A 113,778-nucleotide genomic window follows, 5' to 3' on the forward strand; every position below is an offset into this window, starting at 1 on the left:
CCTAGAACTTAAAGTATAATAATAATAATAAATAAATAAATTTAAAAAAAAAGAAATTTAAAACGTTGTGTCTGGTTTAATAGTATTGAAGTTTTGAACATTGGGTAACTGATTTATAATTTGAGGTTTGTTTTGAGAATATCGGTATCCCGTTATCCTTCTCTTTTTAAAGAACACATATTTTTCTCTCCTTTAAAGAAAAGAATTGGCCAGGCACAGTGGCTTATGCCTGTAATCCCAACACTGTGGGAGGCTGAGGCGGGCGAATCTTGAGGTCAGGAGTTTGAGACTAGCCTGGCCAGCATTGTGAAACCCCTTCTCTACTAAAAATACTAAGAATTAGCCGAGCATGGTGGCGTGCATCTGTAGTCCCAGCTACTTGAGACACTGAGGCAGGAGAATCCCTTGAACCCAGAAGGCGGAGATTGCAGTGAGCTGAGATGGTGCCATTGCATTCCAGCTTGGGCAACAGAGCGAGACTCTGTCTCCAAAAAAAGAAAGAAAAAGAAAAGAATTACATAAGTCCATGGACATGGCAAAACTGCTTTATTTCAGTAGTAATAAAATTTCATTCATGTACTCCAAGTTGTGTTCTACAGTTAAGGCTCTACAAAATTAATGGAGAATGTGGCCTTAAATATCATGTGTTTCCTAAAGATAGCTAATTTATATCTCTAGCATTGATCCTCTGCCCTGAAGTTCACACTCATGTATTTAACAGTCTAAGCTATGTATCTCCACTTGAATACCTAATAAATGCATCAAGCTTATATTTAAAATGGAACTCTTAGTTTTCCCCTACAAACCTGTTCCTCTCTCTCTTGTGTCTAGTTCTGTAGATAGCTCTGATATATACCCTGTTTCTGAGTCTAAATCTTTGATTGCATCCTTGCTTTATAGATTCTCTTCAAATTCTCTTCCTAATCAGTAAATTCTGTAGCTGCTCTCTACAACTGTGACTTGAATCAGAACAGATTTCTCCATTAACTACTATAATAGCAACACCATATCTCACTTGAAATATGGTAACAGCCTCTTGATTCCACTATGCCTCAACATTTCATTCTCCTATAATAATTTAAATAATCAAAGTCCAGGATAAACACTAAATAAACATATCACCCCCCCCTGCTTAAAAATATCTAGTGACTTAAAAATTAGTCAGGACTTTTATTTGCAAATAGTGGAAACCAATTCTGAGTAAATGTAGCAGCCAGTCTTCAAGATGGTCCTCACTTATCCTCACCTTTTGGTATTTGTGCCCTTGTGCAGTATATTTCCATATTGAATAAGTCTGGCCTATGTAACCAATAAAATATTGTTACAATGATGAAATATGACTTTGGAGGCTAGATTATAGAAGGGACTTCAATTTCTATCTTGGTTTTCTTGGACAACTTGCTCTGGAACAAGCCAACTTCCATGCCATGAGGATGCTCAAGCAGCTCTGAGGAGAGATCTACATGGTAAAGAACTGACGCCTCCTTCCCAGCTCACAGCCAGTAAAGGACTTAGGCCTCCTGATAACAGCCATGTAAATGAGGTATCTTGGAAGTAGATCTTCCAGCCTCTGTCAAGCCTTCAAGTGAGCAAATCTCTGGTTGACATCATGACTGCAACCTCTTGAGAAACTCTGAGCCAGAGCCACTCTGTTAAGCTGCTCCCAAATTTCTGACCAACAGAACATCACAAGATAATGTTTATTGTGGTTTTAAGCTGGTAAGTTTGGAGTTAATTTGTTATGTAACAATAAATTACTATATTGTAAGCAGTTATATATTGTATGTGGAAAATCATTTAGTATAAATATATTGGTAATTCAAGGAATTTGGGGAAGATTTTGGAGAACCAGGTTTATTCAGTGAGGAGCCACATCACAGTCACACTGCAGTACTGGTCCATGGAGGACATTATCAAGGTCTCGCTGCTAATGACTGAAACAGTTGCCTGAAGGGACGGCGTACCGCCACCAACATTGCTCCTTCTCTGGAACTCAGTCTCCCTGCAACCACTGACACCATCTAAGGGAGTTTTTGTATTTCCTGTGACTCTTTCATAGTTTCAATGAAAGCTGGTCACATTTCAGTTTCTTTAATGTGGTGTATAGGTTTTCCTTCCTACCAAGGTTCATAAGATGGGAGAAGCCTCTCCTCATATAAAGGGTGGTCAGAGAGTGGGCAGCCAGAATCAGCATACTTGGCAATGTCTCTTCACTTCAATTAGAATACAATAAGCACCTTACTATAAGAATTTACACATTTGGGCTCTGATCTCTTTCTGTAACTCCATCTTCCATCATTCTCTTCCACATTCCCTATGCCCCATATTGAGACTCTCTATCTTTTCAGTATATAAAGCTGGTTCTCCTCTATGTAACTCTGCACTTATTATTTCCTGTGCAAGCAGAATGTTTTTTCCTTCTCTTTCTTCATCAGATTCCATGTTACCTCCTCAGAGAGGGATTTCCTGATCATCATAGTTCAGTTGTAACCACTCCTTTGCCAGTCTCTCTAATTTCTAATATACTTTTTTGATTTTCTAAAACTATTATGTTTATCTTCTCATGGGGCACCCATTCTTGGACAACAGGTTCTTTTGAGTAGAGAATCTACTTTACTCAAAAGAATGTGCACTGCTGTATTCCCAGTGCCTAGAATAATGTCTGGAGCCTAAATGTTTTCGGTAAATACGCAGAAATATTTGTTCTTAATATAAATATATTGTTTCATGAAATTTGTTTACCTCTCTATTTCTAATCAGACATGAGATTTTCTAATCATGGATTATGGGTGAGATTGACTACACACAAACCCCCAACTAAATCAGGGAATCACATTCCTCTCATCACAGTAACTACTCAGAAGTTGACAAGGGAACTGGGTTTGTTTAACCAAAAGAAAGTTCAAGATTTTTTGTGGTAGTGACAGAAAAAGGGAATATTTTTGTTCCTGGGTATTATAGACAAAAAAGCCTCTAATTCTGATTGAAGCTGGTAACTAATCTGAGAAACCAAGAATGTCCAGCTTTAGATAAAATTCATATTGTGGAAAGGAGTGGAGACTCTACAAAATTCAGAACTCATTAACATTATTGAGCAACTACATCTTCCATGTTTCAGTTACCTGAGACACGAAATGGTTTCTACTACTTTCAGCTGAAGCCAATTTACTTGCTATAAAATCAAACAGGAATCAAATCTCCTGCTTTTTCCAATGCCTTATGAGGATTAGTTTTTGATCAATGTATATATTTCAACAAATTGGAAGATGATTTCCTATTTATCATCTGTTAACCTTTCTCCTCCTGTGTTAGGAATGAACCTTCATAATTTCATGGAATAAATGGGAAATAATTGAAAATGACAGATAATTTTACAGTTGAAATAGGATGTCAGTGTGGCCTTTTCTATGAACATAGAGACAACTTAAATGAATAATGCTGATTTTATGCCCATAGTAAAGCACAAGGTCACTTTTACTCCTTGATTGAGTTATATCCAATGTCACTAAATTCAATTTGTGTGCCAAAACAGCCAGTGTCAGAGGGCATAATTGGTAGTGTTACAGTTAAGTAGATAGTCAGGAATGAGCGGGTCATTAGAGGACTCCCAGCCACCCACCAGGAATGTCGGGCGACCATCAGGTGATGCTCCGGCGGCTGCCGTACTAAAACGATAATTGGTCATACTTGGAGCCAGGGAGAAGCAATTTCCCAATAGATTAAAAAATGAAATTGGTAATAGGCAGCTTCCAGTAAAATCTCAGGAATTAGGTGAGTGGGCACAAGCACACATGTTAAGAGACAAAATGGTGGAGTATGATCTTCTGGGGACATTCCACCGGAAAAGGGAAGAACACCTCAGGTGAACATGCATGCAACTTCTTAAACACACTGGGCATGCTCACTTCCCAAGTGCAAAGAGGGCAACCTGCATGCTGGAGGCTTACCCTAAAGAAGAATGAAGGGAGAGGGACTCAAGACGCCGAAAGTGGGCCAGCATATAAAGTCCTAGGATCAAGGTTAAACAAGGCACTTGACCTCCACAGTGCCCACTTGGGTCTCTTCCAAGTGTGCTTTCCTTTATTTCCTGTTCTAAAGCTTTTTAATAAACTTCCAGTCCTTCACTGAAACTTGCCTCAGTCTCTTTCTGCCTTACGCCCCTCAGTCGAATTCTTTTTTCTGAGGAGGCCAAAATTGAGGTTGCTGCATACCCATAGGGATTCACCACTCCGATCTTGGAGATGCCCCGCCCCTAACAGTAGCAGTTCAAGAATGGTGATTTGCAACATGCTAAATAACCAAACTCAATTTGACATTTCAAATCATAGGAGCTATTTCATCAAACTTTCTCAACCATAGTGCTAAGGGAGTAGATTTCTTCTTATATAATGCAAAAAGAAATATTTTTGTATAATCTTTCATTGACTACATATCGTCACCATATATAGTAATGATAAATATAGATTATATAAACACACACATGTGTTTATATAATTATTCTCTATATACACGCATGTAAAATATACATGAATATAGTATATAATATTTCTCTAGAATAGCAAATTCCCCGGAAATAAACTGTTTTCTGAACAATTTCCCTTCTAGAAATATATAAAAATTATTCAGCTATTCTGTTTGTATACATATATAAAAATCTGATTTTTGAGAGAACTTTATAATGAGGTACTGACTCATGAATACAGTAATAGTGGTAAACTATAATGAAAATAATTCAATAAAACATTTGACAATTTTCTGGGAATGAAGTTAAACTAAAATATGTAGAAAATTATTAGATACACTCCAGTTGTACTCAGTAAATCTGTAGATACTTGGTGACAAGATAGAAAGATTATCAACATAAAATAATTTTGATAAAAAATTTGTTAAATGAGTGTTAAAGTAGAGAAATTATGGGATTTTTTCATAATATATTCTGTAATACTGTTGTCACCTTAAATTTTCAATGAAAATGATGAGTTCAATACAATTTCTGAGGAAAATTTTACAAACAAGATGTATTTTTATTCCAAAAATGTTTTCTGCAAAGTGGTAGTTCTCACATACATAAAAAAATTAATAAGTCACTATTTCTGGAAGACAATCCTTTGATCTTCTGATACTTAAAAGTCATGTTCCAGTGACCCTCTGGATAGGTAAGCTGCATGGACCAGGCTCAGTGAGAATGTACTGATGCTTCCAGGAGGCAAGGCTGTGCCCTCTTCTCAGCTGCTCATATATTGCTACTTTTGGGTCACTGAAAAGAGAATAAAACTGCTGGTCCCTAAAAATAAATCATAATTTAGATTAATTAAAATAATTGAAAATGTCTCAAATCCATCCTTCAAATGCATAATGGGATAATCTTTCTCTAGTGATAAAATAATCCCTTAATAAAGACAGCAATCCAAGCCTTCTAGAAATTTTCTGTCTAGTAAAACTCATTTATTTATTTTAATAGAAAACCTTAAGGATTTTTAAAATACACATACTTCTCATTTGGTTATTTTATTTAAATTTTTGAAATTTATCTTTTTATTTTAAAAATTATGCATTTCTAAACAATTAAAAATTATTCTGAGAAAACTAAGCACTGCCTAGACCCTCAATTCCCTCCTTTTGATTACCAGAGGTGACCAGAGTTACTGGTTTCTTATGTATCCTTCCATTAAAATTCTATAGTCTTCCTCATATGGTTTTGTTTAGATGTGTGAGTGTATTTATTGGATAAATTTTATAATAGTATTTTTAGGTCAGGGAGCATGTAAGTCAGAGGAGGTGAGGTTCCACTGCAGTAACCAATAATTCCAAAGTCTATGAGACTTAAAACAACCGAAATTTAATACTGACTCATGCTATTTGTTTATGCATGTTCAGTTGAGGTCTCTGCACTGCCCAGATTAATGAATCAGTCAGTACCTGGAAGATTGTTGGTCAAGATTAATGTATAGGGTTGATCTTCATTCTCAGACATGTGCAGAGTGGCAAAAAATTTGAGTTGTCCAATAGTGCATGTTTCCAGCTGAGGTCCAACAAGATGATGCTCTTGAACTCTTATTTCACCTCTCATACCTTGTTTTTTTGTTTGTTTGTTTTATCTATTTAGTACTACTTTTTTTACATTTTATGTTTTTTTGTTGGTAATTTTGCCATTTAAAATGGCCCAAAGAGTAGTGCTAAAGTACTGTTTAGTGTTCCTATGCACAACAAGGCTGTGATGTGCCTTATGGAGAAAATGCATGTGTCCAATACACTGTATTCAGGCATGAATTACAATGCTGTTGACCACGAGTTTAATGTTAACAAATTAGTAATACAGTAAATTCAGATAAGAGGAAACGTGCCAATCTATATGTCAGGCTGACCTAGAAAGAGTGCAAGTAACATCTATTGTATTAGGATTCAAGCTATATGGTAACAATTTTGTTGTTTTGTTTTGCTTTGTTTTGAGATAGAGTTTCGCTCTTGTTGCTCAGGCTGGAGTGCAATGACGCGATCTCTGCTCACTGCAACCTCCATCTCCCAGGTTCAAGCAATTCTTCTGCCTCAGCCTCCCAAATAGCTGGAATTACAGGCGCCTGTCACCACACCCAGCTAATTTTTGTATTTTTAGTAGAGACGAGGTTTCACCATGTTGGCCAGGCTGGTCTCAAACTCCTGACCTCAGGTGATCTGCCTGTCTTGGCCTCCCAAAGTGCTAGGATTATAGGCGTGAGCCACTACCAGGTCAGTAACATCTTAAAATATGCAAAAGATGAAAAAATGGCTAGACTTGTGGATCCACTAGATGATGAACCATAAAAACAGGATGAAACATTGTTATGAGGTTGAAAACTAAAGAAATTTTTAGTGATGTTACCCAAGGTGAAGAAAATGCTAAGCTGTTCTTGACTAGTGCTTTATTATTTTTTAAAAAAAGCACTGCGTATAATTATTTGTAAGAAATATATATTCATTCAGATATCTTTAAACAGAAAGACCTGTTAAAAAAGTATTACTGGTTGTATTGATTGGTAAGTAGTCTAAATGTTGTAACCAGAGGTTAATAGAAACCCGATAGTGCATTTCTCCTCAGAGCAATGACAGTGTTCGATGGACAATCTTCATCGTTCATGGAAACTTTCTATAACATAACTACTGTGAATGTTGAGAATTTACTATAGCTTGCATTTGTCCTTAAAGTCCCTAAGTGATACATATAATTTCTTCTTACATTTTATTGTCCAAAGCAAATCACATGTCCATTATAGGCTTCAGTGCACTAAGAAAGAATAATTTTCCTACCGGAAAGGGAACTGGCTACTGGTAAATTACAATGCATAAACCAAAAGGAGTTTAGAATAGCCACAATCCCTTCAAGAAGATTGTATTCCTAACAGTTTGGGAGTGCCTGTTTCCCCACACATTCATCTGCTGACATTAGTAAGGTGTCAAAAGTAGATCAAATATTGCCTTTCTCTTTCTACGGTCTGTGTAACTTCCTATAAATGTACTATTGACTAAGGAGAAATATTTATTGTTCCTTTGGGAATTTCCTCTAAAGAATTATTTCTCAGTTGTCATTCTTTTTGGTTTGTCAGAATGCTTCTATGTGTGTCATGCATGAGGTAATATTGAGAAAAGATTATTTCTGTTTAGCAAAATAAGATTAGCTGTGCTATATTTACTCTATTTAATCTAGATTAATATCTTTTAAAAAATACTAACCATGTTTAAGGTCTCAGATTTATTTTGAGATGTGGCAGTGTACATGAGCTATTGTAAGGTTGCTGAAAGAGTAGATCCAAGCCCTAGTGTCTGTTTAACATCATAAGATTATATAAATATTTATTTTAAAGACTCTTGTCCAGAAGAGTAAGTAGTTCCCACATCAATGCTTATTTTTACATGAGGACTCAAAACTTTTTGTCTGCTTGTTCTATTAATTACTTACTGAAATGTATCAATCTGCTTTTAGTTTTTAAATTTATTTTTTCTAGGTTTTTCGATTTTGATTTATATATTTTGAGGCCATATTTTTCAGTGAGCAAAATTTTTATTGTGAGTCAAAATCATTTTACTTCAAGAAAGTTTGTTGTTGTGGTTGTTGCTGTTGTTGTTGTTTTTGAGACAGAGCCTTACTCTCTTACCCAGACTGGAGTGCAGTGGTGCAATCTCAGTTCACTGCAAACTCCGCCACCCGGGTTCAAGTGATTCTCCTGCCTCAGCCTCCCAAGTAGCTGGGATTACAGGTACGTGCACCATACCCTGCTAAATTTTGCATTTTTAGTTGAGAGAGGGTTTCTCCATGTTGACCAAGCTGGTCTTGAACTCCTGACCTCAGGTGATCCGCCCTCCTCAGCCTCCCAAGGTGCTGGGATTACAGGTGTCAGTCACTGCAACCACCCCCCACAAAAACTTGTATTATCTTAAATTCTATTTGTTTGAAATTACTTTAATAATTTTGGGGAGTATTTGCATGACATATTTTATTCCATTATTTTAGTTTATATTTTCTATAACTGTATGTTTTAAATGTATCAAAGAGAATTTCATAAGTTGATGATTTTTGGTTTTTTACTGAAATATCAACTGGATGTACATTTAATGCATTTATTGATGTATTTGAAATTAATCCTATCATCATATTACATGCCTTTTTTACCCCCCTCTACAAACGATATTTTTTAACCTGAGAGGTATAGCCACTTAGTTGTCAGCTCCTCAGGTGTGTTTTAAATCCCAGTCCTCTGTGTCAAATAAGTTACAGGAAATGCATACAGGGGATGCTTACAGAGCCCTTGAGAAGCCCCATTCATTTGGATTAAAACAAGAGGAAGCATTATTTCACTACCCTCATGGAGTGGTACTATCTCACTGACAAACTTCTCCAAACCTCCTGTGACTATTCAGTCTTTACCTTGTTTGTATTTATGGAAGGTGGCTGACCTTGTAAAATCTAAGAAACATTTGTCATGTTCTTGTATAGATGAACTAACTTCTCACTGTAAGGTATACGGTTACTTGGCACCCACTCTATAGTTCTCAGCCTTTGGGGGCCCAGCCAAAATCAGGATAGAAAGATTATCATTTTAAACTCTTGTTACATTAGTCTTGAGAATATGCTGACATCCATATATTTTTTAAATAGGATTGCATTTTTAAACCTAAAGATTTGAACAGACTTCTGTATTTCTTTTAATATCATTTGCATAGATTAAATTGCAGTAGTTTTCTATTAATACTATAAAATGCGCTTTATAAAAATGTGTCAGAACAGAGTAATGCTGATTTCATTAAAATACAAACCTATAGTTCAAGGTCACCCTAAAGATTATGTTAATAGAATGAGCTATAGATTTGTCGAAGTTCAGTAAAAAATTCATAACTACAATTTAAAAAAGACTTTTGGCAATAAAGACTCACTCCTAAACCCTGCAACTGAAAAGATTATTTTCCTTAAACGTTAACTACTCCTTGCCAAAGGCCATTAGATTGGCCTAATAACATTTAAAATTTGTGATTTCCGTACCATCTCTTTTGTTCCAGGATAAGAATATATTTTCATCCAGTGTTCAAACCACTAGCCTGCAGACTGTATTTTATTTGGCTTGGGCACATGTTCTGTCTCTTTCACATTCTGTTTTTCTCTTCCTTATGCGTAGGAATACCTATATATTTGAAACAGAAGAACAACTTCTTGTGACAGTTAGGAGCTCTTCTCTCTCCTTTAGGATGTTTCGGACTGTTTCGTAATAGGTTGTGAGATAATTACGAACCACATTAACATTTAAGTTCATGGGTAGAGGTAAAGTCAGTTTGGTAAAGATAAAAGGAAAGATAATTAGTAAAAGGAAAAGTCTCTCTTAATCTTGTAATAGGGCCAAGAATTCTGCAGTTTTACTTGAGTACAATGTTTATGGATAAAAATAAGAAGTGAATTTGAATTCATTTTTGCTTGTTTTTACTTAAGTGTTGCTGGCCCTATTAAATTCTAATGTACTCAGCTGACATTCGTGAGCATTAGTTGTACTGGAATCAGGCAGCAGCAGAATGAGCCTATCATTGCTTTTGTAATATCTGGATGAACATGGTAGCCTATTTTGGCTACTTCTTTCATCTTCTACTTTTCATTAAAGATCAACTTTGCAGACAGATTTTCTAATGTTTATAAGGTAAAGTAGTTTTTGCTTTGCCTGCCAAACTTGCATTGATTCTATACACTTCCTCCATTTCTAACAATCTTTGTCACTTTTAATGGTTTCTCACAGCCCTGGAGAATGTGGAAACAAAAACCTCTTCAACCTGAAAACTATTAGTGAGGCAGATGGAAGGCAAATTGAGAGCCAGATATGGGGATTTATGGATTTTTCTCCCTCCAGTATACATTAGCTTGACTGGAGAGCAAGAAAATGCACTTCTCAAATTCTTGCCTAGACATTCGAAGTGTATGGCAGGAAGGAGAGAGGCAGCCTCTGACACAAAACTTGCAGTAACATTTATTATTTTTTATCTCCACTCACTACATGAATAAGTGAAGAAAAACTTAAGGTCTTTAAGGCTTTTTTTTGTAAAGTTGCATGGAAAGATTATTATTTTCACAAGTTTCTTAAGTTTGCTCTTACACAGCTTATATTACCAACTGTTCTATTTTCCTATGTAATTGATAAGGAAGTTGTCAGTACAAAGTAGTGAGATAATTTGTTCAAGGTCACACAACTAATTTGCAGGGCATTTTGAATCCTAATGCTTTGCCTTTTTCTTATTATACTGGCTACTTTTGGGACTGGATTTTTTTTCCCTCTGCTACCAGTGTGCTAATTCTTAGCAAAGAATATCTGAATCTTGTGACACAACATAAAGAGGTGAAGATTTTGTGCCCAAATTAGTCCTGTGTTTGAATTTCAGCTCTTGCATTAATGCCTGTGGTCCGGTAAGTGATAAAGTTTCTAATGAGCCTTAGGCTCAGATTACCAACCTGTAAAGTGGGGATAATAACACTAACTTGAGTGGCTGTTATTACATTAGAAAAAATATGTATTGTCCACTAAACAATAGACTATTAGTGAATAGTATATATTTTCATCAATATCTATATTTTTATATTTTTGTATTATACCTTAAAAGCTGTATTCCAGTAATATGAGTTAGAGGGAGCGTATAGGACAGAAAAATAGCCATGGAAAGAACCCAGCTTTAGAGAGGCTTTTTATGGAGGGGAGGTTTCCAATGAGCCATATCAGAAAGTCATTGTAAATTCTACAGAAGCTGTAATGAGTACAGAGTGTAGGGTTGGAGAATCAGACCGACATGGCAGATGTAAAAACTGGAATTCAGAGAGGAACAATTCCTTGTCACCCATTGAGTTATGGTCTGGGTAGCTAGTTCATTCACAGTGGGTCTCCAGTAATGCAATTGCAAGAGCTAGGATTCTGTGCACAGCTGTAGTCCCATTAGGAAAGAAGGATTCTAGGAAAAAGACCAAGGTGCAGAAATCAAATTTCTCAGAATGATTCAATATGTAATGAAGGGGACAGGAAATATTAGAGTGTGGGGATCATATAAGCCCTCTGTGCCCACTTCTAGAGCAACACATATTGGGCCTGTTGACAAGTTCATTCCATCTATGTGGTGCTGCAAATGCTGATCTAAATATAGCAAGAATCTACCCAGGAGCGAGGAAAGGGCTGACAACACCACTATCATGTCTACAGATGCCATTACTACCAAGCCAGCCTGCGAGAACCTGAAGAAAACAGGGTCTGACAGGAGGGAAAGGAGACAGAGACAGAAGCATGGTTATTGACATGGCCTTTGCTATAGTGAAAAGTGAAAGCCGATTAGAAAATCAACTAGCAGTGATTGCCTCCTCTTTTTTTTTTTTTTTTTTTTTTTTTTTTTGTTGTTGTTGTTGTTGTTTCCCTACTCTTCTCCAGGTTGGAGTAGTTTCTTTTTGCTCACAAATGACAAAAGGATTCCTGAGTAACTGTATTTCAAAGCTGCAGATACTTTAGATCTACTCCATGTGGGGTGTGTGTGTGTGTATGTGTATGTGTGTTTGTGTGTGTTCATGTGTTACAGCAGGAAGAGATCAGTGGAGAGTGGGAAATAGGACAATAATGTTATTTCTAAAATAGAAATACATCTGCTTCCACTAGAGTACTTGGTTCTCATGCTCAAATTTAGCCTTTGTTAATCCACCTGTGGACACAGTCATGCACCACTTAACAACAGGGATACTTTGTGAATTGGGTCCTTAGGTCATGTTGTTGTTGTGTAACCATCATAGAATATACTTACACAAAACTATATGGTATAGCTTGCTACACCCCTAGACTACATTGTATGGCCCCTTGCTCTTAGGCTACAAACCTGTACAGCATGTTATTGTACTGAGTACTGTAGGCAACTATAGCATAATGGTAAGAATTTGTGTATCTATACGTTTCTAAACATGGAAAAGGCACAGTAAAAATACAGTGTTATAATCTTATGGAATCACCATATATGTAATCTGTTGTTGATTGAAACATTGTTAAGAGGCACATTGTTGTGTATATGTATAAAATATGTACTAAATATCTCAGTCAATTCCACTGAAATAAAGGCAGGGGAGTTTTTAAACACTGGGGTAAGATAGTGAAAAAGAACTGGAAGTTGTTAGTGGGGAGGCTGGTCAATGAGATTAGGCCAGCTGTGTTTGATAATTGGCACTTACCAAACTTGTGCATGCACTCTTCCACAGAGACAAAGAGATGGGATTACAGGCATGTACCACCATGCCCAGCTAATTTTTTACATTTTTAGTAGAGATGGGGTTTCACCATGTTGGCCAGGCTGGTCTCGAACTCCTGGCCTCAAGTGAACTGCCCACCTCGGCCTCCCAAAGTGCTGGGACTATAGGCATGAGTCACTGTGCCTGGCTTGGTTAAAATTTAAAAAGAAAAAAAAAGTAGAATAGTAAGAAAGCTTTCACTCAAGGGAAGCACAGAGACTAATCACATGATCAATAGCAGAAAAGATTCAGCTTCTTACACAGCATCAAATCCTCCCCTTGTAGGCACAGGTACTTACAAGCCTAACGCTCCATTAATGTTGGCCGGTGCACAATGAAACATGCAAAAACAATGGAATGCTAAACATTTGTCAGAAATCTTGCAACCAAAACCAAAAATGATGCAGGCATAAAAGAATATTCTCCTGGATAAACAATAAATGGGCAGTTACAATAAAAATAATTAGATAATAACTAATACAACACCTAATGTACGAAGAAAAAAAAACTTGCATTATAAAATCTTGAAGCAGAGATTAAGGATACTGAAACAAATGGGGTTATTTTGGTTTTACCTTTTAGTTTAGGTTACCACGTTCTAAGTCTTTTTGTACTTAATATAGTGCTATCTGCACTCGGTAAATACTTATGGGAAGAAGAGAAAGGAAGGAAGAAGGAAAGGAAGGAAACAAGGAAGGAAGGAATGGAGAAAAGACAGAAGGAAGGAAAGAAGGATTGGAGAAATAAATAATCTTCATGCCAATATAGTAGAGAGAAAGAACACAATTGAATATTGAGTGTTATCAAATTTATATGCGTGTAAGACAGCATAAAAGTGACTACAAAATCTGGACAGAATTTTATACATATTTGTGCAGTAAAGTAGTAGAGATATAAAACTTCCCTGATTTTCCTGAAAGACAAGAGGGACCTACTTTGTGATTATCTCTCGTATTGTGAAAGACTTTTAAGCTAATCTCAGAAAAACGTATTTATACTTTCATTGGTCAGGCGGTCTTGGATCTTATACTGAAAATGAAAAGGTTGGACCTTTTATTGGGACTCTTATGTTTTTAAAAAGATACTCAAGCAGGGAGAGGTTGGGGAACCAATTGCCTTCTTTCTTTTTATTAAACAAAGAAAGTGTGATCTTTGTTTACTGAAAACAGATTATTCTACCTTTACAGTAGGAAGAGGAGGAGGGAAGGAAGGCAAAAGCAAGGAGGAGGAGAAGACAGAAGAAGGCGGAAAACTGAATGGGCAAGAAGTTCAGTGTTGTAAAGCCTAGATTATATCCCACAGCAAATCAGGCACCCTTCCATTTCCCTGGTTGGGGTTCCCAGGAATAGCACCTTTATATTCTTTTGTTAACAGAAAAGCTAAACTCTAAAATATTTTAAAGAGGTTTATTCTAAACCAGTCTGAGTGACTGTGGCCCAGGAAACAGTCTCAAGAGATCCTGAGAATGTTTGCTTAAGGTGGTTAGATTACAGGTTTAGTTTTATACATTTTAGGGAGACAAGAATTGTAGGTAAAGTCAGAAATCAATACATGGAAGATGAACATTGCTTCAGGATACAGAGGCAGAATATCTTGAAGGAGGGGGAGGATGGGGATGGGGCCTTATAAGTCATAGGTGGATTCAAAGATTTTCTGACTGGCAATTGACTGAAAGAGTTGAGCTATGTTTAAAGAGTTGCAGTTGTTAGCAGCAGCAAATGTGTACGGGTCTTCAGCAAACTCATTTTTTGCCACCTCAGGAGACAGGATTCAACTGATGGAATCATAAGGCAGAGTGAGAGACTGAGGCAAGTTTTAGAGCAGAAGTGAAGTTTATTTTAAAAGTTTTAGGACAGGAAGTAAAGTACACTTTGAAGAGGGCCAAGCAGGCAACTTGAGAGAGTCAAGTGGGTGGTTTGTCCTTTGACTTGGGGTCTTACACATTGGCATGCTTCCGGGGTCTTGCATCTCTTCTCTCCTGATTCTTCCCTTGGGGTGCGTTGTCTGCACGTGCAGTAGCCTGCCAGCACTCGGGAGGGGCCTCGTGTGCCATGTGTTTACCGAAATTGTGCACATGCTCACTTGAGGCGTTCTTCCCTTACCAATAGAGTGTTCCTAGGAGAAGGTCATATACCAGTTAAACTCTGCCAGTTTGCCTCATAGTTCACATGCTTGAGCCCACTCACCCAGTTCCTGGAATCCTATCAGGAAGCTGCTAATCACCCATTTCAGGTGATTTCTATCGACTGAGAGACTGCTTTTTCCTGGTGCTGGCTGTGATCAATTATTATTTTAGAGGGACAGTTTTACAACAGATTGACCATCACCTGATAGTTGCCTGATATTCCTGGTGAGGGGATCCCTCTCCTGCCCTGCTCATGACTGCCTGACTACCTCCTATAACACAATGAAATATTTCCGTAAGTATTCCAATTATGATTTGTAGAAAAATATTTTTTCTCATATGAAAAAATGTGTTATTTACTATATTACATTCTTTTCTCCAGAGAATTTCTGTGTTGTCTTAGTTCCAGAGGAACTGATTATATTTTAAACACTGTATATAAAATACAGGAGATTCACTTTAATTTACCCATTCAGATGTCTTGTTTTGTTATATAATTAAAATTTACGTTTACCACTAACAAAGTCACCTCCAATTGCAAGTGCAATATTACTTATGAAATGTAAATATTTTGATTTCAGACACCCTATTTTCTTTGCCACAGAGAGTAAGATATTCTGTTTATCTCTCATAACCTCCTGCCCCTTGATATTTCTCAGTTTGGTAGACTGCCAGTGTAATTCATCAAGGTAGCTATAAGTATTGTCAATTTAATACTTCCACAAACAATTTTATAACTAGACTGTTTTTAAAAAATTTATTTTTAATTGACAAATAATAATTTCATATATCAATGGAGTACAATGTGATATTTTGATACATGTGTTCAGGTAGAATGATTAAATCAGGCTAATAGATACATCACCTGGAGTGAAATAAATCCCCAAACTCAATCACAAATGAAGTTTCTCAATCAGTCCCATCTGGTTACTAATTCTTTGCTTGTTCGTTTAGTCATATAAGAAATACTTTTGCACTGTACAGTTTCCCTCAAATAAACTTCTGATATTTGGACATGACAGCCAAGTTGGGATCAATCAGTGCCTATTAAATTCCATGCTTTTGTTTCCCTTGAATAAAGGGCGTTCTGATTACGTATTTACAACAGAATTTTCAGAAAGTTGTTTTGCTAGAGCCACAGAGAAAGAGTTCATGTTTAATGCAATAAGCAATAAAAACGGGCTGTTGGCAAGATGACCAAACAAAACAAAACAAAACAAAAAAAACCAGCTCCGGGCTGCAGCTCCTAGCGAGACCAATGCAGAAGACGGGTGATTTCTGCATTTCCAAATGAGGTACCTGGCTCATCTCATTGGGATTGGTTAGGCAGTGGGTGCAGCCCACATAGGGTGAGCAGAAGCAGGGTGGGGCATGCCTCACCTGGGAAGTGCAAGGAATAGGGGAGCCCCGCTCCCCCCACCCCGCACCTCAACCAAGGGAAGCCATGAAGGACTGTACTATCTGGCCCAGATACTACGCTTTTCCCATAGTTTTTGCAATCCGCAGACCAGAAGATTCCCTCGTGTGCTTACACCACCAGGGCCCTGGGTTTCAAGCACAAAACTGGGTGGCTGTTCAGGCAGACACTGAGCTAGCCACAGGAGGTTTTTGTTGTTGTGGTGGTGGTGGTAGTAGTGGTGTTCCCCACCCCCACCCCCCGCCCATGTATCTGAGTGGTGACTGGAACCCCAGCAAGACAAAACTATTCACTCCTATGGAAAGGGGGCTGAAGCCAGGGAGCTTCAGTGGGTCTCACTCCTACCGAGCCCAGCAAGCTAAGAACCACTGGCTTGAAATTCTGCCAGTGGCTGCCAGCACAGCCAACTGAAGTCGACCTGGGACCATCGAGCTTGCTGAAGGGAGGGGCCTCCACCATTACTGAGGCTTGAGTAGGCAGTTTTCCCCCCACCGCACTATAAAGGCCTGGAAGTTTGGACTGGGTGGAACTCAACACAGCGTCGCAAAGTGGCTGTGGCCAGACTGCATGTGTAAACTCCTCTTCAGTGGGCAGGGCATCTCTGAAAGAAAGACAGCAGACCCAGTCAGGGGCTTATGGATAACAACCCCATCTCCCTGGGACAGAGCAGCTGAGAAAAGGGGCAGCTGTGGGTGTATCTTCACCAGACTTAAATGTTCCTGCATGCCAGCTCTGAAGAGAACAGCGAATCTGCCGGGAGGGTTTTCCCAGCACAGCGCTCGGCTGTGCCAAGGGACAGACTGCCTCCTCAAGTGGGTCCCTGATCCCCGTGCCTCCTAAGACAGACCTCCTAATAGTGTTTGACAGGCACCTCATACAGGAGAGCTCTGAGTGGAATCAGGCCAGTGCCCCTCTGGGACAAAGCTTCCAGAGGAAGGAGCAGGCATCAATCTATGCTGTTCTGCTGCCTCTGCTGGTGATACCCAGGCAAACAAGGTCTGGCGTAGACCTCCAGCAAACTGCAGCAGACCTGCAGAAGAGGGGCCTGACTGCTAAAAGAAAAACTAACAAACAGCCATAACATCAACACCAACAAAAAGAAGCCCCACACACAAACCCCATCCAAAGGTCATCAACCTCAATGATAAAAGGTAAATGAATCCACAAATATGAGGAAAAATCATGCTGAAAAGAGCAAACATGCTGAAAATTCCAAAAACCAGAATGCCTCTTCTCCTGCAAGTGACTGAAACTCCTCTCCAGCAAGGGCACAAAACTGGATGGACAATAAAACTGATGAATTGACAGAAGAAGGTTTCAGAAGATGGGTAATAACAAATTCCTCTGAGCTAAAGGAGCATGTTCTAACCCAAAGCAAGGAAGCCAAGAACCTTGATAAAAGGTTACAGGAACTACCAACTGGAATAACCAGTTTAGAGAAGAACGTAAATTACCTGATGGAGATGAAAAACACAGCAAAAGAACTTGAAGAAGCATACACAAGTATCAACAGCCAAATCAATCAAGCAGAGAGAGGATATCAGAGTTTGAAGAACAACTTAGTGAAATGAGGCACGAAGACAAGAAGAGAAATCACTTTACTTTAATAGAAAAAAATAGTATGTAGAAACAAATAATTTAAGTATTATTTATCTTTTATTTATTTAGTTAGGTAGTTTTTTTCTTTTTTTTACAAACTCTTTATTAACAAAATTCAAAATGCAACGAAATGCAATATATGTATATTTTTAATGTTTCGGCTCTTTGAGTAGCTACTTTGTTTCTTTCCCTAGTAATGAGAATTATGTAATTCAACCTGTGTCTCTTTTTTAACATTGAGATATCTTTTTTATCATTATTTTATTTCAATAGGTTTTTTGGGAAAAGATAGTATTTGGTTACATGGATAAGTTCTTTAGTGGTGATTTTTGAGATTTTGGTGCACCCATCACTTGAGCAGTGTAGACTGTACCCAATGTGTAGTCTTTTACTCCTCACATCCCCCTCACCCTTTCCCCCAAGTCCCCAAAGTCCATTGTATCATTCTTATGCCTTTGTGCTCTCATAACTTAGTTCCCACTTATGAGTTAGAACATACAATGTTTGGGTTTCCGTTCCTGAATTACTTCACTTAGAGAATAAAGGTCTCCAATTTCATCCAGGTTGCTGCAAATAATATTACTTTGTTCCTTTTTATGGATGAGTAGTATTCCATGGTGTAATTATACCACATTTTCTTTATCCATTTGTTAATTGATGGGCATTTGGGCTGGTTCCATATTTTTTGTAATTATGAATTGTGCTGCTATAAACAAGCATGTGTAAGTATCTTTTTTGTATGACCCCTTTTCCTCCAGGTAGATACCCAGTAGTGGGTTGCTGGATCAAATGTTAGATCTACTTATAATTATTTACTAAATCTCCACGCTGTTTTCCACAGTTATTGTACTACTTTATAGATTTACCAGCAGTGTAAAAATGTTCCCTTTTCATCACATCCATGCCAATATCTAATATCCATTTTTTTTCATTATCTTTTTTTTTTTAATTATTATTATACTTTAAGTTCTAGGGTACATGTGCATAACGTGCAGGTTTGTTACATATGTATACTTGTGCCATGTTGCTGTGCTGCACCCATCAACTCGTCAGCACCCAGCAACTCATCATTTACATCAGGTATAACTCCCAATGCAATCCCTCCCCCCTCCCCCCCCCCATGATAGGCCTCGGTGTGTGATGTTCCCCTTCCCGAGTCCAAGTGATCTCATTGTCCAGTTCCCACCTATGAGTGAGAACATGCGGTGTTTGGTTTTCTGTTCTTGTGATAGTTTGCTAAGAATGATGGTTTCCAGCTGCATCCATGTCCCTACAAAGGACACAGACTCATCCTTTTTTATGGCTGCATAGTATTCCATGGTGTATATGTGCCACATTTTCTTAATCCAGTCTGTCACTGATGGACATTTGGGTTGATTCCAAGTATTTGCTATTGTGAATAGTGCTGCAATAAACATATGTGTGCATGTGTCTTCATAGCAGCATGATTTATAATCCTTTGGGTATATACCCAGTAATGGGATGGCTGGGTCATATGGTACATCTAGTTCTAGATCCTTGAGGAATCGCCATACTGTTTTCCATAATGGTTGAACTAGTTTACAATCCCACCAACAGTGTAAAAGTGTTCCTATTTCTCCACATCCTTTCCAGCACCTGTTATTTCCTGACTTTTGAATGATCGCCATTCTAACTGGTGTGAGATGGTATCTCATTGTGGTTTTGATTTGCATTTCTCTGATGACCAGTGATGATGAGCATTTTTTCATGTGTCTGTTGGCTGTATGAATGTCTTCTTTTGAGAAATGTCTGTTCATATCCTTTGCTCACTTTTTGATGGGTTTGTTTGTTTTTTTCTTGTAAATTTGTTTGAGTTCTTTGTAGGTTCTGGATATTAGCCCTTTGTCAGATGAGTAGATTGCAAAAATTTTCTCCCATTCTGTAGGTTGCCTGTTCACTCTGATGGTAGTTTCTTTTGCTGTGCAGAAGCTCTAATATCTTTTTTAATTTTTTGATTATGGCCATTCTTGCAGGAGTAAGATGGTATCGCACTGTGGTTTTGATTTGCATTTCTCTGATAATCAGTGATGTTGGACATTTTTTTCATATGTTTCTTGGTCATTAGTATAATATACCTTCTTTTGAGAGTTGTGTATTCATGTCCTTAGCTCACTTTGTGATGGTATTGTTTGTTGTTGTTGTTTTCTTGCTGATTTGTTTGAGTTCTTTGTAGATTCTGGATATCAGTCCTTCGTCAGATGTATAGATTGTGAAGATTTCTCTCTGTGGGTTGTCTCTTTGCTGATTATTTCATTTGCTGTGCAGAAGCTTTTTAGTTTAATAAAGTCCCATCTATTTATCTTTGTTTTAGTTGCATTTGTTTTTGGGTTATTGGTCATGAAGTCTTTGCCTACACCAATTTCTAGAAGGGGTTTTCCAATGTTATCTTCTAGAATTTTCATGTTTTCAGGTCTTAGATTTAAATTTTTGATCCATCTTCAGTTGATTTTTGTATAAGGTGAGAGATGAAGATCCAGTTTCTTCTACATGTGGCTTGCCAATTATCCCCACTTGGCTTACCATTTGTTGAATAGGGTGTCTTTTCCCCACTTTTTGTTTACTTTGTTGAAGATCAGTTGGGTATAAGTATTCGGGTTTGTTTCTGGACTCTCTATTCTGTTCCATTGGCCTTGGTGCCGATTTTTATACCATACCATGCTGTTTTGGTGACCATGGCCTAATAGTATAGTTTGAAGTCAGGTAATGTGATGCCTCCAGGTTTGTTCTTATTGTTTAGTCTTGCTTTGGCTATGTGGGCTGGTTCCATAGGAATTTTAGGATTTTTTTTTTTTTTTTTTTTTTTTTTTTGCTTAGTTCTGTGAAGAATGATGGTGGTATTTCAATGGGAATTGTGTTGAATTTGTAAATTGCTTTTGATGGTATGGTCATTTTCACAATATGGATTCTGCCAATTCATGAACAAGGGATATGTTTCCATTGGTTTGTGTCATTTATGATTTCTTTCAGTAGTGTTTTGTAGTTTTCCATGTAGAGGTCTTACCCCTTCTTGGTTAGGTATATTCCCAAGTATCTTATTTTATTTATTTATTTTTTGCAGCTATTATAAAAGGGGTTGTGTTCTTGATTTGATGTTGAGGTTTGTCGTTGTTGGTGTATAGCAGTCCTACTGACTTGTGTACACTAATTTTGTATCCTGAAACTTTATTTAATTCAGTTATCATTTCTTGGATCTTTTTGGACAAATCTTTAGGGTTTTCTAGGTATATAATCATATCATCAGCGAACAGTGACAGTTTGACTACCTCTTTACTAATTTGGATGCCCTTTATTTCTTCCTCTTATCTGACTGCTCTGGCTAGGATTTCCAGTACTACATTGAATAGAAGTTGTGAAAGTAGGCATCCTTATCTTGTTCCAGTTCTCAGGAGGATTTCTTTCAACTTTTGTCTATTCAGTATAATTTTGGCTGTGGGTTTGTCATAGATGGCTTTATTACCTTAGGGTATTTCCCTTCTATGCCACTTTTGCTGAGGGTTTTAATCACCAAGTGATGCTGGATTCTGTCAAATGCTTTTTTCATGTCTGTTGAGATGATCATATGGTTTTTGTTTTTAATTCTGTTTATGTGGTGTATCATATTTATTGACTTGTGTATGTTAAACCATCCCTATATCTCTGGTATGAAACCCACTTTATCATGGGGGATTATCTTTTCGAGATGCTGTTGGATTTAGTTTGCTACTATTTTGTTGAGGACTTTTGCATCTATGTTCATCAGGGATCAGGGATATTGGTCTGTATTTTGTTGTTGTTGTTGTTATGTTCTTTCCTGGCTTTGATATTAGGGTGATACTGGCTTCATATAATGATTTAGGGAGGATTCCCTCTTTCTCTATATTGTGGAATAGTGTCAAAAGGATTGGTACACATTCTTATTTAAATGTCTGATAGAATCCAGCTGTAAATCCATCTGGTCCTGGACTTTTTTTTGTTGGCACTTTTTAAATTACCATTTCTATTGTGCTGCTTGTTATTGGTCTGTTCAGAATTTCTATTTCTTCCTGTATTAGTATAGGAAGCTTGTATATTTCCAGAAATTTATCCATCTCCTCTAGGTTTTCTAGTTTGTGTATGTAAAGGTGCTCATAGTGGCCTTGAATGATCTTTAGTATTTCTGTGATATCAGTTGTACTATCATCTCCTGTTTTATTTCTAATTGAGCTTATTTGGATCTTGTCTCTTCTATGCTTGATTAATCTCACTAATGATCTATCAAGTTTATTTATCTTTTCAAAGAACCAGCTCTTTGTTTCATTTATCTTTTGTATTTTCTGGTTTTGATTTCATTTACTTCTGCTCTGATATTTGTTTTTTCTTTTTTTATGCTGGGTTTGGATTTGGTTTGTTCTTGTTTCTCTAGTTCCTTGAGGTATGACCTTAGACATCCATTTGTGCTCTTTCAGGCTTTTTGACGTAGGCATTTAATACTATGAACTTTCTTCTTAGCACTGCTTTTGCTGTATCCTAGAGGTTTTGATAGGCTATGTCACTATTATTGTTTAGTTCAAAGCATTTTTAAATTTCCGTCTTGATTTCATTGTTGACCCATCAATCATTCAAGAGCAGGTTATTTAATTTCTATGTATTTTCTTCATTTTAAGGGTGCCTTTTTGAGTTGATTTTCAGTTTTATTCCACTGTGGTCTGAGAGAGTACTCTATATAATTTCATTTTTCTTAAATTTACTGAGACATGTTTTGTGGCCTATCATATAGTCTATGTTGGAGAGTGTTCCATGTGCTGATGAGTAGAATCTATATTCTGCAGTTGTTGAGTGGAATGTTCTAGAAATGTCTGTTAAGTCTATTTGATGTAGAATATAGTTTAAATCCATTGTTTCTTTGTTGACTTTTTGTCCTGAGGACTTATGTAGTGCTGTCAGTGGAGTATTAAAATCTCCCACTATTATTGAGTTGCTGTCTATCTCATTTCATAGGTCTAATAGTAATTGTTTTATAAATTTGGGAGTTCCAGTGTTAGGTGCATATAAATTTTGTGATATTTTCCTATGGGACTAGTCCCTTTATCATTATATAATATCCCTCTTTGTCTCTTTTTAACTGTTGTTGCTTTAAAGTTTGTTTAGTCTGATACAAGAATAACCACTCCTATTCACTTTGGGGGTTCATTTTCATGGAATATCTTTTTCCACCCTTTTACCTTAAGTTTATGTGAGTCCTCATGTGTCAGGTGAGTCTATTGAAGACAGCATGTCCTTAGTTGGTGAATTCTTATTCATTCCACTGTTCCGTATCTTTTAAGTAAAGCATTTAGGCCATTACATTCAATGTTAGTATTGAGATGTGAAGTACTATTCTATTCATCTTTCTTTCCCTTTGTCTACCAAAATGTTGAACTCATTTAGCTTCCAGATAATACTGGAAAAGTACAGTTTTATTTTTTATTGCTTTGTTAAAAAATATCTTATTTAGATCTGGACTTCATTTATAATAACAAAAATCATCAGGAGATGCAATTAGATGTTGATATCAATTGTATGGGCCCAGCCCCCACGTTAAAACTAATGGCCATTGATTTCCTTCATTTAAAAAAAAATTGTTTTTAACTAGAATTGAGACTTCTAGTTAATTGAGACTTCTAGGCAGTTTAATTTAATTTCTCTTTGCACTGACTTGGGAACTGTTAGATTGCTACTTCTTTCCTCTCTAGTTGCCTCACTGTGTCCTTTATTTCCTTGTCATTATCAATCTGGGAGATACAAGAAAGGAAGTTACTGGGTGGAAGTTCTCACCATTGCTCACTCATTTCACCTGCCAGCTACACCTTTTTACACCTTTCCTTTTAAGACAAACTGACAGGAATTAAGATAGGATAAAACAAAGCCCTTCAGTTTGCCTTCTCTGTTACCTCTCCTTCATGCTGATGTACCAGCTTTTGAAACTTTATTCATATTAGTTTCTTTTCCCCATCTTCTAAAATGGGTGGTAGTATCTTACTCTCAAGCATGTCTGTGAAATACATAAATAATGCATAACTCTTTTTTGTCTGGATAAAACACGATTTCAGGGTACTTTATAACACATTACTCCAACTGATTGAGGTTGGCACAGGGAAAGAAATCCACTTGCCATCTCATTTCCTGAGATAGGCTACCGTCTTCCACTGGCTATGCCCAAAGTGTAAGTAAGGACTATCACAAAATGGCTTGTAATTGGGTTATATCACTTACCAGTCATTTGTTTGGGATTAGGAATGCCTTTCTGGTTTTGCACAGAAATGGTGGATAATTAATTGTTGTTGCAGCATCAGGATGGCCCCAAAAAGCTTATTATGAAATCATTTATTAACTAGTACTGCTCAAGAAATCTTTAGATGTCACTTATGGCATAATTTTTATGGGAAAACAGATTTTATATTTTAGTCCAGCTCTCCAGAAATAGCTCTCTTTATACTAATTTCTGTCTTCTTTACCTTGGCTGTCTTGGTTCCTTTGAATTTTTATTTCCAACAGTCATGTGTTTGGATGTAAGGAAGCTGCTCCCTGGGTGCCAGGTTTTCATATGCTTTTTCCATTCTGGAGTCACGAAAGTAAATTTTGCATATTCACAGTTTAAAATATAGTTATTATGTTGTTTCCATAGTGAGAATATGATGGATAAAATTGTGATTTGAGGTCAAAGTAGGGTATTTAAGATAAATGAAAAACATCATTTAAAATATACTTAATTTAAAATGTGCCCATCCTTTAATTGTTAGTAGTATATAAGTATTTTTCATTCAGCCACATAATATTGGGCTTAAGAGGTTCTCTAAACACCTTCACCAGAGCATATGCAGGGCCATTTGTATGAGTTTAAGAAGGTCAACAAAGATTGAGAAATGCCTTGAACACCTGTAAATTTAGATTGCATTCTATGTTGTGAGAACCGAAAGTTGAGGAACAAATCAGAGTTCTCAAGTAGTAAGCCACCAGCAGGCAAAATTGGCACCTGTACCTGCACACTCCTTTGCCTGCCCAACAGCAGCCTAATGTAAACCTGCAGTCTCTTCTCCATTACTTGTATTGGGGGGTCCCATCTTTTTGTAACATATTTAAGTGGCGGTTTAAGGAGGAGAGGTAGGATAGATCTTAAAATAGAATATTCCTGCTTTGGTAGGGCTGACATTGTATAATCAAGTTCAAAAATGCTTAAGTCATTTCCAAATCTGTTTCACCTAAGGCCCACAAATTTTGCTAGTTACCTTGACTCCAGTCTCTCAGAAGACATTGAAATTGTCAAGTATTAACTCCCATATGTAACTTAATCTTCAACTTGAAATATCAAGGGAGATGTATCTATCCTTTCTGCTTTGAAGGAAGTGTACACATTCCTACACTCTAGATCTAATTCCTTATATCTCCATATGTTACCTTCATGATTATTCCTCCTCTCTTTAGCAACTTCAACTTCTCTCTTTCCTTTGGCTCCTCCCACCCTGCTTTCAAAAATTGCAAAGAATGTTCTCATCGAAAATGTCAAAATCTTAATCACTCATCAAGTTATCATTTGTTGAAAAATTAATAAGTGCCTGTTTAAATGCAAGCTCTGTCATGGACACACCTGTTAGAACCATTGTACCTTTCTCTTTTCTTTCTTTGCTAAATGTTTGTGATACCTGATCTAAAATTGTTTCATCTGAATTCCTTTATAATGCCATAACATTTAGTTTCAGATTCTACCACACTAATGCTATTCTCTTGTGGTTTCTATATATCCTCTAAACAAATTCTTCTTGGCATTTATCTTATTTTCATTTTAGAATTTAACACTATCAAATCTCTCTTGCTTTTTTGAATACTTTCATATTGTTTCTGTATTTTTGCTACTTCTCTATTTTGCTTCTCCTCAAATTACTTTTCTGTTACATTTTCCCCCAGTATCTGGATATAAACATTCCTCAAGACTCCAACTTTGACACTTGTTCATTTTGATATATCATTATTCTTGTTTTAACTATTGTTCCTATGACTTCCAAATGTAGATAGGATCTCTGACTTTTGCTCCAGCTTCATGTTATCGGTTTCTTTCTCATCTACTCTATTTGCATGTTTTGTCATTAACTGTATAGTCTAAATATCCCTACATCTTGGCAGATTCTGCACGTAGAATAAATTCAGACTAACCATATCTCAAATTCCAGTGGCTCTGACCCCCATGTGCATACCCAGGACACCAAAGTCTAGGCTTGATTCAGAGTTTATCCAGGATCTTCCATGTATTCAAAAGCTTTTATGTCCTGCTTGTCTACTCTGGTCTCCTCATAGAGGTTCAATGCTCACAAAACACTTGAAGGAAGCTGTCAGTGTTGAGGGCATTAGTTCCCTTCCAGGTGCTGTCTCCTCTGACCACCCAACTTTCCTGTACTCCATTATTTATCTTACCTTGTTTCCATTTGGTTCATAATCCTTATTGCTACCAGATGTATATTTTTAAAATATTCTTTATTTTCTAAGTTTTGTTAGACAAGACTTGGTCTTGTTCACTATTCTATACCCAGCCCCTAAACCAGTGTCTGACAGACTGGAGAGGCTTAATACATATTTATTTAATGAGGAAATAAATGAATCAATAAACTTGGGATGCCAACCCATAATGCCAAAGTAGTGCCATTTTTGACTGCAACCTGGGCATCAACCCTGTGGTCCTGTGCCCTGTGTTCCCATAATTACACATGCCTGCCAAGGGACAACCTGCAAGCAAGGCATTCTAAGGATAGCAGTCTCAGGTCCACTGTGTGAGCATAAAAACAAAGGTCAATAATGAAAACTTCAGTAGAATTATTTCATTGCAAGTATTATACTGAACACATGTCCAAATCAAATTGGCTAAAGTCCTTATTCCATACTTGAATGCATGGCATCTAGTCTTTTAGCAGGTTTCCTTCCTTTAGTGTTGCAGAGAGTTTCCCAGGAATTCTTCATGCCCCACAGTTTAGTCCTGTAGTCAATGACCATGTCAACCAGGCATGGACCAGTGCTCTGCTATTTTCAATGGTTACTGCTCTCTCCCTTGCTGGTTACCTGCTGCCATCTCAAGGTGTATTCCTCTCAACCCACTGCCCCTCTCTCTTGCAAGAAATGTTTCTCCCCAAAATTGGCACATAGTTTTGCTCATTAACTCAAAAAGGTATGTGAAGATAGGCTGTAACTTTTAATCAAATACAGAAAGACTGGGAGTTCTAGAAGGCAAGTGGAGTACAAATATACTTTGACTCCTAAATGTGACTTACAAGCAGACACCACCAGCTATAATCCAAAATTTCAGAAGCCTCCTAAGATGTTCCTCAGGCTACTTGCTAACCTGATGTCCCTTGATAAAAGTGAGTTTACCCTGCAGAAGTGTCTTAATATCTCCATTCAAAACTGCTGCCAGGATCCTGAGAGACCAATTCATTTCTTTGGCACTTCCAGTGAAGGATCTACAACTTCATTTTCATTTTTGTCATTAAATTACTAGCAGTCCAGAATATTCAATCTTCTTATTTAAAATCTCACTTCTACTTCTAGGGATGTGGTCTGGTCTTATTCTTTTAATACACTAATCTAGTATTAGAATATCCACTGAAATCTGAGTTATTCAACCTTAAATACAATCACATGTGAGGTGTCACCAGGGCAGAGGAACACATACTTGAGTAGAAAATCAGGCTAACAGGCCTTTCCTGTGGTCTATTTTTTCTCTGCTTCTGATCCCCTGTAACTTCTTGATCAAGAATACATACACACAACTGTCTGAAAACAAGCACTAATGTACATATACAGGGAGGAAAAATTTTATACAAGAAATGTTTCTGCAAAGAACACATGGCCCAGATTGCTGCAGATCTGCTTGCACCCCAGTCAAACTCTTTTCTTATCACTTGAATTTTCCCAAACAATTGATAATTCAAGTTTTTACCTTCTGCACAGAGAAGAGTGATGCTTAAAGTTCCGAAATTGCATGATTTTGTTGTTTTTTAACCTACGACGTATACCTTCCTCACTGGAAAAAGAAAACTAATGTTTCTCAACTATATATATTTATGGCATCAGACAGGAATTAAAATTAATTGCCATTTTGATGTAACCATAATTATGCATTGTATTCTTGATTTGAAAATCATAAATGAGAAATATGTCTCCCGAGGAACTCTAGGAGACACTGCAGATGTATTGTTTCAAGTTTGATTTTATCCAAGAAAATGAAGCCAATTAGGTGGTTTTACAGTCATATTAAAATAAAACTTTAAATATATAGATGTGTAAAACCTAGAGATTTCCAGTTATTTTTAGAAAAGTCCTGTACACAAAATTTGGATTCTTTGAGTTAGCTTTAGTGTCTTAATAATTTGTTGATTGCTATTAAGTGAAAGTAAAACATTTACAGAGCAATGCCAATGATATTTTGTGGAGTAATACCATGCAGGAGTTAAAAAATTATGGTGAGAGAACATAAGTTTGAGCAGCCTTTATAAGAGTACATTTGACTTTTTTATATTTCATTGATTTAATGTTGAGATACAAAACAGAGTATTTCAGAACTAAAATTCTGACATTCAGATTGACCTTTGACAGAAATTTTGCCAATACTTGGATGAATGCTTGCAAAAATCTTTAAGAAATCTCTAGCAAATTCAAAAAGAAAAAATGCAAAGCATTTTAAAATGATGACTTTGCTGGGAGGAGAACCAGGGTCATAGATAATGCATTTTGGAACATGTGATGACAGGGTAGAGTTGCTTGCTAATCTGGGAATATTTTATATAAAAATGTGTCAGTATTACCCTGGCAGATTAAAAATCAAGTATTTTTTTAAATAATTACTTTCTAGTTTGGACCCTGAAGAAAATTTAGTGTTCATATAAACATTTGATTAATTTCGGCAGGGAGTTTCTGACATAAGTGAAAAGAGATGAAAATGACTGCTCTTTAAAAGAATGGCTCTTAATTATGCTATTAGATTCAAAATAAATATTTTAAAAAGGCCCCCAGCTGTTTATTATTTTAACTCTTGGTTATGAGTCATAAATGTAAGCTAAATGACAAGTAATTTGCCTACAGACACTTACTAAACAGAATGTTAAAGGAGAATGGTTTTGGAAAGCCAGACTATGGATTATTCTCAAAAGCAACATTGAGCCAATGGCTTGAGGTTTAATTGCAAAGGCCAGAAACGAAGGCCAGGAAAGCTGGGATTCTGTGACTTGGATTCATAGAAAATAAGCTTATTATCCATAAAGTTTCCTGAAAATTGAAATTGCATGTGGTTCCCAAAGAACTTCAAAAAATATTGGCCAATTGACACTCAAAAAGGAATTTTCTCCACTTGGCACAAACAGAAGTATTTAAATGAGACTTTCAGGAAAAATAACACCACCCTCAAGCCACAACCCCAAAGTACGCTGAGATTTGCCCTTTAGATCCTGGAAAATAATGAACAGAAATATTTAGGAAATGGAAATTGCTTTTACATAATTTTTCTTTAATCATGAGGGAACAATAATTTACTAAGTTTGTGATCACCAACCAGTTAACTTAATTTGCCACATGGATATACTAGGAACTTCTGATGATTTTCTTTCTTTTCTTACTATTATTTCTCCTTGAAATTGTTTTATCATGCAGATATCACATTGCTCTGTTTCTCTCCTTACTTTTTTGTCTGCTACTTTTTGATCTTCTTTATAGATTTTTTTTCTCATCTCTCTAATCTCTTAATATTGAACTGTCCCAATATACAGTCCTTTACTTCTTTATTTCTTTTCCTACTGATTCCCTTTCTTGGGAAACCTCAAGTCTTAAGGCTTTAATATCTATATACAAGCTAATTAACCTAGCATGTATATCTACATCTTACCTCCCCTCTCAACTCTAGACTCATGTAATCAACTAACTTTCCAAATATCTCCTGTTGGATATCTAATAGACTATTCCTAAGTTGACATTTTAAAAATCAAGCTTATACTCTCACCCACCACCCACAAAACCCTATCCTTCCATAACAGGCACTTCACTTCTTCTATTTGCTTTGACTAAAATCTTTGGAAGCGTCCTTTACTCTTTTTGGTCATCCTTTATCCATCAGAAAAATCTGTTACTCTGCCTTCAAATTATATCCAAAGTCTTTGTCTCCCAATCTCTAGAGCTAATGCCCTGCCCAAACTATTGTTGCCTCTTTTCCTACATATTCTATTGCAATGGTGCCAAATTAGTTATGTTGCTTTTTTCCCTTTGATCTATTTCCAACAGAACCACTAGAGTAATATTGTTAGAGTCATATTTCTCCTCATGTTTTATTTTTCTTCATAGCACTCATTACCTTCTAACATATTGTGTATTAACTATTCATCTTATTTTTGTCTTTTTTAATCCACTAAACAGTACTTTATTTATTTATTTTTTATTTTTTGAGATGGAGTCTCACTCTGTCACCCAGGATAGAGTGTAATGGCGCGTGATCTTGGCTAATTGCAACCTCCACCCTCCAGGTTCAAGCAATTCTCCTTCTCCTTCATCAGCCTCCCAAGTAGCTGGGATTACAGGTGATTATCACTGTGTGAGGCTAATTTTTTTTTTTCCAGTAGAAATGGGGTTTCACTGTGTTGGCCAGGCTGGTCTTGAACTCCTGACCTTGTGATCCACTCACCTCGGCCTCCCAATGTTCTGGGATTACAGGTGTGAGCCACCACATTTGGCACACTTTTTAAGGATGAGAATTTGTTTTCTTTTGTTTCATGTTACAATACCAGTACCTAGAACAGGACCTTTCTTGTAATAGATACTAATTTGCTGAATCAGTGATTGAAACATACCACCAAGGTTGCAGCAGAATATAGTTTGACCTAGTTCTTAATCACAGTTTTCTAATTCTGTATAATAAAGGAAATATACAGGACATTTCAAGCACTATATAAAGGAAGGGTTAGAACTGAATCATTCTTGGGGCTCAAACTGGGAAGTCTGACAGTGGAAATATTTGACCCAGAGCTAGGCAAGAGTAACAGCACTAAAAATCTATCATATATGAATCAAGTTATGAGCAATGATTTACTGTAATAAATTTCCTTGCATTTATATCCAGAAAAGTGTAGCCAAGGAAATTTCTTTTTATATAGTGAGTAAGAATTCAAATCTTAAATAGAGAAATTATCTTAATTTTTTTCTATTTGATTGCTTATAAGCCACTCTAGAGTGATTTACAGAGTGCTTTGTGTAGAGCAATCGATCATGGTGTGGGCTTAATATGTAATCAAGGTCTTTGGGGACTGTATGGATCACTTCAAGGAAGAAACAGGGGAAAGTCTTACTCTGTGCATAGTTTGAATCTGTAAGCCTGGTTGGCTGCTGAAGTAGTAGGAACCAGAACCTTGGAACAAGAGCAACATGAAAGACCAAGGCATATTCTTTTTGGAAATATCCTTTTGGATGTCTAAGATCCAAAAGGATATTTCAAAACATTTTCAGATAATAAAAAGTTATTTTTCAGAGGAGAAATTCCAAGAAAATGTTAGTCTCAGAGTTAGGTACTTTGATTGTACATGGAAATTATATTGTAATGAGACATCTAAAGAATCTGCAATATCTACAGAGAACTCCCTGGTATTTTACAATTGAAGTAATACATAGACAAATTGGAAGAGTAACACATAATTAAAGCCAAGGAGCAAGGAGTGCTACAATATAATTGTAATAATTGAGAAAGAAAAAGCCAAAATTAAGCTAACTCTTTAGAAAAGCATGTAAAAATAATTTAAAGGGTTTTAAAGACATGTTTGGACAAAACAAACTACACTTATTAGATTATTTGCTTATAAGAAATTGAACATATAGTAATGACACAGATAAAGAAAAACTAATTCCAATTTTGTGTGTGTAGTCAAAGATAGTCATTTTAAACTGAGAAATGTGAAACAACTAAGCTTAAAAGAGATCTGAAGTCTAAGAAAAGTAAAATAAGGTATACTTCTAGGTTGGGAAGAGAATGAAATCCACTGGGAAGAGATTTCATAACTGCAGTGATTTGGGGAGAAATTTTTGCCTAAGTTCAAACTTTTTACTATAAAGAGACCTATAAAAGAAAGATCTTATAAAATAAATAATGTCACTTTAACTTCTCTTCCTTTTGTCCTTTTCCTATGGCTTTCACTTTTAGGTGTATAACATCTCGTATAAGTCTAAGCTGTCTTGGTATCTAGCTACATTCTGTCAATATTTTTCATATTGTTTCCTTCTCACAAAATATCCTTTTCATCATTGTATTTAACATACTAAATAACTCCAGCAATAGTTATAAAACCACATTTACTTCTTCATTTTCTTCCAGTTGATGTGATTTATTGCCCAAGAGAGCGAGAGTTCCCTTCTTTGTGGACTTGGATCCGTGGTGCAGTGGAAAAGCAGTGCACCACAGTGGTGCCTTCTGACAGCAATGAGTTATGGCAGTGAGGACAATGGCAATGAACAGATCCCAGTACTCTCTTACATTTTCCAGGAAACTGTTTAGGAGGTGGCATCTAGAGCATGTGAGCAATGCTTCTTGTCTGTGTAATGGGAGCTGTGGAGTTGGTATTAATTTTAGTTGCAACGAAACTGAGATGTAAAATAGTTTACTTCCAAAACTGAATAGCCATTAATAGTATTAACATCTGTAGTTGTTGATTATTTGCCATATCTTTCTTCTTCTTCCAAAGTTTTATAGTATGTGCTTAAAAGATGAAATTGCTACTTGTGCTCCAAACTTATTTTCTACACAGACAGGAAAAAAAAAAATAAAATCATGGTCTATTTTTATTCAGTGTGTGTGTTATTTCAATGTGATTTTAGATTTTGTAATGTGGCACTCCAGAATTTTAGCTTCAAGTGACTGCTTTGTAAAGCTTTAGATTACTCGAACTTGTATCCTTAGAGATTTTTAAAATTCACCCTTTAAGTCACTTCATTATTTTTTTGTTCACATGAAAATTTTCAAAATAGAAAATATAGCTCTTATTACCTTGATATCTATGGTTATTATTAAGAAAAATATACTATTTTGGTATGTCGTTTGGTTCAACGGTTTAAAAACTCTGGGAGTGTAATTGCTGTCCTGAGTTGGTATGTGAAATTAAATCAGGTTTTGATTTTTTTTCTTTTTTTGATTCAGTGAACGTTATTAGTCATTGCCATTTAAGATTTCTTTTATGAAATTATATCTCTTTAAGCTCCTTATGTGTGCTTTTCTAAGGTACACATTTCTAAGACTAGTCAAGATTATAAACCTGCTAGGAAGAATTTAAGACTATAAATCCAAATCCAGTTAGCACAAGTTTAGGGAGCACCCTTGAAGTTATTTAATTGTTCTTATGGATATTGCTTAACTTCTGAACCAAAAGGTACATGATAAGTCTGAGAATCTTCCTCTGCTAGTGGTCAACAGAAGCCTTTGCAGTTGTTCAGACAGCATTTAATTTATTGGCTTAAAATGAAACATAAGATGTGTTTTTAATTCTCAACTGAGTCCAAATTAAAAATTCTAATTTTCATTTTATTATTTATAATTTGTAAAGTTTATATAAAATAGTAATTGATAAAGAATAGTATTCAATACAATTGTAATTGTACCTTTTCTGTGGATTTTAGAAGAAAATAAGGAGAGTTAAGATCCTGCTCATTGTGGAATAACATGGGAGGGGGGTAACCAGTGAGAAGTGAAATCTAATATTAAGGACCAGAGTGGAGGTAAGAAACATAAACCCAGATTGAAGCTGTGCCATTGGCTTCATGATGTCCCTTTCAGGATGATAGTTTAAAACCCAAACATACTCCCCTGGCTTTCTCCAAATAGAAAAAGTGAGACTTTCCAAGCTGAGTAGATGATACAGCAAAGGCCATTAACATTGCTTCTATTCTAATCTTCATGCATAATGTTTTATTTTAATTCTTCCTTAGAATATAGTTCAGCTCTTGTTTGTCTGCTGATGCAATTAATCCTAGTGCAGTTAACCTAGTGCAATTAATCTAAGCAACTACACAAGTCAGTAATTTATATGAATGTGTCTGATTGGAAACGTGGCATTCAAGGTTTTTTGTTTTTCTTCTTACAGTTCAATAGGAATAATCAATAGCAACCATTTCTTAGTTACCCAACTAGCTAAATCTGATACCCTTTTTTATTTTACATATTGTAGTCATACCCCAATCTGGTCACAAGGATCTTCCATTCTTCCCTTTAAAAAGTCCTCCCAGAACACAAAATGTAAATGCCTGTGCACATATCTTGGTGGCTCCATTGTGAAAAAATTCTTGGAAGCTTGAGCCTTGTTTCTTAACATCACTCTAAATGCTTTTCCTTTTGGTGAATTTTGCTTTATATATTTTTCCTGCATTGAATCATAGTTCTGAGTATGACTATATTCTGGGGCTGAGTCCTTCTAACAAATACTGAAACTAGGGGTCTTTGGGACCCTTGAAAGAGAGAGTTAATAAATCTATAAGTACTTTACAGTAGATACACTCTATAGGGTTATAAGAAACACTCTTACCCAGGATTCCTTTGAGAGAAGTTTACTGCAAAGCTACAAAGAACCATGAAGGACCAAAAAATGAAAAGTGTTGCCCCCCTTTTAACTATGGCTTATCCTGGAAATGATTGTTGCCATAACTGAAGTATACAATAAGCATTCTGAGAAACATCATAATAACACATTTTGGTGACTGTCTCTTTGTCAGAGGCCCAAAAGATGAGCTCTGGTTGGGCAATTTTTTCACCGTTATATATAGAACACCCCTATTAGGCAGAATTTAGGCCAGGCTACCTCAAGGACTGGTGGCCTTCTTTATTTCCAGCCTAGACACATTTGCCCTTGAGTTAGGCACCGGCTTCTGATCTAATCATTTGTAGCTAATTTGTCAATGTTGTTATGGCTTATGTGTCACAAGAATAGCAGAATTTGGAAGAATCAGCCCTTCAGATTCATGTTTAACTTATGGGGCATTGGTTGCGGCAGACACTCTCAGATTTTATTACAAGAAACTCTTAGCCAGTAGAAAGAAAGAGGTATAATAAGAATGCATAGTTATTTTCCCTTTATAATAAAGACAGGACGGGGAAAATGGCATTAATTGAAAATAAGTTAAGAAACGGACACTTATTAGGATCTAAAAAAAATATATTGATGCTCCTAAGAACAATATGGCAGAGAAGTATAAGATACTATAAGCTCTATAAGGATGTGATGTCTGCTCTAGTCCCCACAAAATAATTATCTCGTATTTTTGTTCATTCTTTCACATTTTGTAAAATTGAGTCGCATTTAGTTAGTCTTGCATGTTTTCACTAAGAACCAAGCTAATTTTCCTAGCTCCCTAGATGAGCATTTTCACAAGTATCATGCTCTGGTATTAGGGACCCACAACCAGATGAAAAATTCAAACACTTGAAGATGAAGTGTTTGAATAATATTATTAAGGACAGGTCTGAAAAGTAACAAGATTGCCAAGCAATGCTGAAAAAGAAGTGGCAGAAGAGGATGAAATTTGCCTGTAAAAAGAAATGGTAGCTTTGGAAATTCTATTTTTTATAAGACCCCCCAGAGTATTCTTGAGAGTATCCTAAGCACAAAGACCTTTTCTTTTAACTCATATCCATAGTAGATGACGAGGTAATTAAGCTAACACAACAACTTCTGGAGAAAGACAATATAATCAAGAGAAATTACTGGAAAAAGAAAATTAAAAGTAGTGGCAAAAACCACAATTACTTTTGCACCAACTTAACGGATTGTAAGAGATTAAACTCTGATTCCATTTTGTGTCTAATATACTTGGCAATTGTTGATGACCCTTCAGCTTGATGAGTTGTTAAACCTTTTCCAACTTGGACTACTGGGAATTCAGAGCCATTTTATTCATCTCAAGGGCAGGTAGCTGCCCAAAGTAGCCCTGAGCAGTGAAAGAAATCATCAGAAAACAAAGAGAAAAGCTAATTTATGTACATTAGACACTATTATTATAGGAATAAAGTGGTTATCTTGAAAATTTTCTCTGTGCTTGGCTCTTTCTCTGTACTTACAGAACTTCCATTCTAAAAAGGGACTCACAGATGTCAGACCAGTATCATGGTCTGAAGGCTCTCCTGGTCTACTTTTCCATATTCCATTTTTACAGACACTACCTCTAATTAATTCTAATTCCATGTTGGCATCTGCTTCGTAGAGAACCCAAAATGACTCAAATGCTCTTCCCAAATTTGCATGCCTGAATAATACTCATTAGTAATAACTAAAAAAGAGGAAAGAACTGAGGAACAGTTTTTCAATAATGCAGTCTTGGTAGGGATGAAAGAAAGTGAATGAATACATTTTCTGTCCTTCATTCACTGTGGAAGATAGAGATAATACTTGTGTAAGGGAGTTGATAGTTGAATTGGGCATTCCACTATGACTAAGCTTCTACAGGAAGTCATTTTGATTAAATCTATGGCATTTTATGCCTGTGGTCTGGGGAGAGACTTAAGACCAAATCCTTAGTGCCTCTTTGAATAGTATTGCACAAAACAGACTTTCCAGTTTTTCTCTCCAAGGCGTTGAAGTTACTCATGACCTCTGGAACCACTAATAGCTCAATCCCAAGGTATCATAATTTCTCCCTATTTCTCCAGATATATATATATATATATTCAGATATATATATATATAATATGAATATATATATATCTATATATATATATCTGAATATATATATATGAATATATATATATATCTATATATATATATATCTGAATATATATATATCTATATATATATATATATAGAACCTGAGTTGGTACCATTCCTCTGTGTGTGTTACAATTAAAGGCTGTTTGATTAACTATTTCAACTCTTTACTAATATTTATTTTATAGTAACTCTGCTAGACTACCACTTATTTGAGGATAAGAAAGGAGGCTGGATTTTTAAATATTGCCATCACTTATTACAATGACTGGCACATGGAGTGTCCCTCACATGTCTAAGTGAAGTGTAAAATGTTTCATTATTTGACTTTTTAGCATATAAACTCTCTCTTTGTTGACTTGGATTTTCCTTAGTTAATGACTTTGGTGCCATATATATTTATTTAGAGATATGTACTAAAAAAAGAAATATAGCAACAAAAACACATTGCATTTTTATGATATTTATGGCATTGCATTGCTGAATGATTTCTGTGGTAATTGTCTTTGCCAAAACATATTGAGTAAAATAAGGATGAACAAAGATGAGATTTAGATTTTAGAACATTTATTACCTGGCCGGGCGCGGTGGCTCAAGCCTGTAATCCCAGCACTTTGGGATGCCGAGACGGGCGGATCACGAGGTCAGAGATCGAGACCATCCTGGCTAATATGGTGAAACCCCGTCTCTACTAAAAATACAAAAAAAAAAAAAAACTAGCCGGGCGAGGTGGTGGGCACCTGTAGTCCCAGCTACTCGGGAGGCTGAGGCAGGAGAATGGCGTAAACCACAATTCCTCTGTGAAAATTAACTTGAAAATTAATTCTGCCAATGCCAATGTGTAAAATATTTTTTCCATTAATTATAGAGACATTCATTTCTTGGCATTCAGAACCACTAATTTAAAAATAGAAATTGTCATTTAAAAATAGAAATTTAAAAGAGGAAAACAACATTTTAAAACTGCAGTTCTGGGTCAATGTTCTCAGAGGGCAGAATTCTTGAACATATGGTTACTTGATTATATATATTCATAGTAGCTATCTATGGTGTTAGATACCTATTAGTTTTACATTTTTACTTTTATAGAGGAAATGAATGCCAAATTTAGAAGTCTCTTAAAATATAAAATGCTGAGTAAAAACTAAAGTAAAAGTGTTATCTAGGAATGGGGAAAAATGAATTCATGGCTCTTGAATAGAGTTTTCTCTATCCAGTACCACCCCTCCAGTGACTACCTGGCAATACACAGAGAGTCCACTAAGTACTCACCCATAATAAGACCAAGTAAGAATAGTGCTTTTATTCCTCTAGAATATCTAATGGTTTTCCTAGAAGGAGGGAAGAGATGTGCAGGTAACATCACCTGGGAACAAGAAGCCTCACACATACCAGGAAGAAATGTATGCCATCACCTCTGATTCATTATGACTTTTGAGTCAGGGGTCACACAGGGTAAAGAGGTGCCAAGGCCCCAGTCATTGGGACAGATCAGGGTACCAGGGGCAGGAAGAAACCCCTGAGACACTGGGAGCTCTAAATTCTGCAGGTAGGATGGAGTTCAGAGCAGAGACTTGTCTCTGATATGCCTTCTAGGGTTTAATTACCATTATGGTGGGCCATCTTTTATACCTTCTTGATTTGTATAATATATTTCATACTTTTATATATTTAAACACAGTGGCTGGGTGCAGTGGCTCACACCTGTAATCCCAGCAATTTGGGATGCCAAGGTGGGTGGATCACCTGAGGTACGGAGTTCGAGACCAGCCTCACCAACATGGAGAAACTCTGTCTCTATTAAAAATACAAAATTAGCCAGGGGTGGTGGTGCATGCCTGTAACCTCAACTACTTGGGAGGCTGAGGCAGGAGACTTGCTTAAACCCGGGAGGCGGAGTTGCAGTAAGCTGAGATGGCGCCATTGCACTCCATCCTGGGCACCAAAAGCGAGATTCCATCTCAAAAAAAAAAAAAGCAAGTATACTTATTTTATATTGTTTGATAATTCCAGTATTTTAAGTCTCTATGAGTCAGATGCTTCATTAAACCTGAGCTGGGGGAGGGATAGCATTAGGAAAAATACCTAATGTAAATGACAAGTTGATGGGTGCAGCAAACCAACATGGCACATTTATACCTATGTAACAAACCTGCACGTTGTGCACATGTACCCTAGAACTTAAAGTACAATAACAAAAAAAAAAAGCCACCATTTTTCTTGAACATTTATCAGTGAGAATTCTCTGATGTCTGAATTGAAAGTGGGACCCTTGAGAAGAGATTTATATTTGCTTCTTCCAAGCATTTGAAAATACTCTTTTCCAGCCAGGGCCATTTCACACTTAATTCTCAACTTCAGGTTTTTTACATTTCTCAGGATTCAGGATGCAAACTTACCTGAGAGCCAACGTAATGTTGCAAATCCTTAGGGGAAAGTTTTTCTCCCTTTAGTCTGTGACTACTTTCAAGGCAGATCATTTTCCTTGCTGCTCATTGGATATGTATCTGCGTGTTAGGACTCCCTTACTCTGAGGTCATTATCTTTGGATTTGGGGGGTTTCTCCTAAAAGATTCTACAATTTGAGTATGCTGTGGATGTTTCCCCTCTCAAGTATTAAACTTGGCAACTTTCCTTAAAGGAAATGACGAATATAGGGCTCCACTTAAGTTCTGGACTCTATAGATCAGGGAGTTGCAATCTTTTTCTGCAAAGGGCTATATAATAAATATTTTAGTGTTTTCTGGTCATGTACTTCCAGGCCACATTATTTCTGTTGCCTATTTTTTAATTTTTCTCATAATTTTTAAAAAATGTAATAACCATTCTTGGCTCCAGAGCCATAAAATCCCAGGCCATGGTTTTGATTTGTCCCATCGCTTATAGACTTCTGCCTAAGAGTCTAAATTCCCCTTTCTCATACTTTTTTTTTTACCTCAGAGATCCTTCAGAGTTCACTGATGTCTTTTTAAAGTCCATAGAATATATTTTTTTCTGGCATTTTCAATAGTTTTCAGTTGGAGCGTCAGTTAGGCTATCTAGTACTGCTGAGAATAGAAATTTTATTTTATGCAGTGTATAAATATTTATTTCAACTATTGCTCGTATTTGCCGTTTTCTATTTTTCCCATGTTTTTCATCTCAGACCTTCTTTCTGGCATAACCTTCCTTCTCTTTCAAATACATTCCTCAGTTGTTAGCCTGTTGGTTAAATTCTTGCAATCTGTATTTTTTTTAAAAGATTGTTTCACCTTGTATGCAATTGTATGTTCAATTTTATTTTCCTCAAAATTTGGAAGGTACTGTTGGTTTCAAATTAATTAATTAAGACTTTTAAACCATGTGAGTAGTAACCATTTAAATCCATTTAAATATCATTCCTGCATGTGGCCTTACTTTAGGGTAAAGTTCTCAGGGGGGAATATATCACTGTACCCATGACTGAATCAGAGATCGACAAATTTTGTTGCTATTTCTTTTGGCAGTGCTTTGTTATTTTTCTAGCTTATGTTTTCACTAATGGTGGATCTCTTCAGAGGCACAAGCTTTAAGGGTTTTCTGTGTTCAGACTCTCCATTAGCTTTTTATAATAAAAGCTCTTTGTTGCCACAAATCACCAAATGTTTCCAGGTGTTGCTGTATTCAGTGATTTCCATGCCTGCTTTGTTTCTAGCCTCTTGAGATTTTTCCTTTTTTCTTCAGCTATATTTAAAAGTGGACATCTTTAATAGTTTCTGTGTCATATTTAGGTATTTGAGAGCATGATAATTTTCAGGATTTTCAAAATCTTGTGTTACACATCTAACTTTAACTTTTTTTTTTTCCTTCAGAAAATATAAAATGCTTAAGATATAGGTTCTAATCTTTTACTGAAGTTAGTTACTATTACCATGATCTTAGGGAAGTCATTTACACTTAGAATCTCTGTTTCTTTGTCAACGAAATTAGGGATCTAAGAATACCAATTTCACAGTACTGCAGACTGGTGTATATATGGTAATGGGTATCAACATACTTTTCAAAACCATTGTTAAAGCAAACTATGGCCTGAAAGGACTCTACTTCTATATTTGAGTCCTTGTGGATGAACGGCAACCTAACTTACTAGATAGACAAGATTGAAAACCTAACTTAGGAGTATGTACCTGTAACACTAGTTGAGTCTTGGCCCATCCCACGAGCGGTACTTCAACCACTCATACACTGCTGAGTGTTCAGACTGTGTTCAAATAAGGCCAACGGTGAGCTGTAACCAATCCAGTTGTTTCTATACCTCACTTTTGATTTCTGTATGTCACTGAGACAGCCAAGTGTGGAGGGGTCCCTAGGTAAACTCCAGCTTGTGCACTGGGAGAACAGGGTGGAGTTTTGGGACGTTCGGGCATTTGCAGGAAGGAGGAGCCTGGCCTTTCCTGTCCCAGAGTGGAACCTGGAATTCAGTCTGTGAGGCGGGAAGCCTCTACTAGCAGGAGTCACTTTGCTGAGGGTCCCTGTTTCCTTTTTATCCCCTTTTTTTTCTCAGTAAATTCCATTTTCCTCACCCTTCAGAGTGTCTGCAAGTCTAATATTTCATGGGCATGTGACAAGGACCCCATTTTCAGCTGAACTAAGGAGAAAATTCTATAATATCACTCCCCCCACCCTTTTTTTTTGGTCTATAAATTTGTTCTGACCATGAGGCATCCCTGGAGTCTCTTTGAATCTGCTGTGATACTGGGGGCTGCCTAACTCATGAATTGTTCATTGCTCAATTCAACCTTTAATTGAAGTGAAATTTTTTTAACACCATACTGAGCTATACAAACATTCGATATTATTATTATAATCATCATTATTCACAAGGCTCAATCAGGTTCTCTAAGCCAAAAGTTAGAACTATTGCTGATATATAATGATAAATTTCAAATGTTTCTGATACAGAAAAAGAAGTGTTTCTCCATGGACCTTATAAAAATGAATACTATTTTTGGGAAAATAAAACAAAAATCACATCTACAATTAAAATGAAAAGTTATTTGTATCTATATATCACTTAGCAAAATAAGTTTAAATAAAACAAGTAAAACACAGTTCTCTGATAATACTCTTGTTAACTTTGCTAATATTCCAGGGAAGAAACACAATATCTCTTATTTCTAAGTCAAAGTCAAATATGAATATTGACTTTCTCAATATAAAATGCTGTTTGCAAGCAAGGTAGACTTAAACTCTCACAAATAATTTCAGGAACAAAATATTCAATTATTATCTGCATATTGTGGTATATATGCCATATATACAATTTAAAAGACTGTTACTGCAACTTTTGATTACAAAATCTCTTTTCCTTATTTCCTGCAATAGGTTTGCATGTAAGTTTTAATCATAATTATTCATATGACTTATAATGATGTATTATGTTTCTGTGCTACATTATTTATTTGCCTGACAAAGAATTTACTACTTTACCTTCTAGCCAGGGCAGTACAGGAAGACAGATTTTTTCTCAACTACAAATTGTTGAAAGTTCATCTGGTTACACATATGCTTTGTTTCATGATCACATGGTTACATTTGGGGCTTCTGTGGGAAATACTGTTGCAATACATGGTTTTTTTGTTTTTTTTTTTTTTTTGGCTAATTTTTGGTAAGGAATCAAAGCATTGAATATCAATGCCAGAAGATAGATTATCCTTCTTAGTTCAGTAAGAATTTATTTTAATTGGGCACATTTAGAAAATTTATGACAGGGAAAGTAAGGCTTGCTTCCAGAGAGCAAATACAAAACAGCAAATCAGAATTCAACTTGAAATACTTTTTTAAATTTTCTATTTATTTTTTGAAAGTTTAAAAAAAATTCTTCAATTTCTGAAACGCTAATAGAAATAGCTAACCCTGTAACTATACTTTTAAGTACTGAATAATGTTAATTTACTTAAACAGCCCAATAAACTTGTGTGTCTGTTTCCTACAGTTGAGAAAACACAGAAAATTGTGTAAATAACTGGTACAAGGAAATGTAGACAATAAGGAGTGAAGTCCAAATTTGAACATGGCTTTGGAGTCTATTACCTCCTCTCTATATTGCCTCCAAGTCAGTTGTTAGGAAACTAGTTTTTCATTCCCAATACTATTGATGAAGTCCTCATCATTTTCCTGATTTTTGAGTGATAGGTCTTAAAAATATTTGGATTTTAAAAGACTGCTTGATGGCTTAAATAATGTTTTATTCATCTAACTTCAGTGAATATAATAAGGCAAAATGAAAAAAATCAAGGCAGCTGAAAGGAAGCCGTTTTTGTATAGGAGACACCCAGGGAGGGAGCATGCTCTGACCAATAAGTCATTCCTTAATTTTGCAGCTATTCTCTAGCTTTACAATTCTGAATTAGTGCTAAGTGCATTACCAAGAGAACTTTAATATTCCCCTCAGCTCTATTAAATTTTAGACAGGCATTTTGACTTTAGGTCGCTGACCTTCCTTTTCTTTTACCTAAGAAAATTTACCTAAGAAAATTTTCCTTTGTAAATTCTTTCTCTGACTCTTTGAGATGTAAATCTTCCCCTGGCGTCTTGCCAGTATTACAACCCTGGAGTGCATTTCTCAAAGACCTTGAGGCCATCTCTTAGAAATATAATCAAGAAAGATAAGGCCACTGTCTTCTAGTCTCTGTGGAAGGGTAGGAGCCAATTAGCAAATACAGATGACCTATTCACATTAGCCAACTCCCCACTCCTCCACACCAAAGTCCTCTAGTAGTTTTCCATTCGCTCAACCCAGCATTTAAAAGTTCTCCTACCTTTTGTTTCAGACAGGCCCTCTACCCCACTGCCATAGCCTTGACTCCTATTGCACTTGTCTTGAATAAAATCTTTCTTGTCATGTTTAACAAGTGTTCAGTACAACTTTTCTATTACAAGAGAAATCCCTCTATATCTCTGGAGATGAGATCAAGATCCAGAGGTGGACTGTTTTTAAATAAATGTTTATATATGTTGTTGACTGCTTTATATTGTTTTCTTTTTTTCATTTTTAGTTATTAGCTAGTACTCGCTGATAATTTTCTTTTCATGTGATCCAGCCTATGTAGACTCAGGCATAAAATCCAACATTAGTCAAATACAGTAAATTAAGATATGCTCCCAGGTGAAAGACATAACCTTTAGCTTTGTCATATTCAACAATTATTTGTATCTTTATATAAGCATCTCCATTTAACTATTAATAATAATAATTGCTAACGCACTAGGCACTTTTGAAGTGCTGGGTTTATAATGGAACAAGTGAGACAAATTCCCTGACTTCAAGGGGCTGGCATTCTATTTCGTTATTATGAGTAACAAAAACAAAAAGACCTCTACTTCATATGATTTAAAGATGAGCAAAAATCCTAAGCTGAAAAAGATAAGCATTGGATCTTTGAGCATTTAAGATATTTAGTAAATATATACAATTAGGATAGGGTTTAACATTTAAAAAAGCACATTTTCTATAGAAGGTCATTACCTGCTGATTCACACTTTGTCAATTATGATATTTAGCTCTGGCTTGACATGATTTGCCCTCTGCAAATCCTTAGAGCTGCTAAATGGAGCAGAATGCTGAGCTGATTGAGGAACGGAAATCTTTCAGTAAGTTTTTTGAGGTGATACACACACATATATAATATTGGGTGAGGAAAAAAAAGAAAAATTCTGCCTGGGGCAAGAAAAATTGAGAAATTTGTTAAGAGTTTACACAAAAGTCAAATGTTTTATAATCTATGATATTTTCCTGATGGTATTTTACTTAGCCTATAAAATGTCCCTATAGTTTTCTTTCTTATGTATTTACATCAGCATTTTATTTCTTTATCTTGCTATAGAAGACTTAATTCATTTAAATGTTACTGTATTTTTGAATTGTGATACCATTATATTGCCATGTCAATAATGGTACTTATTTTTATTGCTGTCCTAAAGGTAATACATGCTCATTACTGAATGTATTACAAACGGAATGTGGGTACAATTTCTGGGTAACATTCCAAAGATCTCATTTCTGTGACTTGATCAGGTACTTTAAAAACTGTAATAATCAGAATAAGCACAACTATATTGGTTTATGAGTGTTAAATAATGAGAAAAGACAAGTCTGAAACAAACTTTTTTTCAGGAAAAAAAATCTGTTAGAGGAATTCTAACAGAATTCTAACAGCCATAAGCTCTAAATTAAATCTTGTTACCAACAAGAAAGTTATAGCCTATTGATTGTCTTAGCCATTAATTCACTCAAGGCATCATTTCAGTCTCTATAGAATTTAGCTGTTTTAATTTACTTATCAAAGGGAAGGACAATCAGCTTCCTTTACCCTTTCACTAGGCAAATCAACAGAGTAATTTTCTCTAATCAGATACTATTGAATTGCAAAGAAACAAATCTCATAGCACTCTGGCTGGTCACTTCACATAAACAAACAACAAACAGACAAATCTCTTAATAAAACCATTATTTTAGTTTCATAAGGGTGATTGAGAATATGGTAAAACCATTGATTTGCACATCGTAACACCACTGGCCATCTAATTCTTTTTTATTTTGCTTCTGTGTATATGTCTTCATGTTTCTCTGTGTTACAGCAGTAACAGTTAAAAAGTGGCAATATGTTGAATTGCCCATTATGTCTAAATATTGAATTTGATGCCAGTGAAATTCAACTTCTATGACAAAGAAAACACAACCTTTACTCAGGTATGCAAATGTAAATCCCCTGTTGAAATTCCAGCGTTAGTTCTTTCTTGAACTTTCTCTGAACATTATTATCCTATTGCTCTTGATCTAACCACATTACCAAGTAAATTAATGCATGCTTGAGGTTTTAGTTCCCATCAAGGAGATATGCACTGTTGTATCCAGCCTTGGGCCTCCTCAAATCTCAGCCTTCTCATGTTATAATTATTATTAAAGGAAATAACAAGATATCTTTTTTACATACCCTACATTTATATAACTGGGAAAATATGCTCATATATATTATCTTGTTTTACATTTGAAATACACTGAGTTTAGTGGTAAAGGTAGTATTTTTTTCCTGATGTGTCATCTAATTAGATGACCTAATATTGCCTCAAGCCTAACATCAACAAAATTAACCTCACTTTCCTACCCTCCCCATTGCTTCCTCTCAGAAATCCAGGCTAGCCACCTCAGCTGTCTTCTCTGCCTTCTACCTGTTCTGTGAGAACATCCTATTGTTTGTTTGAGATGGCTCTTGAATCTGTACCTTCTCTACTTCCACATCCCTTCCCCATTTTTGCTCTTCATCATTGCATAGTTAACTCACTCTAACAACTTCCAGATGGTTTCCTTAACTAGATTTTTTTCTCTTCATACAGCATACTGAAACCAAGCCATCTTCCTAGTCTGAGAATTTCAGCATCAGGCAAGCTCAAAGAAAATCACTGTTTTCCCATTTTCCTTTGTATAAATCCAAACTCCTCCTAGGCATCTAAGGAACTTTATTCTCTGGCCCATCTTGCATTTCTCACTTTATTATATTTTACTATATCCCAACACGGCCTCCTGAGTTCAGTCAGATTTGACTCTGTAGTATTGGCCTTACACACTACTTTCATTCTAACACCTGGGTTTTGGCATATGATGTCTGACACTTCACAAAGTCTGTTCTTAACCATACTATAAAGCCGAAGTCTAATCCCACTTTCTCAAATCCTTCCAGCCAAAACTTAACTCCTCTTCTGAACCTTAATTTTTGTACTCGTAATGGTCAGCTCTTTGTTTTTCTTTACTCTGTCTCACTACATTCATGTAGAGGTCATATTGTAAATGCCATTTTTTTTCCTGTGCAGTGTGAACCATCTGAATTGCATTGTTTTTGATAGTTAGATTCTATTTTGTGGGGCAGCAGGAAAATTATTTTTCCTTTTACTTTCTTCCTTTTGCCTAAACTTCTGTGAATGGTTAAACTTTAACCTGCTGTACAGACACTCAGATTGGCATGTAGATGGTGAGAGCTCTGCAATTGGTTTCTTTCACTATGAATTTTTGGTGACTAGAAGCCTCTGCTTCTCAAACTAACAATTCATCTCAAGTTCTAAATACAAACATCATGGCAGCTTGGGACTGCAAGGTAGTGTAGTCTACCATGAGTAAACAAATTATTTCATGTGGCCAGTATATCCACAAATATCAATACAATGCTTTGTTTTCCTTTTAAAGTTGATAGACAATTTTACAATGAGTGTTTCTTTGTTTCTGTTTTGAGACGGAGTCTCACTCTGTCACCTAGTACACTGAGTGTCACTGTAGCATCACCGAGTGCAGTGGAGTGATCTTGGCTCACTGCAAGCTCCACCTCTTGGGTTCAAGCGATTCTCCTGCCTCAGCCTCCTGAGTAGCTGGGACTACAGGCGCCCGCCACCACGCCCGGCTAATTTTTTTTTGTATTTTCAGTAGAGATGGAGTTTCACCACGATAGCCAGGGTGGTCTCCATCTCCTGACCTTGTGATCTGCCCGCCTTGGCCTCCCAAAGTGCTAGAATTACAGACATGAGCCACCATGCCCGGCCTACAGTGAGTGTTATTTTAAGATAATTACTGAACATGTCAAGGGGCTAAGGTTGACATTAAGCCTCATACATGAGATCATTGACTAAGACAAAAAAAAAACATAACTAAAAACCTTCATTATAACATTTAGTCTCTGGAAGAGGAAGAACAGGAGTCATGAGCAGATACTTATGGGGATCATCATTTTCAATCTTCTGTTAAAGTAGCTTAAGGAGATGATACTTCTTGATAACACAAAGCACCATTTTTTAATGAATACATTAAAATGAAAATAAGTTTTTAGCAAAGTCCATTTTTTATAACATATATCAAAAAAAAGAAACTACTCTGTCAAGTGCCACAAAACTGACATGACTTGCACTGATTCAAGCACTCGGTCTGGAGGTTGAAAGAGTACCAATGAGAAGTGTGATGTTGGGCTTTATGAGAAGCATCAGTAAGCTTCCTAAGTGGCATGTTCTTAGCAAGTGCTATGGACTCCAAAATCAAAATCAATGTTTTTTTTTTTTTTTTTTTGAGACATTAACTTTCATTTGAAGTCAACTATTCTCCTCAATTCTATTCCTTTTTCTAATACTTTTCTTGGGTAATAAAATACATATAACATAACATTTCTCATTTTAACCATTTTAAAGTATGCAATTCAGTGGCATATAGTAAATTCAGTGTTGTGCAGCTATCACCTCTGTCTAGCTTCAGAATATTTTCATCAACCATAAAGGAAACCCTGGACCCCCCAGGCAGCTATTCCTTATTTTCTTCTCCACCCAGCCCCTACCACCACTAACCTGCTTATTATCTACATAGATTCACCTATTTGGATGTTTCATATAGACAAAATCATGCAATATGTGACTTTCTGTGTCTAACTTATTTAACTAGTATCATGTTTTCAGATTCATTCATGTGGTACTGAAATGGCTTCATTGTCTGGAGTAACACCTGAAGTTTGTTGTTTCATGGCCACAGAGAACAAGGATGTGGACACAAAGAGTGAGGTTGAGACTGGAAGTTTAACAGGTGAAAGAAAGAGAATAGCTCTCTGCTGCAGAGAGGGGACTCAGAAAAATGGGTTGCTGAATCCTTGGTGAAATGCAGGGGGTCTTATTGATGAGCTGGTGAGGAGGCAGTGTCTGATTTACATAGGGCATGAAAAACTGGTTAGACCACCAGGTGTGTTATTTGACTAGGGTGCAAATCTCTGGTAGCCTCCACTCTCATCTTTTATTATGCAGGCAGGATCCCTGCCTGAGCTTTGCCATGTTGCCCATTTCTTTGTTCCTGTACCCATGATGACACAAAGGGAAGATGTACCCTCTATGTTGGATATGCCTGGCCCCAAGATAGCCCTTTTCTATTGGTGCAGCTGCCAGGATTACCCCATACAAGCTTCTAGTTTGCTTATTTATATTTGCAGCTCCATTTTTCAGGCTGCTCTTTGTTAGAAAAGAAATGCTTTTGGGGGCTGCTTTTTGTTAGAAGGGTAGCTTTGCTGAGGACTCTTTTGCCCTCACTATCTGCCTAAATAATTTCTTTCTACCTTCTGTATCAGTAGCATATACTAGTACTTTATTCTTTTTATGATTGAACATATTCCATTGTTTGGTGATACCACATTTTGTTTATTCATTTATTAGTTGATGAAATTTTCAGTTTTTCTTTCTTTTTGGCTATTGTGAACAGTTCTGCTCTGAACATTTGTGGACAAGTATTTGTTTAGACATTTGTTTTTATTCTTTTGGGTATATCTAGGAATGGAATTCCTAGGTCATATGGTAATTCTCCATTTAACTTATTAAGGAACAGTCAAACTGTTTTCTACAGTGGCTAAATCATTTTACATTCCCATTAGCAATGTGTTACAGTTCTAATTTCTATACATCATCATCAACACTTGTTATTTTCTATTAAAAATGTTTTATTTTTATTATAGCCATCCTAGTATGGGAAATTCTGTGGTTTTGATTTGCATTTTTCTAATGTCTAATGACACTGAAAATTTTTTCATGTGTGTGTTGGCTATTTGTATATCTTCCTGTGCCTAATAATTTACATTGATCCTATGATTCTAATACTTTTAATCGATAGCATAATTCAACCTATATCCTCCCAAGGATTATCTATAGGCTAATGCTAAAAGATGTTTTTTAAAAAGTTCTTACTGTTAGGGAAAAAGACTATCCATACAATTTAGTAAACTGCTTACTTTATAATTTTTGGCTAATCTTTAATGTAACATTTATTAGTAAATTTTTGCTCTTCAAATAGCATGAGATTAAAAAAGTACGTAAGATATGTTTCCCTGAAAAGAAATAATTAACTTTCTTCTAGAATTATTTCCAAACTGTGACTCATTTGTAATTTACTGGAATAGCAAAGTTCATTAAGGAGATGAAAGTACAATATATCTGATTGTTTTGGGCCTATTATATTCTTTTTTTTTTTTTTTTTTTTTTTTTTTTTTTTTTTGAGACGGAGTCTCGCTCTGTCGCCCAGGCTGGAGTGCAGTGGCGCTATCTCGGCTCACTGCAAGCTCCGCCTCCCGGGTTTACGCCATTCTCCTGCCTCAGCCTCCCGAGTAGCTGGGACTACAGGCGCCCGCCACCTCGCCCAGCTAGTTTTTTGTATTTTTTAGTAGAGACGGGGTTTCACTGGGTTAGCCAGGATGGTCTCTATCTGCTGACCTCGTGATCCGCCCGTCTTGGCCTCCCAAAGTGCTGGGATTACAGGCTTGAGCCACCACGCCCGGCCGGGCCTATTATATTCTTTAGGTGATCTCCAAGTAAGGTTCCAGTATCTTGCCTTTTCTCCCCATTTTAAATAACTTTTCACTAAATTCAGTAAACTAGTGAGTAGCTGGGTGTTGGGGTTCTGAAAGGACAATATCTTCTCTAAAAATTGCATCATTAGATTTTCCCACCCCGTAGTTCTCGCCTGTTCTATTGCTGTCCTTCACATCTCTATCATTTTAGCCAGAAACAGGTTTTCCTACTCGTTGAGTTTATTATTCTATCCAAAAAAGTGAGACAAACTGTCTCATTCCATTGTGATGACTCTTTTTCCTAAGACCTTACTTAATTACCTCTCTTGAAGTTTTTTTTTTTTTTTTTTCTTTCATCCAATGCTTAACAAATTAGAAAGAGCCCAAGAGCCCGGTGAAGTGAGGGGATTTCAGCTTTGTGTTGGGGCATAGGGAGGAGTGGGGGGCACAGAGTTGCTGTAGGCAGTTGTGGGGCACGGCTTCAACCACACTGATTCTCTCTAGGATTCATTTAAAATGAAAAAGGAGCAGCTGAATTATCCTTCTGCCTGCTCCAGGCTATTTTTTGTTTACACCGTGAGTTTTATAATGGTTATAAGTATCCACTACTTTTTTTTTCTTTTTCTTTTTTGAGACGGAGTCTTACTCTGTCACCTGGCTGGAGTACAGTGGGGCAATCTCGGCTCACTGCAACCTCCACCTCCTGGGTTCAAACAATTCTCCTGCCTCAGCCTCCCGAGTAGCTGGGATTACAGGCACCCACGACCACACCCAGCTAATTTTTATATTTTTAGTAGAGACGAGGTTTCACCATGTTGGCCAGGATGGTCTTGATCTCTCGACCTCATGATCTGCCTGCCTTGGCCTCCCAAAGTGCTGGTACTACAGATGTGAGCCACCATGCCCAGCCGTATCCACCACTTTCAAAAGAAAAACATGTTGAGTGTGACTATTATTTCAAAGAAAACTTTTAGTAACTTGTCCCCAAGTGGATTCCTAACTCACTTTCATGGTGCTAGAGGATAATCATAATTGAGTGTACTTACCACAAATAACAATGTGTGTTTGCTGAATATAACACAGCTGCACACCTCAAAAGGGGAAGCAAATTTTATTTGTTATATCTGAAACTTTCTAATTATACAAAAAAGTCCCATAGATAATTATTGCAGTTAATTAACTGTGGCTGTAATAGGCTATGTTGCAGAGCAATTAGCCACTTCACTGTCATATGAGAAAGCAGAAGAGGGCAAAAAATGCTGTCATTGTAATTATTCAAGGTTATTGTAGAGAATGCTTGTCTATATTGCATGTTTAAAATGACCCTGCATCAACATAAGCAAATTAGTGATGCCTGTTTTACTCAACCAAATTTATTTAAAACTTTGAGGCAACCCTAATAAAATTAGGCAAACCTAAAAATGATAAGCAACCCTACATGCTATTAAAAGCAAGTTATTGAAAAAAAAATTAATGTTCACTACGGTTACTTCCAGAGAATGGAACTTAGAAAATTTCACTTTCTTGTTTGTTTCATAGAGAAAAAATATATATATAATTATTTTATATTGAAGAAAATTAATTAGTGTTGGAAACAAGTTGGTAAATATATAAAGAATTTGCTACTATTCAAAGTTCACTCTTTGAATTTTGCTTTACATTGGCTATAGAAACAAATAATTAAGGAAGAAATCCCTGACGGTAATTAACTCTGACAGATGGTCATACACTGAAGTTTATATGTACCACTTCCATGCTTGGAAACTGATTTCTTTTAGAATTATTTCCAAACTGTGACTCATTTGTAATTTACTGGAAAAGACAAAGTATAGCAAAGTTTATTAAGGAGATGAAAGTGCAGTATATCTGACTGTTTTGGGCATAATCTTTATGTGATCTCCAAGCAAAAGAATTATATGTGTTGTGATTAAAGGATATTAAAACAGAGCCAAGTAGTATATTCCATAGAGACTTGTTTTATAATTGTGTCTTTGGAAAAAATCAGTCAAAGTCTTATGTCAGGATCTTTACCAAAGTTCTCTGGTGTTCTTCAGAGACAGGGTGTGTTGAACTCCAGTTTCTCCAGTGGACAGCCAGCAGAGAAAGGAACAGGAATGGGCTGAAAAATACTTTTGCTTGGAGGGTAAGGCATGTTCTTCACAGTGATAAAATTTGTGCTGCTTTACTTGTTTCTGCTTCCTGAAACCTTACATACAATAGTGCTCTTAAAAAAGAGGAACAGAAAGACACTGTGAATGTGAAGGGCTTGTTAATGTTGCCCATTTACTCAGTCATTGATTCAACAGGCATTTTGTTTTTCACCATGTACATTGGATTAGAAACGTTAGAAATTAGTACATTGTGTTTTCTCAAGGTGTTTCCTCAAGGAGCTCACAGTCTAGTAAAGTGATGGACTCAAATAAGTACATCAGTATTTTAGTTTCTAATAAAGGTATGCATAAAGGGTATTCTAATGGGGTATAAAGGAAAGAGTGGCCATTTTTTGGTAGGGATGACCTTATAGGAAAATAAAAAGAATATATTTGTTCATTAATTCAACAACTATTTAAAGATTGCATGATATTTTCCAGGCTAGAGATATAGTAACGAGCATGACAAAATCCTTGTTCTCTGGAAACGTACAGTGTTTTGAAAACTAGATGGTTATCACCAGCAGACAAGGAGGAGAAGAGCATATTCCAGATGAAAGCACAGGGGCTTTGTGTATGTACTGGATTTTAGTCACATGCCTGTCCTACCCACCTGTTACTTCTAGCTTAAACTGCTAAATTCCCCATACCTCACCACGCCCTGCCCCTACCACACACAGAGAAATAATGCTCAATTATTTTTGTGTATAAAGGAAAATATTGGTAATTAAGTGGAGAAACAAAGATGAGACAATCAACACATGGTTTGACTGTAGAGTTAAAGTCTTGCCAGGTAGTGAGGAAATGGGCTAGATTTTTTTTTTTTTAACTCAATGACATAGAATCATCAGTTGGCCATGACTCTGGAGCCGAGAGGACATTGCAGACTCTGGATGGTGATCATGTTGTTCTATGCAAGATGAGCTGAATAGAGAAGCCATGTCAACAAAATAAAAAAAAAATGGAGCAGACTCAGACAGAAATTAGAGACCATGTATAAATTTGCCAACTTCATAAAGACTTTCTAATTCAGAGTTTACTCTTCATGGCATGAATTGTACTTCCAATATCAGATTCTGTGACCTATTAATACCTTTGTCACAATTGTCTTCCATTTTCAGCTTGGCCGTCTACACTATTCTATGATCAGCATGAGCATTCAATTCAAAATACACATTAAAGTGCTTTCAGTGGGTTTCTGTTGCTTGTATCCAAAAGTAGCACATGGTGTTGGGGTATCTTTAGGCAGTTTTGCAAGGCTAAAAAATAGTGTGAGAAAACAAGGCACAGGAAGTAGACCTGGGACTGGAAAGAAAGCCAGGGACAGAACACGAATAGTTTTGTACACCATGGTTAAAGGTTTAGCTTTATAATCTAAACAGTGGAAATCACTGCAGATCTCCAGACAAAGGAGTGGTATGATCAGGTTGCATTATAAAAAGATCACTTGGGAACTTTAGAGAGCTTATAAATGGAGACAGAGCAAGGCCTCTTAGGAAACTATGAGAATATCATTAGTATGAGATATTAAGAATCTGTAGTAAGGCAGTAGATATGGAAATATATATTTAACATATCAATGCTGTGAAATTTATAAGACTTGGATATTGATTTCAAAAAAAAGAATGACAGATTAATGACTGATACATGCCAATGCTTCATCAGTAAGGGAAATCCTAGAAGTAATGGTACAAAGAATTAGTGAAGTTGGGGAGATATTAGTGAAGTAGTCTTGTTGTCTGAGGTATTACCCAAAGTTCTTTGTCTCATGACCAAGAAGAATAAGGGGCATGGTCACCGATGGTGAGTTTGAGTGAAAGTTTAATAAGCGAGAGAGAAAAGCTCTCCACTGTGGGGAGGGGCCCAAGGAAGGTTGGCATTTCACAGTTGAGTACAAAGACTTATGCAAAAGTGAATGGGGTGGGGTGTTTCATTTGCATAAGGTGAAAAAAACAGTTAGGACTGGGTATCTTATTTGCATAAAGCAGAAATTTACAACAGCTCCACCCTGCCCCTCTAGTGAGCATGTGGGTCCTTATCCTGAGTTACTTCATTGTTTTATTTCCCTTACTACACATGTGTCAGCAGATGGAATTTACCACTGTGGACGTGTTTGGTTTGTGTAAATCCTCTGATCTGTGCAGCTGCAAGCGTATCTTAAGGAAGTCCCCTACTTAAGTTCCCTTATCTGAGTATGCCCAAAAAGGAAAAGAATGTGTTCACTGAAGCCAACTGTGTATGGACAGAACTCACTGGTTGCAGAAAAGACAAAGGTATTATTATTATTATTATTATACTTTAAGTTCTGGGATACATATGCAGAACATGCAAGTTTGTTACATAGGTATACACGTGCCATGATGGTTCGCTGCACCCATCAACCCGTCATCTACATTAGGCATTTCTCCTAATGCTATCCCTCCCCTAGTAGCCACCCTCTGTCAGGCCCCGGTGTGTGATGTTCCCTTCCCTGTGTCCATGTGTTCTCATTGTTCAACTCGACTTATGAGTGAGAACATGCGGTGTTTGGTTTACTGTTCCTGTGATAGTTTGCTGAGAATGATAGTTTCCAGCTTCATCTATGTCCTGCAAAGGACATGAACTCATCCTTTTTATATGGCCGCATAGTATCCATGGTATATATGTGCCACATTTTCTTAATCCAGTCTATCACTGATAGGCATTTGGGTTGGTTCCAAGTCTTTGCTATTGTGAACAATGTTGCAGTAAACATACGTGTGCATGTGTCTTTGTAGTAGAATGGTTTATAATTCTTTGGATATATACCCAGTAATGGGAGTGCTGGGTCAAATGGTATTTCTAGTTCTAGATCCTTGAGGAATCGCCATACTGTCTTTCACAATGGTTGAACTAATTTACACTCCCATCAACAGTGTAAAAGTGTTCCTTTTTCTCCACATCTTCTCTAGCATCCGTTGTTTCCTGACTTTTAATGATCGTTCTTCTAACTGGTATGAGATGGACTCTCATTGTGGTTTTGATTTGCATTTCTCTAATGACCAGTGATTATGAGTTTTTTTCACGTGTTTGTTGGCCATATAAATGTCTTCTTTTGAGAAGTGTCTGTTCATATCCTTTGCCCACTTTTTGATGGGGTTGTTTTTTTTTTTTGTTTTTTTTTTTTTTTTTCTTGTAAATTTAAGTTCTTTGTAGATTCTGGATATTAGCCCTTTGTCAGATGGGTAGATTGCAAAAATTTTCTTTGATTCTGTAGGTTGCCTGTTCACTCTGATGATAGTTTCTTTTGCTGTTTAGAAGTTCTTTAGTTTAATTAGATCCCATTTGCCAAATTTTTGATTTTGTTGCCATTGCTTTTGGTGTTTTATTCATGAAGTCTCTGCCCATGCCTATGTCCTGAATGGTATTGCCTAGGTTTTATTCTAGGGTTTTTATAGTTTTAGGTCTTACATTTAAGTCTTTAGCCCATCTTGAGTTAATTTTTGTATAAGGTGTAAGGAAGGGATCCCGTTTCAGTTTTCTGCATATGGCTAGCCTGTTTTCCCAACACAATTTATTAAATAGGTAATCCTTTCCCCCATTGCTTGTTTTTGTCAGGTTTGTCAAAGATCAGATGGTTGTAGATGTGTGGTGTTATTTCTGAAGGCTCTGTTCTGTTCCATTGATCTATGTATCTGTTTTGGTATCAGTACCATGCTGTTTTGGTTACTGTAGTCTTGTCGTATAGTTTGAAGTCAGGTAGTATGATGCCTCCAGCTTTATTCTTTTTGCTTAGGATTCTCTTGGCTACACAGGCTCTTCTTTGGTTCCATATGAAATTTAAAGTAGATTTTTCTAATTCTGTGAAGAAACTCAGTGGTAGCTTGATGGGGATAGCATTTAATCTATAAATTACTTTGGGCTGTATGGCCGTTTTCATGACACTGATTCTTCCCATCCATGAGCATGGAATGTTTTTCCATTTGTTTTTGTCCTTTCTTATTTTCTTGAGCAGTGGTTTGTAGTTCTCCTTGAAGAGGTCCTTCACTTCTCTTGTAAGTAGTATCCCCAGGTATTTTATTATCTTTGAAGGAATTGTGAATGGGAGTTCACTCATGATTTGGCTCTCTGTTTTGTCTATTATTGGTTTATAGGAATGCTTGTGATTTTTGCACATTGATTTTGTATCCTGAGACATTGCTGAAGCTGCTCATCAGCTTAAGGAGATTTTGTGCTGAAACGATAGGGTTTTCTAAACATACAATCATGTGATGTGCAAACAGAGATAATTTGACTTTCTCTCTTCCTATTTGAATATCCATTATTTCTTTCTCTTACCTGATTGCTGTGGCCAGAGCTTCCAATACTACGTTGAATAGGAGTGGTGAAAGAGGGCATCCTTGTCTTTTGCCAGTTTTCAAAGGGAATGCTTCTGAAATTGTGGCAGTAATTAATAGCCTACCAACCAAAAAAAGCCTTAGATCAGATGGATTCACAGCCAAATTCTACTAGAGCTACAAAGAAGACTTAGTACCATTCCTTCTGAAATTATTACAAGCAACAGAAAAAGAGGGGATCCTCCCTAACTCATTTTATGAGGCCAGTATAATCCTGATACCAAAATCTGGCAGAGATACAACAACAACAAAAAAAGGAAAATCCAGGCCAATATCCCTGATGAACATTGATGCGAAAATACTCAATAAAATACTGGGAAACCAAATCCAACAGACATAAAAAGCGTATCCACCATGATCAAGTCAGCTTCATCCTTGGGATGCAAGTCTGGTTCAACATACACAAATCAATAAATGTAATCCATCACATAAACAGTACCAATGACAAAAACCTCATGATTATCTCAATAGATGCAGAAAAGGTCTTCAATAAAATTCAACACCTCTTCATGGTAAAAACTCTCAATAAGCGAGGTATTGGTGGAACATATCTCAAAATAGTAAGAGATGTTTATGACAAACTCACAGTCAATATCATACTGAATGGACAAAGGTCTTTTTATGGTAGACTTTGCTTCCTTATCTGTGCTTGCAGCTTGGTTTTTCAGGCTGCTCTTTGTTGGAAAGAATTCTACTGAGGATCTACCCTAACTGCCTTCATAGCTGCCTTCCTTTCCCTCTCTTTTGGTGTGGGATTTTGCTTTAGTACATACTGTGAGATCATATAGTATTTGTTTTTCTGTGTCTGCCTTATTTTACTTAGTGTTATGTCCTCAAGATACATCCATATTGTTGCAAATGGCAGAAATTCATTCTTTTCAAAGGATAAATAATATTTGGTGTGTGTGTGTGTGTGTGTGTGTGTGTGTGTGTGTGTGTGTTTATTACCATTCATCTGTCAATGAACATTCAGGTTGTTTTCATAATTTGGTTATTGTGAATAATGTTGCAATGAACATGGGGGTGCAGATATCTCTTTGAAATGAAGATTTTCTTTCCTTTGTATATATACCCAGAGGAGGGATTGCTGGATCATATGTTATTTCTATTTTCTACTTTTGGTGAAATCTCCAGGCTGTTTTCCATAATGGCTATACCAATTTACATTTCCATCAACAGCGTATAAGTTTTTCTTTCCTCTACATCGTTACCAGCACTTATCTTTGTCTTTTTGCTAATAGTGATTCTACAGTTACACAAGATGAGTGAGTTATGTAGCTCTAATATACAGGATGGTGGCTATGGTTGACAATAGTGTATTGTACATTTAAAATTTTCTGAGAGGATAAACCTTAAGGGTTGTTACCACACAGAAAAAGAGAGAAGAAAAGAAAATGGTATCTGAGTTGATAGATACATTAATCAGCTTGATTATGACAATAATTTCACAATGTATACATTATATATCAAAACATCATGTTGTAAGCCTTAAACACATAGAGTTCCTATTTGTAAAAAAAAAAAAAAAAAACAAACCTGGTAATTGAATATCAGATGTAAATTTCCCTAAGCCTTACATCTTTTTAATAAACTTGATGAAGACATTCTAAGTACAATGGAAGTCTCTGTGTTAAGTGTAGTGTAATGTAAATTCTTGACCAGATGGTTTTACAGAGGTAACATTCATTTTTCAAAATTAAGCAACTGACATATTAAATGCCCCCATAATTGGCTTGCAATTTTAATAAAGAGCAGAATTCAACATAGGGATTTCAGCAGGGATATACAGCTGGGTAATGAACACTTCCTAAGATCATTGTTATTAAGTTATACCTACACTTATTTGGTCCTTTTAAAAATTATTATAGCTGTCATTTGGAGACTCTATGCCACAGACAGGGTAACAAATTCATATGTATTATTTAAATTGTCCTAATAATTATTCTCTGAAGCAGCTTTTAATATCTCCATTTTACTGTTGAGAAAACATAGACACAATGAGCTTCAAGTTCAATAACTTGCCAAAGGTCATATTTAAGCTGAGATCTGAGGCCACTTCTGTCTGACTCCATAGCCTGCGCAATGAACAGTTGTGTTGTGTATTGCCTTCCAAATACCAAACAGGTGAATGAAGAATGCACAACTCTCTATAGGATTGAACCTGCCCATCTACCATTTATGTTCTTCAGTTCTCTCACATTCCAGACAAGTTTTCTGGTGACTCTGTGGGCTGGGCAACAGTGGGCAGGGTGAGAAGAAAGAAGATGCCATGGTGGAAAAGCAGATTTAGAAGCAGAGAATCAAATGGTTATGTCTTTCTCCTTTTTAGCCTCTCTGGCAGCAACTACTGAACCTTAGTATTAACTGAAGCAGCATATGAGAACAGGAGGCCATGTGTGGCTGGTTCCACCTCCCGGTGTCACAAGAGGGACTCAGTGTGAGGGACTGTTTATTTTTGAGAGGTGAGATCACAACACACAGATTTGAGACCAGCTTTTTGATTTATATTGCAAGTAAGACCAATTTTTCCTTGCTGCAAATAAGAGAAAAGTCACTTTTTATTAATAGGGCACAGAGCAAATCTTAAATAGTTAATGTTAGTAACATCCTAGGAAATCTTTGCAAATGCCATCTCTTAGCTTGTTCTCCAAATGTAAAGGTTAGAAATCATTTCAGGAAGCATGGTCACACGTTTTAAATAACTTCTTCTTCCATTTAAGCTGCTATAAATTTATATACATAATTCACTGTTTTTCATTAAGGAATAATGCCAAGAGAAGAAAATAACAGGTTAAAAACGTGATCTAATACTGGAGGGGAAGCAAGAAACCAGGCCTGGACATCTTTCTAGACATAGAGTGGGCCCTTTCTAGACAGAATATTCCATGTTGTTTGGGTAGTTTGCTTTGGGGCAGAATATAGGTTACCTGGTCAATACTGTAACTATTTAGCCACAGGGGGCTGTTTGGATTAAAATTAAATACAACTAGAAATTTAATTCCTTAGTTATACTAGAAATCAAAAACCAGAACACAGATGGAAAAAAACAGTAATGAGTAGGAGGGAGTAGTCTTCTATATCAAAGAATGTTGCTTAATTAGCCCTGCCTTTTGTATTTAGATAGTGTCAAATATCTTTGATGTAAACTTCCTTCATATTCATTTATTTCCAACTATTTCTTTAAAAATTAAAATCTGCCTCTATCGGTATTTTTTTCTTTTCCTTTAAGCTAAGACAGAACACTTTGGAATGGTGCCAAATACTATGAACATCTATTCATTCATCTATCCATCCATCTACCCAGCTATCATCTATGTTTCTAGAAATTTCTTTAGCTTCATAAATGTGTGAAAAAGTAAATAATGGTAATGAACTATATTCTATTCGCCATCTAAATATTTTGGATTGAAATAAGTACTCTGTTATGATATAGGATATGTGTCTCTGTAAGCATTATCAAATGATATATGAAGTTAAATATATAAATAATATATATTTAATATAAATATATAAACATATTTGTACATTTCTTAATAAAAGATCTTTATTACATAAATTTATTAAGTTTTATATACACATATACCCATATGAAAGAAGAGAATATTGCAAAATTATTTGATTTTTAAAAAATGATATTATTAATAGCTAGATTCTAGATCCTTTTAATAGATCCAAGAATGAAGAATTATTGGCTGTAATGTAAACTCAAAACTTAAATTTCAACTTCCACTTAAGCTTGGTATTTGGTTGGTGGGAACCGCACAGGTTCAACGTGCCTATCTGGAAATGTAATTTTTGTACAGGGCCCATGAACCCTGAACCCTGGCCACTGCATGATGTTTGTTTGCAATGATTGCAAGGTGTTCAGATTTTGTAAATACAAATATCATAAAAACTTTAAAAAGAAACACAATCCTTGCAAGTTCAGGTGGACCAAAGCATTCCAGAAAGAAACTGGTAAAGAGCTTACAGTGAATAATTCATTTGATTTCGAAAAACGTAAACATGAACCTACAAAGTACCAGCAAGTGCTATGGAATAAAACTACTGATGTAATGAAGAGATCAAACAGAAACGTCAAGCTAAATTTATAATGAACAGATTGAAGAAAAATAAAGAGCTACAGAAAGTTCAGGAGATCAAAAAAGTCAAGCAAAACATCCATCTTATCCAAGCGCCTCTTGCAGGCAAAGGAAAGCAGCCGTAAGAGAAAATGGTACAGCAATTACAACAGGATGTGGACATGGAAGATGTTTCTTAAAACCTTCACATTTCTGCATGTACACTTGAAAATATCCTTTGGAGACTAACAACTTCTAAATTATTTATTTTTTTAAATATGGTCACTTAAAAGGTGATTAAAAATGTTTCTCCTACACTGCTGTCTGTAAAACATCAGATATTATGAATGTTAGCTTGCTTCTTAGTGCTAAACCTTCACTGATAGATGTACTTGTGTAAATCATGAAAATTCTGTTTGTAAATACAGAAATGAGTTGTGGACAAAAAAATGGTCACATTATTTGGATAATGGCAGCAGGAGGCATTTATATAATAACTAATGAAAAAAATTCATGACAAGTGATATACAAAATGAAATATCCTTTGCAGTAAAATATTTCCTTTATTAGTGTTATAGAAGGGGAATACGATAAGGAACTAACTATCTGTCAGACAGGTATTCTCAAATAATATCCTTTATTTTGATTTCAGTGTTTCCTGTTTTAGTGTATTAGCATCTTAGAAGAAAATAATAGCCTTGTTTGATGAAGCCTAATTATGCTGGACTATTTTTGACCTGGTTTAATCGTTCTTATAGGTAACTGTGGATGTTGGAGATGAGAGCTGAATAATATTTGCCTGAAATGGCACTAAACTCTATAATTTCTGCTTTGAAGAATACTCAGTTCTAACTCGTGATTCCTGGCAGAAAAATTTTCATTTTTCTAGCTTAGCAATGATCTAGAAGCAGAGGAATTCCAGTATATTTTAAAATTAATTGTGTGGTTTTCTTCTTTAAAAAGCTCCTAATTGTTTTTGGAAAATAGAATTTATGGGTAGAACACTGTTTAGTATTTGCACATAAATTAAAACTATTTTAAAAGTAAAAAACAAAAGAAGAAAAAACCCTTAAATTTCCCAGTGTGACAGTTTGTCTTAGTTTTTTTACTCACTTAGATTCTGTGCCATTCTGTGTCTATTAATGTGATCAATAGATGGTAAAATACCACCCTTCCTGAGATCCCTTCAGGTTCTTTCATTGTATTGCATATCTTTTAAAATAACCTATTACTAAATTCAATCTACTTCACCACACACTCAAACTAATGAATGTTTACATAAATGTTTGACTTTTTAACAGAAATAATATAAAATGTGTTAGGTATTTGAATGACAGATTCTTTAAACTGTAGGTTGAAATTATAGGACCAATTTGTCTATTAGTTTTGTCCAATTAATGATCGAATTATTGTTATTAATATCTACTTTGAATATTTCAATGCTTCATTATGATTATTTCTGTAACAATTGTACATTTGCTTGGATTCCTTCCTGTGTTATTTTTTTCCCTAAATAGGGAAAAATAACTGTTATTAATATATAGTATCGTATATATTGTATATATTGTAAATATGGTAATATATAGTATTCGACCTAGTATGTATTCTAGGCCAAAGAAATATAGTATTGAAACTATTCCTATACACTTTATGAAATAAATCATTGAAGAAGGGAAGGGGAGAAACAAAAATAACCCAAGCTTGCAGCACATTCATCATTAATCATAAGGTCGACTTGCTTTAATTATTAATTAAATAATTAAATTATTAACATTATTATTTTTTATTAAATAATTAAAATTTGGGGGTACATAGTAGATATATATGTTTATGGGGTACGTGAAATGTTCTGATACAGGTGTGTAATGTGAAATGATAACATCATGAAGAATGGCGTATCCATCCCCTCAAGCGTTTATTCGTTGAGTTGCAAACAACTCAATTATATTATTTAAATTATTTGAAAATGTACAGTTATTATTGACCATAGTCACCCTGTTGTGTTCTTTTTTCAGTGTCTTTTCACTGACCTTGAAAGAATGCAGACATCTTAGTTCAGTCTAAAATATTTAGCCACATATTCAAAAAAGTAGTAGTACTGACTTTTGAACTTTTGCAATTTCCAGATGTTGTAAAATTAAGTTCTGACTATGAAAGAATTATAATTGAATGTGATATCAGTGAAGTTTACAGATTTTAAATAATACTTCACATTATAATTGCTACTTAATTGCTTTAGGACAATGAAAAATTTATTATTTGAGATTGGGAATCTTTCTGAATGGGTCTCAGCCTATAGATTATCTGTAAGATGATAGGAGACAAAGAATCTGCTGTTTCTAGGCCAAAGAAATATAGTATTGAAACTGTTCCTATACACTTTATAAAATTAATCAGTGAAGAAGGCAAGGGGAGAAACAAAAATAAACCAAGCTTGCAGCACATTCATCATTAATCATAAGGTTGACTTGCTCTCTGCTCTACTTCATCTGAGTTGTCTGTTGCCTATTGTCCTAGAATCACATAGACCTTAGATTACAGTTCCCTTAACTGTTCTGTAATAAAAACTTGAACACTATGCAATGTTTTCCCTTTGAGATACTCTTTCAACTCCTGCATACTGACATCAGCTAGTCTAACACACCCCACTAACACCAGCTGATCTGAAGGACCCCCAAGGAACTGACTCACCAAATAATGTGATTTCCACATCCTGATGATTGTATCCCCCTTGCCCTGACCAATCAATGACTCAAATTTTCCATCCGCTGGCCCTCCATGATTCCCTTAAAAACTCCACTTCAGGACTCCTGAAGGAGATAGATTTGAGGATGCCCTTGCATCTCCTATTTCAGCACTCTCTAATCATTACTCTCTCTCTGCAAACCATGCCATCTCAGTGTATCGATATGTTACTGTACAGTGGGAATACAAACCTATTGGTCCTGTAACAGTATTAAAAATAGTTAATGATTCTTTTCACTTATTAATCTTTGGTGGATGTCAAGACTAATATTGCTAAGCACATGGATTTTCTTAGACAAGCTTTTATTCTTGACTTAATAGACATTTAACAATTTTGTTTAGACTTTCAATTTTCCGTTTTGTCTTTTAGATAAACTTACACCTAGTAAGTTTATCTAAAACTTTTATCTAAAAGTTTATCTGTGCTTTTACTAAGTCATCATAATCATCTAATTATAGGTACTTTATCCAAAATTGTACACCTGACCCAAGTAAGCCAGTTAGATTTTTTTTCCCATAGTGGGTGTGTAAATGTGTCTATGATATATGTTACACACACACACACACACACACACACACAAAGAGAAGGAGAGATAGTGTCAGCATTTTGCATAACTATAACTGATAATTTCAGGAGCTTCAAACTGATACTGTATACCAAATGCAATGGTATGCAGAAGAAACCCGTCTGTAGAAAGAACTAGAATAAAAATGTATGTGTGAAAAGCAGAGGTAAGATCCTGTTTCTGTGCCTCCAGTATCATTTAGATTCACATGGGTGTAATCCTGAGGCTTATCTGCTTCCCCTTCCACACCTGGTAGTCTTTAGGTTTTGAGAGAGCTCTATAGCCGTCAGATAAAACTTATCTTTATGTATAAAACTTCTCTACAGAAAATCAAACAGTCCCAGTTTGCACATTCGGGAAGAAAAACATTGTTGGAAGGACAAATAACCAATTATTCTTAAGATATTTTTTCTGTTTCCTGCTGGTGCTGCTGCTGCTGCAAAAAAATGCATTTTGGATCTCTAGAGAAAGGCTTTATGTGTTTGCCTTTGCATGACATTTAAATATGTTTGAGTTCTGTTAAAATACAGTTTTGTGAAAGATGCTTACAGTGGGCCACAGAGATACTATTCTTCGATTGGCACAGTAAAATGCATGGCAGTATCATTGCTATTGATTTGGTGAGGAGAGAGTCTCATCATGTTACTTGTAGTGAGGTACTTTTTTGCTGGTCTTTTTTTTTTAAATATTATTTTTAGAGACAAGTTCTCACACTTTACTCAGGCTAGAATGCGGACGCATGTTCATAGCTCACAATAACCTCGAACCCTTAGCTCAAGTGATCTACCTGCCTTAGCGTCCTGAGTGGCTAGGACTACAGGCATGCGCCACCACACCAGGATAATATTTAAATTTGTTGTAGAGGCAGGGTTCTCACTATGTTGCCCAGGTTGGTCTCAGACTCCTCAAGTAATCCTCCTGCCTCAGCTTCCCAAAGCACAGGGACTACAGGTGTGAGGTATTGCATGTGGCCTGCTGCTAGTTTGTTTTAATTTGCTGTTCTTTAAATGTTGAAATAGCATTTTGGAGACCTTAATGTGTCAGTAATTAAATGTAACAGCTTCTAAATTTGTTAAATAATGTTTGTCATATGTAGTCATGTGAAATATGCACTGATCAAAATTATTAAGAAATTAAAACCTTGATTTTAAAAAGCATAGATTTGACTGACATTTATTTGTGATAAAATGTTTAAAAACATTCAGAAAAGACATAAAACTGATTGCATTTCAGCTTTATAAATTTTCATTATCCATTTTGAGTAATAAGATATATATTCTCTAATGCCTAATTTAAAATATTGCTGATTTCATTAAAACCAATTTCGACCTATCAAGGAAAGGAGGACTAGGAATCAAACTGATGGAACAAGAAAAAGTTGCCTTTACTTGGAATCATTGCATGGTGTGAACTTAATGTTTCTTTAAATTTTTTTTTTTTAATTATGCTTTAAGTCCTAGGGTACATGTGCACAACGTGCAGGTTTGTTACACAGGTATACATGTGCCATGTTGGTTTACTGCACCCGTCAACTCGTCATTTACATTACATATTTCTCCTAATGCTATCCCTCCCCTAGGCTCCCCACCCCCTGTCAGGCCCCAGTGTGTGATGTTCCCCGCCCTGTGTCCAAGTGTTCTTGTTATGTAATTCCCACCTAAGAATGAGGACATGCAGTGTTTGGTTTTCTGTCCTTGTGATAGTTTGCTGAGAATTAGGGTTTCCAGCTTCATCCATGTCCTGCAAAGGACACGAACTCATCCTTTTTCATGACTGCATAGTATTTCATGGTGTATATGTGCCACATTTTCTTTATCCAGTCTATCACTAATGGACATTTGGATTGGTTACAAGTCTTTGCTATTGTGAATAGTGCTGCAGTAAACATATGTGTGCATGTGTCTTTATAGCAGCATGATTAATAATCCTTTGGGCATATCCCCAGTAATGGGATGGCTGGGTCAAATGGTATTTCCAGTTCTAGATCCTTGAGAAATCACCACACTGTCTTCCACAGAGGTTGAACAAATTTATGCTACCACCAACATTTTGGTGTAAAAGTGTTCCTATTTCTCCACATCCTCTCCAGCATCTGTTGTTTCCTGACTTTTTAATGATCGCCATTCTAACTGGTATGAGATGATAGCTCATTGTGGTTTTGATTTGTATTTCTCTGATGACCAGTGATTATAAGCATTTTTTCATGCATCTGTTGGCTGCATAAATGTCTTCTTTTGAGAAGTGTCTGTTCATATCCTTTGCCCACTTTTTGATGGGGTTGTTTGTTTTTTTCTTGTTTGAGTTATTTGTAGATTCTGGATATTAGCCCTTTGTCAGATGGGTAGATTGTAAAAATTTTCACCCATTCCGTAGGTTGCCTGTTCACTCTGATGGTAGTTTCTTTTGCTGTGGAGAAGCTCTTTAGTTTAATTAGCTCACATTTGTCTATTTTGGCTTTTATTGCCATGGCTTTTGGTGTTTTAGTCATGAAGCCCTTGCCCATGCCTATGTCCTGAATGGTATTGCCTAGGTTTTCTTCTAGGGTTTTTATGGTTTTAGGTCTAACATTTAAGTCTTTAATCCGTCTTGAATTAATTTTTGTATCACGTGTAAGGAAGGGATCCAGTTCCAGCCTTCTATATGTACCTAGCCAGTTTTCCCAGCACTATTTATTAAATAGGGAATCCTTTCCCCATTTATTGTTCTTGTCAGGTCTGTCAGAGGTCAGATGATCATAGATGTGTGGTGTTATTTCTGAGGCCTCTGTTCTGTTTCATTGGTCTATATCTCTGTTTTGGTACCAGTACCATGCTGTTTTGTTTACTGTAGCCTTGTAGTATAGTTTGAAGTCAGGTAGCATGATGCCTCCAGCTTTGTTGTTTTTGCTTAGGATTGTCTTGGCAATGAGGGCTCTTTTTTGGTTCCATATGAACTTTAAAGTAGTTTTTTCCAATTCTGTGAAGAAAGTCGTTGGTAGCATGATGAGGATGGCAATGAATCTATAAATTACCTTGGGCAGTATGGCCATTTTCACAATATTGATTCTTCCTATCCATGAGCATGGTATGTTCTTCCATTTGTTTGTGTCCACTTTTATTTCATTGAGCAGTGGTTTGCAGTTCTCCTTGAAGAGGTCCTTCACATCCCTTGTAAGTTGGATTCCTAGGTATTTTATTCTCTTTGTATCATTTGTGAATGGGAGTTCACTCATGATTTGGCTCGCTATCTGTTATTAGTGTATAGGAATGTTTGTGATTTTTGCACATTAATTTTGTATCCTGAGACTTTATTGAAGTTGCTTATCAGCTTAAGGAGATTTTGGGCTGAGACAATGGGGTTTTCTAAATATACAATCATGTCACCTGCAAACAGAGACAATTTGACTTTCTCTTTTCCTTATTGAATGCCCTTTATTTCTTTCTCTTGCCTTGATTGCCCTGGCCAGAACTTCCAACACTATGTTGAATAGGAGTGGTGAGAGAGGGCATCCTTGTCTTATGCTGATTTTCAAAGGGAATGCTTCCAGTTTTTGCCCATTCAGTATGATATTGGCTATGAATTTGTCATAAATAGCTCTTATTATTTTGAGATAAGTTCCATCAATATCTAGTTTATTGAGAGTTTTTAGCATGAAAAGCTGTTGAATTTTGTCGAAGGTCTTTTCTGCATATATGGAGATAATCGTGGTTTTTGTCATTGGTTCTGTTTATGTGATGGAATATGTTTATTGATTTGCATATGTTGAACCAGCCTTGCATCCTAGGAATGAAGCTGACTTGATCGTGGTGGATAAGCTTTTCGATGTGCTGCTGGAATGGTTTTCCAGTATTAAATTGAGGATTTTTGCATTGATATTCATTAGGGATATTGGTCTAAAATTCTCATTTTATGTTGTGTCTCTGCCAGGCTTTGGTATTAGGATGATGTTGGCCTCATAAAATGAGTTAGGGAGGATTCCCTCTTTTTCTATTGATTGGAATAGTTTCAGAAGGAATGGTACCAGCTCTTCTTTGTACCTCTGGTAGAATATGGGTGTGAATCCATCTGGTCCTGGACTTTTTTTGGTTGGTAGGATATTAATTATTGCCTCAATTTCAGAGCCTGTTATTGGTCTATTCAGAGATTCAACTTCTTCCTTCTTTACTCTTGGGAGGGTGTATGTGTCCAGGAATTTATCCATTTCTTCTAGATTTTCTAGTTTATTTGCGTAGAGGTGTTTATAGTATTCTATGATGGTAGTTTGTATTTCTGTGGGATCAGTGGTGATATCCCCCTTTATAATTGCATGTATTTGATTCTTCTCTCCTGTCTTCATGACTAGTCTTGCTCGCAGTCTATCAATTTGGTTCATCTTTTCAAAAAACCAGCTGCTGGATTCATTGATTTTTGAAGGGATTTTGTGTCTCTCTCTCTTTCAGTTCTGCTCTGATCTTAGTTATTTCTTGCCTTCTGCTAGCTTTTGAATTTGTTTGCTCTTGCTTGTTGAGTTATTTTAATTGTGATGTTAGGGTGTCCATTTTCGATCTTTCCTGTTTTCTCTTGTGGGCATTTAGTGCTATAAATTTCCCTCTACACACTTCTTTGAATGTGTTCCAAAGATTCTGGTACGTTGTGTCTTTGTTCTCATTGGTTTCAAACAACATCTTTATTTCTGCCTTCAATTCATTATTTACCCAGTAGTCATTCAGGAGGGGGTTGTTCATTTTCCATGTAGTTATGTGGTTGTGAGTGAGTTTCTTAATCCTGAGTTCTAATTTGATTGCACTGTGATCTGAGAGACAGTTTGTTGTGATTTCTGTTCTTTTACATTTGCTGAGGAGTGCTTTACTTCTAATTATGTGGTCAATTTTAGAATATCTGTGATATGTTGCTGAGAAGAATGTATATTCTGCTGATTTGGGGTGGAGAATTCTGTAGATGTCTATTAAGTCTGCTTGGTGCAGAGCTGAGTTCAAGTCCTGGATATCCTTGTTAACCTTCTCTCTCATTGATCTGTCTAATATTGACAGTGTGGTGTTAAAATCTCCCATTATTATTGTGTGGGAGTCTAAGTCTCTTTGTAGGTCTCTAAGGACTTGCTTTATGAATCTGGGTGCTCCTGTATTGGATGCATATATATTTAGGATAGTTAACTCTTCATGTTGAATTGATTCCTTTGCCATTATGTAATGGCCTTCTTTGTCTCTTTTGATCTTTGATGGTTTAATGTCTGTTTTAATGGCCTACCAGAGACTAGGATTAATGTCCTAGTTTAATGTCCTACCAGAGACTAGGATTGCAAGATTCTACCTAGATTAATGTCCTAGTTTAATGTCCTACCAGAGACTAGGATTTCAACCCCTGCTATTTTGCTTACCATTTGTTTAGTAGTTCTTCCTCCTTCCCTACATTTTGAGCCAATGTGCATCTCTGCACATGAGATGGGTCTCCTGAATACAGCACCTTGATGGGTCTTGACTCTTTATCCAATTTGCCAGTCTGTGTCTTTTAATTGGAGCATTTAGCCCATTTACATTTAAGGTTAATACTGTTACGTGTGAATTTGATCCTCTCATTATGATGTTAGCTGGTTATTTTGCCTGTTAATTGATGCAGTTTCCTCATAGCATCGATGGTCTTTACAATTTGGCATTGTTTTGCAGTGACTAGTACTGGTTGTTTTTTTTCCATGTTTAGTGCTTCCTTCAGGAGCTCCTGTAAGGCAGGCCTGATGATGACAAAGTCTCTCAGCATTTGATTGTCTCTAAAGGATTTTATTTCTCCTTCACTTGTGAAGCTTACTTTGGCTGGATATGAGATTCTGGGTTGAAAATTCTTTTCTTTAAGAATGTCGTATATTGGTCCCTACTTTCTTCTAGCTTGCAGGGTTTCTGCCGAGAGATCTGCTGTTAGTCTGATGTGCTTCCCTTAGTGGGTAACTCGACCTTTCTCTCTGGCTGCGGCTGCCCTTAACATTTTTTCTTTCATTTCAGCCTTGGTGAATCTATTATGTGTCTTGGGGTTGCTCTTCTTGAGGAGTGTCTTGGTGGTGGTCTCTTTATTTCCTAAATATGAATGTTGGCCTGTCTTGCTAGATTGGGGAAGTTCTCCTGGATAATACCCTGAAGAGTGTTTTCCAACTTGGTTCCATTCTCCCCGTCACTTTCAGGTATATCAATCAAACATAGATTTGGTCTTTTCACATAGTCCCGTATTTCTTGGAGGCTTTGTTGATTTGTTTTTACTCTTTTTTCTCTAAACTTCTCTTCTTGCTTTTTTTCTTTAACTTGATATTCAATCACCAATATCCTTTCTTCCACTTGATCGAATTGGCTATTGAAGCTTGCGCATGCGTCACGAAGTTCTTGTGTCATGGTTTTCAGCTCCTTCAGGTCATTTAAGGTCTTCTCTATGCTGTTTATTCTAGTTAGCCCCTCATCTAACCTTTTTTCAGTGTTTTTAGCTTCCTTGTGATGGGTTTGAACATGTTCCTGTTGCTTGGAGAAGTTTGCTGTTACTAATCTTCTGAAGCCTACTTCTGCCAACTTGTCAAAGTCATTCTCCATCCAGCTTTGTTCCGATGCTGGCGAGGAGCTGCAATCCTTTGGAGAAGAGGCACTCTGGTTTTCAGAATTTTCAGGTTTTTGCTCTGGTTTCTGCTGCTGCCTTGCAGGTCGATCTCAGACTGCTGCGCTAGCAATGAGGAAGGCTCTATGGACGTGGGACCCACCAAGTCAGGCACAGGAGAGAATTTCCTGGTCTACTAGTTGCTAATACCATTGGAGAAATGCAGTATTTGGGCAGGGAGTGTCCTATTTTTCCAGGTACAGTCTGTCATGGCTTCCCTTGGCTAGGAAAGGGAATTCTCCTGACCCCTCGCACTTCCCGGGTGAGGCGACTCCCTGCTCTGCTTCAGCTTGCCCTCCGTGGGCTGCACCCACTGTCCAAGCAGTCCCAATGAGATGAACCAGATACCTCAGTTAGAAATGCAGAAATCACCTGTCTTCTGCATCGATCATGCTGGGATCTGTAGACCAGAGCTGTTCCTATTCAGCCATCTTGGAATGAACAATATTTGTTTAAAATTTTTAGTTAAGCTTCCTCCATCCAGCTCTTTCCAAGTACAACACAACTGGTGAATATGCATAAACAAACTAATTGTTTACAACTGAAGCTGTTTTCCAACCAATTGCCAGGCAGACAATTTAATCTGGTAATACTTATAAAGTGTTCACTGTGTGGCAAGAATTGTGTTTTTATAAGGCTTAGGGAATTATGCATTACCAAGTTCTAGGGAAAGATAGACTTGTAGAACTGATGTTTAAAATGGTTCTACGAGCTATTACTGAGGCATGACAGGGTCCTATAGAACACAAATGAGAGAAATTAACCTAGGCTGGTGTTTCTTACATGGCTTTCAGGAGAAGGTAACAATTTACAGTTGAGTAGAATTAGCTGAGTGGACAAGGAAGCGCTATTTTATAAATTCCAAACTTTATGCTAAGGGCAAAGTCACAAAAGAGAGTATCTGTGAAACTGCAAACAGTTTTATGTGTTTAAAAAACTGGGTATCTGAATGACAAAGGTGGAAAATGAGGTTAAGAAGTCAACTCAAAGTCTTCCTGAAGTCTATATTTTATCTTTAAGACATCATGGAACCATTAAAGGATTTCATGCTGTGGAGAGACATGATAATATTGAGATTTCTAGGTAAGACATTTTTGTTATTGAGACATAATACATATACAGAAAAGGGCACATATCTTAAGATTACAACCTAATACATTACCATAAAGTGAACACTACACGGATCAAGAAATTAAGATACTACCTGCACAACAGAAGCCTTTTCCTTCACAACCTTGCTCTCCTCCCCAAAGGTAACCACTACTTTGATTTCAAACATTATAAATTGCATGTTTTCAAAAGCTTCATACAAATTAAATAATGCAGCATGTGTCTTTGTGTGCAATTCTTTTGCTCAAATGTTTCTTTTCTTATGAGATTCATCGATTTGGTTGTGGCACCTGATGTTTATTAAGTTTACTTCTGTGTAGTAGTCTATCATATCATGATGTTTCTTAGTAAACTACAATTTATTTAACCTTTTAACTGGTGGCAGACATTAGTATTTTTTGTCTGGAGTTATTATGAATAATGCTGCTGTAAACATCGTACATATCTTCTGGGTCATGTAAAACTATTTCTGTTTGCTACAAATCTAGGAATGAAATTGGTGGATCATGTTCAAATTTAATATATCATGTAAAACAGTTTTCAAAAGTGATTGCACCAACTTACATTTCTATTTTTATCAATAGTGTATGAGGGTCCAGTTATTCAACATCCATGCTATCATATGACGTTATCAGGGTGTGTGTTTGTGTCTTCATTCTAACCATGCTGGTAGATTATATAGTGGTATTCTATTGATGCTTTAATTTATATTTCCTTGAGCAATAACAATATTGAGCAAGTTTTAAAAAGCTGTTGATTATTTTGCTGTCTCCTGTTTGGTGAAGTGCCTATTCAATTTATTGCCCATATAAAAATTGCTTTGTCTTATTTTTCTTCTCAACCATTAAAAGGTCTTTATTATTTGTTTTCACCCCTGCTCTATAGTGCCAATTTTGTCAAAATTAAGTGTCCATTTCTCAGTGGTTCTAGATCTGGACTATTTATTCAATCCAATTGGCCTGTTTATCTCTTGTACAAATACCACATACCTTAATTGCTGTAATTTTATAAAAATTCTTGGTACGGTAAATGTTTCTAATTTACTCTTGGCTGTTTTGAACCTAATTATATATCTATTAATTTTAGAATCAGCTTGTTAATCTCCAAAAGAAAGTAATTTGTAGGATTCTCTTGGGATAACATTGAAGTTATGTATCAATTTGAGAAGCCTTTCTATCCATGGACATGACATTTTTCTTCCTTTATTCAAATAGTCTTTAATTTCTCCAGTAAAGTTTTATATATTCCTGGTGCGAAAGTTTTGTTAGGTCTCTTCTTTAGCACTTTATGGTTTTGATGCTATTTAAAATGCTATTGTTTTAAAAGTTTTACTCTGTTGATGATATAAATAAATAATGTGTTATATATTTCAAAGTAAGAGACTAAATTTCAAATGTCTTGCCATAAAAAAAGATAGGTAAGCAAGGTGATGGTTATTTAATAAGCTTGATTTAATCATGCCACATTTTATATAGGTGTGTATATACACATATACATATATATACACATATACATACACATATATGTATATGTGTATATACACACCTATATAAAATGTGGCATGATTATATGTATATATACATATATATGTATGTGTATATATGTATACGTATGTGTATATATGTATCTATGTATATTTATACATATATATGTAGATGTATACATATATATGTGTATGTATACGTGTATATATAAAAAACATCGAGGATCTAATTCCAACGTGAGGCTTGGAGGCTCAGATATCCCAACAGTGGCTCTGGGTATGAGACAGAAGGGAATCGACAGAAAGAAAATCATATTTAGTGAACACCTGTTGTTTTAGGCACCTTAAAACTATTAAGCACTGTAATTACAAATCTGGTGGTAGATATTATTGTTATGTTCTTTATTTTTTAAAAAGGAGACTCTGAGGTATGGAGAACTTGTAGTAAATTGCCTGTGATTCACAACAAATAAGTGACAGCCCTGGGATTTGGGCATTGGTGTGTTCATCCCTGGAGACCATCTCTTATTCACTCTATCATATGGCAGATGAGGAAACTAAGGATCAGAAAGATTTTCATTACTCAAACATGTGGTGTAACCTATGTCTGTGACTACATTTGTCTCCATCTGTAGTCTGTGTATTTCCTCTTTTATCAGCTTTGAGAAACTGTGTATGCACCTTCTCATTCTAGGGGGTTTATAATTCAAATTAATATACTGAAATCTATGAAAAGTATCAAAAGAAAAACAGGTTTTATTCAACTAAGCTTTCCTAGCATGTTCCAAATTTATTTGACTATGCCGTATCTATTTTTCTGGTGGAATCTATTACTTTCAGCTGATTTCTTATTTTGTGACGCTCATTGAGAAATGGTGCCTCCTACCAGATGGCATCATAATTGACCAAAACGTTTTTAATGAAATAACAAAGACAAATTGCACCTACCCATTTTAGAAGGGCTTTACTGCTGCTCATTGAATATGCACCTCTTATATCGTTTGAGTGGGAAGAGTAAGAATGTTTTTGAGACATTTCCCACTTTGCTTTATTGAAGTCATCTAGCCCTGAGAGAAAACACATAATGAATAGTTATAATTCCATAATTTTCAAAGACTATTTAAAAAACAAACTAGGGGAAAGAGATGATGAAGCTAGTTTTGGCATCTGAAATTAACCTGTGAATCTGAAACAGCTATTGGTGGTGGAGTTCAGATTAGCAGTCACGTCTTTTCCTAGCTTGAAGTGTTAAGTGGAATTATGTAGCATTGTGCAAAATCTTTAACAGCAAATCAGACTTTGTTAAAATTTTCACACTGGGTATGAAAGAGATTTAACTTTAAAAACAGATGAACAGGGTACACTGACTTCTTGTTGAGGGAGTGTTGCTATTCCCAGGACCCCCTGTAAATAATCTGTTCCTTAAATTACCTAAAAACAATTTAAATGCAATCAGATAATGTGACAAAGTGTTTAGTGAGCTGTAGCTAATTCCTACTTACATCCAACTGAGCTGCAAACATGATCTGTGTAAAGATTGATTTTGTGGCTTTGTGAAATATTTGTGACAAGGGGAGGCAGCATATTCTTATATAATTTTACAGTGGATGTCATTTAGTTATTATCTTTCTTTTGACTTTTTTCCTCTTGTCCTATATTTCCAATATTCTATGATTCCCGCCACCCCCCTCCCCCAGCAAAAGAGCCAAACTCAATTTGAATAATGTGCTTAAGTGAGAGATGGAAGTGGGGAGAGAGAAAGATAGGGGAGATTGAGAGGTTATTACTTTTAGTATTAAAACTATGTTTAAGAGAGGGCCAACATTAAGAGTATGTTATAGGTTAGCAGAAACAACAGGTGCTTAAAGTTTGTAGTTTAACATAGTAGTTTAAGTTGTACGTATAATTATAAAAACCCAATTGGGTACTCAGAATATGGACTTGTCTCAAGGCATGATAAGATTTTCATAAAAATATTCAACTTAAATACCATTAGGCATAATTTGCTGTGCATATTTTCTTTTTGTGTATATGTTTCTATTTTCCCATTATTAAATGTTAAAATTCATGACAGCGATCATTTTTTGATGGACTTAATTTTTCAATTATATTTTATAAGGGAAAAAACTTTATGTAAAGATTTTTAAAGAAAATATTCCCAAAGATAAAATGTACTGTGGCAGAACAAGGGAGAAAATGATTCATCTCTATTTATGGTTAATAGAATTTACCTTAGACTTTATATGATTATCAAAATAAAGATTTACTTGCCAAGGCTAAGAATTCATGAAGAAGCAAACAATTGAGTAGAGTAGTCAGAATTTTTAAGGGATTATTTTTCCAGTGACTATTATTGAGGGTGGAAAATGGGGTGTGGAGAACTTATTGTTGAGCATGGTTTGTACAGGACTTGACAAATAAAGATGATTTGGAGCAATTTTTGAGGTTTGGAGTTGGAGATTTCATAATTGAATTGAGAGACAGGTAAAGAGTATTTTGTTATATTTCCCTTGCCCGTAATTCATTTGATAATATCAGTGTAGCCCATCAATGATGTACGTGTTGGAGCATGGGTAGAAAAATAAAGGTATGTATTTAAACTGTGATACTTCCCTTTATATATATTATAAATAGCATTCTCTCTATGGATCATTTTGATACTATTTCTAAAAGAATTTCAGAAATGTTAAAATGCAAATTATGACTGTTTAATTTCAAAGACAGAGATAAGACTTAAACAAGTCAAATAGAGGAGATCACTTTTCATATGGCTCAGTATGAAACAGTCTTTGCTGCTCAATTTTGGTCTTTTGAATTCAACTTTTCAGGGCATTATAATTCCTGTTTATGCATAGATGAGTTATAGCATTATTCTTTGTAAAGCAACTTGCCAATAGATTTGAGCATGACTTAGCATCTATATGGCTCAGTAGGCCTCAGAAATGGAAGCAAAATATTGTTTCATGTATATTGCAGTATAATAAAAGTAACAATATGCTAGAATATAAACTTGGGCAAACTATTGATACATTCATTGACATTTATAAATGTGTGAGCTAATACTTTTTTCCAATAAATGGATCAATGGAATCATATTTGAAAGTAACTTAGCCATAATCCACTAAATTCTCCATCTTGTTCCCCTGGCTTTCCCCTCTAGCTCAAATTTCATGTCCACATGAATGATTCTTAATACTCCTAACTCTGCCCTCTCTTGAAAACATTGCACACATTAGCTTCTTCACTAACAGATAACACTAAAAGTACAATAAAATTACATCATCAGCTTTTGATCATCTGCAGCATTGTAGCTTCTCATTCTGTGCCAGGACCTGAGAAATTTACTGTCACACATATCCTTTTATAAACACCATGAAAATCCCTATCAGAAGTAAATATATCCCTATTTATATAAAAAAACAGTACAAAAAGATAAACTTCTCCCAAATCTATAACTAGTAATTATCAAGAATCAGTTTCAAATTTAGCTCTGAAAGACTGTAAATGTCGTATTTCCACCACACTGTGTTTCTTTCCAGTAACAGCATTCAAATAATCTGTAAGAATCAATAATTTTATTTGATTCACAGCAAATCAGTATTAAATAACAATGTACTTCATTATAATGTTATCATGGTGGCTTTAAAGAATAAGACATTTCCCATGAGGGATAAATGTTATTTATTCTATTCTGCTTGGGGATAGCTAATAAGTTCTGTATCTAACCACAATGGAAGATTAAGAATATTAATATCAAGGCAATATGGAAATTTGTAAAAGCTGTCTGTCTCTGCTTTACCATTAGCCTAGGCCAGTCCTGTTTATTAGAGCCATGGTAGTGGTCTAGATACTTCAAGCCTAGCAGTATCCACTTGCTTATTTTCCTGCCTGTGACCTTGTCAATTGTCTAGAACTTTTTGAAAAGTTCTTTTTTTCTTTGGCTGGGTTCTAAGTTCTCTGTGATTTGCTAGATGGACAAAACAGGCACTGGCCTCTCAACTTAGAATTTATACTGTAGGAGGATATACTACGTGTATATATATGCATACACATGCATGTATTTTATACATATATGTATATATGTATATTGATATATGTATAAATGTTTGTTTAAATGTTATGTGCTACAAAATTAATTAGAACAGCTCATGACAGATAATAAAGCTTAAGGATATAATTTAGATGGGGTGGTTCTGGCAGTCATCATTTGAAGTAATATTCAGGCTGAAACCTGGAAGATGAGCAGGAATTAACTCAGTTAAATAGTTGAGAGAGGAAAGATGTGTCTCCTTTAAAGATATGACAGCAGACCAGTGTGTTTAGAGCATAGTGAATAGGTCAGAGAATCATATGAGATAATACTGGAGAGGTGACCTGGTTCAGATTACGTGATCATCTCAGCAGGTTCAAACCCTTTGGATTTAGATCTAAGTATAGAAATAGCATTGAAGAGAGAGGCTGTTAATAGGGAATCTATTTGCACTTTTAAAATAATACTCTGGCTGCTGCATAGGAGATGGATCATAGAAAGTCAAAAGTGGGGATATTCGTTAAGCAACTGTTGTATTGAGCATACTAAAGGTATTACTACCCTCAACCAAGAAGACAGTAATACAAATGAAGAGAGGTAGATAGGTGAAAGACATATCAGATGTGGACATGAGGCAAGAATGACTCCTAGGTTTCTAATGTGACCAACTGGTAACTGCAGGTGTGTTTGGCATCGTGTAAAGGAAAAACAGTTTAGTGTCAAGCATCAGTGACTCAATTTTGGACTTTTTCAGTTTAAGAAACCTGTGCAATATCAGAGGATGTCTCAACAAGATGGTCAAAATGTATACCTGGAACTCAGAGAATAGGTCTGTACCAAATTACCTGAGGGTAATTAGCTCATAGATGGTAGCAGATGTCAAAGAAAAAATACAAGTATTAAGCAACTGTAAGAAAATAAAAAGAAAAAGGAAAAAAAAAAAAGAAAGAAAGAAAAAAGGAAAGAAAGAGACCTAAGAGAAATCCTGAGGAATTCTGAATTTTAGTGATTGCACAAAGGAGAACTATAACTGTTTTTTCTATTGAAGGAGAAAAAAATAGGAGACACCAGTTTCACAGAAACTAAATATTTCAATAAGGGGGGAATAGTAAATGTATCAAAACTTCTGTATGCTCTAGTCAAGAGCAGAACTGAAAAGGGTACCTGAGATTTGATAATATAGAGTTCAGGGGCTGCAGTTAACAGAAAATCAACTGGAAGTGTTTTCAACAGTAAATAATTTATTTTCCCACATGACAAGAAGGGCAGTCGGAGCTGTTCTAAGATTGGTTTAGTCAATGGCACAATGAAGTAATCACCTTTCCTGTTTACAATTCTCACCACAATGACTTTGTCTTCAGGCCAGATTCCAGATTGCAACACTTCCAGGTGGCATACCTAGACAAAAGTGTCAGAAAAAAGAGATAATATGTGATTTTGTGAGAATGCCTTTCCCATGATCCCTTAGTAGTCTTAACACTTGGGTTACGTTGACTTGAATTGCATCACATATCTATGCTTAGATCAATTGTGTAGGGTAATGTAATCACTGAGACTGATTTATGAAATTTAAGATTCACTCACTGGGGCTGAAGTTTATTCTAGACTTTTCAAAAATGTCAGGATGAGAGGGATGCATACATGAACAAAATCATAGTTCTGTAAGAAAGGAGAGAGGGAGCAGATATATATGGGAAAGTGGTCAAAGGTGTCTGCTACACAAGAACACCTATGGTAAACTAACAATTTACCTTGGTTTGGAAAATCCCATCATATTTTATTATTCTCAGATTTGGATAGGACCATATATTTCATTTCATTTCATTTCATTATTTTGCCCTGGATTCAATGATGGATTCAAAACATTCAACATATGTTTTTGGAAACATCTGTTTGTATTCTTTGCTCACTTTTTCATGGGATTGTGTTTTTCTCATTGATTTGTGTAAGGTCCTTATAGATTCTAGATGGCAGTTATTTGTTAATGTATAGTTTGCAAATATTTTCTCCCTTTCTGTAGGTTGTCTATTTACTCTTCTAATAGCTCCTTGTGCTGTGAAGAAGCTCTTTAGGTTCCAATTGTCAATTTTTGTTTTTGCCGCATGGGCACATGTGCAGGTTTGTTACATGGGTATATTGCCTGATGCTGAGATTTGGACTTCTAACAATACTTTTGCTCAAGTAGTGAACATAGTACCCAGTAGGTAGTTTTTCAATACTTGATTCCTCTCCCTCCCTACCCCCTTTAGAAATCCCCAATGTTAATTGTTCTCAACTTTGTGTCTGTGTGTACTCAATGTTTGGCACCTACTTATGAGTAAGAACATGTGGCACTTGGTTTTTTGTTTCTGCAATGATTCGCTTAGGATAATGGCATCCAACTGCAATCCATGTTGCTACAAAGAACATTATTTCATTCTTTTATTATGGCTGCGTAGTATTTCATGGTTTATATGTACCACATTCTCTTTATCTGGTCTACCGTTGATGGGCACCTGGGCGGATTCCATGTCTTTACAATTGTGAATAGTGCTATGACAAATATGCAAATGCATGTGGCTTTTTGGTAGAACAGTTTATTTTCCTTTTGCCCAGTATTGAGATTGCTCAATAGTAATTCTATTTTAGTTCTCTAGTTTAGTCAAATAATAATTCTATTTTAATTCTTTGAGAAACCTCCAAACTGCTTTACACAGGGGCTGAAATAATGTGTGTTCCTACCAACAGTGTTTAAGTGTTCCCTTTTCTCTGCAACCTCACCAACATCTGTTATTTTGTTACTTTTTAGGTGGGGGTGACAGGGGCAGTATTTGTAATTCTATTTATTTATTTTTTAACTTTTAGGTTCAGGGGAACATGTGCAGGTTTTTTATATAGATAAATTGCATGTCTGACTAGTGTGAGATTGTAGCTCATTGTGGTTTTGATTTGCATCTCTGATAATTAGTAATGTTGAGTATTTTTTTATGTTTGTTTGCTGCTTATATGTCTCCTTTTGGGAAACATCTGTTTGTATTCTTTGCTCACTTTTTAATGGGATTGTGTTTTTCTCATTGATTTGTGTAAGGTCCTTATAGATTCTAGATGGCAGTTATTTGTTAATGCATAGTTTGCAGATGTTTTCTCCCTTTCTGTAGGTTGTCTATTTACTCTTCTAATATCTCCTTGTGCTGTGAAGAAGCTCTTTAGGTTTCAATTGTCAATTTTTATTTTTGCCACATTTGCTTTTGAAGATGTAGTCACAAATTATTTTGCCTAAGCCAATATTTAGTAGACAATTTTCTAGGTTTTCTTTCAGGATTTTTATAGGTTCAGGTCTTACATTTAAATCTTTAATCCATCTAAAGTTGATTTTTGTATATGGTCACAAGTAGGAGTCTGTTTCATTCTTCTGCATGTAATTAGCCAGTTTTCCCAGTGCCATTTATTGAATAGGGTATCCTTTCTTGATTGCTTATTTTTGTTGACTGTGCCAAAGATCAGTTGATTATTGGTGTATGGCTTTATTTTAGGGGTATCTATTCTGTTTCATTGATCTATATGTCTATTTTTGTACAACCGCTATGCTGTTGTGGCTACTGTACCCTTGTAATATAGTTTGAAGTTAGGTAATGTGGTGCCTCTGGATTTATTCTTTTTGCATAGAATTGCCTCAGCTATTCCAACTATTTGGTTCTATGTAAATTTTAGAAAAGTTTTTCCCAATTATGTGAAAAATGATGTTGGTAATTTCACAGAAGAGTCTTTAATCTGTATATTGTACTGGGTAGTATGAATGTTTTAATGATACTGATTCTTCCAATCCATGAGCATGAAATGCATATTCATTTGTTTGTTGTCTATGATTTCTTTCAGCAGTGTTTTGTAGTGTTCCTTGTGTAGATCTTTTGCCTCCTTGGTTAGATGTATTCCTATGTATTTTATTTTGTTGTGCCTATTGCAAATGGGATTATATTCTTGATTTGGTTTTCAGCTTGAACAGTTTGATGTACAGAAATGTTACCGATTTTTGTGAATTGATTTTGTATCCTAAGACTTTACTGAAGTTGTTTATCAGTTCTAGGAGCCTTTGGGCAGAATCTTTAGGATTTTCTAGGTATAGAATCGTATCATCTATGAAGAGACATATGTTGAATTATTTTCATCCTATTTGGATTCCTTTTATTTCTTTCTCTTGCCTGATTTCTCTGGCAAGAACTTCCAGTACTATATTGGATAAGACAGGTGAGAAGGCTAAAACCCCATGTGTAGGTCACCAACATCAAAGACCAAAGGCAGATAAAACCACAAAGATGGGGAGAAACCAGAGCAGAAAAGCTGAAAATTCTAAAAACAAGAGCACCTCTTCTCCTCCAAAGGATTGCAGCTCCTCGCCAGCAATGGAACAAAGCTGGACGGAGAATGACTTTGATGAGTTGACAGAAGTAGGCTTCAGAAGGTTGGTAATAAGAAACTACTCTGAGCTAAAGGAGCATGTTTGAACCCATTGCAAGGAAGTTAAAAACCTTGAAAAAAGGTTACATGAATGGCTAACTAGAATAAACAGTGTAGAGAAGACCTTAAATGACCTGATGGAGGTGAAAACCATGGCCCAAGAACTTCATGATTTGTGAACAAGCTTCAATAGCTGATTTGATCAACTGGAAGAAAGGGTATCAGTGATTGAGGATCAAATTAATGAAATAAAGCGAGAAGACAAGGTTGGAGAAAAAAGAGTAAAAAGAAATGAACAAAGCCTCCAAGAAATATGGGATTATGTGAAAAGACTAAATCTATGTTTGATTGGTGTACCCGAAAGTGACGGGGAGAATGGACCCAAATTGGAAAGCACTTTTCAGAATATTATCCAGGAGAAATTCCCCAACCTAGCAAGACAGGCCAACATTCAAATTCAGGAAATACAGAGAATGCCACAAAGACACTCCTTGAGAAGAGCAACCACAAGACACATAATTGTCAGATTCACCAAGGTTGAAATGAACGAAAAAATGTTAAGGGCAGCCAGAGAGAAAGTCGGGTTACCCACAAAGGGAAGCCCATCAGACCAACAGCGGATCTCTCGGCAGAAATCCTGCAAGCTAGAAGAAAGTGGGGCCCAATATACAACATTCTTAAAGAAAAGAATTTTCAACCCAGAATCTCATATCCAGCCAAAGTAACCTTCATAAGTGAAGGAGAAATAACATCCTTTATGGACAAGCAAGTGCTGAGAGATTTTGTCACCACCAGGTCTGCCTTACAAGAGTTCCTGAAGGAAACACCAAACATGGAAAGAAACAACTGGTACCAGCTACTGCAAAAACATGCCAAATTGTAAAGACCATTGATGCTATGAAGAAACTGCATCAATTAATGGGTAAAATAACCAGCTAACATTAAAATGAGAAGATCAAATTCACACATAACAATATTAACCTTAAATGTAAATGGGCTAAATGCTCCAATTAAAAGACACAGACTGGCAAATTGAATAAAGAATCAAGACCCATCAGGTTGCTGTATTCAGAAGACCCATCTCACATGCAGAGATTCACATTGGCTCAAAATATAGGGATGGAGGAAGATCTACCAAGCAAATGGAAAGCAAAAAAAGCAGGGGTTGCAATCCTAGTTTCTGATAAAACAGACATTAAACTAATAAAGATCAAAAGAGACAAAGAAGGCCATTACATAATGGTAAAGGGATCAATTCAACAAGAAGAACTAACTATTCTAAATATATATGCACCCAATACAGGAGCACCCAGATTCATAAGGCAAGTCCTTAGAGACCTACAAAGAGACTTAGACTCCCACACAATAATAATGGGAGACTTTAACACCCCACTATCAATATTAGACAGATCAATGAGACAGAAGGTTAACAAGGATATCCAGGACTTGAACTCAGCTCTGCACCAAGCAGACCTAATAGACATCTACAGAACTCTCCACCCCAAATAAATAGAATATACATTCTTCTCAGCAACACATCACACATATTCTAAAATTAACCACATAATTAGAAGTAAAGCACTCCTCAGCAAATGTAAAAGAACAGAAATCACAACACACTTTCTCTCAGACCACAGTGGAATCAAATTAGAACTCAGGATTAAGAAACTCACTCACAACCACACATGGAAACTGAACAACTTGCTCCTGAATGACTACTGGGTAAATAACGAAATGAAGGCAGAAACAAAGATCCTCTTTGAAACCAATGAGAACAAAGACACAATGTGCCAGAATCTCTGGGACACATTTAAAGTAGTATGAAGAGGGAAATTTATATCACTAAATGCCCAAAAGAGAAGGCAGGAAAGATCTAAAATGGACACCCTAACATCACAATTAAAAGAACTCAAGAAGTAAGAGCAAACAAATTCAAAAACTAGCAGAAGGGAAGAAATAACTGAGATCAGAGCCGAACTGAAAATGATAGAGACACAAAAAACCCTTCAAAAAAATCAATGAATCCAGAAGCTCGTTTTTGGAAAAGATCATCAAAATTGATACACCACAAGGAAGACTAATAAAGAAGGAAAGAGAGAAGAAACAACAAAGAGATGCAATAAAAAATGATAAAGGGGATATCACCACTGACCCCACAGAAATAGAAACTACCATCAGTGAATACTATAAACACCTCTATGCAAATAAACTAGAAAATCTAGAAGAAATGGATAAATTCCTGGACACATACACCCTCCCAAGATTAAACCAGGAAGAAGTTGAATCTCTGAATAGACCAATAACAGGCTTTGAAATTGAGGCAATAATTAATAGCCTACCAACCAAAAAAAGTCCAGGACCAGATGGATTCACAGCCGAATTCTACCAGAGGTACAAGGAGGAGCTGGTACCATTCCTTCTGAAACTATTCCAATCAATAGAAAAAGAAGGAATCCTCCCTTATCGGGGGAACCAGCCCCCGTTATTTCAATGTAGGTTCTTTTCTATTTTCGCTAAGTGTTGTCTGGTCTGAGAAATAGGAAGAGAACAAAGAGAGAAATTTTACAGCTGGGCCTTGGGGAGTATCATCACATATTGGTAGGACTGTGATGGTGACCCTAAGATGCAAAACCAGCAAGTTTTTATTAGGGATTTTAGAAGAGGAGGGGATGTATGAACAGGGAGTAGGTCACAAGGATCACATGCTTCAAAGGGCAATAAAAGATCACAAGGCAAGGGCAAAATTAGAATTACCGATGAGAGTTCGTGTCCTGCTGTGCACGTATTGTCTTGATAAACATCTTAATAGGAAACAGGGTTTGAGAGCAGACAACTGGTCTGACTAGAATTCACCAGACTGGAATTTCCCCATCCTAGCAAGCCTGAGGGCACTGCAGGAGACCAGGGCATATTTCAGTCCTTATCTCAACTGCATAAGACAGACACTCCCAGAACAGCTGTTCATAGACCTCCCCCCAGGAATGCATTCCTTCCCCAGGGCTATGAATTATTAATATTCCTTACAGGGAAAATAATTCAGAGATGTTTCTCCTACTCACACATCCGTCTATAGGCTTTCTGCAAGAATAAAAATACGGCTCTATTCTGCCCGACCCTGCAGGCAGTCAGACCTTATGGTTATCTCCTTTGTTCCCTGAAAATCGCTGTTATTCTTTTCTTTTTCAGGGTGCACTGATTTCATATTGTTCAAACACACATGTTTTACAAACAATTTGTACAGTTAATGCAATCATCACAGGGTTCTGAGGTGACATACATCCTCAGCTTATGAAGATGGTGGGATTAAGAGATTAAAGACAGCATAAGAAATTATGAGAGTATTGATTTGGGAAGTGATAAATGTCCATGAAATCTTCATTTATGTTCAGAGATTGTGGTAAAGACAGGCATAAGAAATTATAAAAGTATTAATTCGGGGAACTGATAAATGTCCATTAAATCTTCATAATTTATGTTGTTCTGCCACTGCTTCAACCAGTCTCTCCAGGGTGCCTGACTTCCCGCAATACTCCCTGACTCATTTTATGAGGTCAACATCATGCTGATACCAAAGCTTGGTAGAGACACAACAAAAAATGAGAATTTTAGACCAATATCCCTGATGAACATCAGTGCGAAAATCCTCAATAAAATACTGGCAAACTGAATCCAGCAGCACATCAAAAAGCTTATCCACCAAAATCAGGTTGGCTTCTTCACTGGGATACAAGACTGGTTCAACATATGCAAATCAATAAAAGTGATCCATCACATAAACAGAACCAACGACAAAAACATTTCTGCATCAATAGATGCAGAAAAGGCCTTGGACAAAATTAAACAGCACCCATGCTAAAATCTCTCAATAAATTAGGTATTGATGGAACATATCTCAAAATAATAAGAGCTATTTATGACAAATCCACAGCTAATATCATACTTAATGGGCAAAAACTGGAAGCATTCCCTTTGAAAACCAGCAGAAGACAAGGATGCCCTCTCTCACCACTCCTATTCAACATAGTGTTGGAAGTTCTGGCCAGGACAATCAGGCAAGATAAAGAAATAAGGGGTATTCACTTAGGAAAAGAGGAAGTCTAATTGTCCCTGTTTGCAGATTACATGATTGTGTATTTGGAAAACCCCAATGTCTCAGTCCAAAATCTCCTTAAGTTGATAAGCAACTTCAGCAAAGTCTCAGGATACAAAATCAATGTGCAAAAATCACAAGCATTCCTATACACCAGTAATAATCAAACAGACAAATCATGAGTGAATTCCCATTCAAAATTGCTACAAAGAGAATAAAAAACTTACAAGGAATGTGAAGGACTTCTTCAAGGAGAACTACAAACCATGGCTCAACAAAATAAAAGAGGACACCAACAAATGGAAGAACATTCCATGCTCATGGAGAGGAAGAATCAACATTGTGAAAATGGCCATACTGCCCAAGGTTATTTATAGATTCAATGCCCTCCCCATCAAGCTACCAATGAGTTTCTTCACAGAATTGGAAAAAAAACTACTTTAAACTTCATATATAACCAAAAAAAAAAAAAAAAGCCTGCATTGCCAAGGGAAGCCTAAGCAAAAAGAAAAATGCTGGAGGCATCATGCTCCCTGACTTCAAACTATATTACAAGGCTACAGTAACCAAAACAGCATGGCATTGGTACCAAAACAGAAATATAGACCAATGAAACAGAACAGAGCCCTCAGAAATAACACCACACATCTACAACCATCTGATCTTTGACAAACCTGGCAAAAAACAAGCAATGGGGAAAGAATTCCCTATTTAATAAATGGTGCTGAGAAAATTGACTAGCCATATATAGAACGCTGAAACTGGATCTCTTCCTTACACTGTATACAAAAATTAATTCAAGATGGATTAAAGACTTAAATGTTAGACCTAAAACCATAAAAACCCTAGGAGAAAACCTAGGCAATACCATTCTGGACATAGGCATGGGCAAGAACTTCATGACTAAAACACCAAAAGCCATGGCAATAAAAGCCAAAATAGACAAATAGGATCTAATTAAAGAGCTTCTGCACTGCAAAAGAAACTACCATCAGAGTGAACAGGCAACCTACAGAATGGGAGAAAATTTTTGCAACATACCCATCTGACAAAGGGCTAACATCCAGAATCTACAACTAACTGAAACAAATTTACAAGAAAAAAACAAACCCCATCAAAAAGTGGGCAAAAGATATGAACAGACACTTCTCAAGAGAAGACATCTATGCAGCCAACAGACACATGAAAAAATGCTCATCATCACTGGCCATCAGTGAGATGCAAATCAAAACCACAATGAGATACTATCTCACACCAGGTTGAATGGCGATCATTAAAAAGTCAGGAAACTACAGATGCTGGAGAAGATGTGGAGAAATAGGAACGCTTTTACACTGTTGGTGGGAATGTAAATTAGTTCAACCATTGTGAAAGACAGTGTGGTGATCCCTCAAGTATCTGGAACTAGAAATCCTGTTTGACCCAACAATCCCATTACTGGGTATATACCGAAAGGATTAAAGACACATGCATACGTATGTTTATTGTGGCACTATTCACAATAGCAAAGACATGGAAACAACCCAAATGTCCATCAATCATAGACTGGATTAAGAAAACGTAGCACATATACACCATGGAATACTATGCAGCCATAAAAAAGGATGAGTTCATGTCCTTTGCAGGGACATGGTTGAAGCTGGAAACCATCATTCTCAGCAAAATATCACAAGGACAAAAAACCAAACACCACATGTTCTCACTCATAAGTGGGAGTTGAACAATGAGAACACAAGGAAACATGGAGGGGAACATCACACATCAGGCCTGTTGTGGGGTCAGAGGCTGGGGAAGGAATAACATTAGGAGAAATACCTAATGTAAATGATGAGTTGATGGGTACCGCAAACCACCATGGCACATGTATGCGTATGTAACAAACCAGCACATTGTACACATGTACGCTAGAACTTAAAGCATACAAAAAAAAAAAAAAATGGTGAGAATGAACATCTTTATGTGTTCTGGTTCGTAGGGGAATGCTTCTACCTTTTGTCCTTTCAGTATAATGCTAGCTTTTGGTATGTTGTATTAGCTCTTACAATTTTGAGGTATGTTCCTTTAATACCTAGTATGTTGAGGGTTTTTATCAAGAATGGATGTTGTATTCTATAGAACACTTTCTCTGCATATATTGAGATGATCATATGGTTTTGTTATTAATTCTGTTTATGTTGTGAATCACATTTACTGATTGGTGTATGGTGAAATATCCTTGTATCCCAGGAATAAAGCCCACTTGATTGTGTTGTGATGGTGGACATGGTTTGCTATTATTTTAATGAATTTTTTTTGCATCTATACTCATCAGGGACATTGGCCTATAGTTTCCCTTTTTGTTGTATCTTTGCCAGGTTTTGGTATCGGGATGGTACATGTTTTATAGAATGAGTTATGGAGGAGTTTCTCCTCCCCTAATTTTTGGAATAGTTTGAATAAGATTTATACAAACTCTTTGTATGTCTGGCAGAATTTGTCTATGAATCCATCTGGACCAGGGCTTTTTGTGATTGGTAGACATTTTTTTATTACTATTGATTCAATTTCATTATTCATTACTGGCCAGTTCAGGATTTACATTTCTTTATGGTTCTATCTTGGCAGGTTGTGTGTTTTTATCTAGATTTTCTGGTTTGTGTGCATATAAGTGTTCATAATAGTCTCTGAGGATCTTTTGTATTTCTGTGGCACCATTTATGATGCCACCTTTGTCAATTCTGATTATACTTATTGGGATATCTTTTTTCTTTGTTAATCTAGCTATCAATCACTGTATCAGTTGTGATCTATCAATCTTGTTTATTCTTTCAAAAAAACAACTTTACTTTTTGTTGATCCTTTGTATGTTTTTTGGGGAGTTTCAATTTCATTTAGTTCTACTCTAATTTTTGTTGTTTCTTCTAGTTTTGGGTTTACATTCTTCTTGTTTTCCTGGTTCCATTAAATGTAAGGTTAGATTGTTAATTTGAGACCTTTCTATTTTCTTGATGTAGGTGTTTAGTGAGATAAGCTTTCCTTTTAACAATGCTTTTGTCATATCTTGGAGGTCTTGGTATGTTGTATCTCTATTTTCATTTGTTTCAAATGACATTTTGACTTCTGCCTTAATTTTGTTGTTCACTCAAAAGTCATTCAGGAGTAAGTTGTCTATTTTCCATACATTTGTGTGACTTTGAGGGTTCCTCCTGGTATTGATTTCTGTTTATTTTACTGTGATCCAAGAAGATGTTCGGTATGCCTTCAGTTTTTTTGAATTTATTGAGACTTGCTTTGTGACTGATTATGTGTTCAATCTTGGAGTATCTTCCATGTGCATATGAGAAGAATGTATATTCTGTGGTTAGGTGGTGTATTCTACAGACATCTCTTAGGTCTAATTGCTCAAGTGTCAATTTTAAGTCCAGAATTTGTTAGTGTTTACCTTCATGATCTTTCTAATGCTGTCAGTGGGATGTTGAAGCCCCCCACTATTACTATATGGCTAAGTCTTTCCTAGTCTAGAAGTAATTGTTTTATAAACCCAGGGCTCCAATGTTGGCTGCATGCATATTTAGGATAGTTAAGCCTTTTTGTTAAATGCACCCCTTTATCCTTATGAAATGCTCTTTTCCCTTTTACTGTTGTTAGTTATCCTTATGAAATGCTCTTGTTCCCTTTTACTGTTGTTAGTTTAAAGTCTATTTTATCTGATAGAAGAATACCAAGTGATATGGCTTGGATCTATGTCCCCACCCAAATCTCATCTTGAGCTGTAATCATCCCCAGGTGTCATGGGAGCGACCTGGTGGGAGATAATGGAATCATGGGGTTGGGTCTCTCCTGTGTTGCTCTCATGATAGTGAATAAGTCTCATGAGATCTGATGGTTTTATAAAAGGGCATTTCCCCTGCACACACTCTCTTGCCTGCCACCATATAAGATGTGCCTTTGCTTCTCCTTCCATCATTATTGTGAGGCCTCCCCAGCCACATGGAACTATGAGTCCATTAAACCTCTTTCCTTTATAAATTACCCAGTCTCTAATATGCCTTTATTAGCAGCATGAGAACAGACTAATACAACAAACCCTGCTCTTTTTTGTTTTCCATGTGCATAGTGAATCTTTCTCTATCCAAATACTATGAGCCTCTGGATGTCATTACATGTGAAATTTCTCTCTTGAAGACAGCAGAAGGATGGATTATAGTGTGTGTGTGTTTTACAAATCTAATTGGCCACTCTGTGTTTTAAGTGGATTGTTTACAATCTTTGTATTCAAGACTAATACTGGTATGTGAGGTTTAGTTCCTGTTGTAGTGTTGTTAACTAGTTGCTTCATAGTCTCAATTGTGTAGTTGCCTTATAGGATCCACAAGCTATGTGTTTGCATGTGCTTTTTTGGCAGCAAATATTGTTCTTTAATTTCCATGTTTAGAACTCCCTTAAGTATCTCTTGTAGGACCAATCTGGTGGCGACAAATTCTCTTGGTGATTGCTTGTCTGGGAAAGACTTGATTCATCTTTTGTTTATGAAGCTTAGTTTTGCAGGATATGAAATTCTTGGCTGGAATTTCTTTGAATGCTAAAGTTGGGTTTCCAATCTTTTCTGGTTTCTGAGGTTTTTGCTGGGAAATCTGCTGTTATTCGGATGGGCTTTCCTTTAAAGGTAATATAACCCTTCTCTCTAGGTGCCTTTAAGATTTTTTTCTTTTGTGTTGACTTTGAATAGTCTGATGACTTTGGGTCTTGGGGATGGTATTCTTGCATAGTAAGAGGATTTCTCTGGGTTTTTATCTCTGCATGTTGACCTCTCTAGTAAAATTAGGCATTATAAATTATCCTGAATTATATTCTCAAATATGGTTTCCAAGTTGCTTACTTTCTCTTCTTTTCTCTCAGGAATGCCAATATGTCATAGATTTCGTTGCTTTACATAATCCCATATTTCTTGAAGGCTTTGCTCATTATTTGAAATTGTTTTTGCTTTGATGTTTGTCTGATTGGGTTGATGTGAAGGATTGGACTTTGAACTTTGAAATTCTTTGTTCTGCTTGGCCTAGTTTGTTTTTAAGGCTTCCAATTTTATTTTGAAATTCTTGTAGTGAATTGTTCAATTCCAGAGTTCTGTTTGGTTCTTTCTTAATATACCTATGTCATCTTTCAAAACTTAGATTGCTTTTCTGGCTTCTTTGTGTTGCATTTAAACTTTCTCTTGGATCTCAATGAGTTTATTTGTCATCTATATTCTGAATTCTGTATCTGCCATTTCAGAGACATCATTCTGTAAGGATCCATTGCTTGAGAGATTGTGGGATCCTTTGGAGGTGATGTAACACTCTGACTTTTGTATAGCTGAATTTCTTGTACTAATTCCTTCTCATCTAGATGGATGCTGCTGCTTTTCTTTTTTTAATTTGCCATCTTTTAAATGGGGCTTCTTGATTTTTTATTTTTGTTTCCTTTGAGGGTATGACCATGTTTTATATTATATATGATGGATTGGCATGATTTCTGGCTGCTTTCAGGGTACCAAGTCTCTGTATGTGTTCTTTGGTTGCAGATAGGTTCATGCAGTGGCTTTCTCAGATGTTGCTTGTTATAACGACGTGATTTTGTTTGGTGGCATAATTCAGGCTGCAATCCAGTATGTGGTACTTAAGAATAAGAGCCACAGGTAGGAATGGGGCAAAGGCAATGGAGAAACATGAAATGTGCCCTCCCCCAGTGCACCTTTATCTTCAGTGGTGGTGGAGCCCCTGAAGAAGCCTGAGAAGCAGTATCTTTCAGCCCATACTCCTGAGCCCCAACAAGAAGAGCTGCTGCTGAGTCTGCAAAAGTGCACCGAGGAGGGAAATGGAGGGTAAGCAATGACTCCTTCTCTGTGTCTTCTCCTGGATTTTGGTGATGCTGCATTCAGCGACTGGCACCGTGCTTATGTTTCCTTTGACCCACACATGACTTTGGTGGGCTGCACTCCCTGCTCTCTTTGAGGTGAACTGCACCAAGGGTTATATCTCCATGGGAATGGGGTCTACCTCCCTCCCTCTCCTTGGAGCTAGTGGGGTTTGTACCCTGATTATCCAAGGGAGCAGGCTGGGTGCATCTGGCAATGACACATGCAGACAGGGATCATATTTCAAAGCTATTCCTGGCTGCACGTCTCATCACCTGGGAGAATCATCAGCTTCAGCAACTCTTCCTGCTCCAGTCCTGCAATGGGAGAGAGCCTAATTCCAGCATATACTGATAGATAACATTCATAGCTTGATTCTGGCTATGAGGGCCCTACCCCATTCCAGAGCAAGAACTCCAATCTCTAGCCAGAGACTAAAATGCCTGTTGTGGCCACTGCTGCCAGGTTGCCAAACTGTTTTTAAACTCTCAAAATGGTGCCATCCGTGGGCTTGTGACTGTAAAGGGTAGGGTGTCTCTAAGGCAAGGAGCATGGACAAGAAGCTGTGGGAGGTAAAACCTGCTCAAGTCTCAGTCTCACAGTAGCCAGTTTTGAGGTAGTGTGTATTGTCTTATATATGCATGGAATAGGCTGGGTGTGGTAGTTCACGCCTGTAATCCCAGCACTTTCGGAGGCTGAAGTGGGTGGATCACTAGGTTAGGAGTTCGATACCAGCCTGGCCAACATGATGAAACCCCATCTCTACTAAAAATACAAAAATTAGCTAGGCTTGGTGTTGCACACCTGTAATTCCAGCTACTCAGGAAGCTGAGGCAGGAGAATCACTTGAACCCAGGAGGTGGAGGCTACAGTGAGCTGAGATCATGACACTGCACTCCAGCCTGGGTGACAGAGTGAGACTCCATCTCAAAATATGTGCATGGAATGGAATAGCCTGGTTTCCCTGTTGGTCCTTGGCCTTGACATGACTGTAGCCACCTCAGTCCAAACTCGGGCCAAGTATGTAGTGCAGTTCAGCATTAAATTCTCAAAATGGTGCCTTGGGCCTAGGATCAGAGAGGGTGGAGCACCACCTAGGCAAGCAGTGTGAGCAAAAAGCTGTGGGGAGTGGGGTTCACTTCCATCTCAGTCTCAACAGCAGCTTGTAGCAGGGCAGCAAGTACACTCCCAGAGGTATGTGTGTAACCATTCTCCCTCTCCCTCCTTACAGTAGTGCAATGGCAGCAGCCCTGTCTGTAGATCCCTGGTATCTGATCACTTGAAATGGCTCCCATTTGAGGCTGCTCTGAGCTCAGATGCCTGTGGGATTCTGTGTGGGTTCCCCTTCTGGAGCAATGTCTCTTCACAGTCTTTAAGCAGCTCCAAATGTCAGGCAAATGGCCCCAGTGGGTTGAAGGTTTCTCTAGTAGCCAAGATCAATAAAGCCCATTTCACAGCTCTGGAGATTCCTTTTCTACTCTTTCCCCATATCCAGGACTTTCTTTTGGCTTTTAATCAGTTTCTGGTTGGTAAACTAACTCAAACCTTCTTCTTACTTACTTCTGGCACTTCGTGTCTCTTATTGATGAATCCCAGCATTCTCTCCTAGATGACCTGTTTTAAATGTGAATATCTACTTACTATTCTGACTCTTCTCTGTGGAGGAAGCACAAACTACCTGCATCTAGTCAGCCATTTTGATTCCTCTGTATTTTTCAAATACCCAGTATATCTGATAAAAGAAATAAAGTTCATCTTCCAGACTCACCTCTTTTTTTTTTTTCTATTACTTTTAGCTCTGTCATCAAGTGGTTTTGACTTGGCAATCTTAAGCTATTGATCTTCTATTTGATCATCTGTATCTAAGTTTACCAAGCTACTATTTTCTTCCTCTTTTGTGATAAGTATCGAAGCACTTGAAGGTGTTAATTACTGATTTGGCCTAATAGAGTACCCCTCTCAGGTAATGCTTGGAATTTAAGAGCCATGTTTAATATTACAGAGCAAAAGAAGAAAAAAAAAAAAAAAAAGAGAAGGAGGGGTAGGAGAAAAAGGAGAGGAGATGAAGAAAAAGGTAAGAATAATTATGGTATAAATTTTTGGGTTCTAAGACAGGCCGATGTTAAAGCTATTTTGGGTAGAAGACCACTCTTTTTCATATGCAAAAAATTTAAGTAGGTCCTTATTTTGCTTAAAACCATGTCTTTTATATAGAGCAAACCTTGCTCTTAGCCCGCAAGAAATAAATGCTTCACAATTATCTAATCAGTTAGTTCTGATAAAGCTAAGTGGTTTGTAGGAGTCTCTCACAATGTTGTGATATCTAGCTTAGTGCTCGCTCTTGATAGCTGTTTTGCTAACATTTCTAAAGAATACACACATATATATGTACATATGTAAATATTCTTTGTGCTTTCAATCCTTTTCCTTTCATCACTATTGACATGTGCTGAGTTGTCTATACATCTATGAGGGCACATTTTTCCTCAGTTTACATGGGAAATTAAGCACAGCATTTTACCTTTTGTTTCAGCTCTCACCTTGTAGTACTCCTCATTCACTCTGATGGGTCATGAAAAACGTACATTCTATGTACTGTTCTTTGTCACTGATATTGATGGTTAATTGTAGTTTCAGTTTTAATCTGTTTAGTAAAGCTTTTTCCTTCTAATAGAAAGGGGAATAGATTATCTTCAGATAACATAAGAACTAATACAGGTTACTCTCAGCACATCTGGATTGACCACATTCTTATTCCTAAAGTTACTTGGAGCGTGACAGTGATGTTTGGGCAATGTTATAAAATAAATTAATTAAATAGCAATAATACTTTATCTTTGGGTTTGTGAGATTTTTCAGAGGCAGGATATCCCAATCTGTTAGCATTGTTTGGTAATAATAACTGGATTTATGGTTTCCATGAAGTCTTGGAGGATTAAATGGTTAAAGGTGGCATGGTATAATAACAATATATATTTTAGGTTTTTGGCCTAGGTTCCTAGCACAAAGCTCCTACAATCTGAATTACCTGAGAAATAAGTATGTCTTTTGTATACTAATGAGATGACTCTTGGTTGAGGGACCCCTAGAGAGCTTCAAAATGGAGGCTGGCCATAAGAGAAGCCTATCACATGTCTAGAGGGTTTGAAGTTTCAGCTCCTCTTTATCTTCCAGAAATAGGGAAGGTATTGGAGATTGGGTTATAGAATCATTTGAATAATGAGGTTCAGAGAGCTTCCAGGTTGGTGAACACGTTAATGTGTTGGGAGGTGGTCCACTCAAAGAGGGCATGGAAGCTCTGCACCACTCCTCTCCATGCACAATGTAACTCTTCCATTTGGCTCTTCCAGAGTTGTATCCTTTATAATAAAGCTGTAATAGTAAGTATAGCACTTACTGAGTTCTGTGAGTCATTCTAGAAAATTATTGAACCTGAATGGAAGTTCAGGTTGTGGGAACTCCTAAATTTGTAGTCAGTTGGGTCGAAGTGTAGGTAGCTTAGGCACCCCATTTGCAGCTGGCATCCAAGGACAATCTTGTGGGTCTGTGGTAACTATGAATAGTGTCAGAATTGAATTGAATTATTGGATACCCAGTTGGTGTTGGAGGACTGGAGAAATGGTTGTTGAATTGATTGGAAAACACCACAGATGGTCACTGTGATAGTTAATACTAGGTGTCAACTTGACTGGATTGAGGAATGCCTAGTCGGCTGATTAAGGATTGTTTCTGCATGTGTCTATAAGGGTGTTGCCAAAGGACACTGACATTTGAGATAGCAGAATGAGAGAGGAAGGCCTTCTGTCAATGTTGGTGGATACCATCCAGTCAGCTGCCAGTGTGACTAGAACAAAGTATGTAGAAGAAGGTATAAGCAGCTTGCTGGGCCTCTCGTTCTCTCTCTCTCTCATTTCTTGTGCCAGGTGTTTGCTTCTTCTCCTCCTGCCCTTGGACATCAGACTCCAGAGTTCTTCATGCTTTAGGCTCTGGGATTTGCACCAGTTGCCTCCTGGGGACTCTTAGGTTTTAGGTCTCAAACTAAGGGCTGCACTGTTGATTTCCCTGGCTTTGAGTCTTGGACTGAATCATGCCGAAGTGGGGTTGGAACCCCTACACAGACTCCCTTCTGGGGCACTGCCTAGTGGAGCTGTGGAAAGAGGGCCACTGCCCTCCTGACCCCAGCATGGTAGATCCACCAGCATCTTGCATTCTGCATTTGAAAAAGCCACAGGCACTCAACTCCAACTTGTAAGAGGAGTCACAGGGGCTGCACTTTGCAAAGCCATAGGGGAGAGCTGCCCAAGGTGCTGGGAGTGTACCCCTTTGATCAGTGTGCCCTGGATGTGGAACATGGAGTCCAAGGAGATGATTTTGGAGCTATAAGATTATTTTCAGATAGATGACTATATTTCCTAATTTTTCTAAAATCCATATTTTTTACAGGAATATAGAGTGATAGTGCTTCCTACTAATTACTTTATACTTGTCTACTTCTTTTATATGCTATTGGAATCACAAAGAAAATTTTAGTAGCCCTGTAAGTTCTGCATAATTTTAGTCAGATAATGTATTTATCACATTCATTTATCTCCCTGTACAAGTATAAAATTTACTTGTGATTATTTCAGAATTGTTGTGAATACATATAATGTTACCACAATATTGATAGCCTAGTATTGTTACTGTTGGAGAGTGTCCAGGTTCTCGGCATCTTGAAAAAAGAATTGGACAAAATGCACAAACAAAGCAAGGAAAGAATGAAGCAACAAAAGCAGAGATTTATTGAAAACAAAGATATACACCACAGGGTGGGAATGGGCCAAGCATAGAGGTTCAAGAGCCTGGTTATAGAATTTTCTGGGGTTTAAATACCCTCTAGAGTGATGGTTTCCAGCTTCATCCATATGTAACAAACCTGCACGTTTTGCACATGTACCCTAGAACTTAAAGTATTAAAAAAAAAAGAAAAGTGGAATCGCTGGGTCATAGAGTAGGTATACGTTTAGTATACATACCTTATTGTGAAATGTCCATTTAAATATTTTGTCCATTCCCTTAAAATAAATAAATAAAGACCCTCTAGAGGTTTCCATTTGTTACTTGGTGTATGCCTTATGTAAGTGAAGAGGATGAAGTAAAGGTACAAAGCTATTTAATTGATGTACACCCTATGCAAATGAGGAGGATGAAGTGAGGTTACAAAGTTATTTACTTGGTGTACAATCTATGCAAATGAAGAGGATGTTTCCTGCCATAGTTCAAGTCGAGTTACATAGTTATTTACTTGGGCTTAGAAGGTTGGGGTTTTTACATTTAGTTTAGTTCTAGGAAGTCCTTAGGTTCCCTGCCTCTAGGCCCTATTCTCCTGGCTCAGTATACCTAGATATTTTTTAGAAATGTAAACAATCTGTATGCATAAATGACTAGTGAAATAAATTTTAATATTAACATATCACAATCAAGCACAAGGCAGTTTTGTGATATTTTAAATGGTAGCAAAGTGAGTAAGTGCTTTATGTGCTCATAATTGAATAATGGTGAGTACAAGCAGTGTTATATATAATTAGCAATTTTTACATTTCTACTTTGAAGAATTAGAAAAATTCAGTTAATGTAGTTAATTAAAATTAAAAGCTTGTTTTCAATACTATATTTCAATATGACTGTCTCATTCAAATTTTAGTGACTAGCAACTTAGCAACCTGTACATGGCAGATAAACCCTAGTAATCACTTTGCAACAAGCAATTTTATATTTTCAGACATCTCATGGGCATCTTCTACTTTTGACAGCCATCTTCCCCCATAATCACCCACACATGAAGCAGCAGCACCAGTTTCTTATTACAACTGGAATAAGGAGCTCCAAATAAAGCACTAAATTAAAAGGAAAAAAAAAAAAAACCATGCACATAAAATCACAGAGCCATTTGCCTACTATTGGATTCCTTCCTGTACTGCTTATTATTTAATGTCAGTCTTCCAAAATGAAATATTTGGATATGGTTTTCTGAGTCACAGATTGCCTAGGAAAAAAGATTTCATAGTTTCTCTGTGGAAGGCACAATTCCCATTTGCTTCCTGTGTAATTTACCGATGGAAGCTTCTAGAATTATTTTGGTATATGACAAATCTCAGAACTTGAATGGACTTAATAACTGACATAGGATCATAACTATAAAAATATTCTCTTTTTCACCAGAAGATGCAGTGATCTTAGGATCTTAAAAAATAATTTAGTTTAAGGCCATTAGCTGGGTAGACATAGAAGGTAGTGCTCTAAAGGAGAATACATAGTTGGTATTTGAATTTTTATAACTTGAGTTGGAAAAATGATTCCTTTACTCCTTAGCTGGATAAGCATGAGCTAAGCAACTGGATTCTCTGAGTTTTAGCACTATCATTTATAAGTTAGGAATAATAATCACCTCCCTTTTGTGTATCTTTGAATATTGCTATGTGGATAAAAGCATCCAATGATGATTCTTCATAAAGCCATTCCTTATGCTCCTGGCATTGTTTGCCTTTGTGTACACTTATTTATCGAAGACCTTATCTTCTGTTTAGAATTATAGTTTTTTCGATAATTGCCTAACAATGTCAGTATTGGAATTTAAGTTATTTGAGGAAACTACGTATTGCTAACATTGTATCTTCAACACGAACAAGCATAGTGCCTGCTATCCAGCAATGATGACAAAAAGTATTTTATATATCACTTTAGGAGTGTAATTCACATTAAAATACCAATTTATCAGAAAACAATCATCTCTCTCTCTCACACACACACAAAATCCACACACAGATATCTACCTGAGATAATAATTTTGAGCTCTGACCTGTGGAAATCAATTTGGAAAATTGAAAGTTGAATTTCTCCTCCATTTTCAAGAATACATGACCAAGGCCAAGTTTCGAGATCAATTTTACTAAGAGTGGTGATGATGTCTGGAGTGACTTAGATAGCTGCACTTTTCTTGCTCAGTGTAAAAAATAATAATGGTAAATGACTGTAGGTTTGTATATGTGTTTCCAGGTTTGGGGAGGGGCAACAGGATGCTTTAGTAACAGGACTCTAAAATATTTTTCAGAATACTTTGAAGTGCTAATTTCCAGAATGGCAAGAAAATACATTTCTGTTGTTTTAAGGCACCCAGTTTACGGTACTTTGTCATTGCAGTGTTAGGAAATTAATAAAGATGTAGGCACTGGAATGACAGGGACTGATGTAACAATAACTAAAATATAAAAGTGGCTTTGAAGGAAGTAATTGGTAGGATCTTGGAAGTATTTTGAAAATATAGAGTATGGAGAAAATATGGAGTAGAGGAGAAATGTAATAGTCTTGAAGGAAATTGCCCTGAATTAGGGGCAGGGAGTGCAATTTTCACATTGGAGTCTGACTTATTAGCTCAGATATGTCCATTAATCTCTCCATGCCAGCATTTTCTTGTCTGACAAATGATGAAAAAGAATGACTGAGACTGAGTCCTGGAATATTTGAAGGAAGCAGGAAAGGTGAGAGTGAGACTTAATTCTCTCTTTAAGTGGAATCAGATTTTGTGATTGTTTTGTTTCCCAGAGAAGATTCAAAATAACAAGAATGTTTTAAATTGAGGGGACAGGTTGACTACTGGGTATGGTTGCATCCACTGCTATTCTCTGCATTAAGTAAAAAATACAGTATGTGGTTAACTTTTCTTTTTTTTTTTTTAACTTTCAAATTCAGGGATAAATGTTCAAGTTTGTTATATAGGTAAACTTGTATCATGGGGGTTTGTTGTACAGATTATTTCGTCATCTGGGCATTAAGCTTAGTAGCCTTTACTTAGTTTTCCTGGTCCTCTCTCTCTTCGCACTGTCTACCCTCTGATAGGACCCAAGGTCTGTTGTTTCCCTCTATGTGGAAAAGCTGACCACTCTGCCAAAAGATCTATGATTACATTCCAGCTCAGAACATAAACCCCCAAACTCTCCATGATAATCCTCAGAATGTCTGTCTTTAAAGAGATCAAGCCTTTTGAAGACCTTAATGTTTACAAGAGATACATTTAAATAGATATTTGGTTAAAAGTAAAATGATGGAAAAATATATATCACAAACACATACTAATAATAGAATTCAGCGGGGCAAAGCATAGTACCCGTAGTAAAGAGGAACATTTCATCATACTGGTAACAAAATAAATGGTTTAAAACTGGAAAATAACTTTGTTATTAAACTGACTTAAGACATATTTTGATTAATATTCCATCAGATTTCTAATTTTTTAGGGCTTTAAAAAATTTTGGAATTCTTTATATCCTTAAAGGATTATTTCATTTTTAAAAAACTACTGGTGGATTCCAGTTGAGTTTATATGTTGTATATGTTATAAGCAAATTTCTCCATCAAAAATTATTTTAGAACTCTGCTTAAAAAAGTTTATATCAATGATGCAATTATGAGAAGCCCTATATCTGGTGTTATGTATACATTAGTCTTGGTAATACATAGTTTTAAAAAATACAATTTCTTTCCATAATTCCATCTTTTAACCCACCTTTTTATTGGTCATGTCTTCTCTTTTCTATGTTTAGTGCAACTCTTTTTAAAAGATGGGCTGCTGCTGCTTCTTTTTATTTATTTATTTATTTTTTTTGGTGGAGGGAGGCTTCTCGTTTTAAGAGTGTACGTTTTACCCCCACTAAGTATCTTCCTGGGCTGGTCTTCATTTAATTTACAGGATTGTTTTGCTTGTTATTACTGCTATTTTAATTTTGTGTAAATAAACATTTAAACCACGTTGCAACTATCTACCTTTTTATATTTGTTACTTGCAAATGTACTCACAGTAATTGCTTGTATGTAAAAAACGTATGACAACCACAGCATTTCCTAGAAACACGATGCCAATTCAAAGAAGTTTGTATTAAATTTTGAAAAATATTTGTTTTATGATTGTATCTGAAAATGAAGTTCAGATGAAGGTATAAATGAAGGGAAGTGTTTTGCAGCTACCAAGTTCATTACATTTTTAAGGACATGTGTTTTCTTTATCTGCATTAAAATTATTCAGTTTTTTAGTGAACATTCATAATTTCCATTAGTTTTAAAGATCCCTTTTCAATTATATTGCTGCTGTTCTAGCATTGTGATGAAGTATTAGGTTGCATTGTCTTTAAACTGTGCTTTATAAAATCAAATTCCATCTTATGTTTTTGTGATCCACAAACATCTTTAAAATAATCTGAATGGATCTCCTTGAGATAACCCTATAACTGATAACTTCGATATTCATTGTTGTTCAAAATTTTCTTTGTGAGTGAGGGGGATCTTCTTAGGCAAGAGAATAGTACACTAACATTTACCTATTCTGGGAAAACACAGATTACATGAAAATAACTGATTAATTGATTAAATTATTTTCCAAACAGGTGTTATTTGCATATAGACATAATCTAATATGTTAATCAAAAATTACACGTATATGTTGACAAAATAACAAAGTATTCCATTACACAGTTTAGGGTTTTATTTTTAACCTTAGTTGTTAACTCATCATATCACGTTGCATTCTATCAAAGTCATCCTGTAGTGAATAATGTTTACTAAGATTACATTCGATAAACTTGTACTAGTTTAAAATAATTTCTTCATTGAGTGAAGTATGGGGGAGTACAATATTTCTTAATTCTCCTCCCCAAAACCAACCAAAGAAAACAACAAAAGTCAGAAGAGATAAAACAGAACTATTCTATGAAAACAACTCCAAAGAAACATTATCTGTGAAGAAACTGACAAATGCAGTGATCTTTGGACAAAATTTAGGGTGGTGGGAAACAATCCATACCATATTGAATTTTGGTCATGAGAGAGTAAAAATGTTTCCAGACTGAAAGGGAGAAAAATCAACTTAGACTGAAAAAGAAAAAAGCAGCCCTGCAATTAATCAGTCTGGGAGAAGAGACACAGATAAAGTCAGCTGCAAAGTTAACAGGAAACACTATTTTTCCCCAAGGCAAGTTATATTGCAGCTGGAGAATGCCAAACAATCCCCTCTTTGAGTGACTATTGCTTTATTATCAGTGATGCCACCAAATTAGTTTTTCTATACCCATCTATTACTGGGGATACTCAGTAGCTAAGCTGGTCCCTACTATATTCTAATACTCAATCCCTAGTTTATCCCATGTATCCTGATCTTTTCTCAGAAATAACAAACATTTCATACTGATTCCTACTTCTCTTGAGTTCTCTTTCTTGGGTTAACTCCAAGGTTATTCAGAACGAACCGATGCCTTACAAAAGGACACCCTCCTTCCTCTTGTCAAGTAGCATTCCTAATTCCTCTGGACTGCTGTCCCTTGTTGCATTGAGCCAATAAGTCTGATCTTGTCAGATTATAGATTTGTTTCTGGTGGTCTTTACCTGATCAGATTTTAATAGTCAACATAATTTCTTTCAAATTTTGGGCACAGGCTGAGAGGCTAAATAAAGAATCCCTTTCTTGTAACATTTGGGTTCTGAGTCTGAGATGGGTAAGGTCCTAGTAAATAGCAGGAAATGTGGATATGGAAACACACATGGAGAATGCCATCTGCTGACAGAAGCAGAGATTGTAGTAACTCAGCTGTAAGGTAGCGAACCCAAGAACTGAGGTCTCCACTTACCTAAAGAGACAAGTAAAGATTCTCTCTAGAGTTTCAGAGGGAGAATGGCTCTGCTGACACCTTGATTTCAAAGTGCTAGTTTCCAGAATGGCAAGAAAATACATTTCTGTTGTTTTAAGGCACCCAGTTTACGGTACTTTATCATTGCAGTGTTAGGAAATTAATAAAGATGTTGGCACTGGATTGACAGGGACCGATGTAACAATAACTAAAATATAAAAGTGGCTTTGAAGGAAGTAATTGGTAGGATCTTGGAAGTATTTTGAGGCATTAGGTAGTAAAAACCCTAGATTGCCCTGAAGATATTGTTGGTAGGAATGTGGACATTACAAGTGCATCTTGTGAGCGCTCAGAAAGAAGTGAGGAAAGCTGTAAAGAAAGCTTTTATGATTTTAAAGAATACATAGATCCGCAAAGGCATAAGAATGATACATTGGACTTTGGGGACTCGGGGGAAAGGGTGCAGGGTGAGGAGGCACAAAAGACTACACATTGGGTACCGGGTACACTGTTCAGGTGTTGGTTCACCAAAATCTCAGAAATCACCACTGAAGAACTTATTCATGTAACCAAATACCACCTGTTCCCCCAAAACCTATTGAAGTAAAAACATTAAAAATAGTTTTAAAAAGTAGAAAAAAATTAAAAAAAATACATAGCTCATCACAAGCCACATGTTATGAAAAATATGAAAGTTAAAGGTGTTTGTGGTTAAGTTTCAAATGGAAATGAGGGATATGTTATTGGAAAAGTGATTCTTATTATAAAGCAGCAGAGGACTTGGCTGAATTATGTTCTTCTGTTAGGTGGATACTAGAACTTATAGGTAATGCACTTGGATATTTAGCTGAGAAAATTTCCAAGCAAAGTATGGAAAATGCAACATGGTTTCTTGTTTTCATTTTAGGAAAATGTGAGAATAAATTAGGGAATGATTTGTTAAGTCAAAGGAAACCAGCAGTTGATAATTTGGAAAACAATTAGCCTCTTCAGATAGTGTGCTCTGGCAACAGATCTAAGGGTGTGACTGGGCAACCATTTACTAAAATGATTAGCATGTAACTTGTGAATTCAATCAACCCTCTCAGCAGAAGCCAGGAATAGGAATGTGATTATCCAGGAAAGAGCCCTTGTATCTAATGATTCAGATGATGATATTTAGGACTCTTTGAATGATCATATTTAGATGAAATTTTGGACTTACAGTTATGTTGGAATGAGCTACAGTTTCCAGCGATGTTGGCATGGGATAAATGTACTTTGCATATCAGAAGTTCATGAATTTTGGAGGGTTAGAGAGCACACTGTTACGGGTCAAATTGTGTCCTCTGAAATGGTATGTTGAAATACTAACCTCCAGCATCCCAGAATGTGACTTCATTTGGAAACTGGGTTGTTGCAGGTGTAATTAGTTAAGATCAGTTCATACTGAAGTAGAGTGGATCCTTAATCCAATCTGACTGGCAGCTTTATAAGAAGAGACAGAATGTCACGTGACAAAAGAGGCAGAGGATGGTGTGATGCAGCTGCGGATGGATGAGTGCCAAAGTTTGACAGCCACCACCAGAAGCTAGGAAGAGGCGAAAAATATTAGACCTAGAGTCTCAGAGACAACTTTTCCCTGATGATGCCTTAATTTTGAACTTCTATCTCCAGGACCATACATGAGTAAATTTCCATTGTTTAAGCCCATCCAACAAACTGAACTTTGCTATTAGGTCTTTCTTATATTGTATAATAAACTTCCTTCATTTTCTCCTTAAAGAGCTTACCTATCTTCAATTCTTCCTATGTGCTTTACATTTTTATTTTTATTACAAATGATATTTATAAATATTTTCTAGCTGTTTCTTGAAGGTATATAGAAAATTTTAAAAATTCATCTTAGGTAACTGCTTAGCTCCCTTATGCATATTCAATAATGTATCTGTGAATTATCTTTTGTATGGAATATAGGATGTTGTATCATCTTCAAATAAGAATAATTTTTCATTTTAATCCTTATATGTTTAATTTGCTTTTATTACTTTTTAATGTAGATTAGGACTTCAGGTACAATAGTGAGCAAAAGTAGTAAAAACAAATAAATTTGTTCTAGACTTAGTTTAAGAAAACACTTCTAACTTTCCACCATTGTGTATAATGATGCTTTAAGAACTTTCACTGGTAGTCTTAATTAGATTAAAGAACTTCCCTTAAATTTATAATTTATTAAACATTTTAATTTAAAATGTGATCAAATTCTATATTCAGTACTAAAAATAGAGAATTTTTTGTTTTATTCTTCTTTAATGTTTAAATAAAATAAACTATATTAATGAATTTTCTAATGTTGAACCAACTTGTCTTTGGTATAAAGTTTTGAGGGGATAAATATTCAAACCATAGCACTTCATTTTCAAAAATTGATATTGAATATCTCACAATATTATTTCATTATCTTTTTAATCTCTTATGAATCTTTATTTTCTACTTTTATATTTATTTTTCTGAATCAAATATGCAAAATATTTATCCATTTTTAGCCTTTTCAACATACCATACCTTGACTTCATCAATCCTCTAATTTATGTTTATTTTCCAACTCATTATTTTTTATTATTAACTTTAATCCCTTCCTTATGCTTAGTGTGAGTTTACTCTGCATTTTTATAATATCACAAGTAGAAATTTTGTCTTCAATTTTAATTCTTTATTTTATGCCCAGTATCAAACATTTTAACTCTTGTCTATGCTGTTAATGTTTATATTAATACATCTTTTAGCATCAATTTTCTGTATACCATTGCTTCTTGCATTCACACTTTACTTCTGATATCACCATACACAAAATTGGCTTGCTCCCAGATGGTGGGACTTCTCAGCCTCCAGAACTGTGAGAAGTACACATTGTTTAAGCCACCCTCTCTATATAGTATGCTTTATAGTAGGATAAGGTGACTAAGACATCATGATTATTTCTACCTTGTTTATACAAAAATAAGTATGTTTTCACTAATTACTAATAAAATATTTTGGTATTAGTACTTACTGAATTTGATACCTATTTTGGCAATGTAAAAATTTTTTATTCTTTTGAACTTTATGTGGCTGGATATGAGGATGCTTTCCTGAATATGATGATTGTATAGTATATTTAGAAAAATTACAAATGACAAATCTACGTTTAGTTATTACTAACTTTGGTAAGGCTACAGATAGTCTATTTAGTTGAGTTTGAGGCTAATCATCAAGTCCCTGTTCAAGCATTAATTTTGCCTGAAAAACTTTTACCCTAGTGACTTTTAATGATCTTTAGCTTCAGTACAGAAGACTTATAGAAACAATATGGAAATCCCACTACAGGTATAACAGTAAGGAAGACCCCCACGCATTGCCACCTTAGTGAACATGGAGCTAAAAAAGGACAAAACGTAGCATGCCAAAAGAATGGGCTGCATAAGGGGCGTGCCCAAAATGGCCAAATAGGAACAGCTCCAGCCTCCAATTCCCAGCATGAGCAACACAGAAGATGGGTGATTTCAGCATTTTCAACTGAGGTACCGGGTTCATCTCACTGGGGTATGTCGGACAGTTGGCGCTAGTCCCTGACTGCAGCCCGACCAGCAAGAACTGAAGCACGGCGAGGCATCGCCTCACCTGGGACGCACAAGGGGGAAGGAAATTCCTTTTCCTAGCCAAAGGAAATTGAGACACACAACACCTGGAAATTTGGGAAAATCTCACCCTAATACTGTGCTTTACCAAGGGTCTTAGCAAATGGCACACCAGGAGATTATTTCCTACACCTGGCCCAGAGGGTCCCACACCCACGGAGCCTCCCTCATTGCTAGTACAGCAGTCTGAGGTCTAACTGCAAAGCAGCAGTGATGCTGGAGGAGGGGCACCCGCCAATGCTGAAGCTTAAGTAGGTAAACAAAGCCGCCAGGAAACTCAAATTGGGGGGAGCCCACCACAGCTCAAGGAGGCTGGCCTGCCTCTGTAGACTCCTCGTCTGGCATAGCTAAACAAAAAGCAGCAGAAACATCGGCAGAGGTAAATGCCCCTGTCTGACAGCTTTGAAGAGAGCAGTGGATCTCCCAGCATGAAGGTTGAGATCTGAGAACGGACAGACTGCCTGCTCAAGTGGGTCCCTGACCCCTGAGTAACCTAACTGGGAGACATCCCCCACTAGGTGCAGACTGACACCTCACACCTCACATGGTGGGGTATACCCCTGAGATGAAGCTTCCAGAGCAAGAATCAGACAGCAACACTCACTGTTCAGCAATATTCTATCTTCTGCAGCTTCTGCTGCTGATATCCAGGCAAACAGGGTCTGGAGTGGACCTCAAGCAAACCCCAACAGACCTACAGCTGAGGGTCCTGACTGTTACAAGGAAAACTAACAAACAGAAAAGACACCCACACCAAAACCCCATCAGTACGTCACCATCATCAAAGACCAAAGGCAGATAAAACCACAAAGATGGGGGAAAAGCAGTTCAGAAAAGCTGGAAATTCAAAAAGTCAGAGTGTATCTCCCCCTCCAAAGGAATGCAGCTGATCGCCAGCAACGGAACAAAGTTGGACGGAGAATGACTTTGACGAGTTCAGAGAAGGCTTCAGTCCATCAAACTTCTCAGAGCTAAAGGAGGAACTACGTAACCAGTGCAAAGAAACTAAAAACCTTGAAAAAAGAATGGATGAATGGATAACTAGAATAATCAGTGCAGAGAAGACCTTAAAAGAACTGATAGAGATGAAAACCATAAAAAGAGAACTACATGACAAATGCACAAGCTTCAGTAACTGACTCGATCAACTGGAAGAAAGAGTATCAGCAACTGAAGATCAAATTAATGAAATGAAGGGAGAAGAGAAGTGTGGAGATAAAAGAGTAAAAAGAAATGAACAAAGCCTCCAAGAAATATGGGATTATGTGAAAAGACCAAATTTACGTCTGATTGGTGTGCCTGAAAGTGACAGGGAAAATGGAACCAAGTTGGAAAACACTCTGCAGGATATCATCCAGGGGAACTTCCCCAACCTAGTAAGGCAGGCCAACATTCAAATTCAGGAAATACAGAGAACACCACAAAGATACTCCTCAAGAAGAGCAACTCCAAGACACATAATTATCAGATTCACCAAAGTTGAAATGAAGGAAAAAATCTTAAGGGCAGCCAGAGAGAAAGGTCGGGTTACCCACAAAAGGAAGCCCATCAGACTAACAGCAGATCTCTTGGCAGAAACTCTCCAAGCCAGAAGACAGTGGGGGGCAATATTCAACATTCTTAAAGAAAAGAATTTTCAACCCAGAATTTCATATCCAGCCAAACTAAGTTTCATAAGTGAAGGAGAAATAAAATCCTTTACAGACAAGCAAATGCTTAGAGATTTTGTCACCACCAGGCTTGCCCTACAAGAGATCCTGAAGGAAGCACTAAACATGGAAAGGAACAAGCGGTATCAGCCATTACAAAAATATGTCAAAATGTAAAGTCCATCGATACTAGGAAGAAACTGCATCAACTAGTGAGCAAAATAACCAGCTAATATGATAATGACAGGATCAAGTTCACACATAATAATATTAACCTTAAATTTCAATGGACTAAAAGGTCCAATTAAAAGACAGAGACTGGCAAATTCGATAAAGAGTCAAGACCCATCAATTTGCTGTATTCAGGAGACCCATCTCACATGCAGAGACACAAATAGGCTCAAAATAAACGGATGGAGGAAGATCTACCAAGTAAATGGAAAACAAAAAAGAAGCAGGGGTTGTAATCCTAGTTTCTGATAAAACAGACTTTAAACTGTCATAGAACAAAAGAGACAAAGAAGGCCATTACATAATGGTAAAGGGATCAATTCATCAGGAAGAGCTAACTATGTTAAATATATATGCACCCAATACAGGGGCACCCAGATTCAGAAAGCAAGTCCTTAGAGACTTACAAAGAGACTCTGACTCCCATACAATAATAATGGGAGACTTCAACACCCCACTATCAACATTAGACAGATCAACGAGACAGAAGGTTAACAAGGATATCCAGGAATTGAACTCAGCTCTGCACCAAGCGGACCTAATAGACATCTACAGAACTCTCCACCCCAAATCAACAGAATATACATTCTTCTCAGCACCACATCACACATATTCCAAAATAGACCACGTAGTTGGAAATAAAGCACTCCTCAGCAAATGTACAAGAACAGAAATTATAACAAACTGTCTCTCAGACCACAGTGCAATCAAACTAGAACTCAGGACTAAGAATTTCACTCAAAACTGCTCAACTACATGGAAACTGAACAACCTGCTCCTGAATGACTACTGGGTACATAACGAAATGAAGGCAGAAATAAAGATGTTCTTTGAAACCAAGAAGAACAAAGATACAACATACCAGAATCTCTGGGACACATTTAAAGCAGTGTGTAGAGGGAAATTTATAGCACTAAATGCCCACAAATGAAAGCAGGAAAGATCTAAAATTGACACCCTAACCTCAAAATTAGAAGAACTAGAGAAGCAAGAGGAAACACATTCAAAAGTTAGCAGAAGGCAAGAAATAAGTAAGATCAGAGCAGAACTAAAGGAGAGAGAGACACAAAAAACTCTTCAAAAAATCAATGAATCCAGGAGCTGGTTTTTTTTTTTTTTTGAAAAGATCAACAAAATTGATAGACCACTAGCAAGACTAATAAAGAAGAAAAGAGAGAAGAATCAAATAGATGCAATAAAAATGATAAAGGGGATATCACCACTGACCCCACATAACTACAAACTACCATCAGAGAATACTATAAACACCTCCATGAAAATAAACTAGAAAACCTAGAAGAAATGGATAATTTCCTGGACATTTACACTCTCCCAAGACTAAACCAGGAAGAAGTTGAATCCCCAAATAGACCAATAGCAGGCTCTGAAATTGAGGCAATAATTAATAGCCTACCAACCAAAAAAAGTCCAGGACCAGATGGATTCACAGGTGAATTCTACCAGAGGTACAAGGAGGAGTTGGTGCCATTCCTTCTGAAACTATTCCAATCAATAGCAAAAGAGGGAATCCTCCCTAACTCATTTTATGAGGCCAACATCATCCTGATACCATAGCCTGACAGGGATACAACCAAAAAGAGATAATTTTGGACCAATATCCCTGATGAACATCAATGCAAAAATCCTCAATAAAATACTGGCAACCTGAATCCAGCAGCACTTCAAAAAGCTTATCCACCATGATCAAGTGGGCTTCATCCCTGAGATGCAAGGCTGGTTCAACATATGCAAATCAATAAATGTAATCCAGCATATAAACAGAACCAAAGACAAAAACCATTGATTATCTCAATAGATGCAGAAAAGGCCTTTGACAAAATTCAACAGCCCTTCATTCTAAAAACTCTCAATAAATTCGGTATTGATGGAACATATCTCAAAATAATAAGAGCTATTTATGACAAACCCACAGTCAATATCATACTGAATGGGCAAAAACTGGAAGCATTGCCTTTGAAAACTGGCACAAGACAGGGATGCCCTCTCTCACCACTCCTGTTCAACATAGTGTTGGAAGTTCTGGCTAGGGCAATCAGGCAAGAGAAAGAAATAAAGGGTGTTCAAATAGGTAAAGAAGAAGTCAAATTATCCCTGTTTGCAGATGATATGATTATATATTTAGAAAACCCCATTGTCTCAGCCCAAAATCTTCTTAAACTGCTAAGAAACGTCAGCAAAGTCTCAGGATACAAAATCAATGTACAGAAATCACAAGCATTCTTATACACCAGTAACAGACAAACAGAGTGCCAAATCATGAATGAACTCCCATTCACAATAACTTCAAAGAGAATAAAATACCTAGGAATCCAACTTACAAGGGATGTAAAGGACCTGTTCAAGGAGAAATACATACCACTGCTCAGTGAAATAAAAGTGGACACAAACAAATGGAAGAACATACCATGCTCATGGATAGGAAGAATCAATATCGTGAAAATGACCATACTGCACGAGGTAATTTATAGATTCAATGCCATCTCCATTAAGCTACCAATGACTTTCTTCATGGAATTGGAAAAAAACTGCTTTAAAGTTCATATGGAACCAAAAAAGACCCCACATTACCAAGAGAATCCTAAACCAAAAGAACAAAGCTGGAGGCATCATGCTACCTGACTTCAAACTATACTACAAGCCTACAATAACCAAAACAGCATGGTACTGGTGCCAAAACAGAGATATAGACCAATGGAACAGAACAGAGTCCTCAGAAATAATACCACACATCTACAGCCATCTGATCTTTGACAAACCTGACAGAAACAAGAAATGGGGAAAGGATTCATTATTTAATAAATGGTGCTGGGAAAATTGGCTAACCATAAGTACAAAGCTGAAACTGGATCCTTTCCTTACTCCTTATACGAAAATTAATTCAAGATGCATTAGAGACTTGAATGTTAGACCTAAAACCATAAAAACCCTAGAAGAAAACCTAGGTAATACCATTCAGGACATAGGCATGGGCAAGGACTTCATGTCTAAAACACCAAAAGCAACGGCAACAAAAGCCAAAATTGACAAATGGGATCTAATTAAACTAAAGAGCTTCTCCACAGCAAAAGAAACTACCATCAGAGTGAACAGGCAACCTACAGAATGGGAGAAAATTTTTTCAATCAACTCATCTGACAAAGGGCTAATATCCAGAACATAAAAAACTCAATCAAATGTCCAAGAAAAAAAAAACAACCCCATCAAAAAGTCGGCAAAGGATATGAACAGACACTTCTCAAAAGAAGACATTCATACAGCCAACAGACACATGAATAAATGCTCATCATCACTCACCATCAGAGAAATGCAAATTGAAACCACAATGGGATACCATCTCACACCAGTTAGAATGGCAATCAGTAAAAAATCAGGAAACAACAGGTGCTGGAGAGGATGTGGAGAAATAGGAACACTTTTACACTGTTGGTGACTATAAACTAGTTCAACCATTGTGGAAAACAGTGTGGTGATTCCTCAAGGATCTAGAACTAGAAATACCATTTGACCCAGCCATCCCATTACTGGGGATATACCCAAAGGATTATAAGTTATTCTGCTATAAAGACACATGCACATATATGTTTATTGCGACACTATTCACAATAACAAAGACTTGGAATCAACCCAAATGTCCATCAGTGACAGACTGGATTAAGAAAATGTGGCACATATACACCATGGAATACTATGCAGCCATAAAAAAGGATGAGTTTGTGTCCTTCGTAGGGACATTGGTGCAGCTGGAAATCATCATTCTCAGCAAACTATCACAAGAACAGAAAACCAAATACCACATGTTCTCACTCATAGGTGGGAATTGAACAATGAGATCACTTGGACACAGGAAGGGGAACATCACATACCAGGTCCTATTGTGGGGAGGGGGTAGGGGGAAGGATAGTGTTAGGAGATATACCTAATGTAAATGATCAGTTAATGGGTACAGCACAGCAACATGGCACATGTATACATATGTAACAAACCTGCACGTTGTGCACATGTACCCTAGAATTTAAGTATAAATAATAATAATAATAATAATAATAATAATAATAATAAGCTGCAGAAGTGGCAGTCCAGGAGAGGGAAAAATAATGAACATAAAATTTACCTCTAACCTAAAAAATTCATTTTTCAAACCTTGATTTAGACTATACACTCTCAACAACACTGTGGTGTCCAATAAATTAAATTTTAGTCCAGGAAGCTTTTAACTTCTAGCCTTTACTGTATTTTTTACCTCTACACTATACTGTAAGAAGTCACAAAGTCCCTGATTATTCCAGTTGGTTCTTAGATTAACTCTTCTGCAGGTCCTAGCACTGAGTCTGGCAGAGGCATAGTGTTGGCTAAGTATTAATAGCTTGCTAGGAAGCCAGCATCCATTTTAGCAAACAAGCACAGGCCTGTTCTAGATGTTTGTTATTGTCAGTTATGTAACACGCTTATGTATCGGAGAGTTGTATTTCACAAATCTTTATTGGCAAATTATTAGTAATAAGAAATAAATAACTTGGTAATTCCAATGGTAATTCAAATGGCTAATCATTATTTACTATTCTAGTAGATTTCCCTAGACATCAGATAAAGATATATTAGTACACAGAAATAAGTTTTATATAACTACAATTTTTGTTGTTGGATTACTGCTTAATAATCTCTACCTACCTTTCATTAGAAAACTTAGGCAAGCTGAACATGTTAGGTTGAATTTTTAGAAGGTAAAAAATTATAATTTGTAATGTTAATATTAGTTTTCATTAAGAAAATGCTTTATAGCATTAGTAATTTTAATTTTTAGTTTATGAAGTATATGAAAATAAATTTAAACTTGATGGTTTCAAATACTTTTTTTGTATATATATCATACACACATATATGCTTATATTTTATATATATTATATATTTATATATTATTTATATATATTTATATATTATATTATATATATATAGGGTGGGGGAAAGAGAGAGAGAGGATTATGTTTAGTTCAAAATGCTTCTTTTCCCTTATTTCTTAGCTTGGAATAGTTAGATTTTCTTTCACATTTTTGTTTTATCTTTACTCCTTCCTGAAACAGGATTTCTCTTTTTAGCCAATTGAGTAATGACACATTGTTTTGAATTTTAAAAAGTATTTTTTGCTACTTAAAGTTCATTAACAGATTCCTGCACACACACACACAGACACACAAGAATTTAAATATTAAAACTTAGTTGTATATTTGAAACACAGTTGTTTCATTTAATAATGAGAAATGTATGATATATCAGTTTTGAAAGTGATAGGCTTGTCATCTTAATTCATGCGGTAAGCTCTGATAGAATATATTATTAATTACTAAAGTTCAACTCTGCTACAGTGACACTGATCAGCCAGTCATCCATGGTTGCTACATTTTGTCTACTTGCCAGAGAAAAAGAGTTGATAATGAGAAATAAGAGATACATTTTAAGGGAAACACAGATGATTCAAGAAGAATCAAAATTCAATGCAGAGGGCAAATTTCAGAACACAAGGAAGAATTATGGCAAATTATGGCCAGATGCTTAACAACAACACTAAACTTTCTCAACTTGGACCGGAGGAGCCAGGTGGATAGCTGTGGATTAAAAGAAGAAGGTATGCCACAGACTTGCAGTATAAATTCAAAGAGGAAACTCTACAATTACATCACAGTTCAACCAGCTTAGCAGCTGCTGTCTTTAGCTTCTCTTACTGCAATATCTGATGCATTAGCCTGGGTCTGTGGTTGAAGCTAATGTGAGAGACAGCAAGGTACCCTCCTCTCTCTAAGTCTACATACACTCAGTCAAGTGCTGACCCTTCTTTTGCTTCTTTAATCTTAAACACATCTCACTCAGATATTAGATCCCCAAACAAAACTCTTATTTATAGATACAGACAGTTCCCAAGTTTGATGATTTGGTTCTAGGGTAATATATCAATATCTTACACCACAATCATTTATTTTCTAAGCTAGAGGTACACCCAAATGACCTTCATTCCTGGTGTACTTTCTGAAAATCTTTATAACAGTCTGGTTCTATATTATCTTATTATCATGTATACCAATAATATCTCTTACCTTGCATATGGTATAATAACAATCATTGGTTAATAATGAAGAGAAGGGAGGATGGAAATGGTC

The 113,778-nt window shown here is 36.3% G+C and overlaps 1 long non-coding RNA gene and 1 pseudogene across 3 annotated transcripts; one reads left to right on the forward strand and one right to left on the reverse strand.

The window, feature by feature from the left end:
- Window positions 1-5,037: 5,037 nt before the first annotated feature.
- On the reverse strand, window positions 5,038-76,887 carry LOC105500041 (uncharacterized). 3 transcript variants are annotated; one of them, XR_011624736.1, is made up of 4 exons: window positions 76,794-76,887; window positions 73,943-74,061; window positions 56,365-56,484; window positions 5,038-5,284 (listed from the first exon to the last, which is right to left on the reverse strand). It is a non-coding gene; the product is annotated as an uncharacterized lncRNA (long non-coding RNA). The 3 variants fall into 3 exon arrangements; XR_011624735.1 differs by lacking the exon at window positions 5,038-5,284 and adding an exon at window positions 52,883-52,992; XR_011624737.1 differs by lacking the exons at window positions 5,038-5,284; window positions 56,365-56,484 and adding an exon at window positions 71,432-71,450.
- LOC105463198 (probable ribosome biogenesis protein RLP24 pseudogene) lies at window positions 56,879-60,684 on the forward strand (annotated as a pseudogene).
- Window positions 76,888-113,778: the final 36,891 nt, after the last annotated feature.

Source organism: Macaca nemestrina, chromosome 6, assembly GCF_043159975.1.
Source record: "Macaca nemestrina isolate mMacNem1 chromosome 6, mMacNem.hap1, whole genome shotgun sequence".
NCBI lineage: Eukaryota > Metazoa > Chordata > Mammalia > Primates > Cercopithecidae > Macaca > Macaca nemestrina.